Source organism: Diprion similis, chromosome 2 (assembly GCF_021155765.1).
Source record: "Diprion similis isolate iyDipSimi1 chromosome 2, iyDipSimi1.1, whole genome shotgun sequence".
NCBI lineage: Eukaryota > Metazoa > Arthropoda > Insecta > Hymenoptera > Diprionidae > Diprion > Diprion similis.
Window position 1 is genome coordinate 14,743,407 of NC_060106.1, and position 144,179 is coordinate 14,887,585.

General features: G+C 38.5%; 11 protein-coding genes across 15 annotated transcripts in view; 4 read left to right on the forward strand and 7 right to left on the reverse strand.

Annotated features, from left to right (window-relative positions):
• Positions 1 to 5,887: 5,887 nt before the first annotated feature.
• On the forward strand, positions 5,888 to 11,528 carry LOC124416489 (succinate dehydrogenase [ubiquinone] flavoprotein subunit, mitochondrial-like). Its single transcript, XM_046897612.1, has 10 exons — positions 5,888 to 5,990; positions 6,059 to 6,181; positions 6,467 to 6,553; positions 6,733 to 6,901; positions 8,199 to 8,394; positions 8,661 to 8,858; positions 9,387 to 9,581; positions 9,715 to 9,858; positions 10,711 to 10,821; positions 10,894 to 11,528. The coding sequence occupies exons 1-10, from the start codon at positions 5,888 to 5,890 to the stop codon at positions 10,978 to 10,980; spliced, it is 1,413 nt and encodes a 470-aa protein (XP_046753568.1). The 3' UTR covers positions 10,981 to 11,528.
• Positions 11,529 to 12,128: 600 nt separating this feature from the next.
• On the forward strand, positions 12,129 to 20,184 carry LOC124416487 (succinate dehydrogenase [ubiquinone] flavoprotein subunit, mitochondrial-like). Its single transcript, XM_046897611.1, has 9 exons — positions 12,129 to 12,263; positions 14,852 to 15,278; positions 17,008 to 17,406; positions 17,507 to 17,675; positions 17,770 to 17,936; positions 18,009 to 18,235; positions 18,423 to 18,567; positions 18,685 to 18,989; positions 19,098 to 20,184. Exons 1-9 carry the CDS (start codon positions 12,204 to 12,206, stop codon positions 19,182 to 19,184), a joined length of 1,986 nt encoding a protein of 661 aa, XP_046753567.1. The 5' UTR covers positions 12,129 to 12,203; the 3' UTR covers positions 19,185 to 20,184.
• LOC124416491 (FACT complex subunit SSRP1-A-like) lies at positions 15,516 to 16,543 on the reverse strand. Its single transcript, XM_046897616.1, has 4 exons — positions 16,521 to 16,543; positions 16,191 to 16,314; positions 15,855 to 16,106; positions 15,516 to 15,667 (listed from the first exon to the last, which is right to left on the reverse strand). The coding sequence occupies exons 2-4, from the start codon at positions 16,206 to 16,208 to the stop codon at positions 15,521 to 15,523; spliced, it is 417 nt and encodes a 138-aa protein (XP_046753572.1). The 5' UTR covers positions 16,209 to 16,314; positions 16,521 to 16,543; the 3' UTR covers positions 15,516 to 15,520.
• Positions 20,185 to 21,983: 1,799 nt separating the features above from the next.
• On the reverse strand, positions 21,984 to 75,216 carry LOC124416490 (protein pinocchio). 2 transcript variants are annotated; one of them, XM_046897613.1, is made up of 5 exons: positions 75,025 to 75,216; positions 26,317 to 26,380; positions 24,120 to 24,251; positions 22,837 to 22,966; positions 21,984 to 22,339 (listed from the first exon to the last, which is right to left on the reverse strand). In XM_046897613.1, the coding sequence occupies exons 1-5, from the start codon at positions 75,146 to 75,148 to the stop codon at positions 22,229 to 22,231; spliced, it is 561 nt and encodes a 186-aa protein (XP_046753569.1). In that variant the 5' UTR covers positions 75,149 to 75,216; the 3' UTR covers positions 21,984 to 22,228. The 2 variants fall into 2 exon arrangements, with proteins under 2 accessions (XP_046753569.1, XP_046753570.1); XM_046897614.1 differs by lacking the exon at positions 75,025 to 75,216 and adding an exon at positions 32,731 to 32,935.
• Positions 75,217 to 88,644: 13,428 nt separating this feature from the next.
• Positions 88,645 to 101,096, reverse strand: LOC124415935 (RNA-binding protein 26-like). 2 transcript variants are annotated; one of them, XM_046896690.1, is made up of 10 exons: positions 101,033 to 101,096; positions 98,712 to 98,815; positions 95,159 to 95,239; positions 94,324 to 94,486; positions 90,857 to 90,910; positions 90,380 to 90,433; positions 90,124 to 90,267; positions 89,868 to 89,955; positions 89,415 to 89,613; positions 88,645 to 89,252 (listed from the first exon to the last, which is right to left on the reverse strand). In XM_046896690.1, the coding sequence occupies exons 2-10, from the start codon at positions 98,758 to 98,760 to the stop codon at positions 89,245 to 89,247; spliced, it is 840 nt and encodes a 279-aa protein (XP_046752646.1). In that variant the 5' UTR covers positions 98,761 to 98,815; positions 101,033 to 101,096; the 3' UTR covers positions 88,645 to 89,244. The 2 variants fall into 2 exon arrangements, with proteins under 2 accessions (XP_046752646.1, XP_046752644.1); XM_046896688.1 differs by lacking the exon at positions 101,033 to 101,096 and adding an exon at positions 99,722 to 100,076.
• Positions 101,097 to 102,798: 1,702 nt separating this feature from the next.
• LOC124415928 (beta-galactosidase-like) lies at positions 102,799 to 106,964 on the reverse strand. 2 transcript variants are annotated; one of them, XM_046896675.1, is made up of 10 exons: positions 106,626 to 106,953; positions 105,403 to 105,575; positions 105,091 to 105,241; positions 104,965 to 105,028; positions 104,791 to 104,885; positions 104,410 to 104,640; positions 104,103 to 104,274; positions 103,818 to 103,936; positions 103,311 to 103,721; positions 102,799 to 103,236 (listed from the first exon to the last, which is right to left on the reverse strand). In XM_046896675.1, the coding sequence occupies exons 1-10, from the start codon at positions 106,698 to 106,700 to the stop codon at positions 102,853 to 102,855; spliced, it is 1,875 nt and encodes a 624-aa protein (XP_046752631.1). In that variant the 5' UTR covers positions 106,701 to 106,953; the 3' UTR covers positions 102,799 to 102,852. The 2 variants fall into 2 exon arrangements, with proteins under 2 accessions (XP_046752631.1, XP_046752633.1); XM_046896677.1 differs by having other exon boundaries at positions 103,047 to 103,236; positions 103,331 to 103,721; positions 106,626 to 106,964.
• Positions 106,965 to 107,599: 635 nt separating this feature from the next.
• Positions 107,600 to 109,092, reverse strand: LOC124415936 (protein gar2-like). The gene is made up of 2 exons (XM_046896691.1): positions 108,597 to 109,092; positions 107,600 to 108,479 (listed from the first exon to the last, which is right to left on the reverse strand). Exons 1-2 carry the CDS (start codon positions 108,601 to 108,603, stop codon positions 107,674 to 107,676), a joined length of 813 nt encoding a protein of 270 aa, XP_046752647.1. The 5' UTR covers positions 108,604 to 109,092; the 3' UTR covers positions 107,600 to 107,673.
• A 675-nt stretch (positions 109,093 to 109,767) lies between these two features.
• LOC124415924 (flocculation protein FLO11-like) lies at positions 109,768 to 112,885 on the reverse strand. The gene is made up of 2 exons (XM_046896666.1): positions 112,783 to 112,885; positions 109,768 to 112,690 (listed from the first exon to the last, which is right to left on the reverse strand). Exons 1-2 carry the CDS (start codon positions 112,787 to 112,789, stop codon positions 110,376 to 110,378), a joined length of 2,322 nt encoding a protein of 773 aa, XP_046752622.1. The 5' UTR covers positions 112,790 to 112,885; the 3' UTR covers positions 109,768 to 110,375.
• A 6,793-nt stretch (positions 112,886 to 119,678) lies between these two features.
• LOC124415930 (organic cation transporter protein-like) lies at positions 119,679 to 135,212 on the forward strand. Of its 2 annotated transcripts, XM_046896682.1 has the most exons (10): positions 119,679 to 120,251; positions 124,585 to 124,682; positions 131,933 to 132,285; positions 132,652 to 132,755; positions 132,856 to 133,010; positions 133,153 to 133,463; positions 133,603 to 133,915; positions 134,241 to 134,422; positions 134,779 to 134,921; positions 135,017 to 135,212. In XM_046896682.1, exons 2-10 carry the CDS (start codon positions 124,655 to 124,657, stop codon positions 135,069 to 135,071), a joined length of 1,644 nt encoding a protein of 547 aa, XP_046752638.1. In that variant the 5' UTR covers positions 119,679 to 120,251; positions 124,585 to 124,654; the 3' UTR covers positions 135,072 to 135,212. The 2 variants fall into 2 exon arrangements, with proteins under 2 accessions (XP_046752638.1, XP_046752639.1); XM_046896683.1 differs by lacking the exons at positions 119,679 to 120,251; positions 124,585 to 124,682 and adding an exon at positions 131,733 to 131,782.
• A 2,279-nt stretch (positions 135,213 to 137,491) lies between these two features.
• On the forward strand, positions 137,492 to 142,130 carry LOC124415934 (protein yellow). The gene is made up of 6 exons (XM_046896687.1): positions 137,492 to 137,644; positions 140,460 to 140,735; positions 140,841 to 141,052; positions 141,147 to 141,354; positions 141,440 to 141,778; positions 141,855 to 142,130. Coding segments are annotated over exons 1-6 (1,224 nt in total). The 5' UTR covers positions 137,492 to 137,643; the 3' UTR covers positions 142,043 to 142,130.
• Positions 142,131 to 143,238: 1,108 nt separating this feature from the next.
• LOC124415937 (trypsin-1-like) overlaps positions 143,239 to 144,179 on the reverse strand; it is a 1,202-nt gene continuing 261 nt past the window's right edge. Inside the window, exon 2 of the mRNA XM_046896692.1 lies at positions 143,239 to 144,065. Coding sequence (XP_046752648.1) covers positions 143,356 to 144,065 — 710 coding nt within the window. The 3' untranslated portion in view covers positions 143,239 to 143,355. The remainder of the gene's footprint in view (positions 144,066 to 144,179) is intronic.

Consider the following 144,179-nt stretch of genomic DNA (forward strand, 5'->3'; position numbering starts at 1 on the left):
GCTCTTACGATGTTTTAAAGGTCATTTTTGCATTCCTTGGGGTCCAATTAGTCCAAGAATGGTCATCCAAATCGAATCCAAGACAAAAAAATTCGCACTCAAAAATTGCAGAAAAAGGAAGGTTAACCCCTTTGGATTTTTTCAATCGAAAATTCGCCGATTTTGATGAATCATAGAAATGATGTTTTAATACCCTATATCGACGTAATTTTGCGCAAGGAATCGATTGCGCGTGGTCTGGAATAGCTGCGAGCAGCGGGTCAAAAGTTACAGCCCAAAAACGAGAAATTTCCTTCGTATCTCCTCAACTGTTGCTCCTACGACGTTTTAAAGGTCATTTTTGCATTCCTTGGGGTCCAATTAGTCCAAGAATGGTCATTCAAATCGAATCCAAGACAAAAAAATTCGCACTCAAAAATTGCAGAAAAAGGAAGGTTAACCCCTTTGGATTTTTTCAATCGAAAATTCGCCGATTTTGATGAATTATAAAAATGATGTTTTAATACCCTATATCGACGTAATTTTGCGCAAGGAATCGATTGCGCGTGGTCTGGAATAGCTGCGAGCAGCGGGTCAAAAGTTACAGCCCAAAAACGAGAAATTTCCTTCGTATCTCCTCAACTGTTGCTCTTACGATGTTTTAAAGGTCATTTTTGCATTCCTTGGGGTCCAATTAGTCCAAGAATGGTCATCCAAATCGAATCCAAGACAAAAAAATTCGCACTTAAAAATTGCAGAAAAAGGAAGGTTAACCCCTTTGGATTTTTTCAATCGACAATTCGCCGATTTTGATGAATCATAGAAATGATGTTTTAATACCCTATATCAACGTAATTTTGCGCAAGGAATCGATTGCGCGTGGTCTGGAATAGCTGCGAGCAGCGGGTCAAAAGTTACAGCCCAAAAACGAGAAATTTCCTTCGTATCTCCTCAACTGTGGCTCCTACGACGTTTTAAAGGTCATTTTTGCATTCCTTGGGGTCCAATTAGTCCAAGAATGGTCATCCAAATCGAATCCAAGACAAAAAAATTCGCACTCAAAAATTGCAGAAAAAGGAAGGTTAACCCCTTTGGATTTTTTCAGTCGAAAATTCGCCGATTTTGATGAATCATAGAAATGATGTTTTAATACCCTATATCGACGTAATTTTGCGCAAGGAATCGATTGCGCGTGGTCTGGAATAGCTGCGAGCAGCGGGTCAAAAGTTACAGCCCAAAAACGAGAAATTTCCTTCGTATCTCCTCAACTGTTGCTCCTACGACGTTTTAAAGGTCATTTTTGCATTCCTTGGGGTCCAATTAGTCCAAGAATGGTTATCCAAATCGAATCCAAGACAAAAAATTCGCACTCAAAAATTGCAGAAAAAGGAAGGTTAACCCCTTTGGATTTTTTCAGTCGAAAATTCGCCGATTTTGATGAATCATAGAAATGATGTTTTAATACCCCATATCGACGTAATTTTGCGCAAGGAATCGATTGCGCGTGGTCTTGAATAGCTGCGAGCAGCGGGTCAAAAGTTACAGCCCAAAAACGAGAAATTTCCTTCGTATCTCCTCAACTGTTGCTCTTACGATGTTTTAAAGGTCATTTTTGCATTCCTTGGGGTCCAATTAGTCCAAGAATGGTCATCCAAATCGAATCCAAGACAAAAAAATTCGCACTCAAAAATTGCAGAAAAAGGAAGGTTAACCCCTTTGGATTTTTTCAGTCGAAAATTCGCCGATTTTGATGAATCATAGAAATGATGTTTTAATACCCTATATCGACGTAATTTTGCGCAAGGAATCGATTGCGCGTGGTCTGGAATAGCTGCGAGCAGCGGGTCAAAAGTTACAGCCCAAAAACGAGAAATTTCCTTCGTATCTCCTCAACTGTTGCTCCTACGACGTTTTAAAGGTCATTTTTGCATTCCTAGGGGTCCAATTAGTCCAAGAATGGTCATTCAAATCGAATCCAAGACAAAAAAATTCGCACTCAAAAATTGCAGAAAAAGGAAGGTTAACCCCTTTGGATTTTTTCAGTCGAAAATTCGCCGATTTTGATGAATCATAGAAATGATGTTTTAATACCCTATATCGACGTAATTTTGCGCAAGGAATCGATTGCGCGTGGTCTGGAATAGCTGCGAGCAGCGGGTCAAAAGTTACAGCCCAAAAACGAGAAATTTCCTTCGTATCTCCTCAACTGTTGCTCCTACGACGTTTTAAAGGTCATTTTTGCATTCCTTGGGGTCCAATTAGTCCAAGAATGGTTATCCAAATCGAATCCAAGACAAAAAATTCGCACTCAAAAATTGCAGAAAAAGGAAGGTTAACCCCTTTGGATTTTTTCAGTCGAAAATTCGCCGATTTTGATGAATCATAGAAATGATGTTTTAATACCCCATATCGACGTAATTTTGCGCAAGGAATCGATTGCGCGTGGTCTTGAATAGCTGCGAGCAGCGGGTCAAAAGTTACAGCCCAAAAACGAGAAATTTCCTTCGTATCTCCTCAACTGTTGCTCTTACGATGTTTTAAAGGTCATTTTTGCATTCCTTGGGGTCCAATTAGTCCAAGAATGGTCATCCAAATCGAATCCAAGACAAAAAAATTCGCACTCAAAAATTGCAGAAAAAGGAAGGTTAACCCCTTTGGATTTTTTCAGTCGAAAATTCGCCGATTTTGATGAATCATAGAAATGATGTTTTAATACCCTATATCGACGTAATTTTGCGCAAGGAATCGATTGCGCGTGGTCTGGAATAGCTGCGAGCAGCGGGTCAAAAGTTACAGCCCAAAAACGAGAAATTTCCTTCGTATCTCCTCAACTGTGGCTCCTACGACGTTTTAAAGGTCATTTTTGCATTCCTTGGGGTCCAATTAGTCCAAGAATGGTCATCCAAATCGAATCCAAGACAAAAAAATTCGCACTCAAAAATTGCAGAAAAAGGAAGGTTAACCCCTTTGGATTTTTTCAGTCGAAAATTCGCCGATTTTGATGAATCATAGAAATGATGTTTTAATACCCTATATCGACGTAATTTTGCGCAAGGAATCGATTGCGCGTGGTCTGGAATAGCTGCGAGCAGCGGGTCAAAAGTTACAGCCCAAAAACGAGAAATTTCCTTCGTATCTCCTCAACTGTTGCTCCTACGACGTTTTAAAGGTCATTTTTGCATTCCTTGGGGTCCAATTAGTCCAAGAATGGTCATTCAAATCGAATCCAAGACAAAAAAATTCGCACTCAAAAATTGCAGAAAAAGGAAGGTTAACCCCTTTGGATTTTTTCAGTCGAAAATTCGCCGATTTTGATTAATCATAGAAATGATGTTTTAATACCCTATATCGACGTAATTTTGCGCAAGGAATCGATTGCGCGTGGTCTGGAATAGCTGCGAGCAGCGGGTCAAAAGTTACAGCCCAAAAACGAGAAATTTCCTTCGTATCTCCTCAACTGTTGCTCCTACGACGTTTTAAAGGTCATTTTTGCATTCCTTGGGGTCCAATTAGTCCAAGAATGGTCATCCAAATCGAATCTAAGACAAAAAAATTCGCACTCAAAAATTGCAGAAAAAGGAAGGTTAACCCCTTTGGATTTTTTCAGTCGAAAATTCGCCGATTTTGATGAATCATAGAAATGATGTTTTAATACCCTATATCGACGTAATTTTGCGCAAGGAATCGATTGCGCGTGGTCTTGAATAGCTGCGAGCAGCGGGTCAAAAGTTACAGCCCAAAAACGAGAAATTTCTCTCGTATCTCCTCAACTGTTGCTCTTACGATGTTTTAAAGGTCATTTTTGCATTCCTTGGGGTCCAATTAGTCCAAGAATGGTCATCCAAATCGAATCCAAGACAAAAAAATTCGCACTCAAAAATTGCAGAAAAAGGAAGGTTAACCCCTTTGGATTTTTTCAGTCGAAAATTCGCCGATTTTGATGAATCATAGAAATGATGTTTTAATACCCTATATCGACGTAATTTTGCGCAAGGAATCGATTGCGCGCGGTTCGGAGTTTAACCGAATATCGGGTCAAAAGTGCTATCCGAAATATTTCAATCATGCACCAGCATTTCAAAGAGGATGTAGGAGGGAAAATAAATCACAAACAGATCAGTATACAGGTTCAGTTTCAGTTCATTAAAAATGCCCTTATTACTGTACAAGTGTTATAGTGTAAGTCTATACTATAAATCCGAGTATCATCTAAGGCAAACAGAGTGTACACAGTACTTCCAGCAGAATATTAAAATATAGTATATCTTATAAGTATGATTGTGCTTAGTAAGTGTAACTCAAGTACGGCAATGCGTACAGATTTGATGCACGTTTTTAAAGTACGTTATTATGTTCGACATTGAATCGTTACTCATCTCTGTAGCCAGGATCTAAATAATTCAACGAAGAAACGTTTCGTCGTCATATTTCAGCTGTTGACCCGGTGATGTCGCAGATGTGTTGAAGTCCTCTTTGGGGTCGAATTAGTCTAGTCTGGGCATATCGAATCATCTCGCAAAGTCAAAATTCTCTTGCCTCGACTCAAGCAAATCGTTGACTTTTTACCTCATTAACAGGTCGAAAAGTGGTTCAATAATCTCTCCAGTGTTTCCCTCACATGTTGGAAATAGTAGCATTTTTCCCCTGCTAATCCAAATCACTGGAACATATAAGGTCATATTACGCGCAAATCAATTTTGAGTGTTTCCGGTTCTCTCTTTTTTCCTAATTTCTAACAACATTTTTTTCTATCATTTTAAACTATGACTAATAATATACTCCGAAAATTGTTCAATCACAGTTACACATCACAAGAAAACACTTCCAAGTCAAGAACGTAGCTAAAGTTAAAGTAAGTCGATAGTAAAGTCCTATAATCCCTTGTCACATGACATACTATCGCTTTAATATTCGCAATAAAAGCAGATTTGACCCTTTCGGCCGATTTTAACTGATGCTAGAAATAAGTTTTTTATACACTGCATTCGCGTGATTGGTGGAAGAAATCGGTTTCACACGCTCCCAAATCACTGCAAAGTATTAGTTTTTTCATATCAAGTGTTACAGATTGGCTCTGTAATGACAGTTTTTTCATGACTAATCAGTCGGGACCGAAATTTTTCTGATAACAAGCAGTAAGTCTAGAAAGTTTGTCTCTTTACTTTCTTACTATCTTCCTACAACTTTGACGACTACTTCATGGAAAGACGTAAATTCTTGCTGTGATCACAATATCCGCGACTGACTTGATGCTTATTTATTTTTTCTTCGATTGACAATGTTGATGAGAAATGACATATTTTCAATTGGTAAGGCTCTACCGAGTCTAATTTAGATTATTTCTAAAAAGTAAATAACAGTGTTGCATCGGAATGAACCGATTGATATCTCAGGGCTTAAAGCGTCTTAGTAGTTCATGGGTAAGGACAACTCACTATTGATTTATCTGTCACTGACTCACTAACCTTGTCTGGTTATAGGTATCGTTATCAACCTTCCGCAATGCCCGTTCGTTGCACGTCAATGTTAGCGCCGGGGAACGAGGGAAGTGCGAAACATCCGAAAAAGACAGTGTAAGTGGAAATACTTCTTTGGATATGTCAGTATTGCTTATAAGTTACCCAAGAAGTATTTCACCAAATTCCCCACCTTGATCATCTTCCGGAACTTGACATAATTGTAAGTTTAAATGTTTTAACAGAGTTACCCGATGGTCGACCATTGCTACGACTGTGTGATCGTCGGGGCTGGTGCCACCGGTCTTCGTACTGCTTTTGGTCTGGGCTCAAAAGGTTATCGCGTAGCAGTTATTACTAAACTCTTTCCCACACGATCACATACCGTGGCTGCCCAAGGTGGTATAAACGCAGCTATCGGCAATCACGAGCCAGACAATTGGCTTTGGCACATGTACGATACTGTCAAAGGCTCCGACTGGCTTGGGGACCAAGATGCGATTCACTTCCTGTCCCGAGAGGCACCCAAGGCTGTCTTTGAACTTGAGAACTACGGTAACTGCACAAAGATATGTCTGATCGATTCATAATCCAATGATATGTCGGATCTGACTCTGCTGCAGGTTGTGCGTTCAGTCGTACGAAGGAAGGAAAGATTTACCAGCGAGCTTTCGGTGGTCAGTCATTGAGGTTCGGTAAAGGTGGTCAAGCTCACCGTACTTGTGCTGTGGCAGACCGTACGGGTCATGCCGTCCTCCATACTCTCTATGGTCAAAGCCTCCGTTTCGACGTGCATTACTTCGTTGAATATTTTGCTCTGGACTTACTGATGCACGGTGACTGCTGCTTAGGAGTCTTGGCCTATGAGCTGGAGACGGGTCAGATGCATCGGTTCAGAGGCCACCAAACTGTGGGTTGCCAGCTCGAATCAATTCGACATTCCTTATGTTAGGTATCGTTTAACCCACTACTATTATAGATCATCGCTACGGGGGGTACCGAACGATGTTACTTCTCGTGTACGGCGGCACACTCTTGCACCGGTGACGGAATGGCAATGGTTTCGCGAGCTGGGATCCCACTTCAAGATATGGAATTCGTACAGTTCCATCCAACTGGTTAGTTGCAGTTTAAAATGGGTACGTGTAGGCCATTGAATGACGCAGCAATGCGATTAAAACCATAAATGGGTAAGAGGTGAATTGACCCTGCAAATATGAGTCCGCGCCGAGGTCAGGGCACAGTGTCGGTATGCGCGCTGACGTAAAAGTTGTATTCATGACCCTGGGTAATTCAGGAATTTATGGAAGTGGAGTACTCGTCACCGAGGGTGTAAGGGGCGAAGGTGGATACCTGATAAACTCGGCAGGAGATCGTTTTATGACTGAGTACGCGCCTGTCGCCAAGGACCTCGCGTCGAGGGATATTGTTTCCAGGGCGATGACACTCGAAATACTTGACGGAAGGTACAGCAATTCCTTAGAGATAACGATATTGCCCCACGTGGCTACTTGTTTGGTACATTAAACATTGTTTATCCGTTACTAATAGATGATATGCTTTGAGAACGAACACAACGGGGAGCGGGGCGGCGATTTATTATCTTAATTAGCGTCTGTCAAATTTAAGATAGACGTATTATCAGCACATGCTCAACGAACCGTATGAAAATTGTTTTAGCTTTACATTAAAAAAAAGTATCACGCTTCATGACTTAGAGTCATTTGATAGTAAGATAACTTACAGCTAGTATGCCGGTCACGTGTCAGAAGTGATACGACACGTGCTTCCGATTGAAAATGTCTCTGCCTTGTGGACGTCCTAAGTATTGAAAACCTGCCTCGGACCCTGTAGTGGTGGAATCTTCGAAACTCGAAGATTTTGAAATTTTCGAGATTTATATTAAGAAACGAGTCGCAATCATATAGCCCGTAACGAACATTGAACTCAATGTACTCGATAATGGCGTACATTTCAGATTTAAATTTGATACGTTTTTTAAGTTCAATCATAAAATATTTTCGGTCCGTCTATCAGGTGTTCAATTAATTTAATACACTACCTCTTTTTAATAGTTTTCTCTCGTGTAGTACAGAATTGAGAATCCGACTAGGCTTCTTACTAATATTTATTACCTAGTTAGGTAAGGCTCATCCGGGTTACCTGAAGAAAATTTCACTGAATATATTGAATATTGCTTATTTGAGGTTTCATAGAATATGTCCTCCTCATCCAGGAAAGAAATTTGTAACTTTAAAATTCTAAATACTGTTGAATTAATAGCCACCAGTCTTGAAATTTTACGACCTGAAGTGTATTCAAGGTAATTGCGTGCCTTTCGATTATAACAAACTAAGCATGTATGGTGAATCCATACACATGTAGGTCTCACAAAAACTAGTAACGTGTTTGAATGGTACACAATGAAGATATAGCCAATAATATTTATGTGAAAAAGATTTAACGATCCCAAGATGTGAGCACATAATACTCTTACTAATTCCATGGATATTAAAAAATTATTTTTATCTTTCGTTCATATATTCAAAAAGGTAGTTTTTGTCGAGTCTCGAAACATCTCTAGGAACCGGACCTGTCCGATCATTACGTAGGACGTATAACAAGTATTTTATACTTCACGAGTCGAAGTTTTGTCAGTGTCCACTCTAATATATCTTAGCTATTTGAGCCTCGTGACTCATTATATTCCCTATGCATCATTCCTATATTGACCGGTTTTGAGTTGGTCTCATTGCAATGCAGAGGTGTGGGGCCCAAAAAAGATCACCTTTACCTGCAGCTCTCGCATCTACCTCGAGAAGTAATCGAAAAACAGCTGCCGGGCATTTCCCATCTGTCCTGGGTTTTCGCTGGCGTTGATGTAACAAAAGAACCAATTCCGGTTATACCTACAGTACATTATAACATGGGAGGGATCCCGGGTAACTACAGAGCTCAGGTATCGATCCGATGGGCCTAAATGAGAGAGAGAGTTGAGACAAAAGACTCAAGGGTCTATAAAGCATGGGAACTGGAAAAATCTTCGTACATAGTCTTTTTGACTCACTGCATTTCTAACATCAGATACCTCACACAGATAACTTAATAAGGCCCTTTTTTCGCAATCGTCTTTTGGTTCAAGCCTTGCACTCTGATTTTGAACCTTTACTAGCATAGATATACTGGACTGATTGTCATGGCAATTATACAAATGATTTTGTTGAGGTGCTTACGCGAGAAAACGAGAATGACAGAGTATTGGACCGTTTGTGGGCTGCTGGTGAAACTGCATGCGTATCCGTTCATGGTGCTAATCGTCTCGGAGCCAACAGCCTAATTGAAACGCTGGTCTTTGGGAAAGCCATCGCGGATAACATAGACTGCATGATGCGCCCGGGTGAACGTCACGTGGATCTTGCTCCTGTGAGTATCCGACGATCAAGATCTCCGAACGTACAATAGTAGATTTTATTTTCGAGAATAATGGTATTTATTGCTATCGCACAAAACGTTTAGTTCCCAAGATTTATGACGTAACCCAAATCACTATGCCACGATTACTTCTAAAGCGCTGTTTTCTCGTTCGTTGCCTTTGTCACAAATAATTGACCATGCTATTGTAAGTGGAAACAAACGGACTTCAGTTCATTATCATGCCATTCACCCATGCGTTTGTGACGCTTCGAAATTGCAGAATTCAAAATAACATACAGAAAGACCATTGTCAGGCATACATAGTAATGCGCAAAGATGAATTCGGATTCTATTCAATTCCACGGTTCATTCTAGAACGTCCATTGTTACTCGAAACCGTCTTTACCATATTCTCTTTGTTTGTCAGACAATTGTGAACGTCTAAATTATTGCATTAAATAGTTGAGGAGTGTAATGTTTGCTGTAATTATATTGTAATTGTTCGCCTTTCAATCAGCCAGTAAAACATTATTTTAGGATATTGGACAGCAGTCCATTTGTCGCTTCGACGCGACTCGTTACAGCCAGGGCAACATCACCGTGGCAACTCTGCGGGAAGAAATGCAACGGACTATGCATAAATACGCCTCTGTATTCCGTTCTTGCGATATCCTTCAGCATGGTTGTCGAGAAATGACTCGATTGTATACGTGTGATCTACCGAATCTTTGCGTGAGTCACGTGCAGCTTATTTCTCGTTTTATTACCTACGCAGATGATGAACACCTACCTATAAACGAATTACACAGTATGTAAGGTTCAAAACAAACGATCAATTAATTTTTTTTTTTGGATTTCATGACAGGTGCAAGATACTTCACTGATATGGAATACCGAACTGGTAGAAGCCTTGGAGTTACAAAATATGATGCTTAACTGCATGCACATTATCTACGCTGCAGAAAATCGGAAAGAATCACGAGGTGCTCACGCGAGAGAAGATTACAAGGTTTCGATGATCAATTTGTTGAATTATTTTAATTTAGATAGGGCTTTTGTCATTCGTAACGGATTACATTGGATCTTCGATCAATTTCAAGAGATACCTTGGAATCAGAGGTTTTGGTCAGTAATTATAACGGATGAGATTTTTCACACGGACTGTACTGACGCGACTGTTACTATCTCGTCAGATCTTTATGTTCCGGATTTTGAAACGGTTCTTAGGAAAGTTCCACAGCGGTGAAGCGTTAACGACTAGGTTCGTTCCTTTCTTGAGATAGAAATTTCAAAGTTTATTTTTTCATACTGACTCCATATTTTTCCATATTAAACTGTATCAAAACAATTGACCATTTTTTTTCAAAATTCGAGTCGAAAATATTGTTCGACATGACGAAAAAACGCTGTTATCCAAGTTCCAGCTCTTACCAGTATAGTAATGCGTTGACCAGTTATACAAATTCAAAATTTGAAACAAGTTCTTCCCGTTATTTAAATGGGAAATAAAAAATCGCGATGAGGCACTTCTAAATATTAATATCAGGAGCTGAAACTTGGATAGCAGCGTTTTTTCGTAATTTCGAACAATATTTTCGACCAGAATTTTGGAAAAACAAAAATAGTCGATTTTTTTGATACAGTCTAATATATATGTATATTCGTAAATACTGAGCATTCCTACAAAATAAACCGATCGTCATTATAGAGTCAATTAATTTTTTCAAGCAGATGAAATAACTTGAATTTCACAGACGATTCTAGAAATGTCAATAAACGCACGATAAACGAAGCAAAAGCTGGATTTCCAATAACAAGTGTTTACAATGTCTTACAACTAAAATTCAATAATTTATTGCAGGAACGAATCGACGAGTACGATTACTCCAAGCCTTTGGACGGGCAGAAAAAACTTCCTATTGAGAAACACTGGCGCAAACACACTTTGACTTGGGCCCAGGACGACGGTTCTGTGAGTGCATTGCATCGACCGAGTAATTAACGAGATAAAGCGAGAAGATATTTACGCATAATTATTTTTCAGATATGCATTACCTATCGGCCGGTAATTGATACCACTCTGGACGAGACTGAGGCGGAACATGTGCCACCAGCAGTACGTAGTTACTAACAAGGTTGGCGTTAAGCCGCCATAAGGTCCAGATATGCATACACATAGTTGCATAAACCGGTTCAGATTGCAACGATGATAAATCAAAAACGGGCAACTGATAATAAACTCGTTCCAAGATTCTCTGGGCTATGTATGAGTGTGAGTGCAGGCTGATAAACTACATATAAGTAAATAATTTCCAGTTGTACCTACACCGCTTCTTAGTTTGTCCTTGGTATGTGTTATACCTATGATGCTTTTTCCTCGTATTTACGTTACGGTGATAATTCGCGGTGTAAGAAAATGAATTCCTTTCACAATTCGATTGTTTATTCTTGTGATTCGCTGACTTACGTTTCGTATAATTTCATCTATGCCTACTTTTCGTCTAAATAAAAGCACGCACGTATATATCTCGAGTGTCGTATCAGAAAGATGGTATAAGCATGAGTAAACAGCTGCAACTTCTACCGGATGGAAAAATATTATTCACAGACATCATGTTTTCACGTATTTATTTTATTTATATACGATTGTTTAAATCGATCGAGCTTATGAACACTGTTTTCAAACTTAACTCCTTGGATTTTACGAAAATGTCAGAATTAAGTACGAGAAAGTGCAAGTAAAATACGAAACCCAAACTATATTACGTTCGCTTAAAATTCGACACAATGATTACTGAGTCGGCGCTATTTTTAACTCGAGTTACCGTGTGCCGTCTAGAAGTGAAACGCAGTGGTAGAAACCGAAAAGAAGACAAGAATTCGATTCCCTATTGACTTTTATTCGAATACCATATTTTCTCAGTATTTATCACAGCAGGTCGCTCTTGGTGATTGTATTTTCCTGTAACTGGCTGGCGCGTACGGCGCTGGCGCGAACGTCGGTTATAAATTTGCTGTATGGGGCTTGGCACGATGGACGTAACGTTACATCCAGACTGTAATAATACTCGGACGAATTACAAAGCATAGACATTCCGAGCTGCGGTAAATCACCGTTCGAAAAAATTGATGAAAATAGCAAAAAACACCGAACTACCCCGATATATAATATATTGCAATGCGTATTTTTCCCCTCTGTAACGTTGGCCCCACTGGCCTGATCGACGTCGCCGTCTCAGGTTCAGTGTTCACGACGCCGTACGAGAGGTGCGCGAGTGTACTGCTCGTGCGTTAGTATTTTGATAGCAAAAAGGGGGATCGAAATTTGGATTAACACCCCCTGGCAGGTCCAAGATGAGCATAATGTTGAAAGTACCGGGAATTATCGCGAGGAATCTGCCCTCGGCGACTCTGGTAAGTATTTCTTTAAGTTATATAATTTTGTCGAACCGCATCGCCGAACCGCTAATTCATCGCACCTTTACTACTGTGCGATCAGATCTACATTTTATTACGTAAGTGTCGACCCTGTCGTCATATGTGTTTTTCCCAAAGTAAGTAAAATTGCGTATTTTTCCAAATTGCGCAACTATTGCGCAATTTCAAGTTGTCTACATAGTTTGCTTATCGAATAGCGAAACAACGGTCTAAAAATACACCCCATATTTTGCCAGTTTCCATCCTTGTTGATTTTTTTTTTTTTTCTTTATACAAACATCATATCAATTAGAGTTATTATCAACTTATTTTCTTCGCGACACATGATCGTCTCTCTAGCTTTTTTTAACCTGCTGTATCCCCTAAAATGCGATAACGCTCACTCACACAACGCTTGACAGCTGCCAGAGCACATATCGTCCAGATTCCTACATGCGATCAGGCTGCATCTGCTCATTAGCAATGTAGGCGAATATATTCTATCTCCGGGCTTAATTGCTTAGCGTAAATAACTAAGTTCGTATCTAGTCAACAACAATTTTCAAGGAAAGTTCCACCGTTTTAAATTGCTTTTACCGTAATAACGTCCAGGCATGATACGGCTTACACTGCTTACAACGAATTTTTTATTACGTCGAAATAGGACGTAACCAATTCGCACACTCGTGTGTTGGATGATGATTTAACCTATTCGCGAATTTGCAAGGTGGAGAGAATATCGACCCAAATAGAACTATCATGTTCGCGAAACCGCCAGCGACAAGCGTCTCAGCTTTTAGCAAAGATATTCTCACTAGCTTTGCTAAATTAGTTTTACTGTCTGTTATTCAATCAAGCGTGCGAATATTTTTCTTCATACTTGTACGACTACCGCATGATCACAAATTATGGCTAATTTACACCGTATGTAACGACCGGTGAACAGAGCTTTAGATGTAGCGTCCCGTTCTCTCAGCCGCCACAGATAGCAGCACTGGACGGTTGGAAAAGTGGTTGGAAACAACAAATCATTTTCACGAGCATCGTAGGATTGGTAGAAGCGCAGCATATTTTTTCCTCATTTTTACTTTCAGTCTTATATTTCTACTGTCATCTTTACGCATGATTCTGACGTACCTTGCGTGTGTGCTCTTGCTCATTATTACATAAGTTTAATTCCTGAATTTTGATACGGAAATTTCCGGTAACCGCCCAGCTTGTTTGTCGCGTGGCCAGCCCCCCTCCTTTTATTTGAATTTTGATTCGACACTGATTGTTAGAACATTCCAGATTGAAAAAAACAGAGAGACATAAGACTTAGATTATAAATAAGTATTATATATTATATGGAATATTAGGTAATTGATTCTAGGTTGCCGCAGGCAAACCGAAAAGGTTTATAAAGACGATTACCAATATTTTTATGTAGTAAATACTATGAATAGTTGTGCCCTACTCATCTTTTGTTGTACTCTGCTAGCAGAACGTAACGACATTTGTGACCTAACCTAACTTAACGAGTTGTGATATCATCCCATCAATAGTTCGAATAAGGTTGAAGGTAGAAGATTCTTAGATTGTGATCTCCTGGTATTGGACGAACCAATATCCTTTGTTTTTTATTTTCAGCTTATTACTGCTTTTATGATATTTCAACAAAATAATGCTTACAATTCAAAGTAGAATCTATTTTTGGGATGGATATTTAGTAATTGAATCAATTAGCAAGCAATTTACAGTATATGTATAGCTACATGGAAGTTGAGGAAATGTATGTATATTAAAAAAGAATCCGATCGGCAAACTTTTGCAAAACGAAGACTAAGATTAAATATTTTGGACACATTCAAAATATTGAAACTTGACATTAACTCTGAAATACTAAGGACTGTATTTTTTGTTATATTGTGAAAAGTATGTTACGCATGACCACTGTGAATAAAAATGTGCTAAAAATTTTGTTCTTTTTGTCACTCTGTTTGGTTTTCCCAAATCAAAGTTATAAACATGGGAAAACGTATTTATTGATCCAGCAGAAGAAATTTAACATTTTTCTTTCAAAATACCTAAAATTTTACACTTTTAGTAGCTCTTTCGTTGACAAATCTATTTTTGATACTCAATCTGAGAGGTTGTTGAATATTTCACTGTATCAATTCATTATGTATCAGCTATACCTGGGCAAGGTTTCTTGCAGTTTTCCTTGTCTCTTGTGTGAATGCAGGTGTTTCTATTGAACATTTTAAGACAGCTGCAGGCACATAATGATGGTCATTAATCTATCTTTATCATCCTTGCCCTGTATAAGTTTCGCGATTCCTGGACACATATCCTGCCGGGTATGGCGGGTGTAGACAGTAATTATCATTATTATTAATAATCATAGTTTGTATTGCATTTCCAGGAAGACCGATAATTTATATAAATATTTACTGCAAAATCTTATTCTGTTTCTCTTGATTTTGATGTCATGTTATAGAAAGTTACTCCAAATTCTTGAACGATCAAGTACTAAGTTAAATAAGAAATTAGTAGTTATATAAATGTTACATCCTCCGTAATCATTAAAAATGAAATAATTTCAGAACAAGATCGGCCTGCCTTTACTTTCGAGCCGCAAATTTCATTACACACCTGATGGTAAAGCGGCTAAAGTATCCGATGCCATTTCCAAGCAGTACCCGATAGTGGACCATACTTATGATGCTGTTGTGGTTGGTGCTGGTGGTGCTGGGCTTCGTGCTGCTTTCGGTCTGGTTGCCGAGGGTTTTAAGACTGCTGTCATTACAAAACTATTTCCCACAAGGTCACATACCGTCGCTGCACAAGGTGGCATCAATGCGGCACTTGGTAACATGGAATCTGATAACTGGCAATGGCATATGTATGACACAGTCAAAGGCTCCGATTGGTTGGGCGATCAGGATGCTATTCATTACATGACCAGGGAAGCCCCTAAAGCTGTCATTGAACTTGAAAATTACGGCATGCCATTCAGTCGCACACCTGAAGGTGAGTTTCTTGTGTGTAATGTAAATGAGAATCAGTGGTTTTCTGAAGTATAATATTAAAAGTAATAACAGCACATCTGCTAATGAAAAATTGACCTAGGTCAAGTATAATATGGTATAACAAGATGAATCACCAACATAACATACAACAAATAAATTAAAACACACAATAGCAGTTTTTCTATTAGTTTCTTGCACATTATCGTAGCCCGTACGCCTGAGTTGTTTATTTGCCTGTGTAATTTAGGAACTTTGGTCTGAATCTTCGGAGGGACAATCGGTTGTAGCAGTATGTATTGATCTGGATGTATCATCTGTATCACTGTCTGACTCAACGTCACTCTTAGTGCGTTTTTTTTTCAAATCTGGTTCGGTTTTTTGCTGCTGTCCCTATACAAAATTATTTTAGTTCACTGTTAGTATAACTCGAACTGTATCTTTACATACAACTTGAGTCAATGACAACTACAACATCCAAGCCAAAATATTTTTGGCAGTTTTAGAATTCCCTTTTCGACTTTTAACTTCAATTTATGAATTGACACATACACTTTATCCTGCCTCAAAAAACTTTCACCTTGCGTTTCTTGGAAGTAGGAACTTGTCGTGATGAGTTCCTCTTCGTTGGTACATCGTCGTCATCAGCTCGTTTCTTCGATTGTTGCTGTTCAGGATTATTTGATTTTTGTTCTCGGCTCGTTTGCTTTTGTTTCAGCTTCTTATTTCGATTTGCTGCATCGACAAAGGGCTGTTTGTCATCTTTTGTCATGTTTCGCCAGCATTCTCCACCAAGTCGAAAAATGTTCTTACTGTTTTCTCCTGTATGTGTCTGAGCATAGTGATATTTTACCATATATTATTTGGTAACTAGTGGAGTACTTAGCATATCACTACTAACTGAAATAGAACCTACTTTACGGAAACCATACATGAAATTGATAAAGGGATTAATGCTGGTCCACGTCTTGCTAGTTTGGGTATTAGACCGTGATCGTGATTGTGATTGCTGCCGTGTTGACGCTGCTTTTGAATTTGGCCTATTGAATAGAAGTTGTTTTATTTAAGTTCTGCAGAAGTACAGATATTGCATTGCTTTAGTGGCTTAAAATCATTGTTTTATATAGAAAAACTGAATATATCGTTAATCCTGAAGATCAATTTTATTTCTCTTTAAGTTTGTATAGTCAGAATCGTTTTGGTGAAGAATATTTTTCAAGGCATTAATAGTATTTTTAAGACATACCTGGATTGGCTTTTGTAACTTGATTCAGATCGTTTTGAGGTGTTTTGGGCTCGAGGAAATTCATCTTCACTGTGCTGATCATTAAATTCATTACTTCCTTCGTCAGGGTTGTCAGGATTGTCAGGCTGATCATTTAGGCCACGATTTTTATTTGAATCCATTATTTGTGTGTAAAGTCAAAGCAAAAGAAAGTATCGTTGAATACTGATCAGTTGAGCATTGTCAATTACAAAGAAACCTACCAATATGTCTGTCAAAAATTAATATCAAATGAAAACACAGTTTCAAATTTTTTAGACATTTAAAAGTAATCAGTTGATAAATAACACATCAGCGTTGCTACGTGACATGCTGTTGTCATAGCTCTCACTGAATTGAAATTAGTACATTATGATTTTATTGCCATTTGACACATATGCTGCAAGCTTCATTAAAGAATTAATGTTTGATTTAAAAATAATGTACATTAATATTTTTATTGAATCAGGTAAAATTTACCAGCGAGCCTTTGGAGGTCAATCTCTGAAGTTTGGTAAAGGAGGTCAAGCACACAGATGTTGTTGCGTCGCAGATCGTACTGGTCATTCCTTGTTGCATACTCTTTATGGCCAGTCTTTGAGTTATGATTGTAACTACTTTGTTGAATACTTCGCCTTGGACCTGCTGATGGAAGACGGTGAATGTCGAGGAGTAATTGCACTATGTTTGGAAGATGGAACGCTTCACAGATTCCACTCCAAAAACACTGTATTGGCCACTGGAGGTTATGGCAGAGCATATTTCTCATGTACATCCGCGCACACTTGTACTGGCGATGGAACCGCCATGATCTCTCGAGCTAATTTACCTAACCAGGATCTTGAATTTGTTCAGTTCCATCCAACAGGTATGATGTACATGTATTATAGCATTTCAAAAATTTGCTCAACACATAATACTCTTAATTTGTAGTATTTTCATTTGTTACTTTCATAAAATACCCATAGGAATTTACGGAGCTGGATGTCTAATCACCGAAGGCTGTCGAGGTGAAGGTGGTTACCTGATTAACAGCGAGGGTGAAAGATTCATGGAACGTTATGCTCCAGTTGCAAAAGACCTTGCCTCTCGAGACGTTGTATCTAGATCTATGACAATCGAAATCAGAGAAGGCCGGTAAGTTTAGTATCTCTCTTATAATAGGTTAATCATTTTTATAATTTCAATTTTGTTTTGAAGCTGTTTATATAAATTTATATACTATAATTAGGGGATGTGGACCGGAAAAAGATCATGTTTACCTTCAACTGCATCACCTGCCGCCAGAGCAACTGGCTACTCGCCTACCTGGTATCTCTGAGACTGCTATGATATTTGCTGGCGTTGACGTCACACGTGAACCTATCCCTGTATTACCTACGGTACATTACAACATGGGTACGTTATTCAGTTTTGTATAGTCTTTTCAGTGACTGCAGAGGTAATAATGAAACTGCATGGTATTTGTAGGTGGTATCCCAACAAACTACAAGGGTCAGGTTCTGACGACAGTGAACAATGAAGACAAGGTAGTTGGAGGATTGTATGCGTGCGGTGAAGCTGCATCCAGTTCAGTACATGGTGCAAATCGACTTGGGGCAAATTCTTTGTTGGATTTGGTGGTATTTGGACGTGCCTGTGCAAAGACAATTGCCGAGGAGAATAAGCCTGGAGAAAAAATCGGAAGTCTTAGACCTGTTAGTATAATCTCATTTGAACCGCTTATGTAAGAAATATTTCAATATGCTTTCACAGAAAATAAGTTGAAAGACTCGTAGTGTAGTATGATCTTCATCTACTACACGTCATATACATGACAGTGACTTAATAGAACTTTATATATGTATTTCATTCTGATTCGTTTATTTATTTTACTGCTTATAGAATGCTGGCGAGGAATCTGTTGCTAATTTGGATTGGGTCAGGAATGCCAATGGTTCTGTTACTACTGCCGAATTAAGGTTGAACATGCAGAAAACTATGCAAACGCACGCAGCTGTGTTTAGAACTGCAGAAACTTTGCAGGAGGGTCAGTATTGTTTTTGCATCGTGAAACTGTACCAAATACGACATTCAATGTTTCAAACAATTCAGACCTGAATTGTAAATGATTTCAAAATCTCACCTGATAAGTTTTTCTTTTTAGGATGTCGCAAAATGTCTGACATTTACAAGGGTATGAGCGATCTCAAAGTTTTGGACAAGTCGATGATTTGGAACTCAGACCTGGTAGAGAGTTTGGAGTTACAAAACTTGATGGTGAATGCTATGCAGACCATTTACGCTGCTGAAAACCGAAAAGAGAGCAGGGGAGCTCATGCTCGTGAAGATTTCAAAGATAGAATCGACGAATTCGATTATAGCAAACCTTTGGAGGGACAGAAGCCCAAGCCGGTTGAGCAGCATTGGAGGAAGCACACTCTGACTTCGGTCAACATTCAGACAGGCGATGTTAGTACAACTCATCTGCAACAAAGATGGCTTATTAATACGAATAATTTTTTAATTTTACGAGATTCAAGAAACACAATCTTATTTTGTATTTTCTTATTTTTTCAGGTGAAAATCGAGTACAGACCAGTAATTGATGAGACGTTGGATGCTCGGGAGTGTGCGACAGTACCTCCTGCAATACGATCATACTAAATTAATTACAAGTAATCACTTTGATTTTTCTTCATGACCTAATTTATTCTGGATACGTACTTTGTCACCTGTTCCAAGGTCTCAGGTCTCTTAAACGTGTCTTGACAAGCTCATTAGTCACAGAGTATTGGCGATCATCTTTTCAGTTTTTTATACTGATATAATTTATTACTGTAAACCCAATCGTGCACCAAAGTCGATTCTTGTCACTGCTTAGGCGCTTCGCAAGCATTAATATTGGCATTCTTTGAGGATGCTGATGCTGAAATTTTATATTCAAATGTTTCAGCAAAAGAGATTTTATCGTTCTCTTGGAGAAGCAATACGATTAAATATTATTTGTAATTAATGTATAGTAAGATATGGTAATGATGATGCGTTTGTAGTAGCCGTAACCTGTTGTTAGAAGGAGCACAGAATTTGACTCATTCTTCTCTTTTGGAAGCACGACCTGCCTATATTTTATTTCTGATAATTTCAGTTAAGGTGCATCATGCAGCCCACTAACGAATTAAAAGTACAAATTAATGAAATTTGCAATACAATATTAACTTAATACTCGATAGAACGTTACGCAATACGAATGGGCCACTGTATCAGACGCGGCTATTTACTTATCGTTGTTATCGAGACAACGTGTTTCGCAGGGCTGTAGATAAATTTGTTACCTTCCTAAAAGTATTAAAAATCGAGTGCAAAGAATTAATTATTATTTTTTCTCAACAGTATTTCAGTGATCTTTCCTGTGATACTCAAATTGAAATGAATTCTAATTTCACATCAAGGATTGATACGTATTATCGAACGTACCTATTGGCTATTGAAAAAAAAGAAATTGATGATCATACTAATAATATTATTGTAATTTTAGTCAAGTGCATAAGTAACTGCACAAATTTAGAGAAGACAGCCGGATATCGGCTTTAATGTGTTCTAAGAGGCCGGTCAATAACATTGTACATACTAAAAAGTTGTCAATAAAATGTTACAACTTATTTTACACAGATGCCATTTTATTCCTGCCCAACTTACCGATTTTAAACAAGAAATTCTTAATCTGTAATTCATTATTGTTATTTTTGGTTATTGACATTTCAGTATCCGCCATTCAGAATTCTACGATTCATAGTTAGCAACCCATAAAACCTCGGAGTAAAGATTTTACAATCACACGATTACTTAAAAAGTATGTACTTCAACGAGTGTAGAATAATTATACATCATTTGGGTAATTTTTGGGTTAGGATTCTGAGTTAAATAAATCTGATTGATTAGTCGAATAGGGCATACCCAAAAACATTTATACATAAATTTTCGTCCAATTAGATTGAAATTTGAGAAAGTTATTCAAATTTGTACACATATGATACAATACCAGATTGGCATTTTTTTTTTTTGTGTACGTATATGATACAATACCAGTCAACCGGTTAATGTTTGACGACGTTATTTGTTGAAAATCTACAGACAGGAAATTATTTCGAGTCATTTAATTATCCAAAGTTATATGAATACCGCTCTAGATTTATTGTGAGCGAAATAAGAATATGCAGATATTACGATTTGATATCTTTTTATTTACTAATCCCATACTTTTTAAACGTTATGGACATAAATAATTTCCAAGATTATAAATAAAAATTACATCTGATCATATTTTCCAAAGCAGTTGACTTAATTTTTGTCAATATCAATAGGTAGGTACTTTAGAAAACTTTCTTAACATAATTTAAGTCTAATGGAGGTGAAATATGAGCATGGATTCACATACAGAAACGAATACACATTAATTCTGACTTCAACTTTGTTTTTCGAAAATCGTGACCTTATCTCAAGGTTAACATAATTGATTGCTGCGCACATATACAAAGAGAATAAAGAAATTCATCTACCCATACAGACATTGATGCTCGATTAGTTGAGTGGTTATATAGAATATAAATATACATTCGTCAAATTTTGGCCGAAGGATTTTCCAAATCATAATTAAGACCCTCATTTTGGTCTTGAAAGAGCTACACTACAACCGAAGTACAGTGAAATTTATCTAAATTTAGGTCCTAATTAATTATGATTAGCCTAGTGAAAGTTCTTATTTTTCTAGTCACCACGTAACATATATTTCTAACACAACCAGACTTCTGGGAGGAGACAGTTTTTAATACGTTTGGCATTCCCATTGCTAGGTATAAGATATTGTATATCTGTCAGGGTTTGGTTTTGTTTGATATAAGGAGAAAGGAATATCTCTTGCACTTTCTTAGTCACACATTCTATATTATTCAAGATCATGTACAATTGCTATTTCTTGTTAAGCTCGTCCTTCGTAAGGTGAAAAAGTACTTCTCATTTTCCAATTGAATTATACATTTTCGGCGCTGCGACACTGCGATATTATTATTAATACGTTTTTCTTTTTTCAATCTGTAGATGTCAAAATGTGTAAAAATACAGTTTCTGGCAGATCCGAATACATAGACGCACGCAGGAATACGTAGCGTATATTTTCAATTCATTATGTTCTCTAATGCTATTTTATCATCTTCGTTTAGAGCAAATAAGTCGCAGTTACAGATCGTATATTCAATAGCCATGTACATACACTTGCCGCGTCTTAATATGTATATCATAAATACATTATACTTTTGGCTTTTGTTTTATATAGAGTTCCGTAACAAAAGAGATAACACATTAGAAAAAAAACGGAAATTAAATACATTCGAACCAAACACGATGTTTTTATACGATTAGGATGGATGTATAATAATGATAATAATAATAATAATAATACACATTTTCTCGTGTTTTTCGTCGAATTTTCATTACGACAGACGACGAACGAGCGATGCTGGTACTCGCCAATCACAGACGACCATCGTTTTATATTTTTCTACAGACATTGTACCGAGTGAATCGACTCGTGGAACATCAATTCCTCCTCATTCATTCGTCCTTAATTCGCTCTCGATGGTGGATGAGTGACGCTATGGATGGTGGTGGTTAAGTCTTGTGCAAGGTTGGGGCTGCGCCTCGGAACTTTCCGTTCAGGAAGTAGCTCGCAGCTTTTCTAACGCAGGAACCAAAGACTCCTCGAGGGAGGGACCGCAGCTCAGGGCGCACTCACCGATCCATCTTGCCTTTCCACTGGCATGGGACTGTAACGAAAAAATAAAGGATTTATTATAAATAATGCGCTGTATTCGAGAAGGTAGCTAATAAGAAACGATATATACTTCTGACTTTCTTTCATTTTCGCACAGGCAATTGTGGAATTGTGATGTAGAAAAAGAGAGAATAAAAAAAAAATGTCAAAAATTAGATTGGCACGTTTGTGCTGCCTGCCGCGATCAAACGCTTCGAACACGTCAACCCAAGTGCGCAAGTGGAAGAACATAAATCGACATTTAATGTTAAATAATGATTTACGGTCGTCGTTATCACGAGCAAAACTATATTGCGAATCGCCTCGACTTTACATTACGTTACACTATACGTTATAGACAAGTGTACACTTGAGTAAAAGCTTTCTGCAAAATAATTGCCAACTTCTCTTCAAGAGTAGGTCAAGTAGGTACGGTTAAACGAAAGAAATGCAATAGGTAAAAATCAAAGGAAATAAAAAAAAAAAAAAAACCAAAGTATGGTTTCTCACCATGGTGAGGTCGCGCTTCCAAACGGCGTGGCAACGTCCGTCGCATAACGGGCAGGGACGTTCCAACGAGTAACCACCACATTCACTGCAATCGAGGGAAACGTGTTCCGCACTCCACGATACTCCGCATCTGTAAGAAAAAGAAGAGATAAGATATTGCTAGATTGCTTGCAACATAGCCGGTAAAGCGAGACCATAGGGAACAGCAAACAAATAAGTATTTAACTTGAAAAATAAAATACTTTCGTAGGAGTAAGAAAATCGTACGTCACAGATTATCAGCACAGGGTATAATTTATGTTGAGTGAATTAGTGTGGCGTGATCCATCTATATACAGACAAATGCCTACATCCACGAACACACGATTGACGTTTTAAATTAACTTATAATAGATGGTATAGAAAATCAATTCACTTTGCGAACTACGTCACGGCATGTAGTCTGAGCTCTTTATGCAATATACGTTCCGAGTAAATCCCCGATAGGCGTAGATTATTTGTATAATATTGAGTATACAGATATAAATGTGTTTGTGCAAAATCTCTGTTGCGCGTTGCGTCCGCAATTGTATCCCGTCGTATGGAGTTTAGATTTTTTTTTTTATTTTTTTTTTCATTTTGTGGTTCTAATCGGTGCAATTGTTCAAATTATCATGCTCTGGTTTATACCGGATTCTATTGACAGTGAGATACGTTGTATATTCGATGTTTGCATCGACGCTATACTACTGTGCCATCGGTTATTATACGTAACGCAAATATCGAGATAATACGCGACAATCTTCGACACCGATTGAGACCCTTTCACACGATTTCCACGAATCGACGACAATCGAATAAGTCTATTGAATTTCAACAATAATTGCTATATAGGCAGTTACACGTATTCACGAGGTGATACTACAGCCGTTATTTGATACGTATAAACGTATCATACGGAAAAAATATTGTTACGTATCTCTACCGCATTGTCAGCTCGCTACGACCAGAATACAATAAACCTTCCAGAATCTATGGCACTATGCAATTCTGAATAAGATCGATCAATGATTGGATTTGATATTCTATACCTGCACGTATAATGTCAGCGACGAGTAAGTATATAGTGGTTTATCCGAAACAGTGGTATCATCGTTTTTTATTCTTTCAATTTTTGTCGAGTAAATACGCAAGTTAGCGAGCGATGAGGCAAGATTTTCATTCGTTCGTAATTTTCTTTCTATATTGTCAATTAGCGTCTCAAAGTTCAGGTTCTTTTGACATACGTATAAATTGAAACTCACGTAAAGCAGGAGTTTAGCTGGGCACGAAGTTCCTCGATGGTGAGGATTGTGTCCTGGTATTGCGGATGAGAGCCCTGAAGACCATCATCGACGCTACCGCACAAACTGTGGCAGGACAGCGAGATGTTGCTTCTGTAACGAAATTAAAGAGAATTCACTTTAGTTTATTAATTTCTTTTACCTGCACATACATTAGTATGAATTTACGATTCTTTTCAGACGTTGGTTTAAACATCATTCATCAGTCGAATAACGAGTGGCACATTTTATTAGCCTGTCTCATGTTTGAATATATAGTTCAGAACTTCAGTTGCCATTAACACACAAGATTGCGTGATATTGTGCTATTATACACGGGTCTGAAATTCCCAGCTTCCAAAGAGAGAGGTGGCAAGACGAGTGATCGTCACGTGACGCAAAATTGGACCAATATCACGGGCAGACTAGACGCTAATATTATTTTCGTCGTTACAAACAGACACGCTATGATCTCGTGTCACTCTATACACGTTATACCATATATACCTTCCTACATCTATTCACCGTGCCGAATTTATATTTGCAAATTAGTTGTTTTACGCATAGGCTACAATCCAAACACGTATAGCATTAAAGCGGAAGAGATAGTCAAATATAAAAAAAAAAATTGGCAAATTCTTATTACCTACGTCCGCAAATTTTCCCGACAAACGGATTTCCTCGCACGTGTGACGTAACGTGTGTGTATATCACCTACGCAATTCCAGAATTGCCGTTAACCAAATTTAATATGTATAATTGAGCCTGGCGCGTTCTCAGCACACAAAGTACAAAGGGCACGATGCTTGTACACGTGCTGTTTTGGCCTATACGTGTAGCGGCACAACATATGTCCGGTTTAAGTACGTATGTAACAATTACGCGTATGCCGCTTACGTAATTATTTTAATACATATTTATACCCGCGAAGTGAACTTTCGGTGTGAATATTTTGTTCGCCTCGACATTTCGATCACGATCAATAACGCGATCATGTGTATGGTTATAATAGATCCAATTCACCAGGAAAGATTTTGATTTGCGGGCAGGTGTATACCTATGATAATAAACGTCGAGATGAAACCTGCACAATGGATTAGAGTTAGGTTCGAAGAATCACGAGTTTCATCTCGTCACTCTGTTACAGCGCCATAATTCAAGGTTACACTGTATCTGCACACACGCACGCGAATTACGTTACGTAAAATAAAAGGTAGCATCGATTCTACTGTACACCGTCAGCGTAAAATTACGCGAGATTGCAGCTGCATTGAAACTCGCTACTTTCAATTGAACATCATATTTATAATAACAATACGCAACGTCGTTATAGCAAATTGGAGTTATTGAAAATTATTTACGCAAGTATTATAGGGAACGAATTGGAAAACTATACATTATATTCCATTATCATTCACTCGATACTGATTAAGGCGTCGAAATTTGTATCAAAACAAAAGACGAATTACAGATAAAAATTAAATAACGATTTCGAAAAATGAAACTTTAACGGTTTATGGAAACCGAATTCAGTGTAACCGTTCAGTGACTCTTGAGTCTGAAATTTGTCTATACACCGCGTATACCTACAACCTCGTATAAATATATTTTATCACGGGGCGTGGCGCTCAAGCATTCGATTGATTCGAATTATTATGGCTTATGAATCGTGGTTTTCCTGGTACATAATTCTATGTACGATCAGAAGAATTTTTTTGCGTATCTATAGTAACAGTGTAACAATCGTTTCGCCTTAAGCTAATCTTATGTCTTACGTTAATTCTCAACCATACGTTTCCACGAAATTTCATTATTACATTATTCGGCTGTAAATACAGTCATATCCGAATGATATCATATTTATTTGAGCAGTCGATGTATCATCTCTGCAATCTATCTCAAAGCGTGCCACAATAAGTCAACTTAAAACACGAGAGGAATTGACCGGAGAGTGAGCAAATAGAAAAATGTTGGCGAAGCTTATTTAGCGATTATGTATGAGTGTGTTTTTTGAATATCTACACCTATGAGTGATTAGAAAAGACACGTTGCTCGGATAACGAGTGGTTTGGCTTATTACGTATGAGTCATCCAAGAATCCAGAGAGGACTCACCGACCGTTCATTGTTTATTATTTTATTATTATTATTATTATTTATTTTAATTTATTGACACTTACCCATGGCGGGAAAGACTTTCGGGGGCAGTCTGAACTGAAGTGATGGACATCTTGGATTTAGATACTGAAACAGAAAGAAAATTTTTCGATAAGTTTCGGTGCAGAAAGGAAATCAAATATTGTAATAATAATAATTATTATTACTATTAATATCGTTGTAGCGATGAAATCGGGCAAGGATCGGTGCATAAAAAAAATGGAAAGGTTAAATGCTGCAGTTCTCGCTTCGTCATTAATCTTTCGTCATTTATACATTAGTTACATGCACAAAACAAACTGCGACGCAGAGTCTGTACATATACGATACTTTCTCTAGTAGAAAGCTCGTAGAGCGTTATAAAGAGGAATTGAATTTCAACACAACGTGCATGTGACCAGGTTTACTCAACAGTCAAGGATGTAGCCTGAACAATCGAACCGGATGACATTCTGGGTATGCACATTAAACATTTTTTACATCCGATATAAAAATCGATGCGTTTATTGCCGCAGGCATTCGGTTGGTCACCTAATGCCGACATCTATTCACCAACTATAACGCAGTTCGGCGAATAATTATAGCATAGAACATTAAAGTAACGGTTAAACCGAGTGTCGATGACAAGGTAACGGCGAAACCTCAGACTCGAGTGGAATTTTCGGTTCCGAATCGATGGTAAAAAACGTTACTCCAATTGTTACCGTTATTATTTTTTACTTTTAAATTTAAGAATAAATGACGCGGTGGTTTCCGCGCCAATTTTTTTCCTCGCATAACGTGGTCACCCGGTTGTTGAAAAGGAAAATTCTGTTCTCGTAATATAAATAGAATTGAATAGTTATGTAAAAGATATGTGCATGTATGTAGGCCGCTCGAAACAGACATCATGGATTCTCCAAAGACTCGAATCAATTATCTGTTTTAACCCAGTTACACATTTCTCGAAGTGCGTTAAAGATTAGTTATCATGTTCGTAAATGCACCATTATTTTTTATTTTTTGATTTTTTTTTATCAATTAGCAAACCAGGGCAATCAATAAACCGCACTCCTCATCGTGTTTCAGGGCTCTGCAGATCCGCGGTAAAAGAATGAGGTCAACCTGTTGAATAGGTCGCGAAGTATACATACCTGTATATTTATATATTCACTACTACGCTGCTTTTACTCAGTGAAGTGGCAAATTTGTTAACAAGAATTAGCGAAACTTGCACCAGCTCATCCTACGGTTCGACGATACTTGGAAATTCTTACACACGTATTATATGTTTGTAAATTATCACTGTATTTTCAAGATGGATGCAAGAAGTGAGAAATAAACTCGATCAAAGAGTAACAAAGGAATGAAAAATAATTAGTTTCGATCGCTTATGACCGTAGCCGCAAATTTTTTTTTTTTTTTTTTATCAGTTTCTCGCAGCGGTTAACCTTCATCTTTTTTGCCCAGGCTTTGGGTTTCGCATTGTGTATACGGCGGGTGCAGTAATGATAAATTGAAAAATTTAATCGATTTTAACGGCATATAACTGTCCGTCGAAAAACTCAATACGTATAACAGATTACGAAGGCGCACTTAACGCGTGCGTTGTTTGCAAGGGAAAGGGAGAAGCTTGCATCCGGTAACTTGCGGATTCTTATCACTCTATGCAGAGGTAGGTGTAATAGGTATATAAGTATAATAAATTCCTTTCGTGCGTGCTGAAGGCGCAGGTTAAAAGCAAGCCGAGAATATTGTTGGGTATCAGGCGTCTCTCGTCGCAGGAATGCATTTAATTCGATCTTCAATGATTTACAAAAATTCTACTAATATTCCGTCAATAATGACGAATAACGCGTGTCTGAGAACTGCGTTGATTGACGGTTTAACTCGAAAATATTATCGCGTCAGGCAAAGTTAAGTTTCCAAGTTTCAATCGTACTGCACGCCCTCCGTGTATCTACCTACCTTATGCATTCAGGTTTACTCATATGTAGGCCGCACGCAATGAGTATAAACACCACTGAGGTGAAAGTAAAGTGTTCAAATCTTTTCGATCATACATGTTAAGATGCCCATATACATTATACAAAATTGTAATAAATTCCGCCTACAATCCCTCAAGATTATACATCACGCGTCATCGTCGTGGCGATATTAATTAAGGAAAAAACTGCGGCCCGTATGTACTTTGCTAACAACCAATTAGGGTGTTTGAATCAAATCTTATCTATCTCTTTCTCAAGTGTTCACACGGAACAGGAGATATTACGTGTATATATAATACACGTAATTTCGATGGGTGTAACTGTACATAATAGTAGATGACTAAAATTCAAACAAATGTATATACAACGTGTACATTATACATTGCTTGCTCCATAGCGTAATCAGAAGTGCTTGCATCTTGAACAGCCTTCGTACAAATGTGGGTCAGCAAAGCCTGCGGAGCAACCCAGTTTCATTTATTTTCGAAACTCTCTGCGCAGTTGCATCGGCAATGAAGAAGTCAACGCTCGACCGCTTCGAGAAAAGATCAAAGTACCGATTTACTTCTTTCTCTTTCTCTGTCCCTTTTTTTTTTTTGTCTCTTTTTTTACACGCGTTGAGTTTCCGTTTAAACAACACGTTTCAAACTTACAACAGATTTTAATTCTGACCGTGAAAAAGAAATCAAGACGTGAAAGCCGAGTCGTCGTTTAATTATTAACGCATACGTTCCATCAGTAAACGATTCTATCGTCAATATTTCATTTTCGAAAAACTGCAGATAATAGCGATCCAAAATTAAAACGATGTATCTTATAAATAGCGACAGTTTCAGGTTGCTACTCTCTCAAGCTGCGAGTGTGACGTGCGATCAAGTTACGCAATATACGCGGGTTGTTGGACGACATGCGTATGTATTTCTTACGCACTCTGCAGCCGGCAGTAAAATCGTGGCAGAGTCAATGACGGAGAAACACAGTGACGAAGGACGCGTGAGCACGTCTATTTTCGTGCAGCGTTTCCAGAGTGGATAAGGACCGGCATGAATCGTTAACAAACTCGGTGTATAAAAGGAATTAAAAAAAAAAAAGAAAAAAAAACAGAAGAAAATAGAAGTAAACGGCGCGAGACGGAGGGTGCAAAGCGGAAGGGGCGAGCCACAGGAAACGCTGTTGATGGATGACAAAAGCGCGGTTAGTGCGGTGCCTATGTATTGTACACACGTGGATACTAATTCAGTGATGGCTAGTTTTTCAGCCCAGTCGATTACGTTGGTAACGCAGATTTCAGCCAGTAGCACGGTGGTGGCACTGCAGTCTGAATCAGCGTTGCCAAGTGAAAAACTAATCGTCTCTGAATTGATGTCTCACGTGTGTACACATATGATACAAGTAGACAAAGTCCGCGCTGTCGAACTAGCGGAAAAAACGGAGTCAAAACACCGGACGAGAAACAAGATAAAGGGGAGAAGGAGGAAAAATGTGAAAATTACGAGAGCACGGTGGTAAACATCGATATTCGTATCCTCGTATGTGTTATATACGTATACGAGATTGCCCAACGCGTGTGTTTGGTTACGCTGATTAAGCAACTCGATCGCGGTTTCACCTCGACGGAATCGGAACAAGGATCACTGGAGGAAAATGTATAATAATTCGATAACGATTGCACGAGGTTTTACAACCGACGATCGTTGAGAGGCTTAAGTTTATACCTACATATGCAGTGCAGCAGCCAGCATGGTCAAACTTTTCTATAAGTCTAGAGTCGAGGTGGATGGGGGAAAAAAAAAATAACGCGTTGCGGCGTAAAAGCAAAGGTACATGTCACACATGGTACGCAAAAGATGGGAAATTCGATCAACCGTATTTTCCTCGAATATCGATCTTTCAACGGACTCATTAATGGAATACGTATCTCAAATGACTCAGCAACCGTTAATTGACCAATGTAGTCAGCAGTTAAGGTTACAGTATATTCGGAAGTACGATTATAGGTATAATGTATGTATACATATCATATATTATACAAAAAAAAGTTAAGCAAAAGAAAAAAATGCGCGCGATCATCAAATCACTCGAATTACCTTCAAGAGTATTTCAAGGCAGTTCAACCGTTTCTGCAAAGTCATACCCAACCAGCGATCTATCGTGATGATTTTGTAATTATCGTCAAGTATACGTATAAATTCATCAACTGAAACGATTACCCGTATCATCGTAATCAAAAAGAATCAGACCTCTATATTTTACGATCATCTCTCCCATTTCACCGCTGATGCAGCCACGGCAGGCAGCAGAGCTCTGCTTTACCGACCTATTCGTGCAGCACCCATCGCCGGGTTATTCACCGGAGTGTGTACGGAGGCTGCAAGTTGTTAACTACCCCAAAGGGGTCGTAAAACTGGGGCGAAGACCCGGCGCTCTAAGAATCCCGGTGCATCCAGGTCAACGATCCGCTCTACCTTTAGCCGGCGATTCGAAGTTGCAACGAGCAGATATTGATTGTCGGCTGCAGGCGGTTGGACCGGACGACACGAGACGAGACTGATCTCTGTCTCTCGATGAGGAGAGAGATTCTCGCGTGTTTCTGTTTAAAGGGATTTGATTAAGAGAGGGTAAACGAAAAAAGAGAGCGAAAATTGTTCGGATCGATGTGTCTCGCCGGAGCGTTTTTAGAGCGTCTTTATTACTGCGTGAAACTGGTTAAAATCAGTCAATTTTACGTTTAACAACCGAGAGCTTTTTACAGTAATTGTATTATCGCTTGTCAGTGGGAAGATTAAATGACGTTCAAAGTTTGCGATAAGACGTTTTAATATATGGCGCGTGATGTACGCGTGTGTTTGAGCGGGCACGGCGCGTGCAAGCGGTTTGTAAAAACATGAATAAAAACAAAGAATGAGAAAAAAGAAATTTGGTCGGACAATTCGATAGATATGAAATTCGTATCTTCTCGGTAACTTGAGAAAAGGAAATATTAAATTCTGTGCTTCTATATCGACGTGGAACTAGTAGAAAAGGAAAAAAACGGTGATTATATAGCGTTTCGAAACTCGATGTTTCTCTAGTTTCATTATATATTATACAAACTCGATTATCTCGCGTGAATGGCCTCTAATAAGTTTCATGTTCAAAGTTTCAAACTATAACGCGTATCGACTTTCTCGGCAATCAGTTATATTATCTTAACTGCCAGCTAATTGCGAAGAACAGGCGACCGAGATAAAATTTGTGACTTTCCTATCGCCCAGATTTTCCCTACAATTACGAGTATCGAATATCGATTTTTAGAAGTGGTGATTGGACTCAGTCATTCTGCTGGACTAACAAAATAATAATAATAATAATAATACCGAAGTTAACATGTGGATATCGATTTGCATTTGGACTTTTTTCCCCAATACTTTTTTGAAACCCGAAACTATAAGTGAAAATCATTCAGGTTACAATTGTCGCGATACTAATTGCCTGAAACTGAAGTTATTAACTTACGATTAATTGTTTTGTAACTTTAAGATTGTTTCGGAAATTGAGTAAACTAATTAAAAAAAAAACAAAAAAAAACAAAAGAAACTCAGAATTTGAATAGTCAATTTCTATAGTTATTCTAAAATAGCAAAGTAGTGATTTTTTCGCCAATGTTTAGTTACGTTAACGCTACTAACTTCGAATTCGTTGAAATTGCGCGTGTTTAGTCGCGTGACGAATGAAACTGATACGTAGAACGTCAGACACGAGAATCGTACGTAGATCGGGTTTTGAGCCGTATAACGACATCGAATATCGGTATCGTATGGCCGGCAACTAGCTACCCGAAGTATTGATCTCTTCGTGAGTGTTCCGCCTGCACGACCATGCTTCACTGTTTGTGTTGTGATACGGAAGGCCCGCCTCGTCGAATTTATCGATTATTATACCAGCGAGCGAAGTGAAGTGAGGAATAAAACACAGACCGCAATAAATCGGCTGAACAATTTTTACCGCGCGAATTCGGTCTTGTTCCTGCAGTGTGACATATGCATATATATAGCTACATTCGTTCGAAAGCGCGGGATAATTTGAAAAATTGTCGTTAATTTGACGCGGAAAATTGTTGAATTAATTATGTATAGATATGTATAACAAGCGCGAGTTAAAAAAGACGAGTTTATTAACTATGCCTCTGCGAAATACGAGCGTGTTTTCACGCTAACGGATATTCATGCACGTTGCGAAATTTAACCACCAAAAGCAAAGTAGCTATTGATTTTCTTGACGTCAAAGGAAACGCACGCATTGCGTCTGGTCGTGCGTCAAAGTCTGCTTTTGAAATCCGCGTACGTATCTAATTTTCATTGATATCAAATCGCGATGTAACAACGCCGACGGTTCGTAAAATTTCATAAAAAATACGTTAGATAATATGAAGTATAAAACATTGATGAAAAAAACAATTTTTTTTTTTTTTTTTTTTTTTGTACAACTTACATCGAAGTAATCCTCGAAAACGAAGTTGTCACTGAAAATGCACTGACAGTAAACGCGAACACTGAGTAATGTGACCGTTTACAGTTGTCGAAAAACGAAAATATCGTTTCTTTATTTGTTTATTTATTTATTCAGATGTTTATCTGTCTTCTTTCTGTTTTGGGTGTGTTTTTAACGTTTGTTTTACCGTTAATTTTGGCTTGGCTTGCGCTCGGGAGCGAAAGTAGCTTGTCGAATCGACGATTCAAAGCTGAAATCTCGAGCTGAACTGGCGCTTCGCCGCCAGGCGCGTCAGTTAAATAACCCTGCGCCCAGATGGCGGCACCGTCGAGGGATTCACCGATCCCTGACTTCGAGGCTCGACGCCCACATCGACGTCGCATCTTTCTCTCTCTCTCTCTCCCTCTCTCTCTCTCTCTCTCTCTCTCTCTCTCTCTCTCTCTCTTCTCTCTCTCTCTCTCTCTCTCTTGTACATTGAGACGCGCGTTAGGCGCGTGTGCGTCTCAACCAACCGACGAGTCATTGGTTCGCGGGCATTCGTCTGTTATTTATTTACACTTTCAAGGGGATATAATTCGAACGGTGGCGGTTTGAGCCAGACGCGACGCGCCATTGCGGCTCGACGACCGTTGCGATCGTTCCTTGTTTTCGAACATTTGAAATTTGAAATTCTGCGTAAAACCTTCAACCGCTTTGATGTTGATGCACTCTTTGATTTCAACCGCGATAACAATTACGAGGGAATTTTATGCGCTGTGTATAAATAATACGAATTTCGGTCTACGCTGTAAGTATGTATAATATACGCATACTTAATAAGTACTAAGATTTGTTTTTTATCGCAGATTCGAAGGAAATCATGAAAGTTACGATAATTTTGTCCAATTCTTATGTAAATCGGCTTAACTTCGAGGAGATCGAGCAAAGCTGCTACTTGCATAGACGATTATAAGCGCAGCAGGTAGTAGTGCACTGCAAATTCCCAACAAGGTGGACGAAAATGATTCAGCGTTGGTGAATCGGTTGCGTAATGTTCATGTAACGCTTCCAGGAATGGCAAGGATCTGCGCTTACAAGGACTCGTATTTAACACCTTCAATAATTTATCTCGCGGAATCGTTGGATTATTCATTTAAATGCTGTGCAGTTGCGTGTACGACGCATCGCGTCCATATACCTACATACCTCTACATGTGACGATTCCAATACCTGACATTTGTTGTTTGAATAAAAAAACACGATTGATTACATTGGCAAGACATCAAGTGTTTTCCCGCCGTTTTCTCTGTCTCAATAATGTTGTCCAATTTTCAAACGTTCTGTCAAGCAGCACTCTGAGAAAGTTGTAAATAATAAAACAATACGGCCCACAGTGTTTATTAAGCTTTCGCACTGGATTAACGAGCTTCTTTTTTACACCCTCGAAAGCTGGCGCATGCAGCAACTTTAATCCGTGCTATGCTTATATTGCCATTCATTACAAGCAAATTATTGACCCAATCTGTCGGAATTAGTTATCAGTGACAGAATCTGTCGATAGATCATAATCTGCAGACTTTCCTCCTCGAGATTCGCATATCGCTGATGCGATACGCTACTCGGCATAAAACAAACGCTGGCAACTTGAGCCAACATTTGTGGATTATTAATCCGTGCGAGTTTCGGCATTTGGATAAAGCCGTTAGGTGACTCGCGTCAATTCTAAGTGTTCTCGGCTTGTCTACCTCCTTAAGGAGGGATAAGGTATAGGCGAGTGTCCCAGTTATTGAATTTTTTTGGCTGTATCTGTTTGATCCACAGGTTTTAAGTTGCCAAAAAATAAATTTCTAGTGTCTATCTCTCACAACAATTTGTCTCTTTAACTTATAATTTTAGAAAATAGGAGCTTCAATAATTGGGTCTAATAAAACGTGTCAGTAACTGGTACATTTTTTTGTTCCTATCACCCCTGGATATCCGCCATTTTGTCGTGCGGTTATTCCGACTATTATCAGCAAATTTAGTATTTTTCAAGCAAATAAGATGAGGTTTACATTCATGAGGAGTCGCTTCGCGTATAGAAGTGCGAATTCTTGTTAAACCGAGGCGGGTCAAACGTACGGATTAAATACATATTTGATCTTTGAGATTCGTCGGTCCATAGCACGGGGTCAAAAACTTGGCAATATCACCACGTGTGAAGTTCGTGCTGCGAAATACTCGTTTCTCGAGTTATGAGTTATAAGAGTTTTTCGACTGGGATTATTATAACGTATCATATATTCATACGAATAAGGAGCAAAGGTGTTTCGAGTGTTCCATCTTTGTTATAGCAAATGCGTTTCATTTTTCACTCCAATAAACCAGCCTCGCGAATTAATGTGTAAGTAGCGGTTTGTATATTTAATGTATTTCTCAACTTTGTAGCACGAAGCGCGAAGTTTCGTATGATAATATTTCTAATTGGGTTCCCTTATCGAAATTGATATTTGGCAATCAACAGCGGTTAGAACTGGATAAAACAGGCCTGCAAAAATTATTTCTACCGATGTGAATCACATTGCATATTACAAATACATGAATGTATGTCCTTCCTGTACATAACGATCGTAATGTGTATACATAAACTGGCAGAGCGTTTGTTTTTGATATCAATTCTTGCGCCTACATACACAGCATAAATGAAGTCGGGTCAATGAAGATGTGAATTCATGCATGTATTCACTCTCGCAATTGATTCCGTGAATGCAGCGTGTGTAATTTGTGTTCACAAATCATCTAAACCGTCACGGAAATTTCGAGAACGAGGTTGTCGGGTCAGGTTTGACATATGCTTACAATGAATATTCAAAGGTTTTTTAAGAATTTGAAATCGCTCATGTATATTGTAAATTTATAGACACATAAACACGTGAAGTTTTTGCAAAATTTTTTTCCCCGTTTCCAGTATTATACCCACGATCGGCGGATGGAAAATATTTTGATCGTACGTTATAATATGTAATATGATAAACGAGGCAAGGTTACTCTCACGATCGGTTGGCGTTTTCCTCGTGCACTGGCACAAGGTTGAAAACACGACTGAAAGGTTGCCTCGTGAGTCGGCGATTCTCTCCCTTGTTTGGGATCGTTTCGATGGAGTGTGCAAAGTGTATATATATATAGAAAAGGGATGAGATATCAAGGGAGTGTTATTGGAATTCCACGAGGACGATAAAAGCACCCCGCGAAGGCCTTCGCGAGCGATTCTATTCCTGACACGTGCCACTTTCTTATACCTATAAGTACCTACGTACACACAACCTTTTCTCCTTTTTATTCCCACTAAAATTTACTCGGTTATCGTTCAGAAAAGTAAGATTCACCTTGATGATTACCAGAAATAAACGTGCATACCAATGAAATTCTTTTCAAATACCGTTATGTACATCGAATCAATGGTATTTTCAGGTTCTTACTTGTCCAAATCCCGTTCAAGAAATTGGAAGGAAATTAGATTCTGCATTCGATTAAGCTTCAGTATTTGATTTATAAAAATTCTAGTCTGGCCGCAATTTATAACGTCATAATAGTTACTGATGATTATAAAGTGTACAGAAATAAAAGCGATGCAACGTACGTACCGAGTTACATCGAGTGAATTTCTCGAGTATTACACCGAGAGCTGACTTACCACTCATTATTAAGACTATTAATAGTGAAATTACCAGGATCTGTTTTCCGGGTTTCTAATGCCTTCCACAAGCCACCATCTATTGAGAAAGACTCTGTGCTTTTTAGCAATTACAGCAGAATGGGCAATTGCTCATCTCAGTCGCTTTGTATAATTGTAATAATTCAGTAAAAATTATTGCTATATAAACAGCAAGTGGTATAGGTATCTGAAGTGTTTGCGACACGATTTGAACATGGAAAGATATAGCAACCGCTGTCATCCGGGAGTTAAAATACTTGAGTCGGTCTTGAGGTTTTCGCTTTTCCGTTTTCTTCAATGAAAACCAAACAACCTGTTACAACAAATAGCGATAATCCAGAAATAGATTAAGATAACGGAACAGCGAGATTTGAGATAAGGTTACAGCAAGAACTTTGAAAAATGTTAAAAAATCAAGTAAAAAAGTGTCACATATGTAGCTTAAAAATGTCCGTAAGACTTGTTCAATATACACATACTTTGTTGATAATTACGACAGTCAAGTTTATCCGACATACAAAAGTGGAAATTTACGCAAAAATTGGGTTACAATAATTATCTGCACTTGCGGATGATAAGACGGAAATTAATAACATGGTAAAAAAAAATTGAACAAAAATTGAAAAAAAAAATCATCATGTTTACCGTAACGGTTCATGCAATCGGAACAACAAGGGGTAAAGTTATTATCTATTAGGTATGTGTATAAAATAAGTACGCGTTCGCGATGAGTGCGTAATGAAATAAACATTTCTTCGATTTCGTAATAAAAGCTTATATTGCATATTGTTTGTCGACAAACCGTTACCAAAAATTGGGCCATGCCGTAATCTGTGCATTCATTAATCTCCCAGCTTCTAATAGTCACTGCAATAATAACATGCAGACGTGTTGTGTACACCTATGTGATTCACTTAGTGCAGCGTACAGAGAGCGAGCAAATAGCAACGTGGACGTAAACAACTTGCATTTGGTATTATCGCGTTGTGTCCCTCGCGTACAAACGATGATCGGATCTTTTTCCGCTGCAGCTGAACAACGTTTACCTATATTTGGAATTTCGAATGCACCCACACATACGTGAATGTTTAAGCACCGAATGGTCAACGTTTGCTGATCGAAACCCAAAGATGAGACATCGATGAAAGACAAATTTGGACCATGAACTTGCTAACGTAAGCGTGTACATTATGGGTAAATTTAATAACTTTGACACTTCCATGAAGGTATGTCCTCTAAAAATCTCCCAATCATGCTCGCAGCAATTGTTGACATATAAAAGTGAAGAACTTTCGAGATTTTAAACCGAGGGCAAACAGAGTTTGATCGTGACTGTCGATTTTACTCAATTACACATCAAAAAACTTATTAGCACAGGTGTTCGGAGATTGAAATTCTGATTTTTTTTCCTTCTATAGTTTCTTGGTACTTCAATTAAGCGTGTAGGCTTAATTTTCACGACATGGTACTAAAATTTTGGCGAGTATTTTACACTCATACTTTTTTCGCATTTATATAATTCATATTAGAAACATTAATTTACACAGTAAATTAATAATATATAGCATATTGTTTACGTCTGGAATTATTTCTCATTACTCTCTACGTTTCAGATATTATATCTATATATATATACAACTTTCACAGGTGCGGAATTATCGTCAAGTGGAGCGTGCGTGAAATTTTCACATCACAGCAGAAATGGATCACGGATTAATATTAATTTCGATATTATGTAAGTAGGTGTAATATAGCATAACAGAGCATAATAGATTAATAGAGCAAAAATAGATTCTGTCATATTGCTTCGAGTGTGATTTAATGGATTTTTAACTACGGAGCATCAGTGAATTGTAACCTTCCCAAAGATCATCGATCACCTCCCGTCCTTTAAGCTTTCGGTTTTCGGGCAATAAAATCATTAACATGTCAAAGTGGGTTTCACGCCGTGTAAAAGAGAAAGAAAAAACACAACGCATACGTATCACAATCCCCACTTTTGCTAGAAATTCCGTAGAGAATAAAAAATCTATTAGATAAATCAGGCCGCAGCATCGGCGAGTTTAACATCTTCCAGCCGATGTTTATATAACACATTGGACCCAAAAACTTGACCCCGTTGTGTAATTTATCTTTCATAGGTTTAATATGAGACGGATGCTATTTCGATCTTGACCTAAAAAAATGTATACTTGCAATTTATATATATCATAATTGGTATTATATACATTTCAGACTATAAACTGTACACGTGTGTTCGTATCGAGATACAGAATAAGACGAACCTCTTGATCGGAATGATTTGTAACGGATGGATGGAGCTTTCGATACTTCCTCTGGATGCTGGGCTGTTCTTACCGTTAAAGAGACATAATTTGACACCGAATGATAAAGACGCGGGTATAAATTCATATAAGAAACAATATTTTCCTCCCGTATCGGCAGTTTTGTTTGGAGAAAAAATACGCCGACTCTGGCGTTGTTATACCCCCTGCAGCGAGGAAAACACATAACCAGTAACAGCTGCGGAGGCGTGATCCTCGTCGAATATTAGTTTAACTCCGTGCGTAGCTGCTAGCACGTATTATTTTTGCATGTGCAAAGTTAGTTGTATACTAGTACGAGTAGGTACGCTAATAGTATCTACCGTACGTTCGCCTTTTGTAAAGTACAAAAACTTTTCTCACCTGTTTCAATACGCGCAATGTTATACGCGTATAACGAGGCTTTAGCACTTGGCTGTGAATTGTTACTTGTAAGTATCGCTTTAGGGGTCATTCAATTAAGCATGTGTTTTAGGATGCATATTCTGCATATAAATATTATACGCTGCCTTACAGGCTCGAAATTATTGATTAAAATTACGTATATGTATACACGAAAAGGTGCAAAAAAAAAAAAAGATGTTTTTTATTAATATTTAGTTGAGTTATTGATGCTAAATCGTTATTTTTTTTTTGCTTATACACAGCGTAACACTTTTTTTTTTTTGGATACAGTTATGCTCCATATTTTCTTGAATATTTATGAAATTTATGATATAATTCTTGATGAAAATCAAATATGAGTATAGTTTTGTAGATAAGTTTAAAAATAGACGAGTGCATAAAGTGTATACGGTTGAGATGAATTGAAGCTCTTGAAATAATATGAATTCAACGAAAAATGGAAGTAACAGGAAAAGTAAAATTTCGAAGCATTCTTTATCTTTTCCTCGAGGTATATATAGTATATTTATATATTTGAACTTTTCTTCAAAGAAATATTTATTAACCACAAGCCTGACTCTTATCGCTCGTTTCTCCGCTCTGCAAACTCGACGCGATTAGAAAGTCCAACTGAAATTAAATAAAAATTAAAAATTACTCAACCGTGAGCCACCTTTGTTATAAAAATTATCCCGATTCATTATCACGACGCAATTATTATGGAAATCCCTATTATATCCACATTAATTTTCCGTTAATCAAAAATTTGTACTAATGTGATCGTGAGCTGCAGGCCTAATAGATTTGCGTCATAATTACTGTATTCAAAAGATAAGACCGGAAATAAGAAAATAAGAAAAAAGAACACGAATGCACAGGGATCAAGAGGTTAAAGTTAGGATCGTAAGTGCTGGGTAAACATTCATTCACGCGGACGGCCAGACTTTGTTGGGTTTCGTACATACCGCATAGAGAACAGGTGTATCTAGTGTCGGGTTAGATCATAGCCCAGAGGCTATTGTTAACTTTGTCCGGTGCCTGAGTAGTCGAGATGTGTTCGGGTGTAAGGATCTGAACTGTTTAGAGCCGTATTTCAAACCGACGTCTCTGTTTCGTCTCGTTTGCATTTTTGACGCAAAAAGTTTGAAAACTTTTCGAAAACGCGATACATCAAAACCAAATTTCGCTTCCGACACGCCGTTACTTTTCCATTATGCAACGATCGTACGCATGCGTGAATATCGGCGTTAGTTATTTTAACGTCATAACTTGTTGTAGGTATGTGTACAATAACTCGTGTACGATTGGCACGTTTTGTATATTTTGTAATACGTTTCTGCTTCGTAAAAACAACCAAGTTTGGTAATCGTTGAGTGACTCAGAATGATTTCTGTTATTATACACCCATTCACGCATGTATCTTGCAGAACTAAATGGAATTTACGTATTACTGAACAATTTTTAAGGTATAACTAAGTGCAAAGTGCATTTTTTTCGCAATATGGGAATTAACTTTCGATATGATACATTAAGAGTGAGACATTGTACATCCTGTTCCGTCACCTCCTCATTGATTTGCAAAAGCCAGTATATTTTATCGTGTAATAATGTGATAATAATCCAACCCATTGCTTTATTGATTCTTCGGTACCAAACCAATTTATAAAGTGATGATGTAACAATTAGTTTGGTCTGATACATTTCCGAAATTACTGGGTCACCGATTGTCCGACTGCACCGGGTGTCGAAAGGTTAAGGAGGGTTTAAAACGTTCGTTTATACTAATTTCTCTCATTGCCAGTTCAATTATCCCGGCACCCCATGCAGACCCGCTTAATCAGTCCAGAGAAAATGAACAGCACGAAGTCCGATCGGTACGATATAAAGTATCGTAAAAATAAAATCGTCGATCAAGCCTAAAGCAAACGCAAAAACTTGAGTGACGCAACGCGACTCAAAAAAGAATTCCGTATGAGAATTTTTTTTTTCCTCATTCAATCGGCATCGTCCGTACATTACGTATATTTCCTTGTTGTACCTATGATAGGTGGTTAACAACCGCTATAGTATTGATTGCTGGCGCCAAGATGCCGAGTATATGGCGACTATTCTTCGCCAGCAATTATCCGCTGTGCCTTAAGTACCGCGAAGCGCGTTTGGTCAGAACCGGTACAATCCAGATGCGACTTGATTGCCGTTTAAGGGCTTCTCCGATCGACGTAGAATGTTTTCCACCCAACCGCTGCATCTCATGGTAAAAGAATCCGAATAATGTCAGTGAATTTCTGCCCATCCATCTCAGTTTTGACAAGTATTGTAGTGGCTTTGGACAAAGAGAGGAAAGAGAGCCGAGCAGATTCTGTACTAGGTAGCTAGACGACACATCGAATGACGTCGAGGTCTCGTGACGGCTTCGTCACAACGCCCACAATCAGTAGCGTTGAAAAGTTATATACGTGAAGAAGATATAGGTCCTGTATAACAGTTTGCAAGCAGCAGCAGCAGAAGCAGCACACAACGATGTATGCCTGATTCCAATCAACGTAGTCAGTTATCTCTGGGACGGATTAAGACCGCACGGTATAAAATTTTCCGCGGTGGATATCGTCGTCCGTTTCTACGGCAAACGATTATTTTTTTCTTTCTTTCTTTATTTCTTTTTTCTTTCAAGTAAAAAAGGCGAAGCGAAGAGAATTTCTTCGACCGTTTAAACATACAAACGACGATATCGCGATGCTTTATAATAATGATGCATCAAAACGAGATCGTTGTAATATTGTTATAATAATTTAATTTTTTTTCTTCTCTTCTCCGGTACATATCGGTTAAATGGCATTTTTCTGCACTCGTGGGGAAAGAAAGACTCTTTCAACTGCGCCGATGGTTTAAAGGCACAACAAAACGAACGAAATCAAACACACCGCGTTACCGCTGTTGTATTAATTAACTCAATTACGCGATATCGAAGCACAGAATAGGTACGACAAAAGCTCTACAACAGGCTCGTTATACGCTGCAATCCGCAGTTATTTTATATGTATGTGGGTACCAGGCACGAGGAGCGGCTGATCTGGTCGATTAAGGTTCTTCTTCTTCTTCTTCTTATTTTCCTATTTAGACTCCGGAACGCAGTACAACGTAATTGGACCGTTGGATTGCTGCGGTCGATTATAACGTAAATTATCCATAGGTACATACCTATATATATATTGTATACATACATGGGATGCACTTGATGAAAATCAGCGTGTAAGTGCACTCTGGGAAAAAAAATTAACCGTGGATTAATTAATTGATAATTGATTGGGAATGAAACGAATCGTGTAGAAATTATCTTGAAGATGATACCTAAAAGGAGGGCAAAAACCATGACGACAGTTTCGTTAAATTCATATTTAATAACGTTGAGCGATTAGCTGACGAGCCGTACGATGTGGACTTTGGTGACTATCATTACTTACAGTTAGCGACGTAATTCTTTATCTCGTGCGCTGCATGTTCCTATGTATATATATATATATATATAACGCTGCATGCACTGAAGGTACATAAAAATATGTAACAAGACGACATTATATGTTTGCCCGTCAGAGTCACCTGACTTGCCGAAAATGAGGTTGTATAACGGGCCTTTTTTATACAGTAAATTACCGACATTACTTACACATACTCAAATTATCTGAATCTGGTTATACATTTGCGATAATGTAATCAGAACGACGTTAACGACCATTGCTCGTGGTGAAATGATTATCACGTGTGGTCCAACGGATGGTAAAAAGTTGACGAACAGTAGGAGATAGTATGACGAGTATCTCGACGTTCATCCTCGAGATGAAAAGCGTAATTGCACGGATCACGACGTTACGGTTTAAACGTGCCCAGGAGTGTCTGATGCCTCCTCCTATGTCGTCGTCTGCCTGCACGATGTACATGGTATGTGACTTCGAATGCGTGACGCGTAGGCGTCACACGATAAGAAGGAGACACACAAGTGTCTCGTGACTTTATATTCCCTTTTATGTCTACCGTAAACAGTGATATCGATGTGACGCGAGTTTTATAATGGGGCTTGCAAATCGCGGGTTTAAAAAATAAGGAAATCGCTGTTTCACGCTTCTGTATTGCACGAATCCCCGTCTACGTTGGTATTCCGAGTAGCAAGATAACGATAGTTGGCTTTGACCACCTGTCGTACGTACGTTTGTCTTTGAAATCAGGCGTAACACGTAACCGCGCTTCATCCGGTTCACAGACGGATAAACACCTCGCGGAGACGAGAGGGGCTTCGTTTTTTAACTCTTAACTCCTTCGTCCAGAATGGCCCTGAATACCGATACCTCTAGGTGCTCGGCTAAATGGTCTGACTCACAAAATTCTAGTGCCAACAAGATGACCCCGAGATAATTGACGCGGAGGGACAAGAGGCTTCCTATTTTTGCTAATGATCCTAACGACTGCTTGGAGCTCCTGACTTCTTTTAACATCCCTCGGTGAATTGATCTACATTATAGGGTGGATGTTCCACCTTTGGTCTCTGCATCCGGAATTCGAATTTGGTGTGAAATGAAAGACGTGGGAATAAGAAGTTTATCAAACCGTAGCTGCATCCTGACTTATAGCCACGGTTACTTAGAACCATAAATTGTGATTATAAGAGCTGTTTTGAACAGGTGAAATTATTAAACAAACGCCTGCAGTTGTTGAGAAAGAATTCAAGACTATTTCAGAAAAGATAATTTTGCCGTTGGTTGAAGAAACTGCAATTGAGAGACCTACGAGATTAAGATGGATGAAATTATGACGAGTTTCAGGGAAAACCATCGGTGAAAACGGTTCAATTCTGCAACTGGTGATAAATGATTCCAGTTTGATCCAGGAGTCGATGAGAGCGTTGACGAAGATCGCGTTTACTTGTCACTCGCTAAATGATTTCACCCGATGACCCCGAGCTTGGGATATTCCCAGGAAGATATTAAAGACACAACGCGTCGTCGAAACCCGTCGCTTTAGTCATAACCGGCGCTAACGACGATTTCATGTTTTATTGATAAGCGCACGGATGAAATAATTCCGATTTATATTCTTGCTGCAAGTAACTTGAACAATGTAAGTATTTTAGTAACATATTATTGACGTTGTTGCAGGAATTCGATGACGATATTTTGCCGTTTTACATTTAAACTCCGTCGCAGGAAGTTTTCTGTTTGTCGACTGCGCATCTTTTTTCCGTCATCTCCCCGGAAAATTATTGCATATGCTAATTCGGCGGTTTCATCATGTGCGCATGTCGTGGTCTCAATACATCCCGAACACCGAAATCCGGGCGGGTGTTTACCTGCGGTTTACCATGCAACCGTGCATGTCAATGCAGATTGGGTCCGGAAATTAATGCGTCGATTGCATGCAATTCGCGTTGTAGCTTGCGTATAACATTGCATCGCCGTTGATTAAGCCCGGAAAATTTGTTGTCCTCTGAAATTGAATGAAAAACAACGTGATATCGTTATGCTACGCATTTTTGACACGTTAGAAAAAAGTTATAATATAGCTTATCTCGATAGCCCTGAATTCAGGGTCTCTCGTTTGCCATGTTCACCGTGCAAAGTAAATAAACGATACGTGTTGAGGAGGATAAAGTTTATTGCCATACTCTGTTACATATTTTGCTTTTAATAGTCTGGAGAAGGAAAATATCGATGAGGCTAAGAAACTTCTAGGTATGTATATACCTACACCGCTAGTCTATCGTAGATGTAACACGTGGAGTTCTTGGTACGAATTTCTTGGTGTGGGGAAATCCGGAAAGTGGAAGAAACTTTACCGATATTTGTTCACGTGTTCATCGAGTGTCTGTCCCCATGGCCAGTCCAGTCGTTTTCGCACTCGTATTTTCTATTCCTCGCTTGCTCGATCATTCCACGAATTTTTTAGTCGTAGGTAGATTTAAAAAAGCAGATTTCACTGAAAATTGCAGGAAAAGAAAGAAACGTCACGAAACCATGTGTGCAGAGTAAAATCTGATACATTTATAGTATAAAATATAGTTGTCATGAAAATTTTTTATAAAAAACTTTCAAGTGTCCCTCCTTTCCTGCGGTTTTGAGTACGATTTTCTCTTTTTCATCTCTCTGTGAGCAAAGATTGAAAATAATTATCCCGTGTCGTTAGAATTTGAGGCAAACGTTGTCGATGGGGAATCGCACGTTGAAGGAAGAAACTTAAGGATGTACAGGCGTGTAAATAAATAAATAATAATATAGAAACAATAAAATTTATACAAATTATTCTCACTTTTATTTTAAGATTTTTATTTTTAATTTTTCGTGATTTGACATTGAGCCTGACAGTTTCCCATAACTGTAAATGTGAAATAGGAAAATTAGAAGTAAAATAAGCAATAATCGCTTTAGCATTTTACACAGGTGTTTAAAATAAAAGTGAGAACAATTTGTATAATTTTCATTGAACCTGTAACGATTTTGACGAACACGGCTGTGCATCCGTAAACCATTTAACGCCTCATTTGTTCGGATTTAGAGAATAATTATCCGCAAATTATCGAAGACAATTGAGTCCTGCAATTTTTTGGGACGAGTTTTAAGCGCCTTTTGAATATCAATGATAGGATAGACGAGAAAGTCAATGGTTAGTTCGAATAATATCCATCTTACCAATCCCCGTGTCGACCTACGGCTTGCTTTCCAGATATGGCAAAGTGCGCTCGACACATTTTTCCCACTTTCGAATTACAAGGACGTAGATCCATGAATAAATTCTTCCCAGCTTGGGATTACCGGGTTGCCGGCGTTCGGTTTATTAATGTATTATATTTGGACGTTACGTTGATCATATTATTGAATAATAATAGCTTCCAAGAAAAATGTTCCAAGAATTGTCATCGACGATGGATACTGTTATATCCATTTCAAAACGTCACGAGATTCGAAAGGTGAACACCTTCTCCAACCTTAAGAATTTTCCCAACACCTGGATATTGTATTGCATATGTTCTACTGGGTATGAAATACAGTGATTGGAATTACCGTGATACTAACTTATCTTAATTATTATTGGAATCAGTTTTCCGTTGATAAATAAAATTCGAAAGACCGCGATTAATTAATTATCCGATGATATTCCCCAAGAAAATTGTTTTCGAATTACGACAACAGCATAACCGTGAGACCAGTGATTGCTGCAGTAAAACTATGGGGCGTTATCAATAAAATTTCCTTGAGACTCTTGAAAAATAAGTTATGAATAAAATACTGAACAGCTACGAAGTGACGCGAGTAGTTTTACATTTTGATTGATGCTTTAGCCGGAGATAACAAAGGGCTGCAGTTAATTTGAACATTGATCATGCATGCATAAACGTGATCCGCAGTCTACGTTATACGAATGCATCTAACGAACGGTGAATAGATTTGTTAATTGCGGAAACAAGCCGATGACTAATAGCCTCATCCGTCGTATTTCGTGCAGGGATTCCCGATTCCGTACGAAGTTGGTTAATTTTCTTTGCATTTCCTGCTACAACAAGAGCAGCGAAAGGTATAAATAAATAAAATTGCACGAGCAGCGGTAAGAATGCGTAGAACAATATGCTAATTTCAACCTGTTCACTCGGTTATTCCCATCTCAATGCCGACACATTTGAACATCCGGTCTGTTTCCTTTTACCGAATCTATTTTCGTATCAAAAAAATTACCATCAGCAAAATAAACTTTGGAAGCGATTATTCGCACGCCTACATCGCCGAAGTCTGGACGACGGGACCGATCTTGACCCAGATAAAATTTTGCCAAATACGTTCAACCATTCGTTGGTTAAGTTTTATGGCTAAAAATATGTGAAGTTTCATACCATTTTATAACCCTTATGGACAAAGTTGCTCGTCACATTTAACACCCAAGTTCAAAGTGCGGTGTGAGTCGTGACCCGAGTTCGTAAATCGTGCTTTCATCGAAACGAAAAGGCACTTTTATGTGCTTTTACTCCAGCCCGTGGCTGTGTTGTGTGGTTGTAAAACGGAGAGAGAAATACGTCTGCGTAGAACACACATATTCCTCGGCGTGAATTGACATTTATCGTTCACGCATGAAATTGGTGATTGACGGCGTTTTAAATTATCCCACCAATTTCACGCGTCTGGAATATGTGTATGGGTGTACCGTACGTATGTATATGGTGACGATGCGAGGCTCGTGCTGGCATGAACTGATAAGACGTATTTCGCCACCACCAGCTTTCGTGTAATTGGGTAATTGGGTCACAGAACATCTTCGCGACGCGTGACATGTCACGGAATATATCATACCCAAGAAACTGTGCTGCGGACGTTCGATTGCTGCGAATCGATTTTATTCGACTTACACTCTTGTAATGTGTTATTTTCCCCTCCTTGCTATTTTTGTAACACCGAATCGTAACGTATCGTAAATTGTAATTACCAGTCCACTATACGTGTATGGTAATAATAATGACAAGGACACTGCATAATTTCGGCATTTTCAGATTGGTAAAAAATAAAAGAAATCCAAAAAATATTTCATTGCAAATGGACAATTTTCGCATTGAAAGACCAAATCTCTTACTAAATTTAGACTAAATATAGAAGGGAGATATAAAACAGTTTTGGTATGACTTTTGTCCCGCTACATACATAAATATATATATATAACAAATCGATTGCTCTACACATATATGCCGTAAATAACAAGCAATTACACATCACGTGCGGTTACTCCGTGATTGATAATAGCAAATGGTATTTCATGGCCTAGCCGATGTTCTATTTCTGTATTATTCTAATTCAAAGCATTCTGCGAAGTGTCCATTTACCGAGTATGTAGGTACGATTACGTAAGTATGGACGGTGTATATAATATTCATGCAAAATTCTGTTACGCGACAAGCAGGTATTCATAATGCGGAAGTCGGTTTCTGGATCGGCTCTGTTCAGTCAGTATACAGCTGACATATCGTTCCGAAGATTTATGCATAGAGATACACCCGCGTAATGCATTATGCAGTTTTTTTCCAATTATCTTCCTGTTTTTTTTCTCGTTGCGGCTGCAGATTTTAATCTTTTGCCTACACTTCCATGTAAATGTACACATATGTAATAGGCATTGCAAAATACTATTAGATTTTCCTTACAGGGTTATAATTATTCTTCGTAGACGAAAGAAGAGACAATCAGACAAAATATTTATGCACAACCGCGTCGTTCCGTGTAATTGCGTTTTGCATGATTGAGATGCTCACATGTGCTTCTAATTCCATCACCTCCTTTTACCTTCATTTCCCTCTGTAATTACATACAGTTCCGATTACAGCTATAAATATTTCCTCGTTTAAACGCGGTGTTTTTCAACATAACTCGACAAGTGTAGCAATAATTTCGAAGGCTTGAAAGCTCAGCGAAATCATTCCCCCCGACGAACGAAATTTATCAATCAACGTACCATGGCTCGATACAAATTTGAATGCAGATCACTCGTCTCTTAATTCGATGAATTTGACACACACTGCGACGACTGGGGATCAAAGTGTACGGCAAATAAGTGTATAAGGTATCGCATTTACGTAACATATTTCGCACGATGTGACGTATTATCTGATTTATTTTATTAATGTGAGTCGGCGCCGACGACGATGTCTGTACTTGAGACAGAGCAGCGAATTACACACGTGTACCTATAAGTCGTGCCTTAAGTACACATAAGTCAGACAAGAAAGTGTCAATGATATAATTAATTTTTATTTAAATTCTCAAATCATCACCTCGCGTTTCCGAGTAATAACCTGCACATACGTAGTTTTTTTTAAATTTCCTCTCAAACATCTCTTCAAACGGTTCGCCATTCGGTGTGCAAGTTGTTATAATTCATGACACGATCCACTTGTCTGTACGATAGTCTTATTCGTTGAATGACGAAGTTTCACGATGTGTAAACAATAAATTGACAAACGGTGCCAACGGCCTCGCGTTACATGCTAAAACACTGATGCTTATAGCATTTGGGCTACGCAACACTCACTCTAAAGACTTGAAAGTCATCACGGACGTATGTACGAAACTCGTGAAGTGGTTGGAAGAAAATTCACGATAAATGAGAAATGTTGGTTTTATTTGTCAGAAATAAATGGTAAAAATTTGTTAAAAGCTTGTACCGTTTTTGAGGCGCGGCTTAACGGTCGTGGAGTCAGCGCATCTGTAATAAGTCTAGGTTTCTACACATGTACAATTGTGACCCCGGCAGGGCAATATTATAGACGACACGCGGCCTTGGCGGCCTTGACAGCGAAGGATCCAATTTGCAAAGTCGGAAATCGGCACGTGCGGCGCACGTTTATTGCTTCAGGAAGTATTAGAAGGACGCTACGATAGTTTTATGCAGCAGTTAATGACTCTAGGTGAGTCTAAAGTCATTACCTAGGTAGATACTTGAGACCACTGATTGGATTGGTTTTGTCTTGATTTTCTAAATAGTATTTTGCATGCGAAATCGAGAGATAGTGTGTGTAGACTCGTTAACCTATTCGCGATCTATTTGTTCTGCTAGATCTGTTACTCACTGTACTACGGCTTTGACATACTTTCGGTAAAACATTTTATAATAAAAATAAAATTTCGGTAGATATCGTAGTACAGAAATAATTGAATACGAAATCCAGGAACAAGAACGATATAAATTTATTGCAATACACATGCAGTTGTAATAAGGACAAGAATAATAAAACATTTTTCATCATAAATTTGGAAAGAGATTAGCACAGACAGTAACACGATTTAACGTCCAAAAGTATATCTTGAACGCTTTTTTTTGCGGTGAGAAATTATACCGATTATACGGATTACACTCGACTTTACGCTTTCTGTCTCTGAGACAGGAAGTCGTACAGTTTGGACTGCAGACTTTTATCCGAGGCCAGGCAAAAGTTTCTATACACCTTGACGATTAGCCTGGAGGCTGTGATGAGTAATGTGCTCGGATTATGTACATAATCGCGTCAAGGTTTCTAACAATACAAAGTTTAAAAGATAAATATGTTCGTTGCATTTCTTCCCTTTCCTTGAACACAGAATGAATTCATTTGCCTCGAGACTCGTTCGCTTCGTTTCGTTTCGACTTTGTTAGAGCGATTCGGTTCACAGACCCATTTCACGTAATTTTATACAGGGTCAATGATTGAGAAAAATTACCAAGTTGAGGCTAATCGCTATCGATTAACAGCGATGCAGCTGAACTCTGCACCGTTTGATCTCCGGACCCAAGTAAGCAGCCGCCTAAGTAGCCAAACGGTGATGAACATCTACTTGGGCTAATCAGACAATAAGCTGAGACTTAAAACCAGTATGTCAATAGGCTAACCGTTAACTACTTCTTAACGGGTCTTTCAACTTTCGTTTCTAACACCTCGCTTCATGAAGAGAATCGAAGTTTTTAGATGACAACGAGCTGAATGTAGAAGAATGATGGATAAAAGATGCAGAAAAATGCAGACCCGATGGCCCAGCATCGACATATCATCGACCATATTGCGGTTAAAAAAATTTAGATATTATTATACATGATTTTTGTGTACGAATAAGCATCTGGAGATATGAACAGTTCAATGTCAAACTGTGATAAATTTCCAAAGAAGTTCACCAGACCAGACTAAATTGTTCATAATTGTTATCGTCGGAACGACTGCTAGTCCCAGGCTTAATGTGAGATTACACGCTCGCCTTTAGCCCCGGCGGTTTAGTCATGGACTGTCTGGTGTTCTATTTGTGAAAAACATAAGGTCAGTATTAACAGGTCTTTTAGAATTATTCGAGTATCCAGTAAGTCGAATTTCATAGATTTTCGGTATAACTGTACTAAAAAAAAATAACATAACATAAAGTATGAAAGAAGCTAAGATGAATTCCGCTGCAAAGAATTTGCACAATGTCGACACGACGTGTTGAGAAATGTCGTATAGTTGAATTGAAGTCTAAAAAAGTAAGAATTCCTTTGTGCCGTAGGGATGAGACGGCAAAATATGTACCGAAGGAGGAAAATACGCGGTGAAAAACGTTACCGGGTTGAATCGCAAGAGAAACGGCGACGCGGAGTCGTCGAGACGAGTTCGCGTCTAGCAGCGTAGTTTTTCTTCGTCATCGTCTTTATACGTTTCTCTTCTATTGTTATATACCTATATATATATAATACTACGCCAAAAGTGCGTCCAGATATAGACACCAAGGTGTCGCCTCTCTTTGTTACCGAAATAACCTGGAACAACGTGTCGTTGCAGAATCTCGATCAAAGTCGAACAAACGCTGCTACCGGTTTTTATAACGCCTGTACAACAATACGCGAATCTAATATTATATCTATTGATAGAACATCGAAACACCTTGCGCCCCTCGTTCGCTGCCCGATTCGCAATGCTCGGACGCAATCGAGCTCAATGGCCGCGGCGCCAAGATCGTGCTTATTTCATTATTTTTTGGCACGGACAATATCGTCTAGTTGGTAGGTATACTGCACGATATTTTAATCCAACCGGTTTTATAACGCGGAACGAAACGAGCTCGACTAAGAAATCGAGACGTGTAGTGTCTCTCCGCGTGATTGTGCAAAGACTTTGTACACTTTCGCTACATAAATCTCAGGAAACTGAACACCCAAGTGCGCATGCGCCAAGTTTTTCTTCCGTAGTTTAAACAGGCTGGCCAACTTCGTCTAGTTTTCTTCCCGGTGCGCGCAAGAGATTCGAGGTTATGTTGACTTATGTTGACTTGTTACAATTCGGTTGTCACAACATCCGAATTCAAGATAACCTCAAAACGCTTGCAAATTTTTACGGCTTTACGTCTGGCCTGACAAGCAGACGAAAAATTCTGTGGGAATAAGTCTGATCTACCAGTGAAATCGCGTGATTTAGCGCGTGCGCATTTGCGTGTTTAGTTTCCTGAGAGTCTGTCGCGTCACGTGATGCTTATTTTCAGCGAAACGTTTCGGCGGATCTAAGGGTTCAAGCCAAGAGTTCCTTTTCACCGTGCTTGACTCTCTGAAGAACACCGCATGGGGATGCGTCGAATGAGAAAAAAGGAAGGGAAGAGAAGAGAAGGAAGGAGAAACGACTGGAGGCCGACTGCTGTGCGCCGTTTCGAGTTTTTGCACGTCTCTTCCTCTCGGCTGCATTCCTCCAGGAAGCCAACCACCTCTGAGAGTTCGTTAAAACGGCTTAGCTACTAGCGAAAGGCGCGGCGAGGTGAGGAGAGATCGAGAAGAGAGGACGGAGATGTTCGCCGAGAATCGCCTTCTGCGGATTTAAAATTATACTCGTCGGACAATGGACTCCAGGATAGCCTTTTTGAGGATCTTGTGTTCCCAGATCTAGTTTCAAGGTCCGGAATATACCAAACCGAATACAAAGGTCACCCTGCTGCGGTGAAAAGGATCCTTTTTCACTAAACGATTAGTTTTCCAAGCCTCATTTTCGTCTAATTCGTTTCTTATAAACCGTTTTATTTCTCTAATTTGGAACGATTATCCACGGATATTTATCTCACAGCTCGTTATACTCCCTACAAAAGGAAATATCCTATCGAACCAATTCCGCGTTTTTCTAACTTGTTTTTTCTTTCCGTTTATACATGTATGCGCACATAACTCCGTAACGATCAAAGAATTTGATTGAACAAAAACAGAAAGTGGAGTTGATTAGTCCAAAGATTGTTTTTCACGCGATTTAGTTTTACGACGATTGTATAACCAGGTTTTCTGGACATTCCACTCTAAGTGGCGAACCATGCACACAATGAATCTGTTTTGAAAATACACTTCATTCACGTTCAAATAATAATGTCATCAACACAATAGATCGACTTGAATTAACGCGACACTCCGTCTCTTCCGTCAAAGCCGTATTACTAATAGACAGATTTTTTTTTCTGTCGACGTAAATTGAATGAAACTTGATTGGCTCAAGAACCTTTTCGCTCACCGTTCGTCTCTTTTTCTCTTTCAATATAGCAGCAAGTTCGACACAATTCCACCGGGTTCCGCAATATTTCGTCAAGAAGTTATAGTCATAAAACATGAGCAAACTTTTTTCTCTACAAGAGAGTCTCGCACGAGAACCTCGAGTTCATAGCTCTTTCCCCGAAATGACATACAAAGTAGACGTACGTTACTTACTGCGCCGCAAAATCAATCCCAACAGCAAAAAAGCACTTATTTTTTTGCCCACGGTGGGCAGGTAAAATCCGCGTTTCATCCATTGCGTAACGTTACAGACTCGCCGCCATCTCTCGCGTCATATCTCAGTGATTTTTATACCCTGCGGAAAATGAAAAACGTGTTTTTTCTCCCCTCGAACGTTTTGCAAAGCACATTAATCAGCCAGCGAACCACATTGCAGAGCGATAAACCTAGTTAGATTGTAACAATATCGATCATACCACAACGATAGTATATAACATAAAAATGCAGATCCAACTGTAGAGAAGAAACTAAGCAGCAGAGACTGGAGTTTTAGTGGCTAAAAACTTGAACCACGTCGCAATATTGTGTCACAAAGTATTTTGGCGGGGTTTATAAAGAGTTAAGCCGCTTTTGGATTTCCCGTTCATTCGCTTCAAAGTGTCTATAAATTTTTTTCTCCTTTCAGTTTTAATGAACAATATAAAGAGAGAACTACGTCTCACATTGCTAAGCTGTGAGCTGTTCTGGGTTTTGGCATGTTTGCTGCCTCTCGGCGTTGCGGAGCCACTGCAATAAAATAGCTTCAGCGATTCCTCCAGAGCTCAAACGAACTACGTAAGTACACTGCAGCAGCGGCGTCTTTCTGCGCAGCAAGGCGTTTACGGCCTTTGAAGGTTGTGCAGCTTCAAGAGAATGCGGACTGCGACGTACACCGTTTTTGTAACCACTGCCGTAAGGTTATTCGGTGTCATGCTCTGCAGAACCGTGCGTGCACCGCGTAATAATCATTTCGTAGGTATTATACCTACGACGTTGCTTTGATTGTTCTGCAAAGGGGCGCAGCAAGGCGAAATTCCGAGGCATCGGAACTCCCATCGACCGTTACGACGGAATTTCCGATGGTCGGTTTCATGCGAACGAACTTTGAATGGTTCAGCTTTTCGATAAGCTCCGAGGCCGACCGTTTTGGTGTCCTTAACCCATTCAGTCACACATTTTTCAACTCAATATTTTGGCCTGAATTCAGAAATTGATCATATCTAAATCCAAGATGGCGGATGTAAATTCGAAAAACTGTCATTCGACTAGTCGCAGTTCTGACTATTTGAAGTCTTGAACGCGAGGCACGCGAGGTTTACGATCACACAGCCAAAGACAAGTTTAAATTGGCGAGAGACGCCGGAGCGCCCATAGAATGGCCGCAATGAATCATGATTGTTACTTAGATTAGACCTTGGGCTTGAGATAAGATCGCTGCATCCATAAATGATTTGAAGCCCAGATTTATGTAAGTAATTGCTCGGTGCTTCTGAAGCCGAATTGTGCGGTTAGACCGAGCCTTCGAGACATCCGGATATCGTGCAACTGTCGAACTCTTTAGAACACTATTGTTTTGACGGGGAACAAGAGTGATGCAAACAATAATTTAGAAAATATAGTTGTCCTCAAACTCGTCCAAAAATATTTTCAAACTTTCCGGATTTCTTATGGTACACAAGTTGTATTATTGGTTTGTACAAGCTGCAGGCTGTAGTGCTCGAGTGACTTGGACACTAATCTCATATATTTAATGACACTGAAAATAACACCGTTCCACAGATACTTGAACTCTGCATCTCTCCGCGTGATGTCCGTATATCTACACTCATTTTCTTTCTTTTCAAAGTAGCTCGTAAAAGTCATATAATCTTAATTTGATTAGTTACCGCCGAGTTCGAAGCCTGCGGGTGATATTAATTAGTTTGGAGGAAAAAGTATGCTTGAAAAAATCTTGGAACAAGAACCGCGACCTGAGCCAACCTCAGGGAGTACGACCAAAGCGGGAAACCATGCTCAAATATGTCTCTTATAACACTATATACGAGCAGTGACCATGAAAGGTTTACGGATGAACAGTGATTAGGCGTGAAGCTGGATACTCGGCTAGCAAAGCGAAGTCTACGAGCTTGCAAAAAACAGTCTCAAGTCATTGTCAGTCAGTCGATTGTTAATTGGCGTGCGATTAATCTTGGATCATGGCAAAAGCCATGAGCCGTAAAGCCTCTCGCGTCAATTGACACCACTCCTATGATACGCCGAGTCGTGTTATAGATGAAAGCCCGTGAAATCGGCAAGAATGGCGCAAAAAGAGTGGAGGAAATAAAAAAGGAAAATAACTAATCACGCTTCGGTTGAATTATAACAATATCCATGTAAATACGTGTAATTGGATAATTAGAACTGCAAGAAAAAACGGCGAGCAGGTAAAGACACAAGAACTCATTGCATGTGAGGCATATTTGTAATACATGCAGATTATACTTGCGGATTATAACAAATTGAGCAGACGTCGATTCTTCACGTGTCAGATAGTGTCGCGTTATCTGACGTATCGTTGCTGTGCACGTGATTCAGGATTTACGATCGTTTCATCCATGCAATATTACTATGTATCAAACGGATGATGTTCTTTATCTTTTTATCTCATTACCAAGTTGGCGAAGAATGTGAAACAGTAAAAATTCGCACGAGACGTTTGAATCGGTGCAATCTTATATGAATTTATACTCACCAAATCGATTGTGAAATCAAAATTTATCTACAAGTATAATAATTCAATCTTCAGGGAACGCTGAAAGTAAACTTATTGATATCCTAAATCATTCAAGTATATTGACGAATAAAAGCAGCTAAAGCGATGAGCGAACAATTGTCATAACGGATTTCAGATATATAATATCGGAGAATAAAGCACTATTCCAATTTATTTCAACGCAGAAAGTTGACTCGATCTATTTACGAACATGATGGGTAACGAAGCGTTTAATATTCCAGTATCGGTCTTCAGAGACTGGTACGAATCGAAGCATGGATTTTGACTTTGACAGCCTGTCATTCGGTCTGCCTGGTAGTCCTGGTACCGAAGGTTCGAGGGCTTTGTCATCGAGCATCAACCGTCTATATTAATGTTAAAATCAGAAGCATGCAATTATGGTTATTAGCTGAAAACTTTTCAGCTACGACCTTCTGTACACTGGATACAGTAAAGGTATATCTGAACAGTGTAATACAATATACGTGAGGTATAACAACGAGTCGACTCACGATCTGTAAAATATCGTATCGACCTTCCTATTCTACCTGTACACCTATACCATTCGTGTCTAGAAAATCCGAGACAATCGCGTTAGACGTTGATATCGTTCGAAGCCATTCGTTCACGAAGCGACGAAGTTCAAGGTCACATCGAGTTTTGTAATCGCGTGCAAAAAGAGCAGCTGCTGTCGGAAGAGATCATACGATCGTTATAACATCGTGAGAACGTAAAAATAACTCAAGTGTATAGACGATTGAGCGGGTGTAAAATAAATTCGCAATGCGTGCACGAGATTAATTGCACCATGAAGCGATCAGCGATCCGAAGGCCTGCTTTGCTGCACTCGGATTACAAGGTCAAAGGTCTCGCCATAATCGATATATAGCGTAAAACGTATCGCCGGGAAAATTCCGCTATGAGGAAACGTCCAATATTTTCTACCTTCTGCCTCCAGATTCCAATTCGTGGAAGATGCACACGTGCCATGTTGATTATACGCCCCGGGAATACAAAATAATCCTTAAATTCTGAGCGGCGTCCCTCGCGACCTGGAAACGACCTTTGGAAGAAGATTGAGGGTTGATTTTGGGGAAGCTTCTCTCGACGCGAAGGTTCTTTGACCCCGAACTTGGAGGGAATGAAAGCTGTGTTATCAGCACGAGCTGATGTGATTACAGTCAATCTGCGTTGAAGAATAAAAGAAAAAAATTGAAGAAAAAAAATAAATAAATAAATAACGACTTGCTTTTTATACAGACTTTTGCTGAACGCAGAAATATCCGGTTTTACCATTTATTCTGCAAATACACGCGCGTGCGAAGATGTGAATGAATCACGCGGTCACATTCAATTTGCGCGATATTTTGTCAACACGCAACAATCACGTGGAACGATTTCTTATCTGGCCGGGGTTGCAACTATGAAATTTCTCATTGTCAATAATAATTCACTTAGTGTATCACGTACGCCTCGATTCCGGGAATAAAATAATGGTATTTTCAATTCACATGGTGTAATAGATTTGTAATTGTTTGTTGATAGTCTTCGAAAATCGATGTCGATAGATCGATAGATCAATGCAGTAATAACGCCGTTGGCGGCGTGGCGATGGTCGGTTGCTTATCTTGTAGAAAACGATAATTGATGGACGAGATTTACAAAAATTCCTTGTTAATCGTCAGAGAAATAATAGATAACAAGATCCCCGTGTTTCCTGTGTGACTCAATCGATTTATAGTTAGTAAGTGCTTGAAAATATTGTCTTTGCAGGTATAACCGACAGGTTTGGACCGATGGGCTTAGTTTAAGTAGAACAACGAACTCACTCGTTTGATATTTTATCTTAAATAGCGAGTACAAAAACGTCAGAATGTGTTATGATATCATTGCAGAATTATAAGTCGCACGATACAAAGCCCCTCAAAAAAAAAAAAAAAAAGAAAAGAAAAGAAAACGTATATCGAGGTTTAGTTTTCGTAACAATTGACAGCAAAGTGTGTCAACGCGTCTGAGTGAGAATGCAAAGGTATGCATATGACATTTGTACGTTTACAAATGTAAAAATAATCAATATAATGATAACCGCGTGAAGAATGTCGATACAGAGACGCAAAATACACGAAACCCTGCGGTGGAATGTTTCGCAATCATTTCCAAACGCGAAAAAACACTCAAAGCAAAGCTGGACCCAAGTTGTTGCAAGAAATTGCACCATGATGGTAATAATCCTAATTCCGTCGTGCTCAAAATTTATGCATTTGGGGTACGAGTCGTTTTAGCCTGCAGATGCAGAGTAAAGACATATTTAAACATCGTCGCAAGCCAGTCGAAAAGCCGATATAATTACTGATCAAACAATGTCTAGCCATTTAACGTCCCGAGTGAAATACCGATGCAGATATGCACTCCCGTCTGAATTTGTCCCTCATTATGTTATTATATGAAAGATCCGATAAACGATACGGCTGCACTTTGGAAAGACTAAATTTGGAAATCACACAATTCTCACGAGAAAGTATCAATTAGCGTATAGTCTGGTACAAAAGTCGAGCTAAATAGAGAAATAATGTAAATATTGAGTTTAATTTAATGAAGAAGATTTCCCCTTCACTAAGAAGGAAAAAAAAAGACAAAAAAAGAATAAAAAACAAAACAAAAAAAAAACATTCGAACAAAGAAAGTTCAACTCCAAGTTACACTGTTTAACTATATTATACGAATAATGGCATTATTGTCTCATTTTTTGCATTGTAAAAATATTACAACTTTTCATGTATCTTTTGCTCTATGATACATCGTGCAAAGTTTTTGTTGAGGCATAATAAGGCGGCAAGAAATCGGGGGGGAGATCGAGATGTTGCTGGGTGTCAACGTTGCTTAATTGTTAAGACCAAACCAGATGCGAAGCGCGCCGTTACGTGCATGTGTATAAATTAAGATGGATCTAAGAGAGAAGAGGAGGCCTCGCGCAACATTGGCACGTGGTTGAATACACCAAAATAAACTTTGAGAAACCAGAAATAGAGATCGTAGCTGTTGCATCTTGCGCTGAGAGGAGCGACGCAACGCAACGTGCCGTTGGAAGAACTTATCGCGCTAATTACTCGCTGCGAGATCTTGCTAATGATGGCAGGACAAAGAGCAACATTTTTACGTTACACAATATGGCGGAATTTTCGCGACCGATACGAACGATACGCGTGATTTACTTTTGAATATAAATAAACTGTATAATAAGATCATATGTTGTCGCGAGTTCGTTGGGGAGGGATATTTGCAAATTGCATGATCAAATTGTGCGAAAACACTTAGGTATGCGGACGATGTTCGCTAAACGGCGAGCATAAAGTATCGCTAAGAAATTAACGCCCTGTCGAGAAAGAGTTTAGTTATCACAAGCGCGTTATAGTTAGACGATAGACCGTTTCGTGCGCGTAGTTATTAAAGGTAATAAAAGTTTAGCAAATGGATGAGGCTAACGAGTTGATCGATGAATACTTAACGAGCTCGACATTACTTATATATACTTACAATTAGTTTCGCATGTTACACTTATTCCAACCAACACACGCGCGATTTGTAGATACTGCATTTTCTCAACTTGCTGGAAATATAATATAAAAACTGCCTGACTTTTACTCAGCGTTATATACATATTATGATATGTAGGTCTAAGTAAAAACTTAGGTAGAAACTTTTAGAATCGGCTCTTCGCCCTCTTTCCCAGGCTTTCATTTCGCATAAAAAGAGGAGAATATTTCGCATGAATTGTAAGCTTATTGTAGTAGATAACGTTAAACAACACTTTACTCGAGTTTAACAATTTTCTTTTCCGCTCTAGGTAGGTATAAAGACTGCTAATTTGTTATACGAGTCGTTGTACTAAACGATTTTCCAGCATCAGATTGCATATCGTGTCGAACACACAATCTGTCATGGTATAATATTTAATAAATTTATCATCGCGATCTATAGTTTGGATGATAAATATTTATTACCAGTTTATAATCAATTCATTTTTTTCTTCTTCTTTCTTTCTTACGTTAGCTGTTAAAATTTCTATGCTTGATCGTTTTCTTTTTTCGCAGGCTTATTATACACACAGAGGCGTCTATAGCCAGGATTTGTCTGAATGCTTTAATCCGGTGGAACGTGATAATTTCAGTTTAATCTTTCGATAAATCCTCGCGAGCCCGTCTCGGGTAATGAATATTCAGAATCAGGGGTGCGCAAAATATTCTTACCTACAGCTATCTCATTTATTCATATCTTCTTCGCCAAGATCCGGCTCAATTAGCCTGTGACGCTTGAAACAATTTTGCCTGCAGTTTATCCGCAACTTCTTTCTTCGGGTATATAAAAATATTTGCGACTTTTGCAAAAACCTCGTTCAACGCATCGCCGAGTCTCAAGTCTTTGTACAGACAACGTTTGCTCGAGAGAACAATGAATTATTAGGCTTTAGCATCGCGATAATTTCGATGATTTATCTGGGCTTAGTTGTCTGATGGAGTGTCAAGCTTTTTGACATTCGACCGCAAAAGACACGCGATAAGAAATCTATGAATTGGCGCACCGTAATCTCGTTTCAAAACTTGTGAATGATTCAGTGAGAAATATTTATCGCTCCCTGTGACGTTTATTGAAGCGGCAATTCTGAATGGTTATAAACGTCTTTCCATATGTGTGCGGATATCGCACAATATTTCATAATTAAATCATTGATCAGATTTCAGAATCAATTTCAAACAGATCTGGATGATTGATTTAAAATTTGGGGTGGAAATCGCATCGATTGATAAGCTATCAAAAGTCGATCTCCTTTCCTCTCGCGCGGAGGTAAATCATGCATAAAAAAATATTCCATCCTCTCGCATTAACCCAAAGTTCAATGCATGGCATTTGTGTAAAAAGATGATTCTTTTACACGCAGAGATCTTAAATTCCTCACGTTTGTAACGCGCGAATGTTGACGGGTGAACTCATTCATCACGTTAGATAAAATCGCGAGTATATTTTAAAAAAATGTCTGAGAATAATTCAAGAAAATTATGATCTCATAAACCAGTCAACAAAATCGTGGAAACTTTTTACACCTTCGTCCAACAAAATATTAACCAAGAAAAAAAAAATTTTCCCCCAGCAAGTAATTTCGAGTTTGCGAAATTTTATTCGGCACCGGAATATTTTGCGCGTGCGTTGCAGCTGGTTACTTAAAACGGAAATGGACAGACAACTCCGTTCGAAGCGAAAGGGCGTTGACCACTTGCGTCCGGAGAGGTTTAGAGATGCGTCCGTTTCTTGCCTGATGCGCAAAAGCGCGCAATGAATGCTTATCAGCCTAAAGAAATGATTAGCAAATTTATACTCGCTGTGCGCCGAGTGCGCGAGCTTTTAAACATTTCATTCAATTGATGTAGGACGAATTCCTTCTCAAAGTCAACGCTCGGTCAACGACTCGCAAATTGTGTGATACAAAATACGCGATCAAACTGTTTCTGCATGAATGATTGATTGACCGGATGTATCGTCGAATAATGAATTGTCCCGATTCTACATCGGACGGGCATTAGGTATATATATATATATATATATATATATATATATATCTAATTGTTTCATTAGAGAGATTATTATCGCTGCACTGCGAATCAGATAAAATATTATTGTTACATCCGCGTATTTATGAGTTACGTAATGCCAGGTATATGGCAGATTTTTGAATCGATTTTTTGCCACAATCATAACTTGCAACGCATCAAGATATTCGTGAATTAAATTCTGCGACGGAATTAAGAATTTTAAATCTGCTAAGATCGATTACTTTGGTCGTTTTCCGTTTCTCGCTAATTACTTTTATATAATATTTCAGATGGGAATTCCACTTACGCAAGTATATAATTGCTTGAAATTGTTGGCACAACAGTTTGACAAGAATAAAAAATTCCAAAAAAAAACAACAAAAAAAAACAAAAACAAAATCGCCAGTCATGTGTAAGTCTGTGTAATTAAGTACGCAGTTTGGGCATCGCTCTTAATTATTACAGACAGGGCCTGATCCTGGTCTTGTTCAAAACAATCCTCCTGGACTTTGAGCTCGTCGTCAGAACTGTCAAAAGCGTTGCGAAATATTTCGGTTGAACGACACTGCGTCGCCTTGTTTCAAAGTTTGTTTCCTGATTCCTTGAAATTTTCAGACACTCGTTGTCAATCCTCGATTCGATCAATTTCGATGAACTCTCTTCGGAATCTAAATTTTGACCTCAATCAAGATGCGATCGTTACTTTGATATTTGATATACAACGACGATTGCATTAAATATTAAATACAGGCTGTTCCTTTCTCAGAAGGAATTAATCATCAAAAAATGACAAATTTTTTTGTTTTTTTAACTCGTTATCAGTTTGCGGGCGTATTTATTTATATTTTTTATTTTTTTTACCGTAAATCATAAAAGGAAGTCCGGACACATTAATGCGCTTGATTAAAAATAATTGCGGACAAGTAGAGTAATTCTTGTTATAATGGGACTTGCGAGGTTAATGATTTAAAAGCTAAATACTCCACTTGTGTGTCTGTCGCACGCGATCCAATGTTTATGATCTTGGAAGTTTATCGTTTCTATCTTGGACTTGAAATTCACGATATTATACACGACGTTCGAACATTTGAACTGCCAAAATTGTAGGATGGTTGTTTACTGTCCGATGCAAAGTTCACTTGTTGATATTTCGTACCGAAATTTCCCGTAACCAAGATCCGTTATTTAATTTTTTCCCCTCCATTGATTAAGCTACACAGTTTGCGCTCTGGCTAATATACGGTACGTCATTCGGCGGCAAAAGTCGACACCGTCAATGCAATAATTATACCGTCAAGTAGAATAATTGCAAATAGGTTGATGTTCACGTGCCGGCCGTGCGTAACGTCGTGTTACAAATGCGTCTACATAATTCAGAGAGACGCGAGGGGTCTGCAAACGCGTGCATAATCAATACATCACGACCTAGGTAATTCGCAAGAAAGTAAAAATGATTAATAATCGCGTTTACATCTTGCTTATGATACAAATGCCTATATAATACGGCGAATTTCTATCTCGACGAAATTCGCATCGATGAAAAATGGATTAAAGTCCGATCAAGAGGACTCATCAATCGATCGGATAATTTAATTGCAGGCTGATTTCGCGCCCGTATTAATATTAATTAAGTATTCAATTTTCGAGCCGGACTGCGTTGATTATGCGTGATACGTAGACGGATGACGTAGCTAGACGGCTTTACCGCGTGTCAAACCTTCGAAACGATCACGTGGACGCGTTTATTATACACATGCTCAAGTTTTTCTTATATTTATTTTATCATTATTATATTGACTTTTTTCAGCTTTTTTATTTCTTCTCTTTTCTTCGAATACGTTTTCTTTTCTCTCTTTTCGTGAAGCCGTACCTTCAATTCAGAATCTCTGAGAATTCGCGACGCCATTACCATCTACGTAAGCGCGCTATGTGTGGTCTGCCTTCCGTGAATAATAATCGATGGAAAATTATGTCGGGACATCCGTGTATACCGGCTTGCATATTTATGCATGTTGGTACCTGTGTAATATTCGACTCGCTACTTTTTTTTTTTTTTTTTTTTTAATAAACTGATGATAGATAATTTTTACAATTTTTTTTACAATTATTTACAGCATAAATTGTTTCACAAGTTCAAAAGGAAAACCATTGCAGCGAAGTTATTGTGAAATGAGGGAACTGAAAATGTAGTTATAATTATAATGATATTTAAATTATCTGATAATTAGATTAAAGTTAAATTAGGTTGAAAGCCTCATAAAAAAACTTTGTTCAACAGCGTTTGAAATTTCTCAAAGATTGGATATACGGAACGTTGGAAACGAGAGCCTAACAAGTCCCACTTTCTCGCTCCGATAATATTCTCGGTTTCACGTTTTTCTCTTTCCGGTTCTCGCACTTGGAGAGTGATTGATATTTTTCTCACAACTGAATAAATATTGTATGTAACTATTTCCACACTGCAGATGAACGTGATATTTTTTTCCAGGAACAACATCTTATGGTTCACCAGGATTAATTTAGGCTAACGAATGAGATGAGAAATTCTTAGAAATATGTCTCCAGCAGCTGGAGGTGTGAAATCACCGGACAAGAGTATTAATATTCCAGATTTTTGGTGGCATGAGCTGTTTCGCGCGAAACGAATTTATTTTTCGACTGCGGTTCTATCTATGTATGGAGAATTTTTCCTCGACAGGAATTATTCATGCCCGCGGGAACTTTTAACTTATTGCATATCACAAGTGCCGATCAATAAATTGGGAGATTAAGACTATCTAGAAATTAATCTGAAAGTCCGATACATTGAAATACGAAATTTAAGATAATTAGGAGATCGACTGCTTCTACCGCAAAATCAAGGTTCTTTAATTATGGTTGAAATACGAGCAAAAAAGTAAACCGTATTCGTCGCAGCGACGTCAAGGAAATGAAACCTTGAAGGAATCGCTATTTAGAAATTTTGTAACGAGGAGCAGTTGAGTTTGCAAAATGTTAGTGTGTTTAATAAAGATCAAACAATTCAAAGATCGCAAATAAACGATGTTTTTCTTATAAAAATGCATCGTCACATTCGTGAAAATTTTTCAACAACGAGCAGCTGAAATATGTGCAATCCGTGCAACTAGACCGACGGTGAATTGAATTCCGGTATACAGACGTCGACCCCTCGGTATGAATGTGCATAAAAACAGATTCGCAAATCTGGCGATGCATTATTCACGCCGCGTTCACGTCCTTCTCACATTTTTGCGCATCTTGTAAAACTTCATAAGCAAAAACGATCGTCCAGTCGACCGGGTCTCTGGACTTGAAAGTTGACGTAGAAGTTTCGAGGAGAAATATTTGAGGGTATTCACTGTATTCAATCAGTAAATTAACTTTAAGAAGGGAATGGAAAAAGTGTAATGTTTGATTCAACGTTTCCGTATTAAGGTCGTGCAGTATTTCTACCTTTACCGACCGAGAAAAGTTACCCTTTTCTTTCTATATTATATTGAATAAACAAACGAACGAAAAGGGTTCAAATTTGGACGTTGCATCGCTTTTTTGTAACGGAATTCAGGAAAGTATGAGTACTACATGACTTTGAATGTTGGTACGTCTGTATCTGCAGAGAGCACAACGCATATTATGAGCCCTGGTCATGTGATTACCGAATCGTCGTAGTTAATTTATTATTGGCTCGTCGAAAAATACGTTTTCACGTACTTTTAGTACCGCAACTGTTTTTATCCACCGGCTGTGAACTTGAATATTATAACTGCACCTGCACCAGTTTAATACGAGTTCCTCAATTTGCGAGAAGATAATATAATATATCTCTTTGAAAGTTAATACGTTTCTGAAATTCGTTTAAAAATCAATTTATGCTTCACATTATTTCTTGAACCTGTTAAACGAAATATGGGACATTAAGAATTTTTTTACGCCGCTGTTTTGCAACTCTGAAAAGCGATCAAATTTCTTTTTTCAGCTGTTTTTATGAACCATTTATTTTTCACGACCTTTAAAAGATTTCAGTTAAATAAGTATAATTCATTTCGAAATTTTTTTGCCAAAAATTTCGACAATTCTGTGCCAAATAATTCTCATTGATTTTCTTTTCCATGATTCTTTCTAAACGCATGAATTATCTGAATAAATAATATTTTTCAGTGTATAATCTGTCGGTAAAATGGATTAACTTTACTTCAGAACACCGTTTTATATTGTAAAGAAAAGGAAGAAGAAAATCTGAGAGCGTGTCAAAGCTCGACATTGATCAAGTTGACACGGAATGGTCCATAATAACTTGATTGCAATAATCTTTCCTTGCATAAAAATGTCTTCGTAGGATTGATTGAGGTTATTTGACTAAATAAAAGAGATAAAATGGTGGTGAAAGTGTATCGACGTATCGTTTGCTGCGCATTCTATGTTTCAAGACTCGACGTGAGGCAAACTACGACGTTCGCACGATCATCATCAGGTTAAACTTGAACGTGTGCGAATGTCGTCGTTTCTTTTCGTCAATATTGTGTTTCGACGTCATCATCTTGCACGAGGACTCGCGCTTGCGTAAGTTAGTAGATATATACATATATACAATATATATACATATTAGGGTGGCGCAAAAAAACCGACTATTTTTTTTTTTTTAATCTCGTGTGACAAAATATTAGTTTTTGATGTTTTAAGAGCCCACTCCAAAAGACTGTTCGAAAAAAAATTTTTAAGAGGTCGCTCCACATTTTTTAAAACAACAGAAATCGTCAAAAACCGATTTTTTTTTTTTTTTTTTCTCGTTACGGTATAATTTTATAGACAAAAAAAAAAAAATAAGTTTCCAAAAGTTTCAGTTCAAAATTTGAATTTTTAAAGGTCGCTCATAATTTTTTTTTTCAATTTTTTGGTGCATTTCTTTAGATCTTTTCGAGCGACCTTTTAATATTCATATTAAAATTTCATACATTTTTTTTCTTTGATTTAGTAAGAAAGAATCGATAGCAATACACCACGACATGAATTAAAAATCAAACAAAATACTGAAAATATAATTTTTTGTATTTGATTTTTTGACGATTTTTGACATTTTTTGAAATTTGGAGCGACCTCTAAAATTTTTTTTTTGAGCTGTCCTTTGAAGTGAGCTCTGAAAACATGAAAAACTATAACATTTTGTCACACGAGACTCAAAAAAAAAAGATAGTCGTTTTTTTTTTGCGTCACCCTAATACATATATATACGATCTGAGAAAATGTATGTCGAGTCTGCAAATCTAACGCCTCCGCAAACGATCATAATAATAAAAAGCCGCGGTTTGTTTTGCCTAGGTTTTCTGCACGCATCTTTTTTCCTCCTTCTTTCTCAAATTATCCCATTTGCACGAGCTCTTAAATGCGCGCATAAATCTCTAACCTAAATCTAAAGTGATATAGGGGCAATAAATTTCCAATTTCCCCGAAAGACGATCCCGATGCATGTCGTTTGTCTTCATTTGATGTCTGCTTTTTTCGCTCTGTTCATTCGCGTCAGATGTTGAGTACACACACATAGGTATACACATATAGAAACATAAATAGCCTCGTAATCTATATGCAAACACCAGTTGCCAAATTACTCCTGATCGCGAAGATGTTTCGACGAAATCAATTTATCAACGGTGCGGAAAAGAAATTCGCGTGGATCATGGATTGCTGCTTTATTGATCAGAGGAAACTTCCGAAACTTGATGGATATCTCTCGATGTCGTTTATCACTGTATCGACCCGTTCGAGAAGGTGATTGTATACAATGTGTGTATACATGTATACATATGTATACATATATATATATGCAGTGGTTTTATCTTTGATTGCGTTGCTTCGCTACCCTGGCTGGTAATTTTCCTCGTACATTTTTTCACTACGCGATCTTTATACCGGTGAATAAATTTTTCAATTCAACGTACTTATATCTTTATACGGTATATATATATCGCCGAAGTCTGTTTCAACGAGAAATGTTATTATCAGTATAATATACAGGCGTGGATGTGTAGACATTGAGCGAAAATAAATTGTCACTCTAAAATATAAAGAAAAAAAGAGGCGATTAAAAAAGAAAAAAAAAAAAGATCAAAGCGGAACATCGCACTCGGGTGTTGCAATTTTATATCGCGGATATTATACGCGATTCCGTAATGCCTACGAACGAACAGCCGAAAGGTCATGTCGCATGTCGACTGAAGTTTGCAACGTTATCATTTACACGATGCGGTATATAATCCGTAGTTATACCTTTTACGTAAAAAGAGAAAACTTTTTCGTTCCCTCGTCTTTTTTTCTCGCCAATCTTTATACACGTGTAAACAGGTAAATTTTTTCGCACGTAATGTAACGATGGTTTTCAACCCGAAGGCCATGCACTCAAGGCTGGGAATATTTTTGACTACTGTTTAAAGATAGAGAGAGAGGAAGAGAGAGAGAGAGAGTATGAAAAAACCTATGTACAGGACTTGCATTTTTGCAGTTCAACACTGTATATCACCTCCATTACATAACGCATCCGTGTAACTATATACAAACAATATTATGAAGATGTTTAGCTTGTTTGCGAGATCTTCAACGGAGATAAAAGAATGATTCATAAGTAACAGGGTGCAAGGTCGTACCTATTATAAGGAGATGAATAAGAATAAGTAATTACTTCGTGTTAATTTAGTATTTATCGTTTATTTTAAGATTCCATTCACGTATTTATTAAATATTTGTTGATGTTCTTGGTCAAGTTTTTGCAGACCGTCTGCCGCACGCTTCAAATTTTCAACACTCTAGACTTTCCTCTTTTAGAAAAGTATGTATATAAATAATATATACTTATGTACCTCAGTATATACCTACTAAGAGGTTATTTAATGTCTTATTTTTTCTATTTCTCATCTCCACGTGACTCGTGACGCGAAGGTCGCACCTCGCGGAATATATCGAAACGTAGATCTCGCGAATTTAAAAATACTCGACAGAGCTCATCAAAAGGGTAAGGTCAGTGCTATTTTCGATCGTTCTAAACAAAACAATCACCCCGACGTTGACAATTACCAGAAAGACGAATCATTAATACAGCCTGTGCTTTTATTATACGTATAGGTACAAACAGAAATTTCCATCTCTCTTACAATTCTCATTGTCGACAGTTTGTTATCATCAGCAATGCGGGCGAATGCGCAATTGATTGCATAATAAACCGATCGTATCTGCAAGACATGTAGATTTTTCACCTACTCCATAATACATCTGCAATTAAATCTTCACAACAATGCAAAATAAAATAATATCGTGGAGAATAATTTTATTGCACGTTTTGAAACCCTTTTTCCGTGGGACAAACTGAAGTAGCAGCACTCGGCTACCGAATGCAACGAGAAGAGCAGTTCGCGTAAGTACCTGGATGTTGTAGGTTCTAGGTTCTAGGCTTAAGAATAGCCGAGAGACATTTTCGAGGCGTGCAGTTTCACTCCTGCTATGTGCTCCTGGTGTACAAACATAGCCTGCACGAGATGTGCAGCTGCAACAGTAGCTACTGCAGCACATAAGAGTGACGTCTGATAAGCGTGCACTAAAATAGCTTGCACCGTGCGCTGCAGTGTCACAAACGTAGCGGCGTGGCGTGTAAGCCGATAAGAGAGGGGACCGTTGGACCGTACACGTTCGGTTGAAGCTAATTTTATCATCAACTCCGTTGCACTCGGTGCAGCATATTTCTTGCTGGAGAGAGAGAGAGATGGAGAGAGAGGGAACCGTTTCACGACACGACGTGTCAGTGTTGCTGCTGCATTTGCAGTTGTCCAAACGATCCCCCGCGGCAACTCGATGCACGTCAATAATCTCTGTTTGTTATTGCATATGTATATTTTATACTTAGCGCAATGATTTTACTGAGGAATTGTGCAACAAGGCGATCGTATGAAAGTTATTTTCATAAGCCTGCAGAGGATTAATATTTTTGATGAAAACGATGTAAAAGTTGAAAGTTTGGAGATAATAATTCTTTGTTTTGCAGCCTTTCTGCATTCTTTATATACACATTTACTTATATCTAATGATTTTTTGATTGAACGCTAATTGCAAGTACCGTGATAATTATCATTGTAGAATTTTAATGAAACTGTAAAGTAATCAATTATTTATTATTATTCCATTAGTTTAATCTATTTTCTTCAATGAAAAATTTTCAATCTTTGATTTTGAAAATTTCCTCATGCGATTAGGCAAAGTATTCCTTTGAAAAACCGCCTGCTTCAAAAATCCTTCGCGTTACAGCAGGGAGGTTGGAATCGTTTTTTCATCCATCCTAATTTTATTTACATTTTAGTGCGTCACGCACTCGGCGTCGTAAGAATTCTTTACGTAACGAAAGATTACTCAACCTGTGGTAGGTAGTCGTCGAAATGAGTTTCGGTAACGGATGTGTTTCTAACAGGCTTCTGGATCATATAATCTCCTTTTATAATTTTTCCTCTAAGCCACAGGGAATACCGGGTGTCAAAAAAACTCGACTTTTGGCGACATTTTATCTACAAAGATACATGACGTGGCACATAATGCACGCAGTTACTGTGCGACTGTGATCTCATTTCTGTGTAACGATATTTGAGGCAATTTGGCGTGCACCCGTTGATGGTTCGTCGGATGAATCACATGAAATTTATATTCAATCGCATACAGTGTTCTCAGGAAACCGATTCAGGCCCCCCTGCTTCCAGTGAATAAGAAGCTGGATGAAATCATCTGGATTATTTCCCACTAGCTTACAGTATAAATAAAAGCCGCTGATTAATCTTTTCCAAAACAGGAGAAGTGAAAGAAAAATAAAAAAAAATATTCAATCTCGCATCGTTTTAGAGAAGAAACTTTACTCGTTGCGTAATTGAAAATTGTTACACAGGTTTTGCGCAAAGAATGAGGTATAGATTTTACGGATGCCGCATATAATCCGTAAGATTATACATTTTGAAATGAGCAACGATTATCACTCGAGTGTTGTTGTTTTAATTTTAATTATCCAAGAGCACGTTTAAGTCGTGTGCGGATTATCAGTTCAGGATGGTTCATAAGATCACGTTCCTCTTCACTGGGGGTCTGATAACCTCGTTGCGTTAATGTTTTCGTGGAAAATTTTCGCGACTTGTCTGATTTGCGTATAACATAATATGTACCCCACGGGTCGTATCGTAAGCTGTATCAATCTATATTTAGACGTACGATTACAAACGTAACGATAAATAATTAACACACAATCTCCAGTGTTCTGCGATTGCTGGCTGGGAATTATAAATCGCAAGAAGCGAGCTTATAACATAACGATTTGGGGTCAAATTTAAAATTCGTGTTTCTCTAATCAGGGGTCAAGATATATATCCGATGTCACTGCGATTCAATTCTAGACTGTCGACATCCATTCAGGAGAAATTGGAACACCTTTTAAGCCATTGTGCGATAGAATGGATGTTGAGATTTCCGAAGAAACGAAAATGAATAAACATGTCAGCAATGTGTTGAGGTGCAGTTGCGTTCGAGTTAACAATTGTGTATAACTTATCTTGGAGGAATTTTCAGTTGCTTTTGTACCTGCGGTTAATGCGAAATGCATGCCTCGTGCGAATAGCGTGAATTGCACGTGACAACGAATAAGAAATAGCGAGAGAAAAGGACGAGGATATGAAAATAAGGAGGACAAATGACAGCGCGTGCGGATTATGTAGTTGCACATCTTCGCAATTTCTTTTCTGCACATGGGTCGCGAAATGACGTGTACAGGAATGTTGCCCACATGGTGAATGAATACGTGTAACGAGCGCAAGGATGATTATAACTTCTTTCACTTCCGCGTTGGAACAATGCGTTTTAATAATGATTACGCAGACAAAATGGACAGGGTGAGTACGCCTACCTCTGCATGAACATACATGCATGTAGGTACCTGTACCTGCACCTACTTACTTGCTTATGCTGTTTCTGATTATTGCGAAACGAATACAAGCCTGACCAGTAAATAATTAATTGAGGTCGTACGGAATTAAATCAATGACGATGAAAAATCTAATCATCATTGTTACATAAGCTCTGCGTGTCGCAAAGTAGGATCAGGGATCATGTTACATGCCGAGTGTGTGTATGTGTGTAGGTATGCACCTATCTAGAGTTCGCTATTTGAATATTGTATCGCAATATTTGACTGTGAAATTATGGAAAAGTACCCGGTATACACGGTAGGTATGCATGGACACTGATATCTTCTTTTGTGTTCTCGCTTTGTCTACCATCTATCGTGGGACCAGAAGACTCCTACGTTAATAACGTAGCGATTGAACAGTGAAAATGGATCAGTCGGTAAAGACGGGACAGTGGTGCTCAAGTGTGTGCAACGATGTTACGTAAAAGACTTGAATTTCGTATGGAATAGAGATTCGTAAAATTCCCATACCTTCTACCAACAAACGTCGGGTAAAAATAGTAATTAAAGACCGACTATTCAATTAGAAAATTTTTTGAATCGATTGAAGTAAAAGTAGAAAATCGTAATGAAGGAATCATCTTGATCTTCATTGTACACCGTCTAAACAGCACTGAAAAGACGAATCAAGTGCAATTGAAAACGGAGATTGGTTTTTGTTTTATCCTGCGATTTGAATCCATATTATGTGGTACAGGATGAGGCAGGAAATTGCTTTCAGTATCGATAGAAATCAATTCGTATTTCTGATAGCGCCCTTTAGTCCATCCTCGATTTGATTCAGAGTTACGTCTCGATTTCCAACACGACCTTTGATGGTCCAACTGTACATAAACCGAAGACGAACGAAGAACTGCATTGCATGTATGCCACGTTCTCAACATATGCTTATATTGCTTATCAAATAAGCAGCTGCACCGCCACGTATTGCAACTCGGTTAGACTTTTACCGTCAGTCTGGATGGATTTTATGATAGCAAGTTGCTGGTCTGCGGGTCGGTAAGACGATCTGTGAACCGTGGCTTTGATACCATTACCGTATGACTAGCCGTTTGCGGATCAGGTTCGCCGGCTCTGGGAACTCCGTGATCAACTCCCATATCCACTCCATACACGTGGGATTTCCAATGTGCGTGTCACACGTGGCAAACCCATACATTCGAAGCAAGCAAGCTTTCCAGTTCTCGATCTAGCGCCCTCTTTGTCTCTCTCTACACTCGAGCTAAACGCGATTTCTTCATATTTCTCTCTTTCTCTCTTTTCCTTTTTCAGTTAACATCTCTTAGATCTTTCTAAACTCGGTTGCTAAGACAGCCTGTGTTTGTCTGCGTATGCATCGGGTGTAACGATCGTTTCGAAGGCCGTACTTGGGTTTGTAGAACTATTTGAATGTGTAATAGACGCTAACAAGTAGATATACACGGGAGGATGAATCACGGAGTAGGAGATAGATCAGATCCTCGTGGGTTTGACTCTATGGATAAAACGGTCATCAAGGTCGGTCACGTTTCACCACATGCTGAAACTGTTCTCTCGCGTTCAGTACAGGCTCAACAGGTTCTGCACCCTCATTTCGTAGGGGGCCTATTCTTAGAGGCTGTTCAACGACTTCGTATCGTATAACTCCGACTCATAATCTCTCCGCGTTAAGAAGAAGAGCTACCGAACGTAGACTTGGGTGATGTGCACAACGCGGCGTAATCACGCGTCGACCTCGTGTCATAAATATGGAGTTCAGGAACGTCAGACTGAACGTTAAACGGTAATTTAATTATACAGTTCGCTCGACATTCAAAGCCTGCATCAGAACTCTACTCATTTGGGCAGTTAATCGTTCATAATTGAACACCCTGTAAGGTTTGACAGGATATATCGCTCCCGAAGTATCAACGTTTAGACAGATAAAAACGTCTGGTTATTCCTGAAAGTGATTGATGCAGCGTCTCAAAGTGGTGATCAAATTTTTCGAATGGTCGTGATGGTTTACGATAGGAGGACCAAACTTTTTCATCCCATAAATTAATGAACCTGCCATCTTAACCGTACGTAAAAGATCACAGTATAACATAAATTCTTATATCGAATGACGCTGGGCGTTTGTATAATACAAAACATTTTACTTTCAAAAACCGTACAGCGTCTAAACAAAAAGCACTTTTGCAAAGAAACCATTTTACCAGATCCAAATCCCGTTTCCATCCTTCATCAATACTACCTTCTTGGCATAGTCCATAAGTAGTCTAAAATATAGTTCCGATCTCCAATACAGCGGTGTATCAAATCAGAAATCATCGTGACTCAATATCGCGAAGTTTAAGGAGCAGTTGCACTAAGAATCCCGAGTGCAGCATGTAATCTTGCAAAATCCATGATGAATGTGTAAAATCGGGCGTAACGAGAAGCCAGATTCGCGGACTAATGCCACCCAGTAAGAGTAGAACAGAAGGTAGCAGCAAAAGACTTTGAATCCGATCCAGTCGGTCCCTGCAGCAATTAGTTGCCGGTGGTCTATCATCCGAGAAGTGGTAGGTGGGTAATGTGCGAGGATACATGAGATAATATCCGAGCGCAAAGGTGCGGACTATCGCTGTGCTCTGATGTCGTCTCTGCTTCTCTGCCGCAGACGCAACATCAGCAAAAAGGTTGATTTATCCCGGCGTTCTCTTTCCGTCGTTTCTTTTATCCCTCCACCTCCTCCACCATACATTATACACATGCACTGTTATACAATATTATAAACATCGGACAACGCGATCCAAGTGCATCGCAGTCCGTCGTTTTCAACCCGGATATAACGTCGAGTGTTTGACATCCGAGCAGCACTGCACGTGTATGTTATGGACACAAAGTGCGAATAGACATATATTTAGTTTAAAGAAAGTGGTTCTGGGGTGTATAAACACCGCAGCTTCCTCCAATATTTCATAGAAATTTTATACCGCCGGTCACTTCGCCCGAGTGGCTGTACGAGTTCATGATACCCTGCATGGAAAAGAGGGCCAACCCTGCGACAGATGGTGGCTTTCCCAGCCATGGGTTAGAGTGGTTCAGGGTTCGAGAAGGGGTAGCGAATAGCGGGGGCGATAATTCCGCGTTTCGAACCGTAAATTCTGGGCGTGGTTAACCAAATCCTGCGAAATAATACTCGCCCTCTATCCCGTAGGCGAAGAAGAATGATGCTGAACCGATGGAAACGCAGGGTAGATGAGAGGATTTCGAGTTATTGTGTCTATCCTTCGCGCTGAACTAGTCCCGACTATTCTATGTACCTCATACCTTATATAATATATATATATATATATGTATGTATGTATACATACACCCCTGAGATTTGACAAAAGTGCAGACTGTCAGAAGGTAGGGCTTAGGGTACACCAGAATTATCGTAAAGCTCTTACATTGGGCCCCGAAGACAGCTTAACAATGTTACACACTCACCATAGAATAATTCATGTGAAACGTTTACATCACATGTGGACGCTTTCTATAGTCGAAAGTGTTTGAGAGGAGAAGAGGACACCATTCGATGTCAAACATTGTATAATATGAAATTTGAATATGTATATTATAGTGGAAAAACTTACAAGCTGTGATGCTGAGAGTGACTTCCCGATCGGCGGATGTGTCGTTGGACGGAAAATCCGGGTCATCCAAGTCGAAGGAAACGCTCTCTTCAAACTCGGTCATCTCGCTGCTGGAGGAAGTCATTTTTACAGATTCCGGTTGGCGATGAGTCGGACGAAGTGCTCGAGGTCTTCTCAGAGTGCGGCGGGAGATTATCTCTGCGACAATATAAAAGCATTCGTCACGTTGAATGAAACGTGATGGATAAAAAGTGGAGGAAGAGAGGCAAAAAGAGCTGAAGAAAAACTTCGCCGGAGAACGACACGATGTTGGAATGAAGTATGATATAACTATGTACAGTGACACTGTAACGACGATATATGAACGTCCTGCTGAGTCTTGGAGTCTGGATGTCGTCTGCCACTGCCAGACTGAGTGACTGTGACTCCACAATTTGTTTATCAGTGTATGAAACGATGCACTTTTGCATCGTCTGGTAGAGATTTCGCGGTACGAGTTGCTGAATAGATTTGAAACCAAAAAAAGGGTGCTCTGATGATGATTTTCGACGCGAAAAATTAAAAGTTTCTCACGTTTGGACATAAACTTTTGAAAATAAAAATGAAACTATAAATTGAGAAAAAAAATATAACTTGTTCCAGACTAAAATTACCTTTTAAATACCTTCTAGTTAGTTTTACAGTTAGATAGCTAGCGGTACAGTTTTCAAATGTTGCTGCTCGTTCGAATGTAAAAAAAAAAAAAAAAAAGTAGCACGGATGTCGACTTTTCTTTTTCTGTTTCTTCTTCTACAGCAGTGGTGCGTTACAGTTCATCAGATATCATTTGAGGCAACATATTGCCTGCTGATAGAATTCAAGTGTACGCGAGAATAATCAAACATGTTAGTATATCATCGAAGTATTCGATCGTGAAATTGATAAAAATAATTTTTATACCGTGGTATGAATGCTTCGAATGCTGGCGTATCGCAATAGAGATTATTGGAAAATCTAGAAACTTGAATGGTCGAAGCTGAGTTTTCTTCGCTGGGAAGAAGCAGCCCACTTACAGGTGTGTTATATGGAATTTATCTCTGCTCCAGAGATGAACTAGTTCCGACCCTACCACCGATGCTGAGAGATTATGACATATATTGGTAGATTATTGGTTTTCTCCATCGATCCGGCAAAGTAAAAAGAAGAATGAAAGATGGAAGAAAGGAAGGAAGAAAGGAAGAAATGCGATTATTTACTTTCTACGCCCGGCTGTCACGACTATCTTGTTTCTACTTTTCCTTCACTCTCTCTACCCGCTGTCAAGTTTCGGTTAAAATTGGACTCGTTCTTACAACCGACGCCTTGCCAGAATAACCAATTATATGCCACATTTGTATGCATTGGATTCGATTTAATACTTTCGATTTACAGATGGCACGCGAGATCATTCGTCTGCTATTAAGCTAAATTGGTTATTAGAGAAGTGAAAAAAGTGAGTAAATATATAAAATTCTCACGTAAAGGCTAAAAGTGTTTGAGCTTCCTGTTCGACTCAATCAGATGTCAATGTACCATATCTCGCACAAATACATGGACGAGTAGAAAGTGAGCGATCGTCGATTTTTATCAGTTTAGTGCTAAAATAAGCCTCGACTTCCTGTATACCTGATCGTATCTATGTAACGTTACACACATTTACTATCTATGGCCGTAAATGAAAATGTAAACATAACGCGAGTGAACGATCGCCAAGTGGCAAAATGCATGTGTTTATTTTATGTCCATTCGGTTGAACCTTGACTAGTAAGAATGACTTGCTAAATCGCATATACATAGAATGCCGAACGGCATCAGGAAGTAAACTGATAATGCGCTCACATGCGAAATTGAATAATAAATGCGATCGAAATTACCCTTTCATGAATTCAAATATGGAGATATTACGTGTGTCTATCTTGATTGCATACATTTACAACCATAAAAGCAATGGCCGTATAAATTCATTCGCTCAATTGAATTCACAGAGCATGAATATAACTTCTCTTTTTTTGCTACTAAATGATATTGACATTTTACTAATTTTCATTCAATGATTTAATTTTGCATTTGATAAAGTACATCAAGTCAATTTCACCCCCCAGCGAATTGCAGCGGATTGAAATTAATTCAAACGTGACAATGACAGAAGCGTGCATATTGCATCGAAAGCAATTTGTAATTTTTTAGGAAAGTGTAATAATTTTGTGGTTGTAATATTGTGATGTAAGTTCCTGTAGAAACTAAGAATATGTGGACAACAAAACGCAGTAATTATTACTACTTTTAGACGTAATTAACTCTACAAATTCATTTCTTTTCTATTTGTTTTTTATAAAATGAGATATTGGTTACGTAACTCGCAATTTAAAGGAACATTTATCTTCTACTTTTTCTTTTTAAACGACAGTCAAAAGACTATTACGTACTTAAGTAAATGACATAAGCAAACGTAGCAGTCAAGATGCGTATACATACGAAACGGCATTTTCAACTTTGCATGCAAAATCGTTTTGTTCCTACAGTGTATCACACCGTCTAACTCACGGCAAATTTACTGCATTTCTTATTTCTGTACCTGCAGCGTGGCTTGGAATGACACCTTTACACAGGACACACGAAAACACACACACACAGACACACTAAATTCACAAGAAAGGATCGAAAAGGTCAGTAAGCAGTAACGCCGACCCGGAGTAGGTAGAATTTGGACGATTCTGAATCTACGACTGTATAAAGTGGATCTTTCTTCCTCAACTACGGTATTTCAAATTTCACGTTTCGCCGCTGTACCGTTATCAAAGAATTCTACGCACTTCAGCACGCGGAGATAAATTCGACTTTCAATTTTCCCGCGCGATTATAACCCAGACTATAGCTGCATGGGGAGAAAACCATGGAAGCTGAGCAGTGGCTGGCACGCAGGCACCTACACACCATGGGACGGACTGACGTTGGTGCAGCCGCCGCTATGTACCTACTTTTTTCCAAACGTTTGGCCTACGCCTCGTTTCACACGTAGACAAACCCGCTCACCCGAAAAACTACGGGGAAAAAAACGAGAGATTGCCCATCTGGACCGGAGAGTGAGACTCATCGTCAGCCTCCGATAAGCGAAGGGTAAATAACTACACGAATGTTTCGGATGCTTGTATTCTTTCATGCGCAGCATCCTCGAGGGTGGGGGTAAGAATTTAGAAAGATCAAAATATCGAAGAGCTGCAATATCGAATTTTCAATTTTTAAAATTGTGAAAGTTGAAGTATGGAGAAGTGAAAGAGATTAGAAAGGTCAGAACGTAGAACGTCAAACTGTGGATAATATATAGAACCGCATACAGATTCTCGATTTTGCTGTAACATGTTTTGACCTTTCTCTAAATTGACTAACTAAGTTTTCAATTTTCTGTATCTGAATTTGCCAAATTTTTAAATTCTGTGAATAAGATTTTCGCGTGTCTAAAAATTCGATATTCTGGTCCTTCTACCAATCAGTAATTCTAGTGTTTCACCCCAACTCATTCTTGGATGTTATCAAGTATAGAGTGACTCTCTGGTGGTGAAAGAAAATTCACGACACCGTGTACATTGTATCATAGAGGAAGCGGCGGCTAAGCACTTGTTGGTTTATTTTTCTTCGCCTGTATGTTAGATTCTCCCGTTTCTATTTCCTCCATGCAGGTAGGTACAAGGTGCGGTGTATCGCTGTGAGATCCGATTAATGCACCTCCGAGGACTAGCTCGCATCGACGTTCTTGAACCGGGTAAGTTTTTACAAATGGTTAACTCAAGGCTCGTTCTGATGGAATAATGTCACGCCGAGTTCCTTGAGCTATATTGAGAACCAGTTGCACATGTATTATACATCGGTTTTATCGAAACTTTGAATATGTATTATATTTCACAGTCCGTATAAATGCAGTATAACGTGTCTATCTACATGCGTTTGTCCTTCGAGTCAGACCCGGACGCAATACGAAGTGAAATATATACCGTGTATGCATATCTTGCGCAATATCCGCTCTATCGTAAAACTCCGAGTCAATGTTCACTGATAAATACGGGAGATTGAAATGTCGTTTATCAAATTCCTTGAGCTCAACGAGAATGTGATAGGAATTATCTTTGTATCTTAATATCAGTGTCGTTAAAGACGTTATGTAGGTGTTTGAACCTACCTACCCAAGAATATTCACTTCTACTTAAATTACAATTTATAACCTTTTCTCTGTTATTTTTTACAGTATTATTTTGAATTTCTCTGAATTTCGTTCCGATTTTCTGTCATTTACACTCCGTGTCAATAACCTTCGGATTTTCTTTGTTAACTATCGTATACCGTTAATTTCGCGGTGATAATTATTCCCACCCTTTCACCTTCGCCGTTGCGTTGTTTAACGGTGAATATGAAAAAACTGTTCTCATTTCTCGGGTTCTCATCGTTCGTTCAGAATGCTTGAAAGTAAAATGAAACGGTGCAAGACTGTCGGGTCAACGTCATTCGTCGCGTTATTTCGTGAATGAAAACTCTGGTGAAGAGGTTCTTCTTTATACTGACAACTGGCATGGGCGCTCCGGAGTTTGGAAGGAAGAAGATAAACTGAACAAACAATCTACATACATACGAGGTACAACTACGCATCGAAACCACGTGTAGAAAGAATATAAGACATAACACATTAATGCAGTATCATACTTGTATTCGTGAATGTGATACAAAGAGATGCTGCTGCGTCTCTATGAATGAGAACACATTTTATACAGGGTGATTCTCGTCCAAAAGGGACAAGTTCCGGAGGGTGGCTAATAGCCATATTGTTTTGAATATTGAATGGGATAAGTTTCGGAGCGTAGCTATAATAGCCATATTGTTCGTCGAAGTTTGACAAGCATTCCTAAAGGATTAAACGAACATTATTGAGATGCTTGTTCCGCAGTGTGAACCAATTAAATTTATCGCAATTCGAAGAATCTAGCGCCTTGAAATTTTTGAAAAAGTTTTTTTTTCAATCCTTTTCCGTTTATTATTCAAGTAGATATACATCAGGAATTCATGGAAATAGAAGAACGCCAGAACATCAAAGTTTACACCAGATCATTCGAAAGCAATTCCCAAACAAGTACATCTCCAGAACAGATGTTTAATCTGAAGCACTAAAATTTCGATCGATTAATCAAGCTTGATCGAAAACACGTGTTATTTTTTATCCAAAGTCGTGTTATACCGATAACAACCGGATGCAAATCAGCGACATATTCGCCTCTAGCAAGTTATATGTTTTGCTAGCTCAGCAAGTTTCAATCACTCTTCAAGCACCCTGATCATCGGAGTCCCGATCCAACTTGACGGACAAAAATCTACGACAAGTAAGAGAAAAGTGCAAATACCTGAGTCGAGGAGGCGGCTTGAGTTCCTTGGTGAAACAGCGACTCTTTGTGCTCGTCGGGGACGTCACGTCGGGGAGTCCTGCGGGCGGTCGTTAATCCCTCGAAAGTTCGGTGTACGCTGTTATAGGTATTATACGTTGCAGTCGGGAGCGGGAGGCGCGGGCGTAACGCAAACGAGGGAAGAGACGCACGTGGTTCTTGGTTGGCTGCTGCTGATGCTGATGATTGCCGAATAAACCCCGTCTCGGCACCCCTTCGACGTCTACTCCGTGGCTTCGCGGTGCTTCGCGGTGCTTCGTGGTGCTTCGCGGTGACAACGGACTGCTTCAGCCAAGGAGAAATACGTCGGGACGTTGTTGGGTCGTTGGGCGATGGACACGCTGGGACACGCGAACCTCACTGACAGATGCCAGCGGCTTGTGCCGTGCGGAGCCGAACAGCAGCCGACGCAAAACACCGACTGAGCACAACTGAGTGAGTGCCGGTTACACTCGGCACTTGGAACCACCTTGGAACTCGGTTTAACCAACCCGGCGATAGGCTCTCAGACATCGGTGTCGCGGCTTGAATGCTGTTTCCCTGGTGAAAATGATTTGTTAGCGATTTTCTTGTGCAAATTTTTAGAGAAATTTTAACATTTCATACAATTCTGTGTAAGAAAAGAAAAGAAAAAAAAAATTGTATACATACATAATTTCTCGTGAAAATTTGTATTTTTTCGGTTAAAAATCTACAAGATAATATAATTTTTCAAAGAAAATTGAACATTTTTTTACGAAACAATACGAAATACTTTGATTTCTACAAAAATTTGCTGTCGTAGAAATTTTCACAAGGGATGTTTCGAAGCATGGATTGTTCATATTATTCGTGGACACATGCATACCGTGTGTGCGATACAAGGTCCACCTTGGCGATGTCGTCTGTTTCTTGTTTTCTTGTGTACCTTGCATCGCACGTTTTTTCCTTTTTCCCTCTTCGCTGCACGTTTAGGACCTAAAGACGGGATGTTTCGTTTTCAGAGGCATGTCAACGACATATCGCATCCTTGAAACCACCTTTGTGTCATTTGTGTTTATGGTTATTAAAGGCGTTTCGGACACACGAGTTTTAATGCAGGCATTTGCGTTGGGGCAAATCGCGTCGTTGTTTAATGTTGCTGCTTCAGGCTTTTCGGCCGTTGGAGGGCGGCACATGCGCACGACTCTCGTAAGATTTTACAGCTGTGTTTTCATTCGAGCGATACAGCTCGCTGGAGAAATTGCATTTTATATTTCAAGAGCACTGTAATACCTACGAGTGTAACGTTGGATGAAATTGAAAATCTTTTCGTGCATAGAAAGCTTAATTTTTTAAATTTGTTTAATAAAATTTTTCATTCAAAGTATATTGATCACATTTACTAAAAATTTCACGCTCCCGAAAATTAGAATATATTTACTATAAACTTTTGAATTTAGAACAAAGCAGCCTGGATTCGCAGAAATATATAATTTATTTTGCTTAACCACAATGATGTGTATTATTTTATAATCTTCACGTATTACTCATACATACCAGCTGGAAAATGGAACGAAAGCTGGTATAAAACTGGTAGCCGTCTTCGTCTTGACACAAGTGGTTATTCTACTTGTCAAAGGTGAATGTAGCGCTTTCAAATAGACAAACCTGAGTGCCTCACATCGGTCAGAATTTACCTACTGTAATACCCTCCTCGATGTACTGTACAATATTTCCGTAACGGTATATCGATCGATCTATAGATCTGCTCGGAGATTGGATAGCAGCTGAAACTAATTATAGTATAATTCGTAAAAAATACGAAACAGCTTGTGCTAATTAATGATCTAAATCTGGTTGGATTTAGCTGTATTATTAACCGTCTAACTACACTTTGCAACGTGATTATATACGCACGTATGTCGCATGTGTATCCGTACATCTTACGTTCCTATAAATACCAAAGTCCGGATTAGCCTGATCAGTGATCTATAGTTTGCCGTTGCTGCTGTAATTATCTGTATCTACGGATACAGCTGCAGACGCTTCGTAGATGCTCTCTCTTTGCAGATCTCATTTCAGCTAGGCATCTGTATATGCATATGTTATTCTCACCGGTATTAGAAAATAGAAGGCATTGCTTCTTTCGCGATAAAAACGCTGGAATAGACTTTCAACGATAACGATTAACGAGGTAAAATAGTGCCTGTAGACTTTCATACTCCTCGACAAGTATGTCTCGTATTAATCATTTTCAGTTTTTAAGAATCTACGAAATTCTACGTCATACGATTGCACAGGTACGTCGATATCGTTCGAATTTTACACATGGCACAGCCCAGGGCCAACAGAGTATCGATCTTCCAATGAATTCTACCAATATTGTACAAGATTTCCATTCTATATTCCACTGACCTCGAGTATATGTGAAAAGTAAAAGTTTTAATCGGAATTTTTATTTTCTCGAACGCAGCCGGAATGCTTGATGATAATAAATTTTACGGTGTGTTAAGCGCGGTTGTATAACGTCTTAAAGCTGTGGCATGCCCAGCCGGCGTGATTCTCGGCCAATGTAACGCCACAATCAGTGTTTTCTGATTATGAGCTGCGACCCAGTCGAACGACTCTTCATCTCGCGTACTTCGCATTCCACGAGACGTCGAATTCTTCTTCGGTGACTAACGCCTGTTCGGTAATGAAAAACTCAGCTTTCATTGATTCACTCTGGTTGATAATAACAAAGCGGGGATTACAGTACTAGTACAGTTTGTACGCAGGGAGAACTTGATTGAGAACAAAGGTATAATATAAGTCTCAATTTGTTGACGGATTTTCGCGCAATATTCATAATGACTTCGCTTTTTCTTATCGCTGTAATTCTCAGCGTTCAGCTACTCCCGAATTCACGAGAGATAAGAATTCGCCGTGGAGATTAATCGGCTTTGTTCTTTATAAGAACTACAGAATTTTGCACTCTGTAACGCCCAGACAGATTGAGACAGATGTTCAAGTTTTCTCATTACATGAAGAAACTACTAGATATGGATCTTCGAGATTTAGACAATTTCATTTCAATCAAAATTATATGTTCACTGCGGTCCAGCCTTGAATTTGACACTGATGAATCTCACCTCCATGGATTCGAATGCGTTGGAATTGCTACCTGCCATATAAGCAAGATCAAATTGAGATGAAACTATATTTCCACCTATTTTATCGCGTTTTTCGAGAGGCTGCGAGTCCTGAAAATTTTAGACGGGCGATAGAATTACCTGAGAACCATTGCTTCCGGTACTTTTTCCAGTTTGGAGAAATTGCGACAACTTCATCTGCAGGAGAATGAAATTTTCAGGACACCAGCCAGATGTCCTTCATCTTGTTTCGAACTCTAGAAAAATTCCTTCTAGAACTTTTGTGGGGCTCTACAAATTGGTGATCTTGGATTTGAATAGGAACGAATTCATCACATTTTCTCCCGACTTTTTTAAACAGCCTGGATGACCTGCAAAGTCGTAATCGATTGACAGAAATCTTCAATCCTGTAGTCAAAGTCCAGTGACTGTTGCTGGGCGAAAGTTGGCTTGCAAGTTTTGTTGCGGAGTTTTTTAACGGGTTGGTAAGATCGAAGGAACTTGACCTCGGCAGAAACAAGAATAGCAACTTCCCTGCGGGCTCTTTTTCGGACTTCGAAACCTCAGAAAACTTTCTGTGGCTTGTAATCTTCTTGAAGAGTTGCCCCCCAGGGTTTTTAAGGGATTGAACAGTCTTGGGAAACTCGCGTTGTACGCTAACAGCATCGAAATATTGCCACTCTAGATATTCGATGCTTTGGGCTTTTATTTATGAAGACCATCAATTTGGAGGATGACACAATGAGGGAAATTCCTGTTATCAATGTCGTTCGGATTTTGAGCTCCAATAACCTCATCGATTTCCCCGAAGACACGTTTCACCGACTGACTAATATGCGATGCATTCATCTCGATGTTTTCCGGCTTAACGAGCTCGAAGTCTTCGCAGCTGGAGCGCAACGTCATCACTTCCGTATCCGTGAACGCATTCAACGTCTTGATCTCGCTGCAGATGTTGCATCTGCAAGAAAATAAACTGACTGCTTTGAGGAGAGGCGTGTTTAACGGAACCATCAATCTCAGGGTTTTGTACTTGAAAAGGAACCACGTCAGTTCCTGGGAAGTCGGAATATTCGATAATCTTTCGGTATTGGTGCAGCCTTCGTTGAGCAGAAATGAATTGAGCGTTCTACAAACAGAAGTTCTGGCGGATACTCTGAAGTTTTGAGAATTTAACCTAATGGCTAACGATTCATTCGCAAATCAATCGACCATAAACAAGTCACGTCTTTATTGGAAAATAATGCAATATGAAAAGGTGCAATTATCCTCAAGACTGTTATTCGATAAGTTTATCATTCATAATTTTTTAGTAAAAATTTGTGTGAATATAGCTTTTGTCCAGGACAAAGACTGATTTTCAAAATACGTAGATCGTTTCCTACTACGATAAGGCAGTAGCTAGACCTTGTAATCGATGACATAATTTTTATTGAAATGAAATCGTCTAAATATCGAGGATCCATATTTGCAACCATATGATCCACGATTCGTTTTTTCGTGTAATGAGAAAATAGTGAACATCTGTCTCGATCTAGGACTTCGAAACTCGAGACGCACGGTGACCCGTGTGTTTATTATACGTCATCCTTCTCTATTTAACGTTATTAAATTGATTTTCCAGTAACTTCCTGGAAGCCCGACGCCACAGACTTGCAGCTTGTTAAGCTGCGATCAGAGTTTACTCGGAAACTGAGCTTTGCTCGGAATTATGACGCGACAAGCACATTTCGAGTTTAATTATCACGCTAATTAACACGTTGCCATGGATTAAATGAAACTTCCAATGCAGTTAGCGTCAAGCTAAAGTCCGTGATTAGCGTGACGGACCAGACGCTAATTTCAATTAAATCGAGAGAGCTTCATCGGTGTTTCTCGCTGCAATGGGCAAATCCGGACTCCACGAACTGGAAAGTGCGTAACAGTTTCGAATTCTGTTATGAAACTTTCCTTATGCAACGTTATCGCGTAAAATTGAAAATAAAAAGTAATTATAACTATTTATTTATTATTTTCATACTCACAATCAGAACTGTTGCGTAGAATGAATTCCTTCAGCACCGCTCTTTTAGACACGTTATAGGTGCAGAGTGAAATTATCCTGTTTTCACACCACCTGAAAAGGAAAAGTTATGAAAATTAATATTTTTTATGAAACTCTGTATGAGAACAAGTAAATAAGTTGAGCGGTACTTCAGGCAAAGCGGGTGCTAATCGATTTTACCTGATTTGCCTAAGCGCTGTTTTTGGAAAGCAAATGATTGAATAATACTGATCGTATTTTGAGTTAATCGCATTGCATTTGAATTGTATAATAATAATAATAATAATAACGACACCTGCATCCCACCATATCCGATAGATTATTTTTCCAAAAGGTAATTATAGTTTGATCGAGGTGATAGACAGATTTTCAGTACCATTATTACTATTGTGACTGTATGTCACTTGTAGAAAGGGTTTTTCTCGATTATGAATAAGTTGTCGACGAGTGAAAAAAAGTAGCAAGTCGCAATTCCGGAAGCAACGTTGATTACCAGAGTGAACTTTAAGAGAAACTGCTTGAAATTTCATTCTTATTAGCAATCAAACGCGAATATATTAAAACAAATTGTTCTTTAACCCTCAACCCTCAACAACGACCACATAAATTATTTATTTTTACGTGTTCGTTCCTATTTTTTTTACTGGTATATAAAAATCATGAAGAAATATGCTTTTTTTTTAAATACATGTACTAGCATACTATTTTCCTAAATTAACAGATGTTTCGTTTTGAGGAAAATAATAAATTGCCACGTTGATCATTGCGCGTTTGTGGTAATTTGAAACTGATAACATGGTAGAACAAAATGCTCAAATTTTTCTGTTATCATAACTGTCGTTAAAATTGCCATTACCGTATTCTAGGTATTGATTGAAAATATATAATATAGTAGATTGAAAGTATATAGTACATAGACTGAGAATTAGTATCGAGTATTTGAATGATAATATGGAAATTATACTATCCCAGTATGTAATCTCTGAAGTTCATCTTGCGGAGTTCTGCTTTGCTTCAGGGTCGTAAGGAGATCATGGAATCGGGAGAGACGGTGGTAGTTAGTATCAGAGGAAAACTGGCGTCCATTATTACTGAAAGAATGAACATGATGCTGTATTTATTGCCGGAGGAACCTAAAACTTGGGACGTACTTAACGATCAGGTAAGAAACAGATGTGCACTTGCTTTCGGTCAAATGCGGTGCCTTTTCCCTTACAGCAATCGTTGTTCAAAGGATTTGCATCTTCAGATTAAACGAGGCGAGTCCTTGTTCTCGGTATCAGGAAATATTCCCGTCGCTATGCAAATAGAATAGTTACATGGAGGAAGAAGAACTTCCGTGAAGGAGTTTCATGTGGCCATTATCCATTCCAGTGTGGATATTTGTGCAATGTACCTTCGTTATATTCTGCGTTCTAGTCACAAGGGCGAACCGATGTTCCCGGCAAAAAATTGCCTCCGATAAATTTGAGAATACTCGATGTCTTTGGGATTTTTCTGGGCATCGCTAGAACGTCACGACGAAGCAATTATGGCAGGAATTTATTTGGGATGTGGATATTCTACTTCTACGTAATGAAAGTGGCTTACAACAGCGGGATTTGAAGAGTTACTTGCCGACGACATGCTTTTTGACCGTGGTAAATTCCATCGGGAGTCTTACCACGACGAATCGGACCCTGTAATGATGGAGATTTACATAAAATTTGAGATCTGATCGACAAACAAGGCCAAGAGTATTGTTTAAAAAAAAAGGGTAAATTTGCTAGTATGTAAGTCATTTAATAGTTATAAAAATTATCGATTTTTATCGTTTGGAATAAACCTGATCATGGCATTCGTCCAAGCAAATTCCTTTAATCTTCACAGGTCATCGCAGTGAACCGCTTCGCATGTTGACAGAAAAAGCTTCAACATTTCACGTTCCAATCTTCACGAGACGTAGATCACCCTTTGCAGTTCCTTTGCGGCGTTATGCCTAGCATGTAATTCAGGGAGGCCTGAACAACTACTGGCTCAATTGGTACACTCGTAATTCGAGTTATGCAAGGTCTCCCATTTCCATATCGCACCTGTGAGGGATTTTTTATTTTCATATCACCGGACTAACAATAAGTTTGAGTTATTTTTTTTTGTTGAGAACTTCTGGCTCACACAAATTATTCACGGCAAGCTGCTCTTCGATTCTTGACTTTCAGTTAAATTTTTTTCAGTCATATTGACACATAAATATGATTAATTAAATGGGAACAATCATATATAATGTACGTTCTTGGTACAAAGTTTTCATTGTAAATCTACGGTGTATTTTTAAATTACTGAGCCTGTTTCAACTACTAGGATACCTTCAACCTACCCTGTTAATTATTCAGGGCGAAATTTGAACATTTATTAATAACTTTTTCGCTTAGGTTTCTAGCTATTCACTTTTACGCTTGAGAATCCGATATTCTCGTCAATAATTCATAACCATGGAAAATGAAATGCCCAGTAATCGGGGCTCAAGGTATTAATCATCAAAAAATAAACATTAGTACAATTTATGCAGTAACTATACATATTATATAAATTTCGTTCCCGTTATTATGCGTATATATTGAGTTACTCGTATTACAATCCAGTCGTATAATAATAATAATAATAATAATAACAATAAGGACTCCTCCAACCCGCCATGCCCGATAGATTATATTCCCAAAAGATAATTAAAGTTTGGTCGGGATGAGGGAGCTATGAATTTTTGACAATCAATGTGCGTCTGCAGCTCGTCTTACGATATCTAATAGAAACACCCGCATTCGCAAAATGAACAAGGGAAACTGCAGAAAACCTTGCTCAGGTGTAGCCGGAACCAAATTCTAGCCTCAGTTCGTCGATTTAGTGACTGAGGGTCTTGGGACCGTCTTAGAATTCCTTCAAGTTGCCGTTCTGAATCTCTCAGAAACAGGCTGAGGATTCGAACTTGGTTCCTCCCGCTCTGGTAATGAAATGGGTTATTGAATACATTGTAATGAGTATAAAGTATTTGAATGATAATGTGATATTTATATTATCCCAGTGTCAGTAATTAGTAATATGTTTCAAGCCTACATCTATCATGATTCATGTTCTACATGCTACATTTTAAAAATGTAAAAATTTATAATTTTAGTAAACCATAGATTAAGTGTTAAGTAATTAATAGTAGGTAATATTTATATTTCGTCAGTGGTATCGCATGTTGAATAATAAAGAATAGAATCTGAATTTAGGGCAACGTAAAATCACAATTATTATGAAATCAAATTATATGGCACATCAATGTTTGTACGATTAACGGAAATTATCGTGGTAAATATAATCGCATCAAACCTTTCATTTTAGAAAAATGAAACATTTATAAGTATACGATAATTACTTTGAAAAATTAAAAATTTCAAAAATATATTGCAAAATATCGACTACATAGCTAAATACCAAAGACTACGTATGCGTTAACGGTTACAAGAATATCTTATCGCTTATTCTCAGTAATTTTATTTTGGCTGTTCATTGAGCGGTGCCTTCTGCTCTAATTGGTTTTGCTGGGGGAAATTTTTCGCACTGGCGTCCTGTTCTATACAAAATGACGAATAATAATTTTCCCCCACTGACGTCCACCTAATCAGTAATCTGGGGAAGAAAAGGATTTCTTAACTTATTATATGACTAGCGGAAAACTAATCGGCACTAAAAAACAAACACAAAAAAAAAAAAAAAAAAAAAAAAATAGTCATTTCGTATGGTACAAATCCTGTATCACGTGAATACACATTATGTCCAAAATTTACATACTGAGTCCTCCACGTCCTCCGCGAGGGAACCATCGTCCACGTCCTCTAGGCATTACGGGTCCTCTGAATATTCCAGGCGGGAATGGTGGTACGTATGGTGGAAATTGGGGGTAGCGGTCCCAATCAATTGGAATTTGCAGACCCAAAGGATGTGGTGGATATGGCCGCTCTACCATTGGCGGCTGAGGAGGAAGGTTTGGCTGCAAAAGATTTAGGCGTGAGAAATTTCATTTTTTCTATTAATCACGTTGCAAGAAGATGAAAAGAAAAAAAGAAACAAAACTCATCGAACGTCTGACATTTGTCCATAATTTTACACTTTTTCTTTACTTCAATATTGTTCCGATTATGCTATTTGTTGGAATGTCGAAGAGTTTTTAAAGTTAAAATTTTTCAGTATCGCTGGAATAAATACCAGTAAATAAATGAACAAAAGAAGAATTGTATACTTTACCCCTGGTTGTTGTAATATATCTGCCGGCGCAATACAAATCAAATTTCGTTCCCTCAATTCGTTTAGAAAGTCTGCGGCTACACCCGGCCTGTTGAAAATGGATTCATAGAGTGACGAAAATAGCGAAATCGTGTCTAGTTGTTCTAGGATTATCAAGAATAACGATTATTTTTACCATGTTACTGGTTTTTTTTATACATCCTTCGTTTAGAACAAGCGTGCAATGTCAATATAGAAGTATAAAATGAAATCTGACCTTTGATGGTAAGGCATCATTGCCCGTGCTTCAGCAGGTTGTGGAGGTAGCGGAGGTAGCGGAGGTGCACCACCTCTGATTGCCAAGGGTTGTTGTCTTTGTCCATGATCAAATTCCTGGACAGCTGCTCCATCGTTCCCCCTACTTTTTGGGATATGAAATACATAATTTGATTTCTCAATATATTTTTGCAACGAATATGATGAACACACTAGTTTGAGATGTTAATAAAATTTAACAATAAAAATACAAATACCTGTGACGTCTCTCACGGACAGGGCTTCTGTAGCGAATACGTCTGTCGTTGAATCTGGAAATAGAGAAATATTGAGCATGATAAAACTCGATATAACTTAAAAACTATGTGTTTCATATATAGATTTCAAATGAATGAAAATTAAATTGCAAATCCGTTGTATAAAGCCTTTATGCACATGTTTGTATCAACGATATATATATATAATTCACCATTTTAATCCCCGAATGACAAATGATGGTGAATATTGAACTTTTAAAACATCTCCTTATTTCATGGAGTTTATTGAATTTTATTTTTGATTTGAAAAGACTGTGGAAATTTGTATAATAATCCGATGAAAAAAAGTATTAAAATTTGGAGAAATAAAATCGGACCTATAATCAATAATAATAATTTTTAAATATTGTTTCTAGTAACTCCGTAAAATGGTTTATCTGCGAATAGAAATCTATAGGTATTCAGAATGTGGCTTACTCATTATGGTGAGGAGACCGACGATGTCTTGAGGAAGATCGTCTGCTTAAATGTCTAAAAATATGGAAGAATTATGAACAACATAGTTCGCTACAATGGGTGAAACATGTACTTTATACCGCTGTAATAAAATAAATAAAAGTGTATTAGTATTCTTATACAGAACTAAAATAAGTATATTAATATTTATTAATTTTCTAAACTTATATGACTAGTTTTACTTGTGGTATGCTTTATGTTACTGCATTGAATATTGCAATACTATTATCCATATTAATTGCTTGCAATACTTTTATCCATATTTAATATAGCAATACGATTATCCATAGTAAGTACGTAAATTATCATGAAAATATTTCATGTTTACGATACTTTTATCCATATTTAACACTTGCAATACTTTTATCCATATTTTCATTTATGCAATGTTTTTATCCATATTAAATACCTATATTACTACTAATATTTAATATTTCAGATACTTTTTTTTCGTGCTAAGCACTGTTAGTACATATTCGCGTATTACTTTTATCGGGTAAATTTGTTACGATGTGGGTATGTGCACTAGGCACTATTTCATATTGCCGAAAAAATATTTCGTAACATGAATACGGGAACAAGAATATAAAAATTAGAAATCACATAATTATTATTAGTTCTGAAATATCGCCTTAATGAATATTAATTTCTTATTCAATAAAAATTTTGCCTAATCATGGAGATTTTTCAATTACACCTAGACAACATATATACGAGTTTTGTAACTTAGAAATTAAACCATTTGGAATTAGTTAGCCATTATTATAGCAATCCTTATAACTAGTTATTGTATTAACACGAGTTCATACCAACGAAAACTCCGTTTAACATGTTTATATTCAAGTTATATGCATGGTAGTATGATAGAATGATTGTTTAAACCATCATTTTTGCTACCTCATGCTGTAAATAATTACTGCATTTCGAGCAGTCCTGTATACGCGCGATATAATATACACAAAAAAATTCAATTCTTGATTCATTGGTAAGTAAACGTAAAAGTAATAGAAATCCTAAGACTTATGGTGCACATATATTTATATATATACGTAACCAAGGTTTTCAAGCTGAAACGAAGACAATGTGAGTGTTTTTCTGGAGACACACACATACATGTATATATTACGTAACCGATATGTCCACGTAGGTTAATTTTTCAACCATGTATTCCCATAATGACGAAACAGTCATACAGGATTCCCCCACACATTCGTATAGTATATCGAATACTCTGTTGTCGCGCGTATCGCGCTCACGCAAGGTAACGAGTACGAATGAGATATAATACGCGTATACGGATTAATAAGTCATTTTTCTGAGCGCACTGCGCACAGCCGTGAAGCATACCGCGTGTTAGTACACGTCAAAATTGCGCGCGGCACGCTCAGCAGCATGGCCTAGTAGTAAGTATACACGTAAATTTGTCTTTCTTTCTTCACCGCGACATTTTACGCACGCGTTCGTATCCCCGACCCGGTAACATCGCGACGAAGGAAAATCGGCGAGGATGCAGTCGAAACAGATGTATCGCGCTACGCTGTTTGCTCTGCATCTAATCTGTGGAATTATTTTAATGGCAAAAAAATGGCTTGGCTTGTTATACGTATACAATCATAAGCTGTTCTTGTATAAGTGAGACATGTATGTGTGCATATTGCGTGCCTGCATACACATCTAGCTCAAGCCGTGCTAATTGAAAGAATAAAGTGAGCGAGTTAATTAGCGAATAATCACAGTTTATAGGTGACGTTGTATAAATACACATTTTTCACCTGAAAGTAATATTTGATTAAACCAGTGATGATACTTACCTGTATATGCAGAGGTATAACAATTTAATAGATATATTTGTGCATAATATATCATCCAATTATAGTGGATTTAACCTTTGTGTGTGAAATGATTTACCTGAACCTTCGACACAACTGCAAAGCAGTATTATTTCAAATAGAAATGAGTTACCCTTCTTCTGCGATCCGTTTTTTGGTGCTAAATCGTGCGTACAATAAGCATTGGATAAATCCGTCAAAGCGTGACAGTTAAAGATGCAACTGTAAGCAGAGACATGGTGTGCTCATGGGCAAGCTTAGCATATTCCAGGGAATGAGTGTGACATCGTGTGAACCAACTGAAGCGTTAGTAAGGCTAAAACAAGACATAATTTAGTAACAAAAATTAAACGGTACATTATATATCGCAACCAAAACATTTCGAGTGCCAGTGTAGCTATAAGTGACGTTATGGGGAAGATATTCATAGATTGGCAAATATCTGCCAGTGTTTTTGTTTTTCTTCTTACGTTAGTTATGTTAATTATACGTATAAATGTACAAAGCATTAGTGCGTCTCGATGAACATACTGTTTACAAGTATGTATGCAATAAAATAGATTTAATTTGTTTAAGCTCAGTTTTTTTTATTTTCGGGTTGAAATAATGATCGATAATTATAGTTTCCTACAGTACTGCCGTATTTGCTAGATAAAAAGCTTGTTCTGTTTTTATTTTTATGCTTTATATGTAATACATATTCTATCGAGTCTTTGACTCTGTTCCTCCGAGCACCGGTGGAATATATTATACTTCTTTTTTTTTTTAAATTACTCTTTCAATAATTATACCGTAATACTGTGGGGAGAAGAAAACGGAAGAAAAAAAGAGAAAACAAGTAAATGAAAACTATAATTCTTCCGTACGATTTTTTACGAAGGTAAAAAATGTTCGTTCTCAAAAAATCCATAAATTCTTGATTATTGCGTTCAATGAAGTTATAATTGTTGTATTCGAACACAAGTAATTTCTATCGTAAGGTAGAATACTGTTTTAGCATTGCTACTTACGTTTTTTTTTTGTATATATCTCATATACCAGAATTTGAACACTAACATTACTGCTGAATGATAAACTTGATTTCATACCAAAGAAAGCATGCAAATTATGCCATTTAAAAGCAAATTAAATGATATTTCAAACATAAAAAAAAAAAAAAAAAATCAAAAATTTTTTCAATAATTTCGTGAATATATTTGATTATTACACTCTCCAAAGATATTTTCTCGTTTTTTTTTTCCAACATAAAAAAATAACCGATCCGAAGAAATGGAGGATATAATTTTTCTGCAGCCATTACTTTCAACGTTTAATAAAGTAGAATTCATGTTCCATGTGGTATGCAAAGCATGCGAACAATTACTTGGTTGAATAATTACGTAACTAAGTTATTCCGAAGCAAATACATTTCTTTACATGTTTTTAAAACATACCTGTGTCAATTAGATTATCAACAATAAAAACTTCATTTTTCGTAGCTTATATTCTATGCATAGTAACTAAACTAAGTCCTCTTACTATAAATAAATCTATGTTCTATTCGATAGATACGTTCTCAACTAATTTACAAATATATTTAATTATTTAATGACTACTTACCGCCGATGGGCATCAGTTCTACGTCTTGAATAATCAAGCCGTGGACTACGGCTCTGAGTCCTTCCTCTCTGGGACCCATGAGAGCTATTACTAGCACGACTTCGGCTACGAGAATGACGATAGTTTCTCGCACGATTCCTATTTTCGTTGTCATAGTAAGGCCCTATAAATGATGATTAATATACCATAACAAATTCATGTTTTTTGATTCAGCGAAGAACAGAGTTGAATAAGAATATTATAGGACGGATTTAATTACATTGCATGCATCTATTCAGCGCTTTGATCCAGGGCTGTCCATAAATTACACATTTTTTTGTGTTTTTGGTTTGGACAATTTCTCAAGTTTTTTTTTTTTTTTTTGTCAAATTGTTTGCAGATATGTCGTATCTTCTTCAGAGTTCTGATTACACTTCAATGTTTTCTGCATTGTATTGAAAATTGTCATCGGAGAATACTCTGATTAAGAATCACTTTTATCACATTTGATTGAAGATAAAAAATCATTTATAAAAAACTTTTTCAAAGGGTAATTGAAAGAAAAATTATTACAAATTATGTTTTAAATGGGTAATAAATGGTAAATTCATTAATATTGTAATTCAAATTTACTAAGTGCACAACACAGTGAATTATTCGCAACATTTTGTGGTTTATGGAATTATTTGAAGAGAGAGAAAAGGGTGAGTCACAAATCTTGGAAAACAACTTTACGTAATTTATGGACAGACCTTCAAGATTCTCATGCACCAGTACTCAAACAAGCAGTTTTTCTACAATTTACATCCCCACAAAGACTGATTTGATTAAAGATAAGATGAAATTATTTGCATACCTCTTCGGTCAAATTCGGGTCGTCTTGATTCCCTGCGATTTCGATGAGTTCTAGGTTCTTCCAAACGGCGCGGTCTTCGTCCTGAGGTGACGATGAATCCATGTTAAAGTACCGTTTGAGATTTATTTGATTTTATGCAAGATAAAAATATATAAGCAGAAGCATAGAACATATACGACAGCCCATTAAATTAGTCACCAAATAAATTTCTTGCATTGTTCTGGTTAATTAAAAATAATTGTAAGCCATGTGTAGTTTTACTCGTTATTTACTGAATGTGATTTGTGGATGTTGATAGATTCTTATTGAAATTCAATAATTTTCAAAGTTTAACGATCACTCAATGTATTTTTCAAATGAAAATCCAAGACTCATAATTCACAGTCAAATCGATAAAAGTTACGTAGCTCTATGAGCTTGGGAGGCTCTTTTCCTAGAAGAAAATTACTTTCGTATCAAGTTTCAATTTTTTTAGAGTAAGTATCAAATTACTGATAATTTTTGACACTGACTCATGGCTTGCAATTAAGAAAATTATCGAAATGAGGTTAATCGAGAATTACTTTTTAGTTTTAATTCTCCATTTACTTTCAAATATGTACTGAAAAAATGATCATGTGAGTAGTTAATTTTGGTCAGATTTATGTGGTTTTCTTCTTTTTTTCTTTTTATATACGTGGTGAATACGATTTTCAAGATCATATTTAATGTAATGTTCCTTGATTATTTCTTCGTGATTAAAATTACTCCAATGATGAATTTTAAGAAAATTCAACGAAATAAACACTTATCACAATTTCACCATTTAAATGCATTACTTTGCTGAATTATAAGAAGTTTTAAGAACATGTATTTAAAATATAGTAATGCTACTAATAGATGAGATTTCTATCAACCACACTATCTAAATACTCAATTAATAAACCTGAAAGAATAATACCGATCTAAAAATTATATATTAATTATTAGATGAATGGTACATAAAATTAAATTCGATAGCAAGTTGTATTGATTATTGTAATCTATGATTTGGTAAATATTATTAAATCTTCACAGCCGCATGATTCACTTTCAAATCTTAACTCGAAAGCAAATTTTTCGGTTTAATTTTCTGCTTGCTTCTTCATGGTGGTGATTTTGAGTCTTCAATGATGAATCCTTGTAGAATTTATTTCATTGCATTTAAAAGGCACATAGTTCAGTTCCCGTGGCCATACTACTGATTTATAACTTCACAAATGAAAAACTAAGTGGAAAACAGTATACTCGATGGAAACGGTTCAAATTGTAAATCTGGATGAAAAAATTTTACATGCATACCAGATATCTAGAGTTCAAGAGTATTGAATTCAACTCGTACATTTTACGAGACACATTTCGTACAAGACATGACAATATTTAAAGAAAAAACAATACACTGGTAAATTGTTTTTAAGACACGGCAATATTAAAAAGAAAAAAGAAACAATTCACTGGTAAATTTTGAATTGAAATTATAGATTGATCAATCTTCCTGATGATGTCAATGTGTAATCCTTGTAGTGCCATTGTGTAATCTTCAAGATGATGTCAATGTGTGATCCTCCTAATGCCATTGTGTAATCTTCCTGATGATGTCAATGTGTAATCCTCGTAATGCCATTGTGTAATCCTCCTGATGATGTTGTTCAATCTTCCAGTTGTACTCGTATGATGATCTCCAACTATTGGTTGTCTCGATCGATAGTTTATCAATTTCTGATAGTTGCACTTTTTGAAATGAATACTAATGAAGTTACATAGAAAAGTTACTTTTTATTGAGACTTATTATAAAAAATTAAAATTGTGCATGAGGCATGAAAAGAGCTATGTAATGTGCAATTGTGCTTGAAACAAATTTTACTGTCACTTAATATTTGAAAATAGATCTGACTGAACTGCGGTCTTCAAAAGAGATATAATAATATTGAAAAGAAGACTATTATTGATTTTGTTTTGGAATAATTTGCACTGCATTGATGGTCTTCTTATTCCACAATTTTCGGGTGTTGATTCCTCCAGTTGATGATTTGGAATATTTTGCACTGCCTCGATGGTCTTCTTATTTCACAATCTTCGTGTGTTGATTCCTCCAGTTGATGATTTTTTGTATTAGATTGTTTAATTTATTTTTTACGCGGAAAGCATCGCATTTACAAATATTAATTTCAGTATTCTCATTGTGTTACAAAGATTATGTATAGGTAAACAATAGTCGAAAAGCAAAACTTCATTCGCATGCACTACCATTTGTTGGAAAATGTTTAAAACCCACAAGTTCATGTAATGTGACAAAAAATTGGATTTAAATTGCTGTTGATTTTCAATAAAATGGAGAACATTTGAGAATGTATGGGTTTGAGCAAAAAAGTTGATATAAAGTGACAAAATATATTTAACTTTCAGATCATTTCTGCAACAACATGACTACTTTAGAAAAAATTTCGTGATCAAGTTACTTTTTATGAAACGGCGAATGCTTATTTACTTTTTTTTAATTATCGTGTTCAGTTTTTAGTTCCAGGATCTTCGGGTGTAGAGTTTTAATCAATTTTGTGATTGATTGAATAAGATCTTCCTGATGACGACAATGTTTTGAAATCCTTGGGTGTTAAGTCCTCCAGTGTTGTTAGAAGAGTAATGCAAGTGCAAAATTCGAGCATAAAGAGTTTCAACGTGATGCAACCGCAGTATGCATAAAGAAGACTAATAGTGAAAATTTCAACAATACTGCATATTCTCGTGACATCAAATTAGAGCAAAAACATGTGCATGCACTAAATGTGAACTTTTGTATAAAAAAATTGGTTGTTGAAAAATAATGTGAAAAATTTTAATTAAACAATAGGTGCTCTTATTTTGTTCCATTATTGAAAAAGATATTTTTTTTTACAAATCAGCCGTATTTTTCAAGCAAAAGCAGTAGTTAGCAGCAGAGACATCAATTTAAATATCACCAGATAATAAGAAAATTGATCTTACATCTTTGACGTGATCACATGGATCTTCATCCTCCGATGGCTTGTTTAACCACACCTAGGTAAATTGAAAATTTATTATTTTACAAACATTTGAATAATGGGAAAGAAATAAATCCGCATCTCCTGTTGCAGTAGAATTGTCGTTGCAGTAGAATTGTCGTTGCCGATGACGAGTTGATCTTCATAAGATGATGTTGCTGCAGCAAGTGATCTCCAGGTTGTTGAGCTATTGCTAAACGTTTATATTTTAAATGGAAATTGCATGCTACTAACGAATTTAGGACCAGTGTAAAATCCCATTATGTCAATTCTAGTTTTTGCGTCTTTATCTTCGTTTCCATCCATAAGAATTTCTCAATCATGTTGAAAATTTAAGTTACGTCATTAATAATTTAAGAAGTATATATGATACTTTTGCAATGATAAAATAAGTTGGAGCAAAAAATCCTTGTGTATCTCCTTCATTCTCAAATGGTGCCGGGAATAATTCCATTCCCATTGAAATGGTATACCTGTTTCTTGAGAAGGAGACCAATGTGGGGGTTATTATTACCTGGACCTGCTCGATCTTCAGATCTGGCGACAACATTGAGTAAAGACATCTCTTTCTTTGTAGCAGTTGATTTCCAAGAGTTTTTTCTTGAGTCGCGTTGATATCTGAACACATTGTCAATAATTCCATAAGATACGCTTTACGCGCAAAAGATTTATGATATTAAATGTTGTTGTTTATGAGACTATTAATATCAGTAGATAAGAGAGAAGATGAGTCAAAATGAAAACAATCGAATTGGAAAAACAATCGGATGCAGAGAAACTTGATCAGATTTGTAAATAACAACTGAGAGGTTCAACTCAAATGTGAACATTGATTATTCAAGTTCTTTTAGAAGTATGAAGATGATTTTGGTGATTCGAAATGACGTGTATAATCCAGAAAACCAATCATTCAATTGTTTCACATTTTGTAGAAAATTTTTGAATAATCTTTGCTAGAGAATAGAGATTTGTCTCAACCATATACTTGAATTGAATAACTGAATTGTAGAATCGACCAGTTAGAGATCTATCTCAAATTTATTACCATGTTTAAAAAAATCTCGTTTTTTCAAAAATGTCATAAGAACTTATCTAGTACCATTTGTACTTTAATTTGAACACAATTCATAAGCAAACTTTTTTCCAGGCGTGACGGTTTTGTCTTAGGCATGCAACATGTTACGATACACATTTGAAATACGTATATCGTTAGAATACTATAAAAATATAAAAATATTATAGAAATTGTGTTTGAAGAGTGAATAGTGTTTACGAACAAGAATTTTTTACTTCATGGGCAGTATATAATGGGAGGTCTACTTGAACTGGTAATTTTGGGTTTTTGACTGCAGTTCACGACACAAGGATTCGTAGTTTTAAATGAATCAATAATCTCAGATACAACCACAATCGCTTAGTTGCCTTAGTTACTACTATTGCAATCTTACTCACGTTGATATTATAGCTATTTCAAGACTCGATAAAAAAATGTTGAATTTCTAAAAGGTAACGGGCGTAACTTACATTCTAGATGTGGACACAGTTGAAGGTTCTGGTTTCGGACTATAATGTTTCGATGGATGAACTTGTAATCTATGGTCACTGTTTTTATCTTTCGCCAATCTTTTGCGATTATCATGCTCTATCATCATTTGTTTACGTTTCTCATGTTCCTTTTGTCTTTTCTGATCCTTTTGCCATATGAGTCTTGCTTGAATTTTTTGTATTGCCAGTTCAAATGGAAGAGATTTATATCTTGATACCAGTTCTATCTGGTCAGCGGTTGGAGACGCAGATTGACGTGGGTTCACCACGGTCATATCTATGTATAAAGATATAAAATTGCATGAGTTTGATGTTCCAATAATACCGACGACAGGTGATACACGTGTTATTTACAATAATGTGAGTAGCTAACAATCAAGATTTTTTTATATAGTCCAAGCAGTAAAATTTTCCACAAAATCTTAACAGTTAAATATTTATAAAGTTTGAAAACGGGTGAATGAAAATGGTCAATGTGTTGCGAATAAATATACATATGTAACAATTTTTTACTAGCGATAAACATTTGCAAAGTTTCAATTAACTTATTGCAATGTTCTTCACTTAATGTGTGAAATAGCATAGAACACATTTTACTTATCTGCATGGGATAAGTTCATTAAATTATAGGGGTGAGCTTACGATTCCCATTTGGTGTCGAGTCAAGTTCAACTTCGTAAAATTTCTTGTAAACAGCTTAGCAACGGTATTTTACTATAAAAAATCTCAGTTTTTTCTTGACACTGTCATTGAGGATTAATGCTGATAATGTTTTGCAGAGCACTGTAAAATCTAACAATAACAAAAGAGTCAATTCATCTAGGGATTATTGAAACAAACAAAAAACGAGTAAACTAAGTCATTCTAAATGAAAACAATACACTGACGCCGCGAAACAAGTTCACGAGTCGTGACTGGCGTCCTCGGAAATATAGGTTAACTCGTAAAAAAAAAAACCGGTTTCGTATTTCTGACGAGACTTTACTTTATGCTTATCAACTGCCTGTGCTCACAGCAGAGTGAAATTCTAGCGACATTTTTCTTCACTAAAATTAATCCGAATCGCTATCTTGAAATATTCACAAGCATTTATTGTTAGAGCCGATTCAAATTGTTGTGTACATAATATAAACTCGTGCTCTCAAAGCAAAACTAGGTTATCAAATGAAACAGAACGCTTCCTACCTGATAATCCACACAGGAATGACAATCTGCGAACACTAACGTAAATATTACACCCGATTCAACAGGCTATAAGACTTGAAATTCAAAATAGACGCTATTACTTACTGAATCCGTCCTCGTTCCTTGTTTCTCTGCGTCTAGCCGATGCCGATGCTGTTGTCGTAATGGCGGTAATGGAGGTAATGGCGGTAATGGCCGCAATCATCGGGATTCGGAAAGCCGAAGCCGAATTCTATTTGGAATTTCCCCCTCTTTCTGGCCCTCTTGTTGGCTGGTGTGCAGCTGCTGGGTCGACACCACGTAATGAAATAGAGTCAAACGGTGTTGCCGTTGCGATGTTGCCAAATGCGTTACACACAAGATGGCGCCGTAAAATAGAGGCGGATTTGAAATTCGAACGTTTGGAACGTCCACCGTTCTTCCGGCCTACGATCGTTAATGCGTGCTTTATTTCTCTGTGAATGAAGTTCGATGATATTGAGAACGAATTGATGCGTAGAAATTTAATTTGCCGTCATATCTAACGTGACCAGAAGCTCAAGAGTTTTTATTTTCTTTAGGTACAAAAAATCAAATCACAGAGAATTCCGCTCGACTGTTACGACTTTGTTTTCGAGAAAAAAATTCGTACGATGATCTAATGAATTTGTGGAAAAGTATCAAATTCTGGCCATTTATTTCATAGGCTCTTGGATATGCGCGTCTAAAACTATCCGATGTAAAAGAACACTGTCAAGCTTGGCTAGGCTTGATATAATTTTGTTTTTAGACTAGTTGCGAAATATTCTTCTAATCGGATTCATTTTTAATGATGCTTATTACGATGGTAGTCTATTAAAAATGTTAGTGTTGCGAATTTCTTAGTTTACAGTAATGTGGTATATAATTCGTGATACGATTTACAAAAGGTCATCGGACAGGTCATCGGACACATGCTGACTGCATGAAGTTTGCGGTGTACACAGATATAGTTAAGCTTTGTAAACGTTGGTGATATTTTACCAGCATGGTAAAATAGGTTTTCTAGGAATTCGACTACCTCGACTTTACTTTGCATCGCATAAAAAAAAAACAGAGACTAAGACTTTCGTCAAAACAAGTTCTAGCGTTTCCCGCGTCGCGAGCTAATAAAATGTTCATATTTGAAATGAAATATAGCATACTGGAAGCTTTGTGCGTGTTTATAACGATATCGCGAACAGTATAGAGTAAAAATTAAGGTGAAGTTTCGGTTGAATGTTAGAACTGTCGATATACCCAAAGCTTCTGAATCGTTTGTATAATTTATGATTATTACTTTGCATAATTAAACCATTCAGTTGCTGTTTGCTATAGTCAGATTATACTTCGAACTAGTCGATATAATCATCCATAGGACGCTGGACATGGATTAGGGTTATCGCAATCAACGAGCGATTATTTATGAACACATAGATAAGTAGAGAATGAAAAAATATGAAAACAATATAAGAATTCTAAGTATTAAAGTGTCAGAGACGATACTTGAAATGAAAAAGGAATTCTTGTATAAAACATAAGCTTGTACCATTTATGTTATATCAACCGTATATCTACATATAATTTATTTTATTTTATATTATATAACGTATGACAAAAATTTTGTGCCACAACTTATACTGACAATACTGTAATATGTAATTAAAAAATGATGCAAGATAAGTATTGAAAATTGTAATGATTCTGGTATTTATCATTAAACAGTATTATACCTGTACTTGAACTTGTAAAAACTTATAGTAAATAAAAATCGGTATTCAATGTCTTTTCACATTGACACAGAAAGAGTCAAATTTTTTTGCCGACATTAATTCTGTTTCGCTAAACGGTATCAGCATGTTTGTAGAGATATGTAGTGCAAAAAACGTTAATTTAATTCATCAACGGATGCTTATCCTCATTATAAATCATTTTGGGACAGCCTGGAGCTGGACCGTCAGCGTCTTAGAAACATACTCAAATTCTAATAGATCCACTCTATTTTCTCCAGTTACTAAAGTCAACGCAGGAACGTATAAAGTCATCTGCGGGCCTGCTGCAGGCCAGTATCTGCCGATGTTATAGCTGTTTATAAAAGCAAAGCCTTTTCCCCATCCTGTAGTATCTATAAAAGTATCCAGCGGTGTGCCCACAACGGTAAATAGCCCATAAAAAAACTGCGGAAGCCTGTTCAGATTTTCACCCGTACTATTTGCTCTGAAAATATTGTCATATTTCATTTCCGGAAGCCGGAAGCCTGTTGCGTTCCAATTAGTCAGGGGTTGACCATTCAACGTAACACCGCCCACGCCCTACGTGAAAATCATTCAAAATTGAATCAATAATTGTGTGATGACTCAGCTAATCTTAGAGTTATAAGCCATACCTTAAAATCGTGAATCTCACTTCCAAAATTGACGTGGCCTTGATTTTCCACGAATATCCCCAAACGTCGAGTATACGGTTGAGTCAACGAGACAGTCTTGAGTCCTTGAGCTCGACTCAGAGTTCCGACGAATACATTATCTTCGTAAACCAGCGCCCTGTCGTGTATAAAACTAACACGTAGAACCCCAGGGTCAGTGCGATTTTTAGGCAGATATGTTTCGTAAAGAACCAAGGCAAGCCGTTCATCGAATGATTCAAAGGTCGGCGGTGCGGTTCGATTCGCTTTTAAAAATCCGAGGACGGCTCGCGCATAAGGATCAAACAGTGGCAGCCCTTGTTCCAATACAACAGGACCGTAATATCCTTTTGACGACTGGAGAGGTAACGTTATGTTCGGGATCGGCAGATACTAAGGATCATAATTTATTGTATTATTCTGTGGTGGCTGATTTTGGACTCGCAATCAGCGACATTTTCAGAGTACGGGTAAACGACGAACAGTTACCTTTTCCAAAACCTTTTTGATCCTGTAATATTTTAGCGTCAGATCACCGGCTTCGGTAATAGGTGCGTCGTAATCGTATGAAGTTATCTGAGGCTGGTATTGAGGCCCCGTGTTTGCACCTGTGCATAAAATTATTAAGGATTGGCCGCCACATTTGTGTTGATTAAGAAACCCAGGATTGGAATAAAGATTCTAGTCTTTGCACTTGTGTTTGAAATGATTAAGGATTGTACACATTCGTGTTGATTAAGAAACTCAAGATTCAAATAAAGATTTTGAACTTACCGGAAGTAAATCCGAAGTTCGTTCCACCATAGAACATATAAAGATTAACAGAAGCGCCCATGGCTAACATTTCGTCCAGTTTTTCTGCCACGAGGATGCTGTCTATCTTCGCGTAGGGTTCTCCCCAGTGTGTCAGCCATCCAGGATAAAACTCTGAATTCACCAACGGACCCTGGAAACGAAGAGTCAACTTTCATGGCAAGTCTTTCAAGTAACACAATTTTAGACAGAAGGTATTCCAAATGTCCATGAGGATGTACGTGATAAGATGCAAAAATTGATGATTAGTTCTAAATCACTTTGCTACCTTAGACCGAAACAGACGCAGCGTCTCGAATGCTTGTGTCACATTTGCTTCAGTGCCGAAATCCACGGTCCCAAAAACTTCTGGTATCATACCACATCGAAGCATTCGATCTGTATGACCGTCTGTGGTGTAAAGAAGAGCGTTAGTTCCTACCTGACTTTGAAACAAATCTCGCAGTTCGGTCATGTATTTTATGTCGCAGGCTTGGTAGCTTCCATATTCGTTTTCAACCTGTTACAAGTCAAGCTAGGAATTATTGGTGTACTATTTGATCATTGGTTCACATTTTTTTAACACTCAAGTGGAAGTAAATACTTTGTGCCTTATCTAGAAACGATTAAAGATATGTTGTTCAACATCCTATAGTTCCAACATCCTTACCTGAACCATGATGACGGGACCGCCGTTTCCCCTTAAAAATGGTCTTACTCTGCTCATCACTTCGGTGATATATATTCTAACGTATCTCATGTAGCCTGTAATCAAAATAGGGATATGAATAATGTCAGACCACAATAGGATTATGAAAATATCAGGTGGATGAGAAAAACTTACGCGTATCACTGGTTCGCAGTCGAATGTCGGGGACAAGCCCCAGCAGCCAGGTGGGGAAGCCACCCTGGAAAGAAAGGACGATTATGTCTTGGTCTGACGTTAAAGAACTTAGCAAAAAAATCTTACCAAGTCTCTTTCAGCGCAGATGTAAGGTCCAGGCCGAAGTAAAACGAAAAGATCTTCTTCTTGGGCGAGAGTTAAAAAGTACTCCAGATCACCTTCATCGTACCATTTCCATACGTCTAGTTTTGGCTGATGTAGGCTCCATTCGACGTATCTGAGTACATTAATTAAGATCAATTTTTGGATACTGGAGCATGTAAGCGATAGCTTATCGAGTTGACAATGTAGTCAAATAAATTGTCAATTGTTCAGTGGCTTTTCCCGAATCCTTTTTCTGAGAACTCTGGAAATGAAAATAGTCAAATTTGTTCTTACGTGGACACTGCGTTCAAGCCAGCTGCCCTCATCTTCCTCAGCCTGTCCCTCCAGTAGATTTTCGGGGCCCGGAAGTAATGAAAACTTCCAGATACATATCGGAACGGCTTTCCATCGAGAAGGAATTGATTGCCCTCATAGTCAATTGCGAAACTAGGTTTCGTCACGTTACTCTACAATGTGAAGTCATAATTTGAATCGAATATTACGATATTAATTTTCTGACGTGTAGTAGTTAGACTTTGTGGTTCTAAATCAGAGACACATTAGCTAAAAGAGTTTGTTATCTACGACCGCCATTGTAGCATTAAAAAAAAATTTAAAGGGGAATTCCAAATTGTTGTCGCCAAATGTGCGCAACTACTTCAAATCTAGGGGTTATCGAAAGGCCATGCGATTCAATCTTTGATGAGGCAAAGAGAAGTTTCGTAGATACCATGTGAATGTCCTAGCGATCTTTTCCGCACAATAATAATTTACAAAAAAATGTTAGATTAAAAAGCATGAATCTAAGACTTAATCAGAGCTAATTTATTAGTTTAAAAATACTTCGTGCTTTTAAGACAGAATTTTCAACCGAACTTTTCGTAATTCAATACAGTATATATAGATAAAAATAAGTTTGTACATACATACTTTTAATTTATGTGTACTCTACAGTTGGTTAATAATAAGTGATTTACAAAATGATAAAAATTATGCGTGTTCAGAGTAATAAATATCATTTACAATGAAATATGGTATAAGTTTTTTTCAGTGAATTTTCTGGAGGTTTCAAGATGTATCGTTTCGATTGATGATGAAAACTGGTTACTTAGCAGTGTTTTTAAATTTCGAATTCTGAAGCGTGATTTCTAACTTCTACGTCTGTACCGCGGCTCTTTCGTGCTTTATTTCATATCTCATATTACGTGCTGTGTGTGTTGATAACAGATAATATAACGCAACGTGATAGCCCCCCATACACTGAAGTTTAAAATAGACCCACACGATGCTGTGGTTCTATCTCAAATACGGGAACGGCGTTTTGATTAATTGAGTAGCAACTACAGCACATAATACAGTTCATTCTTGCTAATAATAACAACATATCCTGGACCATCGCAGCCAGTACAAAAGTTTATTCAACCAATCACACTTCATCACATTCATATCCACATGTTAGAATCTATTAATTATCAGAGGCAAAGATTGCATAGAGAAATAATTTCTAGTCAACTCACCGAGTTTATTGTAGTTAAGCCTTCGACTGTGGCGGTTAAGGCCAAGGCTATGAGTGTCCAAGTGGCCAAGTCCATTTTCTCACTGCCGGAGCTGGTTAAAGGCGTCAGGTTGCCTTTCGGCTCACAGCAACTGGCTGGCCATTTACAAGCGGTTGGAATTCGGTTTGAATAATGGACGAATCAGGGACTAAAGTTTGTTGCCAAGTAGCGGTGTGTCCTGTCAATCACCACAAGTCGACTGGCCGAAGCAAGCAGCACCTAGCGACATGCACAGTATAACCGCAAACTCATATAGTGAGTTTGGTTTTGTTCGTAGCCCGTTATATCTTCTAATTCTATTAATATACTTGTGGTCCAGGGTATGCGGTTGGACTGAATGAACATGAGTCCATGCTCGAGTGTGAAACAATAAGGATGAGAGAGAGGAATACGTTGCTATTCAACGCGAACCAGATATTGTCTAGAATTCTTGTTTATCGAATATCGATAAGAGCTCACTCTTGTTCAGTCTTGTTTCATCAAAAAACTACGTGTTTTTGTGAGCAAGTATTCCGTCTTTGAATAAGGATTATTTTGTTATTGTCCGTTAAACATTGTATACCGTGAAGAGCGAAATGTTGGGACATGTTTATTACTTGGATAAATTGTTTACACAGGTGCTTGGGCATTCGCCATTATGGATGTAAGGTTATTGATCTTTAAAACAAAATATCCACGACGTGAGTTCAGTGCGACTGTAATTTTTTTTATTTCACAGTATTTGTGAGATACATTTCTTGATAAATTTGATTCTGCATAAATTAATAAACGTGATACTCATTATTTAAATTTTACATTAAATGCCAATTATGCACACATGAGTTTAGAATTAAACTCATGCTAGTCAACAAACTTACGTCCACTACTTAATCAATAATTTATCATACCGACAAGTTAATTTAAAGAGTGCGAATGTCGAAGATCAATGTTCCACGAGATAAGAAATTTCACTTAAAACAAAACCAGAAGCCTAACGAAGAGAATTCTTGTCCTTCCAATCAATGAATGATCAAATCCAGGAGAACATTCTTTGCCACCAGCTCTTTGTCCCATTCACAGCGGTTGTTTCGACTGACTCTGAGTCTGTGCTTAGAATGGTCGTAGCAACTTCCGTTGTCTCAGATTCTGTAGTAGAAACTACTGAATCTTTACCAGCTTCAGATTCACTCTCTAATTCTGTCTTTACAGTTGTAGTCACATTTGCCTCTGTAGATCCTCCTTCTGCTTCTTCTTTTTCTTCTTCTTCAGGATCAGGTGTGGTCGTAGATTCTGAGTCTCCACTAGCTTCAGTTGCATTATCTGAATTTGGTTCGAAGGTAGAAGCTGCACTTGACTCTGTAGATCCATCATCTTCAGATTCTGTGGTAGATTCTGTTTCCGTGCTGGTTACAATTTCATTGTCTGATTCGGTTTCCACGGTAATGGAAGCTGGAGTTGTGCTGTTTGTAGAAGTACCTTCAGGTACAGATTCCGTTGTTGTAACTAACGCGTCTTCGTTCTCCGGGTGCTTCGGTGGTTTCTGATGCGGTGCAGGTCTTCTGTGTTCCTTCAGTTCCTTGGGATGATGCTTCGGTGGATGTCCGACTCCAAGGAGCGGGTCTCTTTCTTCGTGAGGTGGGATCTCGGGTAAGGGGCCCTTTACTTTGTGAGATTGGATCTTGCGAAGCAGATCTTCTCCGTCGTGAGGTAGCTTATGCAGGATTGAACTGAGCACGTCGTCTGGTTTATCGCGAATTTCATCTTCCTGTTTTATATGTATCCTGCCAGCTGAGGTAACGGCAGCGAACAGGATTGTGAATACCAGAGTGCAAATAACTGGGAAAGAGAATAAAAATCTTATTTTTTTTTACATTTATTGAAATGGTAGTCGAGTTACATAACTTTGACGAAAGAAGGTTTGAAGGAAGTCCTGTAATAATTTTAGCAACTTACCCTTCATTTCGATGGAGAATTTAATTGATGCTACGTTGTACTGACTTTTCGATCGAATGCTTTCATATTGCAAGAATCCGGACGTTTTATAGTATCACCGCTTTTCCCTAATCTGATAGCATTGGTGATATCGATTACAATAATGGCGTATGATTCAGGCTGTTTACTTCCTGATCGGAAGATGTGATAATTAATTTCTTGTATATTAATCAAGTGTCGGCTTGTGGACAATTGAAAATCATGTCTTATCTTGTTGTATCAAAAGAATCTAGTCTGTCGAATTGCTTGATTCATCAGTCACATTTTCAGCAGGTCATATTTTTATTCTGTTATTTTTTTTTAACAACTTTACACAGACTATCGGTATCACGCAGATACATTATCTCCGCTTTTCGTTGTCATACTTATCGCAAGCGTAAATTTCCGACAGTTTCAATGAAATTTTTTCCGGATTCCCGAAAGAATATACGAATATAACAAGTAACGCAGCGTTGAAGCTGACGGTGTTTTTTTTTTAACCAACCAAGCATCACAACTTTGAGTGTTATCAACGAACCAACGTGAAGGCGACTTTAAACTTAACTTTGATATATTCCATCATTCTGCACAACGCAATCCATAGCCAAGATGTCGATACAGGGCTATTACTGCAAAAGTCTTGACGATCCGATGATTCACACACCGAATCGGCAGATTAAGTTATTTTCAAAACGTACAAGGTACTATGGTGGATTTATTTTATCAATTATTTATCTCCACGTGATTTATGTTTCATGTGAAATTCACAGTCGTCATCGATAATGACTCACTCGATGAATATTGACACTCAATGCACGAATGCATAACCTGTTATTGAATGAATATGAAGACAACGAGTGCACTTGGTCATCAAAGACATACATTTGTCATCATCGTGATTACAAGTGATAACATCGGAGGTAAACGGAAGTTACCAGAATCTACTGACGATTAAAGTGGTTAGTGTTGCACACTTTATGGTGCATAGAGTTCTTATTATGTACAAGAATTCGTGGATCATATCAAGTATTCAACGTAGGATACTTTGTCGATGTCTTGTTTGACTAGGATTAACTGTTTATTGTATACACGGCTTTCGAATATAGTAAATCCGTGCAGAAATGATGGATAAACATTAATCAAATTACGTGGATCATTTCATATTACACATGCTTTATTTCTGTACTCGTTAAAGTATTGTTGCTACTACAGATCGTAGATAAGTTAGATAATAGTATGGATGAGCTTAAGGTACCGTTAAGCTGAATCGAGAACCGTATTATACCTATAATGTACTAGTGGTAAGAAAATGAACCAGAGAATATAATTTACGAATAAGTTGAAACACACATATTATCGAGTAAATTAATAAGGTTGCACTGAAATTAAGGGATTTCTAATCAACAATTCAGATAATTATACAATTCTTAAATTGTTCAATGCATTTCAATCGCTCTAATATACGCATTTCCACACTCTGAATGATTTTACCATGATTTGACATCACTTCTGTTCTATCATTCAATTCAAATACATCTTCTTATCAATGCAGTAAAGTTGTGTTCCTGGGAATGATTACAGGTACCTAAAAAAATGGTTGTGGAATTGCGCATTGAATATACTATCGGCAGGGCCAGGTAAAGTTAATGTCAGTTAGATGAGTCGGGTAACAATTTAGTTAGAACCAGTTGCTGGTGCAATCTATGATGATCACTTTGTGGCAAGTAAACTGGTATCAGTAACTGATTCCAGGACTATCCATTACGGAGAAATAGCAGGATCGGCATTAGCTACAGAGTCGGGAGCTTCCGATGTTGTCAGAACAACAGCGCTAACGCCAGCATCAGAACTAGCATCGGCGACTGGTTCAGCAACTGGTGATGATTGAGCTGTATCGGCGCTTTCTCCAACAACCAATTCAGAATCTGCCGATGGTACAGAGGGTTCAGAATTGATTTCGGCGATTGGTTCAGCAGCTGGTGATGGTTCAGCTGTGTCAGGACTTTCTTTAGGAACCGGTTCAGCAGCCACCGACGATGCAGAGGGTTCAGAATTGATTTCGACGACTGGTTCAGCAGCTGGTGATGGTTCAGCTGCATCAGGACTTTCTTCAACAACCGATTCAGAAACTACCGATGTTGCAGAGGGTTCAGAACTGATTTCGACGACTGGTTCAGCAGCTGGTGATGGTTCAGCTGCATCAGGACTTTCTTCAACAACCGATTCAGAAACTACCGATGTTGCAGAGGGTTCAGAACTGATTTCGACGACTGGTTCAGCAGCTGGTGATGGTTCAGCTGCATCAGGACTTTCTTCAACAACCGATTCAGAAACTACCGATGTTGCAGAGGGTTCAGAACTGATTTCGACGACTGGTTCAGCAGCTGGTGATGGTTCAGCTGCATCAGGACTTTCTTCAACAACCGATTCAGAAACTACCGATGTTGCAGAGGGTTCAGAACTGATTTCGACGACTGGTTCAGCAGCTGGTGATGGTTCAGCTGCATCAGGACTTTCTTCAACAACCGATTCAGAAACTACCGATGTTGCAGAGGGTTCAGAACTGATTTCGACGACTGGTTCAGCAGCTGGTGATGGTTCAGCTGCATCAGGACTTTCTTCAACAACCGATTCAGAAACTACCGATGTTGCAGAGGGTTCAGAACTGATTTCGACGACTGGTTCAGCAGCTGGTGATGGTTCAGCTGCATCAGGACTTTCTTCAACAACCGATTCAGAAACTACCGATGTTGCAGAGGGTTCAGAACTGATTTCGACGACTGGTTCAGCAGCTGGTGATGGTTCAGCTGCATCAGGACTTTCTTCAACAACCGATTCAGAAACTACCGATGATGCAGAGGGTTCAGAAGTGATTTCGACGACTGGTTCAGCAGCTGGTGATAGTTCAGCTGCATCAAGACTTTCTTCAACAACCGGTTCAGAAGCTGCCGATGGTGCAGAGGGTTCAGAACCGATTTCGACGACTGGTTCAGCAGCTGGTGGTGATTGAGCCGTATCAAGACTTTCTTGAACAACCGGTTCAGAAGCTGCTGATGGTGCAGAGGGTTCAGAACTGACTTCGACGACTGGTTCAGCAGCTGGTGATGATTGAGCTGTGTCAGGATTTCCTTCAACAACCGGTGCTGCAGTATTATCAGAACTGCCATCAACTGTTGGTTTAGAACCTACTGAGGATGTCGAAACAACAGGACTGGCATTAGCTGATGGTCCAGCGCTTGCGGATGATGGGCTGCCTTCTCCCGCTGAAGATGCCGAAGAGGATGTTGAGGGAGCAGAACTACTTTCACCAATTTGTCCAGACGCTACCGATGATGGAGCAGTAGAACTGCTTGATCCGGTAGCAGGTGCAGTTGCTGAATTCGATTGTGAGCTACCAGATACAATTGCAGGTGCAGAAACAGGCGATGATCCTGGGGCAGAGACACCTGATTCACTGGCAGGTCCTACCAATGAACTGGATTGCGAGCTTGCCGGTATTGTTCCAGTAGTAGATGCAGAGCCAGCATTTGGTGGTGAAGCAAAAGCATTCGCCGCATTATTAGTTGCGTGTGAGCCACCGAATTGCGGGAAAGTATTTTCAATCCTTCGACGTTGTGATGCGATAATTTTGTGAAGCAGCGGAACTGCGGGGCCATTCTTAATCACCGGGAAATTTCTCCACAATCCTTCAAAATTTGATCCTTTCCTAGATTTGTCTTCTACACTATCATCTTCTTCGGATTGTGAATTCGACTTATCGACTGACTTCAGTTTTTCTACTGATTCGACAGAATCTGAGTTTTTATTGGACTCATTAGATTCCAGTGAAGATTTGTCTTTCACGTCTTCCTGCGATTCATCCGAATCATTACTCTCGGTCGATTTTCCATTAACTTTTACGAGTCCAGCGTACTTATTCCTATAAAATTCCTTGAGGTCTTCTCGGTATTGGCGCCATCGTTGAACGTTATCGGCATGACTGAAGGCAGCTAATTGTGGATGGCTTGGTTCTTCCCAACGAGGTGCTGCATAAGCGGCGCCAATTAGCACCGCCAATAAAAGAAGGGTGCATGGCACTAGAAAAAACAACGAATAGTTGAAATAATGAAACAATGTAATCAGCAAATGTTCATGGTGATCAAGTAACTTGATTACTATAAAAATATACCTTTCATATTGGTTTCTACTTAGTTCATCCACTGCGCAAGTTCAACTGTGTTACTCACACTAAATATTCAAATTACACTGCGCCAAAATTGCTTCTGGTACTTTATATACCATTTTCGACGAGATAATATCTCATATCGCACCGGCGACATTTTGTATGTTTAATAAATTTATACCTATTTTAGTTATGAGTCAGGTGAGTGTGATTCGGTAATCCTTTACTGACATCCGTCTTCTGCAGAGTAAACATGCACATACGTCAGGACCTATATTACCCTAGCATCTCAAGTTATCTTTATGTTCAGTCTTTCTTTACATTATTTGAGAAAAGTTTCTGTCACCGTGCTATCGTATTTCTTAAGCAATGCGTCATCAGAGTCATCACACATAATACTACTTTTCATATCAAGAACTGTTGTGATATCAATAAGTCCACTGTAATATGTGTAAATGAAAATTAGACATAGTGCTCGCAGTTATGACAATGAACGCACGCATCAAAATAAGAAATATTTCCTTAATTCACGCCATAAAACCCTATTTCCAAAGTCACATAGAAATAGGGTAAACTAAGAAGTAGCCGATAGCAATGCGATCCGTAGGATACTAAATTTTTCCTCATTGTCCTTGACATTACCGTTGCGAACAATGGTATGATACCAAATATTTTGTCAACGTTCAATTACGCACAACACTCTTATCGTTACCGTCTTAAAGGTTGATATACAATCACTACCTGTCACAATGTTTGAAGAGTTTCTTTTCGCGGTAAAAATACTTCATGGGGTTCATTCGGTGACGCAAAGTGCTCCGATTTAAGGGTTTAAAATGATTATGCAAACTTTCTTATCTTTAAAAAGAGAAAAAAATAATAATAATGGTACTGCATCAGGGTTTGATTTAATATTGAAAACTTTTTGTTTATTTGGAGAAATCGAAGAAAGGTTAAATATATAGGTGAACCTGGACTTTGAGTGCGGCTTTGCTATCCGCAGAGCTAAGTAAGTAAGTAGAAATCGTTTGTAAGTGAAATCGAAAGTGATTTTAGCACACAGGTGAACCAAGTGAGAGCGAAAGTGAGCGTGATCCTGACCTAAGCATCGAGGACATGCTCGGTCTCGAAGGAGAGATCTCCAAGGGAAATACGGCCAGGAGGAGAGGTCGGTAGAAATCGTCTTTGGGTCAGGTCAGTTCTACGAGAGAGAAAGTGAAATCGGGCCGAGGAACGAATAAGGCCCAGAAATTGAGGGCGGTAAAGTGGGAAACTGGGACTTGGGCCCGTTTAGTTTCACTTTCGATTTCTATCGCGTACTGTGACCGCTCCAGTGTCCCTGTGCCCCAGTTTGAATTGGGCCCAGCATATTTGCGCGCGAGATTTAATTTATCATCGATATAGTTTCATCAATCCCTTTGATATCAGCTTAGACGACAAGTCCACTAGAAATTGCAAAGTTTATCAAATGGTCTCGAATTGCATATTACCACGAGCTGATATGAGTGGTCGGTTAATGGTAAGAAGTATTTTCAGTCGGTTACTTATTTTGTTAGTTAATACATTGCGACTGTTGGTTACTGCGAGTTTCAGCAGCGACTGATACAGGAACTGTTTTACCAGGCCTGGGAGACGTTGTCTCGACAGATAAGGAAGCAATTTGAGTGCTTAAAGTGATGCGTGAAGAGAACACATTGAAGAGTCACTTATATGATATACTCGGAAACTTGTTTTAATTTCATTCTGTGAATGGGTTATATATATTGGATTTATGTTGCTGCCATTAATTATGGAATCTGGTTTCCACTTAACATTAATTTAATTCTCCTGCACGGTTTTATTTAACAACTGGGTCATTTTTTGTAATATTGTTGGGATTACTTTTAAACGGTTTAATCACCTTTCACTAAGGTAAGTCTCCCAGTTATTGACCTTGTCTCTGATATTGACCTTTTTTGGTTGTATTTGTTGATCCTTATGAAAAAATATAGAAAAAATTGTAGCGTCTAACTCTCTAGTCAATTTTGAGCCAATAATTGGGTCAGAACGTGTCAACAAGTGGTACACTTGCCTTATTGCAGCTCTTTTGTTTACTGTATCGATTTCGCAAAATTGCGTTTTATCTTTCTCGACCTAATTCGGACCGCAAGACACTGACACATTCAGATTAAAATCTGGAACTCTCGTAATTGGTTGTAATTACCGAAATAACTCTGTTCCACTAGAATACATGATACGGCTATAGATGCTTAATCATGGCGTTATCGAAGATGACTTTAAATTTTGTCGTGAGTTTCTCCGGAAAAACGGTTTTACCACGCAAAAGATGCACTTGCTGTCAATGTAGTATTATGAAATGACTTATGGCATACAATTCATGACAATAACGTGGATCTTATTTCAGCATATCTGCAACTTGATTTCCATTTCGATACAATTACTACTAAAATTTCCTCCCCAGTGAATTTCCAAGATTCATGATTGGCCATCTATGGGCAAGAATAAATTTTTCCGTAAGAGTTACTCGTTGCTATCTACCACTCGCGAAGCTACGTCTTTAATTTTACGACTTTCCTATTCGGGTGACTGAATCTCATTATCATTCGTAATTACTATATTTCTCCTTAAGTTCATTCATGTGTTCAATAGTTCACACGCTAGTTATAATATTCTCAGTCTTCTGCTATCGCAAGTCATCAAAGTTTTATTTACCTAGTTTTTTTTTCTACAGGGAAATTATCTGTGAACACGAGTCACAGTTATACGAGGGCTACAAATATTCCATCGCCTTGTCGCGATAAGAATGTAATCAACGTTGGAAACACATAAAACTCATATAACAGTTTCTATTTGAAAAATAAATGATTGGTGAACTGGTTACGACAGATCGCTATGAGGGCAGTCAACTTTCTCAGAAGTTAACGATTCTACCAACCTTTCGAAGCCCTTTTATCTCAAGTATAACGAGTCCGATTGGACCTGGTGTATATCTTTGAGAAGCTATGTATTTCCGATATCGAAGATCAGAAGTTTTATGCCACGGTTCGACCGCTTCAATGTGCGTTGTCGACAATATATAATGGGATTTAAAATTTTCCGCCTGCGTGCGAATTCCATTGTGAAGAGACTAATTCTTCCTAAATGGTTTAAGTTTAACAGAGGTTAACGCGCCACTTGTCGTTCAATCTAGAAATTATACCCTTAATCCGTATCCTCCTTAAGAATGTAGGATTCTCAGGCATTCAGTGCGATTCATCGTTTGAGCTATGAATCAACTTCTCTCTTAAGTTTCAGCCAGAACGCCTTAACACCTAATCCATTCTAAAACGCCACTCGGAAGCGATCATACTCCATGTTTTAATGACCACTGCCCATAAAGTTATGGTCCATTGCGATTTTCTTGTTTTACAATCATGATTCAAGCCAAGTCAGAATCGTTTCAACCCTTTCTTCACCGCGGTTATGTTATTCGATCTCCTCAATTTCTGTTTGGGCATATCAATCTTCGTTGACTTAGCGGGTGTGCACCGCTTGTCCTAAATGATGTTTACTAAGTTCGTTATATTCGACTTCATCAAGACAAGCGATATTTAAGTGGCTAAATTGACACAAACTTGATGCGCGAAGTATGCGATGCAGCGGTGAATACGCAAATTGCTCATCTGCTGCGTAGACGTTGCGCTAATGCTGATGGGCTGATTGCCACGCGAAACACTTGGCAACTTGAGACTCTGGTATTAAGCAGGAAGACTATACCTATATGCATTCTTCTCTAGGAAGAGTGAAACCCGAGGTTTTCATTAATTTTAATTTTTCCGAGCTACAATTTGCCACGCATTGCAATGACATCAGTCTGCAATTGTTTAAACTCAATGTTTGGTTTTTAGAAATTTGAGTACAATGGATTTTTGAGTCAAATAGAATTTTGAATTCAATTTAGAAGATTCTTACGAACGACACGCAAATTTCGTTCGCATCTAAACGTTCGAGAAAAATAGCAAATTCTTCTTAGCTTCTTAACTATGAATCTTAGCTAATTGAACTCGTGTTTTGAACTGGTACCTTGAAAAATGATTTAATTTTATTACATCCGCCTCGGTCTAATTTTGATCATTTACTACGTCTTCGCAGACTTACTTTTATGTACCGAGGTAACGTATTTTATGCTCTTATCAACGACTGCCGTTGTTCCTAACTGCGATTAGTGCCAGTCGTTAGCACGCGTAACTAGAGGCAGACGTAGCGAATAATTGAATAATCGAGCACACATCGTAAACGACGTATAGAGTTAATTATCGCACGTGTATAGTTTTCGCAAAGTGCATTAGGAAGCCTCGAATCAGATCAAAGGGTTGCGCAACATGAACGCGAACACGTCAAACATCCACCAACCCCGCACATGAGTGCAAAACTAATCAAAGAGCAATAACTAATCAATTACACCAATCTTGTAAACTTGTTGACTACTTTCTTATTTCAATCATGCGTTAATAATTATTCGCATTGAGCAGTTACTGTTATTCATGTTACAAGGTTTACTTCTTCAGCTTACGCAAAAACGTGTTTAATAATGATATTTTCAGTAGTATTAATTTCCTCAATCAACAACTGCGCGTGTTTCCCACGAGAATGGAAATGACATGATGACCTCCACCGTGGGTTTTTAACCATCGTCATAAGACAAACGTTGTTTCAAGGGTTTCCGGTTACTGGTAACCGGATTTCTACGATAAGGCCACCCCTGCTAGCTGATATACTACAGTTAAAGTTCCCAGAATACCAGAGTGCAGTTAGGATAAAAAGATGTTTTAAACCCTCCAATGCGCCAGAGAGATAAAGCAGCTGCGGCCTGATAGTTCAGAGGTTCGAAACTATACGGCAACGACGAACTGCTGGCGTCTGTTATCGTACAGCTTCCGGACAAATCGTATAATGAGATTCTATTCTAAGATGAATTGAATTACTTATTTTACAGCTTTTGTTGGAATATTATGCGAAATGGATTGATTGATTGACAATCCGGGATAAAAATTTTTCGAGGTCAGCATTATTTTTCGCATATCTTTCGGCACACGCGCGAGATTCGAGAATCTCCTTGGTCGAAGGTTAAGCGAGATGATCAACCCAAATGTAAAATGTATATTGTTTATCGGTTTTTTATTCGGTTTAATACGTCGGCCAGTATGTATGCAATGCGATGAAAAAAGAAAACAATTTTTTGTCTCAATCTCATATGGAAAAGCCTGGTATTTGTGTTCAGCTGCGTATATGAAGATACTGTTGTTATCAACTGAAGTCATTTCATCTTCTCGCTGCGGTTCAGAGTTGAGAATTAAGTCCATTAGTCAACCTGTCAAAAATATTACACAAGTCGTCATCGGTGTGGTTAATAAGATTCATTCGCTCCTTATTACAACTGTATGCATATGAGTCCATAAATTTTTCCGACTATAAAAACTGCTCGCGGTTTGTAGATTCTTGGCGTTATCGAGAAACGAATAATTCAAGGCGTCGAACTCAAGTCCGGCGAAGAAAGCTTTGACACGAATCGAATCCATTCGACGCACTGTTTGGTAACCTTTGTGCAAGTCATTGCGTTTCAAGTGTACTTTGGAATCTCTCGTACGAATGCGCGTTACTTAAGAGTCATGACTTTGGACCACTGAAGAATCAGAGATAATTTCAGGGCCACAAAAATAAACCCCGGAAGAATTAACATTACTTGTTGTTGTATTTGCACAAAAGCATACAGCGCTGCACCTCTCCTTTGCCCAGACGATTACATAACGAGAGATATTTTTTTTCTGCGTTTCCGAACACGAAGAAACTCTGTGCTAGACTTCTTTTATCATAAAATTATATGATGCGCTCAGGAGATGTTGTTCATTCGGGAGCACAAGGGCAGCCGCAAGTTCAACGGTCATCGAAAATCCAGAATAGGATAAAGCTGACGACTCGGAGCCACCGATAGACCGCGTGTTTTGTATGTCACGCCATTTCTAGAACGCCATGTGTTTGAAATAAACAAGAAATTGTTTCTGATAATTCTGAACTGGTTGTTGGTCATCGACCAATTAACGCGGTGACTCCACGATCCTCAAAAGTTCAGAAGTCCACTGAAATATGATACCACAACGATGAACCATTTCTGGTTTATCAGGATTGATCATCAGCACTAGGAAAACACGCGTCAATTCACATGATGATGATTTTTAAAAGGAGTTTGTCTCTCAGGTTACGTTCAGTAAAAAAACAGCGATGTGACCAAAGGTTGAAAAGTGTTCATATATCAATCCTCATGAACGGGTTAAATCCAGTTGCATTGCGGAAAGCCATAAATTGCAGTCGTTCTCTAGTGTCATTCGAATCTCCGCACCTTCTTCCGAAGCAAACGAAACACGATTATATAAATTTTGAAACAGAACGCTTACGTTTTACATCAATTTTCTGATCCAAATCGCCACTAAGTGATTTCATTGGTCGAATCTAACTAAATATAATCAAAAAAAAAAAAATCACTTAGTGCGTTGTTTTGCCAGAAAATAAACGTAAAAGAAAAACCCTTCTTAACATAATATTATTAAACAAAACATCTTGGCCGAAAATTTTCCTGGACAAAAACAAAATGTCTATCACAAAAATCAATACTCTTGAAAGACAAATGATTTTTGGGACGCAGGAAACCAAGGTTGTCATGGAGAACGTGGTTCGGCTACCAATTCGAAACGCTTAAGCTTATGTCACGGGGTAAAGCGGCGAATCGGTTAATCGAAAGCGAGAGCTTGCGATGCGTTGTTAATCGTACGCGTAACGTAACGGTGGCGCCGTTTTTCAGTTCACAATGCGTGGCGACGCCGAACACTTTCGTGTGACCGGTATAACGTCGAGGCGTCTGTTCGCCACGCGCCGCCAGTTTCGAATCAGACGTCGGTGGCGACAAGCGCGAGCAAGCAAGCAGCGCATGCTTAACCGTAACGTCAAGCCACAAAACTGGCATCTGAAACCTTCGAATTTGCAACAATCGATCAATAATAGAGCCGAGAACATAGCCTCGAGCGCTCGTCGATACACTGCGTCAATTGCAACCCTCAATTGGTTTGCGCCCGGCAAATGATCCTGGCAGTGTGCCTTCGAGATTGGCTGCTACAACCCTCCGAGTGATTTCGGAATTCAAACGATTTCTGCGATCGAGACGTAAAGTCGTAAAGGGATTTTAGTAGAACTTGTTTAGTGCAAGGAGCTGCGAAGGCTTTTGAACAATCAATCACAAGTGCATCTCGAAACAGAATTTCTCCTTGCGTTTTTGTCCGAAGATCTTCTGCCCTGAACTTGACTACTGGACTTAAGGACGATTCGACGACGGCGTTCAAGGCGAACTGAAAACTATTTACGTCCACGCTTTGAACTACCAACAGACGGGGCAGTTGTTGATTCGAATATCCGAAGGCGCTAAAGCGCCAAGGAACAACGAGCAACAGGTGAGAATGCATTTTTCTGGAACTAACTGTTTGACGTAATACTCTGCATATTTGAACTTGCCTTGTGTGGGATAAACTGTAATAAGGACGGTGGGAAAACGCGATGAAAGAACCATTGTCTACCGGCTGAACATTTGTTTGTGGAATTCCAACAGCTCTCGGTTTGTTTAATCATAGCGCAAACTGTTTTCTTTGAGCTCTGAATTCTGATGCACCAAGAATTTTACTCTGTACAAGCAGTAATTGTGTAAGATTGATCATTTAAGGTATAAAAATGCAGGTTGGTTTTACAGCCTGTAATTAAGAGGCAATAAAATTTTAGTGCAGCACCGCTGAGCACCATTCATTAATCCTTTTCTGGTAATTTCAAGTATTAGTAGGTATAAAAGTTCTCTTCGTTATCGAGTATAAGTTTCTTAGCTTATTTAGGATTCCACCGCGGGAAATTTATTCTTTCGGTATTCGTAGAAGTGATGACTTTTCTTGCTTCGACTGTAGAAAATTATTATAACTACAACACAACTGACGTCACCATGATAATCACTTTGTTTATAATGTTACCGCAATATAAATATTATTGAACACTTCACGCTAATCGTACTTAGAAATACTTATCAACAAACTGCAGTTTTATGGAATAAAATAATTTTTCCATCATTCGTGCATCGGTGTTTATAACAATCTTGAATAAACTAGATTTTTTACATTGCTTATCATTAAGCTTCCGGCTTAGCCTCGCAAAAATTTTCAGGGCCATTCCGAAGCGGGTTTGTTCGTGATTTGAATTTGACAATCTACTCGACGAAATCTGCGGTATCATTCATCGAGTTATCTGTACTACGTATTAATTAAGCGCACAATGATCAATCGCGAATTCCTTACCAGCCTATGACAGACGTTGCAAAATCACGCGAAGTTCCTTTACTCTAACGCTCACACGTCTAACATCCGCCTGTACAAGTATTCAGACAAAACGAATTTCGCTAAAAAGCTTTCAGCGCAGAGTGAAACTCACACGTGAATTTTTCGCGACGATCACGTGTGCCGTGAGAAGGCGACTGATGTTTTTGGCGCCACGCACGTGTGCTGACGAACTGCAGGCCTTCAAGGCAACTTGATTGCAGGGGTACATATATAACATCGTCGTTTATTTTGCTTTTGAATGTCATCCCTGAAACGCTTCCGAATCAAGAAACGAGTATAACGTGAAAAAGAAATTTTACAATAATTTTTTGGAGCAGGATATTTTTTCGATTATGTTTAATTGCAAATGAAGATCGAGACTGAGAAAACATCACTCACATGTTATATTTTGAATGGAAAAATTAATTGTTTAACTGATTTTCGTGAAAATTTAAATTGAATTCTACTTCGCTTACAATTAGTCTAACAAGAACTTTAAAGCGGTTGAATTAATGCTCGCGTTAAAGTATCTCCAGGTTCATTTGCAATTATAGACGAACAATGGTCGGCACGTGAATTGCGATTGGACACCTGCGGTGAATGTAATTAATCGATATATGGCGAAGTGTAGAAGTCGTGCGTAACTATCCAGACATACGTCCGTCGCCGAATCCGCGCAAGCCGATATTTAGCGAAGCTTCGTCAATTAAAGGAGTCGAACTTGGGCTGATCGACTCCGTCGCAGTGCTCGTAACACAGTTTGCGAATTTTTCAATTTGTGGTATCGCAAGGATCGTTAGGATGCATGCCAGATAGGAAATGCATTGCAAATTCATGGTTTGCAGCGGTTATAGTTTAAACAAGTGCGCAGTTGAGTTGGTTGCTTTTTGCTCGGCCAAAAAGCTGCTGGCATGGTTAGCCAGCGATTAAACAGTTGTCGGAGGCAAGCTTAGCGAACATTAGAGCTTGCGGTCAGCATTTATAGTCGAATCCCACGCATGTGGCAATGGTTCAGCCACAATTCAACCCTGAACTTCGCGTGGGCGTCGATATTCATTTTGAAACGACGAGCTTTAGTTTCAGATACGATTTCAAGTGATGTTTTAGTTCTGATAATTATATAATACTAGTGAAAAAATCAAAGTGACGGAATTAAGGGCTTGGGACTTTCGGTCTTGCCCTTGAATGATTAAGGAGATATTTTGTTATCACGCTGATTAAATTTAGGAACACTTCACCGTGGGAACAAACCATCAAGGAAGTTCAACTGTTTCAAATTAACCTAACGTGTTTCAACAAACTCAAGGTGAAACGCATCTAAGATAACAAATTTTAACTCACGATTCAAGGAACTTAAGACTTCGCTGTAAATGAATTTGGAATTATCTACGAGGGCAGCGTTACACGATTTTTGGTTGATACGGTACTGGGTTCATGGCTTTGAATTAGTATTTATGAGTTTGAGCCTTGGAGAATCTATGGTTTCATAAAACCAGAGATAAGACCTAAGCATGCAGGAAATTTTATATAGAATATAAAACGACTTTTTCTATTATAAAGCATCGTATTGACTGTTAAAAAACTAACGTTAAACATAGTTTTTCGACATAACGGAAGACGGAAGCGTCCGTGTAATCAACACCTTGTCGTGGAACTGTCGGCAAATTTGAAACGCAACGTAGTCAGGTTTGTAATTTGACAGCTATTACCTCGCTTGTAAAAGTGTCAACTACAGTAATTGTTCCGTCATCATACGCCACGCGCTGGTTTAGAATTACGACACGGTGCATTATTATATTATACACTTTATACCGCGGAGTTGGATCATCATTTTTTTCTCTTTCCATTCCACGTGTAGCTTGATTCAAATCGTTTAAGTAGGTAGCTAGAATTGTTATTAGTTTTAGGATATCAACTCGTTTTTTTATTTGTTTCCCTCAAAAATTCTCCTATTGAAATATCTGATACTGCGGCTGTTTGACTCAAGTATTGACAAACACCTGCTAGAATAAAAACGCATTTCTTTTTCTATCTCGCTTCGTTCTGTTCTGTCTACACGATATTTATAGACACAGGGTCCGGCAGGTCAGGGGAATAAATGTGTACAAAATCCTCGCCCATTGATCAGCTCCGTTGACAAAATCGAAGACTGTACTTCCACGAGCACGTGGTTATCGCCAGTTCGTAGTAGATGCTTATCTAACCGATAATATCGCATTGACACTCTGGATTACGCGAGGGAGTCTCGATTTCGACTCGTAACTATTCGGAGCCTAAGTACTACGCTTACAAAAGTATTAATCCGTTATGTAAAAAAAGTTGGAGGCTGTTCAACACGCGTCTAATACTTCACGAATATACCTAGAGAAATGTACGTATAAATCGTAATCCTCCAGTTTGCGAAGTGGATTTAGCGAGCGATTGCAAGGGTCCGATTAGAAGCATTCGACACGTGCTCTCTTGGGATTACCGAGGAATTACTATTATCTATTAGACGCATTATAGTCACGAGAAGCCAGATATTCATGTCTCTGATAATGGGGAAAACAGTGACTGCGAATACAAGGTATAACGTAACGTACAACACGATAGCGAAAGCTTCAACAATATTATCGATATCCATTCAATCCATTGACTAAATTGGATTTAAGTGCGTGTCAAATTTTGATTATTAAGACAGAGTAAATACATACTTCCCGTACAATCATCCTCTGTTTTGTTGGTTAACCCAATTTGTTGACGAATTAGGTTAAAAATATCCCGTGAAAGTTTCTAATCAAACATAAACTAAGAAGACTGATTACATCGTCGTGTTCCATATCAAAAGTAATTACAAAAACAGTCTACTTGAAGCTAAATATTTCGCAGACAAGGGGCCAAAGGTTGTCCAAAACAAATGCTGGACTATGAACTTTTTGGCATAAATATTCTAGCTAGAGTTAAACAAGGTGCGAATCGGTGCCAGTGCCCTTCCGGTCAGTTAAAGTATAAGTGGTCTATTCCAGGTTATTATTAGCCCCGTTATCTTCAGATACAGGGTATCGCATGACACCTCGGCCATCTTAAAATTAACTCGCAGTTTGATCGATAGCGATAGCAAATCCATTAGGTTCAAGATCAATGCTATCACACGGCTCGATGATTTGAGCAGATTTCTACTGCTCGTCACGTGTCGATTTTACCTGCAGAAATTGTTCTTTCACCGATTGTGAGGTTTGCGCTTGGATGGATTTGAAAAGGGGTGGAATTATGCACCTGTCATAGAAATATACGATGAAATAACGTAGAATTGCTTTGTTGAGAACCGTCAATTCGAGAGGCATTTCTCCCTGTCGATACAGCATGTCGACGGTTATTAATTTTATATATATTTCTTTGTGTGAATCTTCACGACCTTCTGTAACCAAGCCGTGTACATTGTTTGTTTCAGACTTCATCTCGGCGTGACGCATTCGCGGACCAGACTGTCGACTGAGGGATTTGCCGTCCGAAGCGTTGATATGAAGGATCCGACGACGAACGGACATGGTGGGTTATTACCCTGAATAATGATGTTATTACCCGCTGCACCTCGGTGCAACATGACGGCAAGTCATTAAGCTCAGCGTTTTCCATCCATCGAGTGCTTTGTGCCGGTCTCTTTGATTATTCCGTTTCTATAATCGATCAATTGACCCTCGATCCAGGCGCTAACGCATTTACGCAGTAGAATTGATCGCAGAAGTGGGGGGTTGCGATTTGGCTTAAGTGCGTTGGACTCGTTTACTCGATACTTCGAAATTGAGGTTCGTCGTCAGTTCCGTTTCCTAACTTTTCTGATATCCGAGCATACCTATAAGTATAATACGGGTATCTTTTTCGCGACTTTGGACCTTCGTTTGAGACGAACCGGGATGAACTCTCGCGCACTGTATCTCCGCGAATCTGTAAATCAGTGTTTTTTTCTCTCCTTTTATTGACATGGATTCTTACCACAGCTCAGACGAGGTCAGTCCGCACGAGCAGACGACGGTCTTAAAAAACGAATACCAGTTCGGGTCAAATTCCACTTTTGCAATTTTGCGCGACTAATTGTACGCAGGGTTTCAGTATCCAGTATCTTTCATTTTACTGATGCAACATCACGTTGTGATATCACATTCCACGAATCAAGGCGATAAACGTGGAATATCTTTAATACTCAACCGCGGAATCTATACTCCTCTGCGAACCAGGGGATGAGAGGCGAGTCCTTGACTCCCAATTTCCCAGAGAATAATCAAAGTTGTTTTTTGCATCGATTATGAAACACTGTCAATATCAGTAATCGTGGAAAAGTCACAACTTCCTCAAATGAGTCGACGCGGTTTTCTGCTGTTGAAGTATCCGATTATATTCGGTAAAAACGTTGTCTAGAAAAGTTTTATTGCCGTTTGTTTTGACGATCAGAGAAATCAGAGCGTTTTGCATTAACGAGATTTTTTCCTAATTACCGATGAAACAATTATCATACCTGCAACCGACGAGAAAATTACTAATTTGATGTAGGCTCGTCCTGCAGCAAATTATACGAGTCAAAGATCAAGGTTTCGTCTTTTTTTTTTCTTCATTAGTTGATGTAGAAAATCCCCCGCAAATCACAGTGAATGCCATACACAGAAAATTTCAATTATATCAACATCGTCTGAGTAATGAGATTTCACAATAAAAAAAGTGACAGGAGTTTCCATCCATGAAATGAAACTGAGAGCTTTACTTTGACCTGAACCGCGATTTATTGACACGACCTTTTCCATTTCCCTTTATGACAGCCTTTGTTTAACGAGTCTACAAGTTATCATCAAACAAGAATGACTCACTCCGTTCCACGTGTTCTGCACAATTGGTCACCGTACTTTGAACCCCCTAAACGGCGGATATTGTTTCTCATTGAAACTCCCACGCGGTTCATCTCACTTCCTCCATTTCCGTGGCACGTGGACCAAACTCTGAACCGTAGGCGAGATCCCACGAGATAGATCCGAGGCGTTAATTAGCACTTGCATCTCAAAACGCGAGATGAATCACGAACCACTCCTGCCGACCTATGTCGAGAGTCAGATTCAAGCTGAACTGCCAGATTCGCGGTGGCGGAATGGTGGGCGGTTATTTCGTTCCCAGCTGCGGCCAGTCTGAGGGTTGAGAGACACGAAGGGCTGTAATTTTATTCGGCGAATTTGAGACACTTGAGCGCCATTAACGATAGACAGAAAGTAAGCGTATGTAAGTCTCGGTTTAACGGATGAAACTGAATTAAGCCAATTACGAATTACAGTATATTCCGCTCGGTGAGCGACCCTCCGCGTGCATTGCGTGACGGTAATCGACGTCGTCGTTGTCGTTTTGGAGGGACGCGATGAGTCGTTTGCATTTATAGGTACTCGAGACGCAAGTGCGTCGACTTATCAGACGTCCGAACTGCCCGGTGCAGGAATTTATCAATTTAAATGATAATCACCGGCGCAAGTGCAGCCTCTATTCTCAATCTCAAAATCAAATGACTGGCTGCGAAAGCTCGATTTGACATCCGGTTCGCATCAATTATCCTTGGATCTTTGCGGACTGAAACGATTCTACGAATTCGAGGTTCCAAGGATCCCGGACTGAAAAGAGACGAGGAAAGTAGAATAGATCGTTTCGACTAATTTATTGTCCGAAATTTTTATTGGTTAACGCGATAATTGCAGAGGCTGAAATTGTATAAAGAAGAATTATTCAAATTCTCGTAACACGCGACTCGGCCGTGGCCCTGACGCTCGTTTCAGAGATTACTTATTAATCGATCCCGTCACGATGACCGTGAAAGATCTATTGCCGCAGTTCACAGCCAGTTCAATGCTGCAGGTTCAAGTTTAGGCGCCCCGGCAATTGAACAAAAAAGTCCGAACGAAGACGAAAACAACATTTTATGACGTTTCGGCGTAAAATACGACGAAAAAAAAAAAGAAAAAAAAAAACGAAAAGAGTATACCGCCTTGAAATGTTATCTCACTCTGCGCGGATCAAATTTCAAAAAGTACCGAGTCACGCTAATTCAGGCCGTCAATAATCCTATTCAGGTAAATTCTTTTACACATTTGAACTGTTTAAAATGGGCATTTTTAAACACTCGATCAAGAAGAACAATAATTTTCTCGTTTTCCAGTCTCGTTTCTTACTTACATTTTGACTTTTTAATTACGTAACAGGTTCTTCTGGTCTCTCACACCGAGTACGCCACATTGTTGTGACACAAAGAAGAGGGGAAAAGAGAGCGTTGCAAATAGTGAAAAAAAAAGACCAATTGCACAGTGTGACCCAGATGTTGTTAAGCTCGCGAGGCTCGAGTCGTGTCTCAGTCTCCACGAATCAGAGTATTTCTCGGCCTACACACCCACTTGTTGCGTACAACACTCGAGGCAACCGAAGGCTTTGACGTCATAGACACTCCTCCAGGCTTGAATAATGCGCATGGTAATTTAGCGAACTAAGCGAACAGCGTGACCCCGTGGCCGTTCAGTTTCGCATTTGCGATAATCGGTGCGCGGGTGACGACAGCACATTCATTGTTTTTCTACTCGTTCGTAAACCATCTTGTTGTTATAATCTTCTCAATTCACTGGGAAGCTTTTCGAACTTTTGTTCTCTAAATTTAGAATGTTCCTGGTGGTTATTTACGCTGAAATTTTTAACCATCATCGAGCTTTTTTCGCTTTTGAGCGATTTGTGCAAAAAAGCCTTGAGGACTTCAACTTTGAAAGCTCTTGAAGTTTTGAGACAAAAACATGATTGTTCCTTGATTTGTGTCAGTCACCTTGTATATTCTGTTTAATTTACATTATTCCATAACGGACGATTGAGTCGCTCTAAGCACTCGCTATCTAAGCTTAAATTCCTGCATGATCCCGTTATCTGGAGCAGTATTTTACCAACCATCTTATGTAACGTAAAATGGGCAAATTTTCGTGTGCAGATGATGTAAGAACGAACTTACAAGTTGAATACGGAGCGGAATATTTCACGTCTCATTAAAGTTATGTCCACTTTGCTATACGCGATTTGAATATGTGACCGCGTACACAACGAATAGATAGATTTATCTGGAAATATACGGTTTGCATGGATGTAATGCGGTAATGCTTCTGTGTACTAATGTTAGCAACAAGGAAGGCGGTAAATCTGATGACTCAGACCTCGCGCAAGCTCAACTTCGTCGGTTAAATTCCATTCCGCTTGGAAATCCTTGGCGGAAGAATTTGCCTATTCACCACCCACAAACGCCCACTCAAATGGCGGTGGAACACATGTGCCGTTTGTAAAAGTTTTATCAGCACAAGTTTTCCTCCCGCGGATAAATCAATCTCGAACAATCATATCCAGCGGAAGGCTGTCAGTCGACTGGCAATAAATTATTGTTTAGATAAAAATCCACAACTGAGACTATGATCGCCTTGCTCGTATCAACCGGAGGAAACCATACATCGTTCTAAGTGCATCGGGCATCTGTTCAGGGGTTAAGAGGCTCCGGGGAGAAATTAATCTCCATTCAATCACACTCAGCGACTGTATACGTGTATATGTGTTATGGGTTTATTTTTACGCAGCTTGATCATTGAACAGCGGAAAATCCTTCTAAATTACTGCAAGCTCATTTGCAACAGACAAACAGCTCTATTAAATGCGTTACATAATAAATGGGCTTACTCTTTTAATACGACTACCACGTCTTTGATTGGAAGATTAAATTTCACATCATAGAGTAATAGAATATATATATATATATATATACGTAGAGTAAACATCATCTTATTTTCTTCACGTCACGTCGCGAATTGCGCAGGAGTTGTAATCAACCGACAAAAATATTGCTTGAGGAATTATCGCAAAGTTTTATTCAACGTTTCGTCGTGTTCGTAACGCTTGCGTTCATCAATGGAGAATCGACGTGTCTTCACAAAAGACGAGCGAATAAAATACGTGATTTGGAAACACAGCGCAGCAAATGCACCTAGTCAATCGATCTAAAGTGATCGTTTGTGCACTTGGCACGTCCCTGAAGGAATCAAGTTTCTACTAACCTTGTCCACCTCGCTAAGAAGGGCGACATTGAAATGCATCGACTAATACTATTGCCTATCACACATCGAGCAGTGCGTACGATAAATATGCTTTTATCAATCCAACGCCTATAATCCGCATGAGAATTATATCTTGGCGCCGATAAATGTCGCACGAGAATAAGTTTTTGTTATTAAATTATACATGTTCGTAAGAACTTATCTCACATCATAAGACTTTTTAAAAATAATCCAGTCGTATATCGGTACGTTAGACTTATCGGTGGATTGGATTTGACTTCTTAATTAGGTAGGAATTTATTATTCGATCTGTTTTGCGTTTTCACCGTTTTTTGCTAATATGATCGCGGTACGTTTTTGATGTATAAATAACTGTAAATTTATGACCTTACATAACTCGAGTATGAAAAATATATGCACAGCTTTGTAGCATGAGTAGTTGTTCGAATTTTTGTTTAACACATGTGTCAATATGTCAATGAAGTTTTGATGCCTCACTTTCATGCAGTGGTTTATATTATGACAGTGCATAATTGTTGTAAATTTGTGAAGTTGGAAAAAGATTGTTTAGTATAAATCAAGCGGTTTTGTGGTCTATTTAACCAAAAAAAGCCTGAATTCCCAATCAAGCGTCAAAATTAAAGCCAAGAGAGGTTGCTAAATCCATGACACGTAAATGAAACAGGTACTACATCAGAGATAATTTTACTCGAAGGAGCTCAACGGTGACAGAGAAGAAAGACTTATCATTTATACGTTATAAGCGCTGTTTCGCCCAAGGAATGACTTTACGATATGTTAAGATTGCTCCAATTATCATATAGCTGTGCACTGAATTGACTTAACTTATGCTAATCATAGTTCCAGTCGTCTCGCAGCGATCCTAACAAACTATACGTGAACTATGCGTATGCGTGATTGATGAAGGTAGAAAATGAGCGCCAAGGTGGTCCTGGAAATGTGATCAAACCTTATTCACGCGCTCATCGGTTTGAGCCACTTTTTCGTTAGCTCTAGGCAAGCCAGTCGAACTGCCACTTTAACTACACGTTGAGTAAGTAATTCACCGAATTGTTACCGCGATAAGTGAATCGGTAGTTAATGGTACCCGAGGATACCGGTCATTGGTCCCAAGTGTTGGTTCAGACACGTGAGTTTGGAATGCCGCAAGATACTCTGCGCCTTGACTTAATCACAGACCACGTCGATACGTGTAAGAAATAGCAAGTGTATACCCGAGGCAGCCGTCTTGTAAGGGCACCCTTAATCCCTCCGTGCAGCAGAGCCGAGTGTTTTCTACTGCTAGGGCATTATGTTTGTTAGTTGTAAAACACGCTGGACCAGTTGAGCTCTGGATGCTGCGGACGGTAGGATTCTCAAGGACTGATCTTGGGATTGCCAGTTGGGGGTCTTTGGAATGCAAAAAGAAAGTGAGCGATGGCAGTGGCGCCAAGATATGCGGAGCATTTTTAGTCGGCGGAAACCCGCGACGGTAAATTTTGATTAGATACTTTGCGCGATGAGCTGGTAATAATCGATGTACCAACAATCGACTGGCGGAAAATATCGATCAGGGTGGATTTATCACCAATGCATCAGGATCGGAATCGCGATTCTAACGATCTCGACAAGCGAAATTATGATCTATGGGTTCAGTCTGAAGTTGGATAAAGATCGCGCAACGATTGGCAACGTTATTTGATGAAATATGTCATTGCGAGACACTTCCAATAGTTGAAGCATATATGGTGTGGTAAAAGTATGGGTACAAGAATTTCATCCAGTCCTAGATGGAGGCCAGAAATATCTTAAATAGTATTACGACTTGCAGCTTCAGAAGCGGCGCGTAAGCGAAATACATTGCACAGTCATAATTTACGAATATCATTCAGAGCAGTGGAGCATTGTCAAATAAACTCATGTATTTCATGAGACGTAATCATGATGTTAAAATTCATTTTGCTCCGAGCGACTATTTGAGAGTGCGATATGAAGTTTTCTGCTTCATCATTCTGGAATGGATTGATTAAAGGGATACATTGGACCTTGGCACGATGTGTTTTGTACTGTATAAGAACTGCTTTTACTTTGACGATATTTACTAGCTAGAATTGATAAATCATAGATCTTAGTAAAGACTAATGGTAAACTTAGGGTGAATGGCTTATCTGTAAAATTAGAGTCAAACAGTTCCTGGAATCAAATTGAGAATATCTAAAAGACATCTCGTGTTTCCTTTCTTCCTGATATTTGAAACCCATGATCACTGGTCAAAAATGTTATTTGATTTATCAATTAGAAAAATTTAGGCGACTTGTTATTGGTCGTGGGGTGGAGGAGGGGGAGGGGGACTGCACGCAAGGTTCGTGACTTGAGTAATACGAAAGACTCCATCTATAAAAGCGGAGTCTCGTGTGGCAGAGCTGTCAGTCGGTAGTTGTTCTTGAAATTAAAAGAATCGAGCGTTCCTTCATTCGTTTCGCATTTACATTTAGTCTTCAGTCGCTCGGCTTCTGCAACTAGCCCTGCACAACAGCAGAAGTCCCACGAAGAGTAATTGTTAATTCTTATCACATTTTAAAATCCTCCGGCGTAAATCAATCGCCAAGTACGGACCTTGAAGCTGGTTATAATCAGTCCAACCATCAGCGACTTTCGATAATATGTTTCTAATAAAGATTTTTGACCCCTTATCGGTTTCAGTGGAGGTCAATGGCAAGGAGCTGAACGGCAAGCATTTACTCTCAAGCGAGAAGGACGCCGAGGTTGCCAAGGACGCCAACCATGGGGAAGAAATTGACGCGGTCCAGAGCGCCATGGGCAGCTTTGGAAGGTGGCAGCTTCTCGTGTGCCTCGCAATTTCACTCGTCAAATTTCCGGTCGCCTGGCATCAGTTGGGCATCGTTTTTATGGCACCCCAACCAAAATTCGAATGCATTGCTCCGAACGGTACAGTCCATAAAGACAACTGCTACGTCAACGTTTCCGGCATCCAGGAACCTTGCACTCAATGGGATTATGACAAAAGCGTTTTCCCGGAGACTATAATAACGCAGGTATTTACGAAAAAAAGCAATAAACAAACATCGTAATAATTTACGTGTGAAAAGACCTTTCACCGTTGGAAAATCGTTTGATACTGTTTCAGCCATCTGTTAGGTTATATATTATTAGTGTGAAAAAAGGTTTCCACTATTCTCCCGATGAATATTCACATTTTTTAATACTAAATGCATTGTTTGCGTATCCCAGAATCAATAATTCAGTATACCGGTCGACTCGACGATCATGAATAACTCTATTTACGCTCGAAATGCAAATCGAATGAAAGGAATAGTATGATGGGTGGGGTGTGTTCGCTCATTGACTGCAGCTCGACTACTTCCGGAAATTAATTTACTTCACCTTCTTCCGTTTCTTAGTGGGATTTGGTCTGCGGTCAATCGTTTTACGCAGACACTTTGCAGTCTCTTCTCATGTTCGGCGTTCTTCTGGGTAACATCGTCTTCGGTAGCTTGGCAGACAGGTATATTAAACTTCTCACCATACCACATCCCCGACTTCGCGATTCGCCCGACATTTCATTCATCCGAAGAGAGTGATTCATGGTCAAATCCTCCTCGCAGGTATGGCCGGAAAAAACCTCTGGTCGGTTCCGTGGTGCTTCAGCTGGCTGCTGGAATCGGATGTGCAGTGGTTCCCTGGTTTCCTGCTCTCCTCTTTCTGAAGCCGCTCAGCGCTTTTGCTACCGGAGGAACAATGGTCACCAGCTACGTAATTTGTGAGTAATTTTCTCGTCCATTTTTTTTTTTTTTTTTTTGCTAACTATAAGTTGACGATTGTCAGTAGCGAGTGAAACGCAATTTCAGATTTCATTTAGTTCTTTTTTCACCTGCATCTGCAACTTCTCTTTTTGTTCTTAGGTATGGAGATCGTAGGCACAAAATGGCGGTCCCCCATTACGGTTCTCTATCAAATCCCTTACAGTTTGGGCCACATGACGTTGGCGGGTCTTGCCTACGGGTTCCGACACTGGGAACACCTTCAAATAGCCATGACCGCACCGTCGATAATTCTCTTAGGCTATTGGTGGGTTGTGCCTGAATCACCCAGGTGGCTTCTTGCCATGGGAAGGCAGAAGGAAGCGTGTACGATCCTAAAAAAAGCTGCCAAACTCAACAAAGTCAAGGACAGTGACATCCCAGATATGGTCAGAAGACACTGCCTTCATCAGGTAATATAAATTCAAGATTTACAGATATAAAACATCTTTCGTAATTTGATCCTAATTCCTGATTACAGATTTTTCAGTCAGTAACTAGCAAAGTTTATTCGGAGATTGAAAATATTTAATGCTAGGTTTTTGTCATCAGAACTCGAAAAATACAGCACCCAACTACAAACCATCCTTCCTGGACCTCTTCAGGACACCTAACATGAGGAAGAAATCAATCGCGATATTCTTCAACTGGATGATCTGTGGAATGGGACTCTTTGGGATATCTCAATACCTGGGGCAGGTTGGCGGAGACATATTCGTGAACTTTGCTGTGTCTGGTGCCACGCAGATACCAGGAAACATCGTATCCTTGTGGGCGATGAGCGCCCTGGGCCGAAAGACGACCCTCATTTCCAGCAATACAATGACCGGAATCGCTAGTCTGATGCTCATAGCCGTACCTAAAGGTGAGAAAAGGCTGCATTCTTTTTACTCAATAACGTAATTATGATTAATAAATGTATTTGTCTGACTGCACTGCAGAGACATTTATCAGATGGGTTACGTAAGACTCTTATTTCTGAATAAGTTTAAGCAATTAAAACCAGTACTAATTGCCCAAGAGAAATTAGATTATCGTCATTATTAAATTGCTCTAATAAACTACTCCTCTAGTTGATAACAATTACAAACAATTAGGGTACGTTGCAATTGATGTTACGATTATCATGTGTACTCACGTCAGCTGTGCAGGACTATGAAAGCTGATTAATGTATTCGTCTTCTTTTCAGAGATCACTTGGCTCAGGCTAGTCTTAGCCTGTTTCGGTATCGTTGGGATGTCAGTTTCATTCACGACTGTTTACCTATTTTCCGGCGAGCTTTTCCCTACGGTCGTTAGGAACATCGGTGTGGGAACGAGCAGCATGTGCGCGAGAATAGGATCGATGGTTGCTCCCTTCGTCGTCTCTCTGGTGAGAAATAGAAGATTGAAAAAAAAATTGCAATTTCAGAAAACACTAGAATATCAATTCACACACGTTTCTGCGACCCGACACAATATGACGCCACTCGCTGTTTTTCTTAGTTATTGACATTTATTGTACTGCAAGTGGGACGGGGTCAGATGCGGACTTTATTCTAAGTGTACTATACAGATATTTTTATGAGTGACGAAATCTATTATGTACGTCAGACCAATGCCGTGGTTTATCTCATGTCAGGGTACTTTTAAAAACTCACTACTGAGTAGCTGTTCAGCTTGTATTTGAAAGTACCTGTTTGGCGAAGACAGTGTTTCTTATGTTGAAAAGTAAAAATTGATTTTTAGGGTCTGAAAGAGAGCAGAGCATGGATGCCTCCGAGCGTTTTTGGAATACTTCCACTTCTCGGTGCATTGTTCTGCTATTACTTGCCCGAAACTGCTGGGTGTACTTTGCCTGAAACCCTCGAGGATGGCGAGAACTTTGGAAAGTAAGTGGCGATGATTTGAAAAAAGATGTTTCTATAGAATGTAGTTCTGTAATCGGAAGTTTTTACAACTTAAACTGTAACTCTTTATTTTTCAGAAAAATTGAAGCTCCAGAAAGGCGAAAGGAGGCGGAAGCCGAAGCTGCTTTATGATGGAAGACTGTTAATTAATGATTAATGATAAATGAATAAACAATTTTAGGACGAAAAAGAAGAAAAGAAGAAAAGGAATGAATGAAGAATCAAAAAAAAATACGTCTAAGAAAGTATAACGAGACCGATTCATAATTAGATTTAAAATAAGTAAACCAAAATAGCGTTGTTATAGGTATAGAATATAAGGATCATTCCACCTCACTATTTATTAAAACCACATGCCTCAGACGATATTGAACAATTTCATCACTGTCTTAATCTGTGTATCGTCTGGCATGGGGTCAGATCTTAGTTGCTAAAATTGACGTATATTCAAGAAAGCTGCATAATCAGTGTATCTTTCTCCGCTAAGTTCGAGGAATTATGCAATTCTCTCAAAAATTTCCGGTGTAGCACAAGTGTGTGTTTTCTCAGAATATTTTTTTACCTGTAAGCTTATTCCGCCAGACGCTGCTAACCATGGTCGTTTATCTAGGTCTACAAATGTACGAATTTTTTAGCGAAATGTTTTCCGTTCATTCGTTATCGTCATATCAATCAATTCACAACCTTCGTATAACGTGTAATATGACATGAACTATAAATTAGTTTAAACGTATATGCACGAATGTAAAATAAAACATATATTTTTAATATTTCAATGTATAGTCATCATGATGAATATATATGATTGCTATTTTCCTACTTATATACATGTAATGTTAATGTTTGTGTAAATACATATGTCGTTTTACAGTATGATTGATTTCTCTTCGAAATGTGACAATTTTTTTATGTCTCAGTCACATTCTAAAGGATTTCGTTAATGAACTTTGTGATTCGGGTTGTCGCCTGTGAACAATCAATTCATTCGAACTATGTGATCACGTATTTATATACACGTTCGAAAAAGAAAAATCTCAAGTTCAAATTTGATTGCAAATGCGTGATTATTAGGAATCTCTGCATTATCCAACGATCTATATTTTTTCCACAACCTTATCTCACATTTTAGCGCACAATTATAGTGAGAACTCGGTGCAAATAAAAAATTTATGTCTACCGCAGTTATTGACTTTACCTTAATTTCTATACAAATGTATAATATGCAATACTTGACCACGTTTACACAGTTAGGCAAATGAAATGAAAAAAATAAAAGTTGGCATATGATCTGCAAATCGAAGAAATAAAATTAAAGTAATTATGTTCTAGATCCGGTATCTGCAGATACGGTTATTGCAAAATATTTTGGGAATCCCTAAATCATCGTAAGTTTTCATGACGCAGTTTCTCGCGTGCTAATCGTTTAAAACTTCATCGCAGAGATAATTCATATTAACGCAAAGTCGGTTACGGAGAATTTGCGCAACCAAGTGATTATGTGCATCCAACAAGTAATAATGGCAAAAACGAAACTGTACTTCCCGTGATTAATGCGAGGTATTGCATAATTCTGATAACCATCATTATGATTTATTGTTGTTATTTGATTGTTGAGAAGAACGGAAACTGATCAGCACAATAACGGGCCTGATTTCACCATGGGCAATAATACGTACAAGTTTTCCCAAATGAAGCGTATCGCAGAGAGCATTAGATCCGACTTTCCGGTCTTGGCGAGGTCGTGCACTCACCAAGGACAAATCAGAAGAAAAATTTTTACGGATAGTGCATTTCAGGCCAAGCGCTTACACGCTTGCATACTTTCAAAGCCTGGATTGAAAATTGGCTCAATAAAGAGAGTAAAGTAAATGTTTTTCTCACAGCGTTGTTTGGACGAAAATATGAAATCCAAAATTTTGAACTTGGTAAAAATATTTAAATTTTTTACATACCGCCAATAATTTCTAAAATAATTTTTAAAATATTACAAATGTACCTAAATTCTGTTCCGCGACGATTATCAGATCATTGCTGAAAAATGGTACCATTCTATATGAAAATATAAAATAGCACAGTGGATAATAAGAAGTGTCGATAGGTTTAACTGAATGTTTACATAAAAACAAAAATAAAAAATAATCTAACCGATATAGGTGTTTCAGGGATAGAGAAGGTTCGTCGCTACACCATCGGCCCGTTAAGAACATAAATCTGCGATGGAAACTTCCTGAATTAACGGTATCCTGAATAAAGTAGAGGATACTTGAAACATGTTTAACCTTATTCAGGACGACATCTTTGCAAGTATGCGTGACGAAAGTTTTTAACAAGTATAATTATGGGTGAATTTGGATTGACGATATCGGTTGTATGTCAAACAAAATCCCACCGATCATTTTTTTTTTTTCATGAAATGTTGTCAACATATTACCACAAATTCGAAATTAATAAAAAAAAACAGTTTCGCCAAAGCAGAATACTGCATTTAGATTTTTGCAGTGTCCCAAGTTCTTCAAAATGTATACGCGACAGAAGTATGCATTTATATTTGCATCGAAATGCTGGGCAGTGTTTTCCGGTGCGACTACGATGGTGTGCCGGGAGTTGCTTTGTGGCAACGGTATATTTAAGAGTGGTTCCAGCGCACCAGCAACTCATTCCACATCGTACCGTTCACCAGAAAGCTGTTTTCAACGACTCGATCAGTGAGTACTACAATACCATTACATACTTGTGTAACGATCATGTGGGTTTGTGTTTTTATTTTGGTGTAAAAAACGCTCCAGTTCGAGAGACAGCTCGGTGTGTAGCTGTTGAAAAAACCTTAGATTCTTATACCAGAGCAATAAATGTCAGGAATAGGCTTAGAGTATATTGTTCTAATCATTTTAAATGGGAAAAATTGCAGAGAATTTATCGATGACCTTTGGATGAAAATTATCGTGACTGTTAATTCTATAGATATTTATCTCAAAATGCAAATTAGAAAGTTCAAATACCAAACGTACTCATACGTGGAAGCATACACAATGGACGATGCGTGGTCTGTTCATTATAATTCTAAAACTGAACCTTGTGGTTTTGCCTTTACAGGTTCATCGATTACCGCATAGTAATATGCGGGTTGAAACGGTTTGTTAATATAGCTGACACTTCTACTATTCGAGTTGATTATAGTTATGATTTGGTATAAAACAATTATTGATTCATTCATCGAAAATTGAGCAATAACGTTGAATGTTTTTTCATTAAGTTGTACGCATTTTGAACCCTCGGCATGAATCTAATAATGCCGAAACGGGTAACTAAGGACTAAGATAAGTGTACCAGTTATCGACCCTGTCCAAATTATTGACCTTTTTTGATTGTATCTGTTTAATCAATAATTCTAAAATGACCAAAAAATAAATTTGTAGCGTTTAACCCTCGAGCAATTGGTTTTAGCCATGGAGAAATTCATAATTTGTGCTGTTAATTTATTATTTTGGAAAATAAAAGGTTCTAAACTTGTCAATACTTGGTACACTTGCCTTATATCAAAACATATTTCCGTTGAACGTAACACCAACCTTGAAAGGAGACGTCATGTACATACATTCACTGCATATATTTGAGATACATATTTTCATTATCTTTTTCTCATTGTTTTGCTTTCAAACTAGTGGTAAGTTATGCATTCGTTCAAAGAGCTAAGGTAATGGCCTGTCCACATATCGAAGTCCACGTATCTCAAATGCGAAAAAGGGTTTAATAGCTTCATTCTGTACACAATTCTGAACAAAAAAACCTCCAAGACGTTTTCATTTGGCGCAAAAATAGCGAAATGGCATGGAATCTAAAAAATCGCAGTCGTAAGTTTTGCCCCTGAAAGAGATTTCACCAAATTTTAGCATCTTGTATATTGTTCAAATGTGGTATAAATATCCAGGAACCTGTTTCACCGAATAACCACTTTAGAAGTACGCGCAAAATTACGAAAAGGTGCGATGATCTTCTGCTTCAGAACGTCAGTGAAACTTGTCTTTAGGTGTATGTTTGAAAGTCGTTAGCCTGACCCGCCGGCTCGGGCTGATGTTGTGGTTGGAATTTATTAGTCGAGACTAGCTGAGTTCATTCGATGAAAGATAACTGTGAACGGGACTGCTATTGATTTAGGCCAGACCTTAGGTCCCGTCACTAATTCATTATTTTTCACGGCGTGAATGTTGCTATGGGGATATCGTGCATGAAGCAGAGAATTGTGCGTAGTGAAGTGGTTCTTCAAGATATTGAATATTTTTCGCTAAACATTGGAAACCGATTATCTCATGACTATATGATCCGGTTTCCATACTCCTTGACATTCATATTTACCTTGATGTTGCAGAATGAATAAAGTTCATTCAAGTCAAATAAAAATCAGTTTAGTTACAAATGACACATCGTGAAGCGATAATTTCAATATTTGATTAAAATTGTTGTTGGATTAACGTGTCACGCAATCATATATTGCGTTCCAGACAGATCATCGCACATATCACGCTCTCGGTTTGCAATGTTTATCCTGATAAAAAGAAATTTTCCTATACAGCTCAGATCATGATTGTACTGTCGTTTTTCTTTGATCAACGCGATTAAAGTTATGATTGGATCTTGAAGTTGCGCTGTTCAATTATTAACGTTTATTGCTTATCGAATAATTACGCAATCCATTTGCTACGGGTTGTTTTGTTCTTCTTGCAATGGTAATTTGGCGAAGTTAGTTTTAATGCTTATAATACACACTATCTATGCTGCGCGTGTTTTGCAACGTATGCCAATTTATTATCATCAGTTCTTCCCAAGGTCGTGATTTATGAGAAAGTCTCGAGGAATAACAAATTTGGGAATTTCCGAGTACTTTGCGAATCACGTGAGTTGTTAAGATGCTATTACAGAGCTGGTTTTTATTTTTGGAACGAACTGTGATACCCACGATTTTCCTGGTAGTGTATTGTCCTTGAAAATGACATGATTTCTTCTCACGTAATCGCACAATTTCGCAATCACAGCACTGCCGCGGAAATAAAAATTAAGCTGAATTAATTGATCATGGCCATATCGTTAAAATCATTAGGCAGACCAATTATTAATTCTGATTATTAGTTCGATACTAACAATGATATATTTCTCGTGCCACTACGCTTGATATTTCTGTAAGCGACAGTGTTGCCAGTGGTAAAGTCGAACCTTGCTTTCCTTTCCATCAACCATGACTCAATTCCGGGCATTTGGATTCGCTCGGTAATTATGCACGCTGAAAATAACTGTGCACAGAATGACATACAAACACGTATGACTGGCATAATTAATTTTCAGCCCGTCAATTGTCAGTGAAATAATAAACTTTCAACGCATCTTCACGCCCGATGGTTTCCCCTGAAACCCCATTATTACCACGATGACCTACATTTACTAATAGAGCAAGGAATATCCACGGTCGGGTAGTTGTTCGGAAATGTGGACATTTTTTCAAGCAACATTTTTACTGTTATATTACAGTGCGCAGCACATCTTTAAAGTACTTGACACTCCTGCTGGGGGTGGCAACTGCGTCTCTCGGCCCTTTCCAAGAACTCTACACTTGGAAGCAGCTCGACTTTGAATTCCCAACATCAAATGCTCGCGAGGCGGCGATCGCCTCTGGTGACTTTGTTCAGATCAACAATCTTCCCGTAGGCATTGAAATCTGGAAGGACAAGTTATTCGTCACGGTACCAAGATGGAAGAAGGGGGTTCCCTCGAATTTGAATTACATCTCACTGTCGAACACAACCGGTAAGAAGATCGCAAGTTTATTCAGTCATCATCTGTTGGTAACATCGCAACTTTGTCCTTCACATTTCAACCTGTGTTTTAATTTATTGGAAATTCATGTTCCAGATAACAAATCACCGGCCTTAATTCCGTACCCGGATTGGGAAACGAACGACATCCACCAGACCGGAAAAGAGTCCATAGTCAACATCTTCCGGCTGGCGGTCGATGCTTGCGATCGATTGTGGGGTATCGACGCAGGTTCCGACGACATTCTGGGCGAAGGTGCCTTGGTTGCTCCGGTTCAGCTGATCATCATCGATCTGAAGACTGACCAAGTTCGTAGATTTCTCTAATTTTTTCCGTAGAACAATCAATTCTTGGTCTGCATCCATTGGGCTCGTCGTTAAACGCGAATTTGTTATTCATCAGGTAATTCGGCGTTACCGTCTCACTGAGGGCGACCAGAGGTTTGAGTCCTTCTTCGCGAACCTGGTGGTCGACGTAGAGGCTGATGCCTGCGATCAAGCCTTCGCTTACGTTTCTGACCTCGGTGCCAACGGCCTGGTTGTCTACAGCTGGGAACAGAACAAGTCGTGGAGAGTCGACCACAACTTTTTCGCCTTTGACCCTCTGCACGGTGATTTGCAAATTTTTCGAGAGAGTGCCAGAGTTGATTGACCAGACCTTGACTAGTTCCGCTGCTATAATTTCACTGTTTACAGGTGACTTCAACGTCAGTGGAATCAACTTCCAATGGACCGATGGAATCTTCGGCATGGCTCTGAGCCCGTTGCGGAGTGACGGATCGAAACACTTGTATTTCCACGCTTTGGCCTCAATCACTGAGTTCGAGGTGTCAACGACTGTTCTGAAAGACGAAGTACTGGCAACGTCGAACGGGAATTATTACCACTTCAAGAGACTCGGTTACAAGGGTGAGCTCAGTCAGTGTACGGCATCTGTGATGGATTGGAAGACCGGAGTGGCTTTCTTCGCAGCTGTGAATAGGAACGCGATCGCGTGTTGGAACACTAAGAAATCGCTGGATCAGTCCAGCTTCCGTAAGTGAAAATCCCCTATTTTCGTAGTTCGAAAAATGCGATGCATGGTTTAAGCATGGGCTTTTTTTATTCATAGGTCTTGTTGCCGAAGACAAGGACGCTTTGTTGTTCCCGAACGATGTCAAGATCTCCCGAGATACCAGAGAGCTCTACGTTATCTCCGATAAATTGCCACTGTTTCAATATGCTAACATAGATCCTCAGCAGGTTAATTATCGTATTCTTAAAACCTCCGTCGATGAAGCAGCGAAGACTTGTCTGTGAGGGGTTGAAATTCATCCAATTACTGATTGATGTGTGTAATAGTAATATGAAAAGTTTACAATTGAAAAAGTGCTTTGAAATCGAAAAAATATCTGATTGTAAGGCAAGTTGAGGTGACGACGTATTCCAAAGGATACAAAAAATAAGCATCGTTCCTGAATAATAAGTATAATAATAAAATCACGTGATTGACAAAATCTTAAAAATTATTTCCTGCGATAAAGTGATATTCGATTCCAGAGGCTAATTTTCTGGAATTTTATTAGCAAAAAATCTCGTAAATCCTCATGCATTTTCGTATAAGCCGTATCAACGTAGTATAGAACACAGTATCAAAACAGAAGATGAAGAATGAGGGTAAGAATAAGTGTCATGAAAAGTACTGTTCATTAACCAGTGAACAGCACCTAAAAAAACGTAACTTCTGCAGGAACTAATTTCTCAAATTATTCCTATTTCACCGATGTTTGTGAATACATTCTGTGAAGTCCACATCATTCCACAAAGTCTTGGAAGATGCTGTTCTAGATCTGTTCCAATTTTTTATAATAAGAAACTACGTATCAGTCAACCACCCACTTCTGAGATGTGGTTGGCTGTTGCTTAAGCGCGAATTTTATGAACTCTGAACAAATTTAGAAAAATCTAAGACAATACAAGAATTTTTATGGTGTATCATCAGTTGTTTTCACAATCTTTCTTGCTTAAAACATATTATCGTACCGTTACGTCTGAAAAATCATTACTTCCACGTCTATTCAACTTTTATATCATAACTCTTTTTGCCTGAGCACAGTGATGATCATGCCAATGGTTCTTGAACGAATCGTTATATTTTTTCGACCACACCTAACTTTGTTGCAATTGCATCAATTGTTGAATTCGAATTAGCATCTACTTCGAATAATTATATTTATCATTTTTTCTCTATCGATGTTGATCGTTTCGGGAGAGACGTCTAGCTTTTGCCAATGAAGAAATGTGATCAACCATATTAGGAGTGTCAATGAACCCTCCTTTACCATGAAAGGATCGCTACAAGGGAATGTAAGAGTAAATCTTATCGTATTATATATATCGTGTAGATGTTTATTGAGAACTGTACAACTGTTTGGATATCGAAGCTTGAGTAGGTACTGTACTTGACGTTGATGTCGTTGTCGAGTTCTCAGTACGAAGTTGTCAGGATCTGCTGTAGATCATTATCATTTGTCCGATCTGTTAGATTTCTGTTGATCGAATTCTAGAGAACCAAACGTTTGCAATGCCAGTTTTACCAATTCCGAAAATCACGTTTTCCAAAGGCGTCAAGATTAGACACCGGTGTTGGTTCTGATCCAGTCGCGGTAGATGGCAGTGCGAGCATAGACTCCAGGGTTGTTGGCACGAGCGCAACCACTGCCCCAAGATACGACACCAATGAGGGAACCACCGCTGACAAGAGGGCCTCCGGAATCTCCTTGGCAGGCATCACGGCCTCCGGCAAGGTAGCCGGCGCAGAGCATGTTGCTTGTGATGCCACCCCAGTAGAGAAGGTTGCAGGTGGTCTGGGCAACAACCGGAACCGAAACCTGCTGCAGAACAGTTGGCAAGCTACTGGCACCCTCAGTCATGGTGCCCCATCCGGAAACCACGGCGTAGACACCGCTGGAAACAGCTTGTCCTTGGGATGGAAGAGCTACAGCACGGACGGTGCTGCTCAGGGTGAAAGCAGCGCTCACTCTGAGAAGACTGATGTCGTTGTCAATGGTCCTCGCGTTGTAGCTGGGGTGGTTGATCACCAAGGAAACGGCGCGCACTTGTCCACCGGAAAGACGGTTTGCACTTCCAGCCTGGAGGGACATTCCTGATGCGGTACGACCGACGGTGCAGTGAGCCGCGGAGACGGCCCATGTCGAGGAGATCAGGGCAGCACCACAGAAGTGGGCGTTGTTCCATCGCAGACTCAGCTGGTACGGGAAGTCGCTGATGCTGGCGGAAGATCCGCCAACGATGCGACCGAACTCATCGAACTGAGCATGTTCTAAAAATCCATGAGTTATGATCAGAACTTGAAATCTTTATCCTTTTCGTGGAAAAGATTAATTTTATACCTTATCATGTGATGAGCATGTTAATATGTTACACTCTGATTCTA

Bases quoted from the DNA above. Each gene is read 5' to 3' on its own strand.
- LOC124416489 (XM_046897612.1), top strand. From the start codon at position 5,888: ATGTACGATACTGTCAAAGGCTCCGACTGGCTTGGGGACCAAGATGCG. The intron at 9,859-10,710 runs GTTTCGATGATC...AATTTATTGCAG, and splicing joins ACGCGAGAGAAGATTACAAG to GAACGAATCGACGAGTACGA. The intron at 10,822-10,893 runs GTGAGTGCATTG...ATTATTTTTCAG, and splicing joins GGGCCCAGGACGACGGTTCT to ATATGCATTACCTATCGGCC.
- LOC124416487 (XM_046897611.1), top strand. From the start codon at position 12,204: ATGAGCATAATGTTGAAAGTACCGGGAATTATCGCGAGGAATCTGCCC. The intron at 12,264-14,851 runs GTAAGTATTTCT...AAATAATTTCAG, and splicing joins ATCTGCCCTCGGCGACTCTG to AACAAGATCGGCCTGCCTTT. The intron at 18,568-18,684 runs GTCAGTATTGTT...TTTTCTTTTTAG, and splicing joins TGCAGAAACTTTGCAGGAGG to GATGTCGCAAAATGTCTGAC.
- LOC124416491 (XM_046897616.1), bottom strand. The intron at 15,668-15,854 runs GTGAAAGTTTTT...AATTTTGTATAG, and splicing joins CTACTTCCAAGAAACGCAAG to GGACAGCAGCAAAAAACCGA.
- LOC124416490 (XM_046897613.1), bottom strand. From the start codon at position 75,148: ATGACTTCCTCCAGCAGCGAGATGACCGAGTTTGAAGAGAGCGTTTCC. The intron at 22,967-24,119 runs GTGAGTTTCAAT...TTTTTCTTACAG, and splicing joins CAGCTAAACTCCTGCTTTAC to ATGCGGAGTATCGTGGAGTG. The intron at 22,340-22,836 runs GTGAGAAACCAT...TTTTCGTTACAG, and splicing joins GGAAGCGCGACCTCACCATG to TCCCATGCCAGTGGAAAGGC.
- LOC124415935 (XM_046896688.1), bottom strand. From the start codon at position 100,017: ATGACCGTGGTGAACCCACGTCAATCTGCGTCTCCAACCGCTGACCAG. The intron at 90,268-90,379 runs GTATTTGTATTT...TATCCCAAAAAG, and splicing joins GTCCGTGAGAGACGTCACAG to TAGGGGGAACGATGGAGCAG. The intron at 89,956-90,123 runs GTCAGATTTCAT...CATTTTCAACAG, and splicing joins ATGATGCCTTACCATCAAAG to GCCGGGTGTAGCCGCAGACT.
- LOC124415928 (XM_046896675.1), bottom strand. From the start codon at position 106,700: ATGGACTTGGCCACTTGGACACTCATAGCCTTGGCCTTAACCGCCACA. The intron at 105,576-106,625 runs GTGAGTTGACTA...TTCACATTGTAG, and splicing joins GCTTAACTACAATAAACTCG to AGTAACGTGACGAAACCTAG. The intron at 104,886-104,964 runs GTAAGTTTTTCT...TTTTGATTACAG, and splicing joins ACTGCGAACCAGTGATACGC to GCTACATGAGATACGTTAGA.
- LOC124415930 (XM_046896682.1), top strand. From the start codon at position 124,655: ATGAAGGATCCGACGACGAACGGACATG. The intron at 133,916-134,240 runs GTGAGAAAAGGC...TCTTCTTTTCAG, and splicing joins GCTCATAGCCGTACCTAAAG to AGATCACTTGGCTCAGGCTA. The intron at 134,423-134,778 runs GTGAGAAATAGA...ATTGATTTTTAG, and splicing joins CTCCCTTCGTCGTCTCTCTG to GGTCTGAAAGAGAGCAGAGC.
- LOC124415934 (XM_046896687.1), top strand. The intron at 141,053-141,146 runs GTTCGTAGATTT...GTTATTCATCAG, and splicing joins TCGATCTGAAGACTGACCAA to GTAATTCGGCGTTACCGTCT. The intron at 141,779-141,854 runs GTAAGTGAAAAT...TTTTATTCATAG, and splicing joins GCTGGATCAGTCCAGCTTCC to GTCTTGTTGCCGAAGACAAG.